Source organism: Quercus robur, chromosome 2 (assembly GCF_932294415.1).
Source record: "Quercus robur chromosome 2, dhQueRobu3.1, whole genome shotgun sequence".
Classification (NCBI taxonomy): Eukaryota; Viridiplantae; Streptophyta; class Magnoliopsida; order Fagales; family Fagaceae; genus Quercus; species Quercus robur.
In genome coordinates, this window is record NC_065535.1 from 21,212,819 (window position 1) to 21,356,997 (window position 144,179).

The 144,179-nt window shown below is 34.8% G+C and overlaps 5 protein-coding genes across 5 annotated transcripts; 4 read left to right on the top strand and 1 right to left on the bottom strand.

Annotated features, from left to right (window-relative positions):
* The first annotated feature begins 15,418 nt into the window (after positions 1-15,418).
* Positions 15,419-19,713, top strand: LOC126712862 (probable receptor-like protein kinase At1g80640). The gene is made up of 10 exons (XM_050412354.1): positions 15,419-15,714; positions 16,044-16,217; positions 16,358-16,608; positions 16,706-16,838; positions 16,952-17,015; positions 17,097-17,193; positions 17,347-17,449; positions 18,432-18,550; positions 18,664-18,753; positions 19,100-19,713. Exons 1-10 carry the CDS (start codon positions 15,561-15,563, stop codon positions 19,256-19,258), a joined length of 1,344 nt encoding a protein of 447 aa, XP_050268311.1. The 5' UTR covers positions 15,419-15,560; the 3' UTR covers positions 19,259-19,713.
* A 44,349-nt stretch (positions 19,714-64,062) lies between these two features.
* LOC126712863 (uncharacterized) lies at positions 64,063-68,641 on the top strand. The gene is made up of 5 exons (XM_050412356.1): positions 64,063-64,556; positions 67,341-67,391; positions 67,550-67,612; positions 67,718-67,786; positions 67,913-68,641. Exons 1-5 carry the CDS (start codon positions 64,212-64,214, stop codon positions 68,132-68,134), a joined length of 750 nt encoding a protein of 249 aa, XP_050268313.1. The 5' UTR covers positions 64,063-64,211; the 3' UTR covers positions 68,135-68,641.
* Positions 68,642-71,021: 2,380 nt separating this feature from the next.
* Positions 71,022-86,412, bottom strand: LOC126712864 (aberrant root formation protein 4). The gene is made up of 14 exons (XM_050412357.1): positions 86,154-86,412; positions 85,726-85,902; positions 85,485-85,634; positions 82,998-83,061; positions 80,483-80,658; positions 80,337-80,396; positions 79,936-80,086; positions 79,759-79,818; positions 79,401-79,669; positions 79,243-79,314; positions 78,958-79,035; positions 78,664-78,870; positions 73,489-73,540; positions 71,022-71,459 (listed from the first exon to the last, which is right to left on the bottom strand). The coding sequence occupies exons 1-14, from the start codon at positions 86,235-86,237 to the stop codon at positions 71,248-71,250; spliced, it is 1,812 nt and encodes a 603-aa protein (XP_050268314.1). The 5' UTR covers positions 86,238-86,412; the 3' UTR covers positions 71,022-71,247.
* Positions 86,413-95,835: 9,423 nt separating this feature from the next.
* Positions 95,836-108,423, top strand: LOC126712865 (trafficking protein particle complex II-specific subunit 120 homolog). The gene is made up of 10 exons (XM_050412358.1): positions 95,836-96,471; positions 96,803-97,009; positions 97,120-97,302; positions 98,707-98,819; positions 99,157-99,216; positions 99,312-99,600; positions 101,742-102,037; positions 102,407-103,284; positions 106,637-107,593; positions 107,902-108,423. Exons 1-10 carry the CDS (start codon positions 96,061-96,063, stop codon positions 108,120-108,122), a joined length of 3,615 nt encoding a protein of 1,204 aa, XP_050268315.1. The 5' UTR covers positions 95,836-96,060; the 3' UTR covers positions 108,123-108,423.
* A 21,067-nt stretch (positions 108,424-129,490) lies between these two features.
* LOC126696123 (uncharacterized) lies at positions 129,491-129,988 on the top strand. Its single transcript, XM_050392910.1, has one exon. It carries the CDS (start codon positions 129,491-129,493, stop codon positions 129,986-129,988), a length of 498 nt encoding a protein of 165 aa, XP_050248867.1.
* Positions 129,989-144,179: the final 14,191 nt, after the last annotated feature.

Sequence of the window (144,179 nt, forward strand, 5' to 3'; positions counted from 1 at the left end):
GTCCTATTTTAACGAACTATATATTTGCTTTTTTATTAAACCAAATCGTATTGTTTCTTGCCTGTTTGGTCATCTTTTTTTCTTTTTTTTTATCATTGATATTGTTGTTTATCATAAACTCTTATGTTGTTTAATATATTCTGTCTTTTTTTTTTTTTGTATATTTGCACTCAAATTATTATCATTCACGTAAATTCCGTTTTTTTTTTCCTCATTGCTATGTAATTTTTGGTTATTTTTCCCCCTTTTCTAATTTCGGTGTTCATTTTTGGCTTAGTAACTTAAAGATTATATGGAGCCTAAGGATATAGATGATAGTTCGGTTAGGAAATTCCTATATATATAAATCTATCCGAAAAAGGAAAGCTATATCAAGAGTTGACCAAGTGCAAAGCATTATTGATGATAATGCTATAGTTGCAGATTCATTTCATCAGTCATGTTATTTGGTAGCTCACAAGAAAGAAGTAAGTTCACAAGATGGCCCTTGCAAAAAAAAGGCTATTAGGAATGAACAGATGGTTATGACACCAACCATGGGAACTTCTAAAGTAAGAAATGTTCATAGCCAAACTGAATGTCATGATGAAAAAGGTATTGAGAATGGTGTACATGGAAGGAAAAGAAGCAATGTGTTATCATAAGTGAGGATAAAAAAGAAAAACTCAAAAAAAAGAGAGAAGCATGTGCCAACAATAGTGTTGATTCAAGAAGGGAAAATTATTGTGTACTCCCGGAGTACCATAAATGCGTACTCCAGGAATACCTAATAATTTTCCTTCAAGAAGTGTTCTCGAAATAGATGAGTGGTCGGGTATAGTGATAAATGAAGATTCTGCAAGAATTTCAGATGATTATTGACTATTTGAGATAATATAAGAAGCGGAGATCATAAATAAGGAAAAAAAAAAAACTCTGTGATTTGATATTTAGAAAATCAAAGCTGCCACATTACCACAACGGATTTTTCTAACTAAGGAAAGGATCAAATCAATTCATTTAGTATCTTTGAAGTTGGTAAGTGCTACTCATTACTACAAATATTGTTAATTTTAATGAAGCATATATCAAAAATTAAATAGTAAAATCCCGTGATAATTAAACAGGATCTAATTCCCGTGGAGTAAGCGATAATGCACGTCCTTCGGTGTTAAATATAGCAAAAAAACTTTTGTAAAAGAAACAATGGAATATACACATTTAGAGTGCAAGGTCAAGTTTATCATTACATAAATGACTTATTACCATCAGATAATCATCCATCTTATTTGCAACTATATTTGTATGAGTTGTCTAATTCAGATTGTCTAAATCCGTCCATTTCGACGCAAATAATAGACATATTGAAGGTTAATCTGTATTGTGCCTTCTTTCGTGCACTTATACGAATACGTACCTGAATTGGAAAATCATCAAATTTGCATAAGATCGGATGCTGCATTACACCAACAAGTCTATAATGCTCCTTTAGCTTCACAAGTGGCTGCGATGTGGGTGGATGAGAATGCTTTTGGAGAGCATGTGAGTCGTCACATTATTGTTTTTAGCCATTCTGGTGTGGTTATCGATGCCAAGACTACTAAACTATTTTGCGACAATCAATGAGATCACTAAATAAGTAACAACTATCAATGAAGTATTAGAAGCTATAGTCTAAAGGATTAAAATATAGGACTACAAGAGTGTATGGGAGAGAGTTAAATGATTCAGAATCAAACCATGATATTACAAGAGTATATCAATGAAAAAGAGAAAATTAAAAATCGATGAGGATAATTTAAAGATCTATTGAACTAACAACTAAAAAATTGTTATGAATCTAATAGAACTTCATAAATTGAAAGAGCAACAATTCAAGCAATCTACTTCATGAACACCTTACAAGGAGCCTACCAACTAGAAAAGAAAATACAATATCAAAAGAGGAAAGGTGTCTCAGATAGGTTTTTTATGCTGGAAATAGACTTGAATTTGGACGAAAGTTCAGATGAGCCCAGGGTATATGCGCTAGAACTCTTAAGTGCAAAACTGAAGAGACAAATTAGTTCCAAAAATCATTTATGCCTCCCATCGAAAGTAACTGCACGAATTTTCCCGCCCATAAAGGCCAGGAAATCTCCACCGTTAGATCTCCATCACGCCGTTGAACGTGGGAAGCACAGAGCCGCCCGCATTTAATGAGGATACGTTTCACCTTCCAAATGCTCTAAGAACGTGTCTCGGGCAGGCGAAAAGTCTCGGGAACCGATAGATGACAAGGATTGATAAGCATTGACAGACGTCTGATGTCATCAAAACCCTCCCATCCATCCGAGGAGCCGGATAACAGGATTTTGAGGGGCTATTGTGAGACCAGAGAACTTACAACCCGGCCCACTCTCCATTAAGGCCTAGGGACCGTGCCGAGGAGGGTAGTTGTCGAGGACGAGTAGTTAAAGACCAAATAGCCTAGAGACGCAGCCGAGGATGACTCTGTCCCAAGGATGTCAATATCGTACCGGAGGCTGTACCGGTTTGGCTACCGGTACGATATATTTCGGATACCGGTCAATGCCGGTGTACCGTTTCGGGTTTACCGCTATTTTTTATATTTATAAATATATATATATATATATTATAATAAATATAAAAGTGTACCATAAAACATTTCCTCAATTCAAAACTAATTATTCATGGTTTTAAACTTTAGTATCAATTAAAAGGGAAAAAATAAAATAAAATAAAATAGAAAGCTTAAAAGTTACCATTGCATACTAAAAAAACAAATAATACTAATAAGTTAATGCAAATAAGTTACCATTATTTCCTAACAAAAATTCAAAAATTACAAAACTTAAAAAAAAAAAAAAAAATTATGTACCGGTCGGTACGCCCGGTATTGCCCGGTATTGGCCGGTACGAGGCCGGTACGGCCGATATTTTTATTGCTACGAAACGTAGGGGTTAATCGTACCGGATCACCGGCCGGTACGGTATATTCCGGCCGTACCGGCCGAAACGGTACGGTATCAACAACACTGCTCTGTCCTCAGCACCCCAAGATTTCGAAGGGAAGAGCGACGTGTCATCAAAGGCAGCCTCCAAAAGGCCCCCAGAAGAAGAGGTGAGTATAATGGAACCCACGTGGGGGTACGGTGTGGAGGTGGTTCAAGGTAAATACGTCCCATCCGCATTGAATGCGTCCACAAACATCCTAACCATATTAATGAGAAAAGACGCCTGAACAGTGTGGCTTCGGTTATTGCAACTAACAAAAAGTAAGGGGAGGCGGCTGATGAGACAGGTACTCGAATAGGCACCTGCCTGATCAACAGGTGGAGGGTCAGGATCAGCCAAGAAGGGCTATATAATGTGAAGATTGATGCGCCAAAAGAGGGGGGGGGCTGGGAAAAAAGGCCAAGAACCAGAGCCTCCCAGACCGTCTCAAGGAGAAAGACTCCTCGAGTGAACATAGTTTAATTCTGTATGAACACCACGACTAACCCACCGTCTGGTAACCAAGGCCTAGCCTTTCAAACCCACGCTCTACAAATTATATTGTTTGGGCCCTCAACGTGCAAACCCAATACTGTTTTGGGGCCGTCGCGAATTGAGTCCTTACATATATAATACTAGTTTTGAACAAATTAAAAATTAAATTTTGTGAAAACAAATTCAAATAAATATATATCTAATTACTAGTTAATAAATATAACATCTTAAAAAAGATTAAGTGAATTAACTATATTATCAATTTTTTTTTAAAAAAAGATACAGATAATTGAACACAAAAATTTAATCAGTAGTTTTGCATCTAAACAAGAAAGTAGAATAGATTTTATATAAATGACTTATTTTTAATTAATATTTAAATATATAAAATTACGCAACTTAGTTCTTGCCAGAGGCTCCAAAATATATGATGCTTGGCACTGAATTGAAGTATTTAATAAAAATGACACTATTTAGAGAATTTACAATTTTTAAAACCTTTTTTTAAAATATAAAATACACTACACATATGATAAATCTTCATAGCAATATGGTCATATTTTGCATGAAATGCATTTAACATGTCATTATAATGGTTAATATTTCATGATCATAGTGGTATTAGTACAAAGAAACTAAGTCAATTGAGGCTAGAGTTGTTAATATATATATATATATATATATATATAATTTATGACTTTACAAAGAAGTGTCATCAAGTAACATCGTTGAGATATTGAAATAAACTAATAATTTTTCATTATAGGCCTCTTTAAATTGTTGCCTTGAACGAAGACTTGAATTTGACGAACTAAGAAGAGCTGTTGAGCCAGCTAGTAAAGCATTACCTGCGAAGCCTAGAGCTGAGAGAGAACTTGCATACATCGACGCAAATTAAAGTCATACGTTATTGAGAATGCAAAAATGAGCTTCATTCTACTTGATTTGAACTATAATACATTATTTTTTATTTATTTATATCCTTGTAATTTTACTTTTATATATATCTTGTAATTTTACTTTTATATATATCTTGTAATTTAAAATTTGTACTAAATAACTTTCAATTTATTGCAAAATCCTTATTGTTTGCCCATTTTTATCTAACAATTAATCTAGAGACATAAAAAAAAAAAAAAAAATTATAATCTTTTTTCACAACTGTTTAGGTAACATATTATGATTTGTCTTAATAAAAAGTAAATGTCAATAATGGGACCATGTAAAAATGATTTGTTTTAATAATAATTTACCATATTAGCTATCGTAAAAATGATTACGGAAATTGTTATGATCATGGCATTATTATTTGCCAATATATATATTGAGAGTTTCAACCTATGACGTCTGTTCCTAATAAAAACTCTTTTATTATCAAACCAAAACACTAGTCAAATTCTGGTGTAGGCGGAGATTGAACCCTAAATCTCTTATTTAACTATCAGAGACTTTACCAGTTAAGTCAATATATAGATACATTGATTTCTGTGACAAGGAGAGTAGTCAATGATACTCCATGCAATCCAACATCCATGTGTGATAAAAATTAAGAGAACTACAAGGCCAAGTAATATCATGATCAATTGTTGAAGGGTGAGTAATAAGACCTAAATTAGAAGTGTGTTTGGATAATAAGTTATTAGTAGCCACCTAGGATTTAGATTAAAGAACAAGATGGGAAATGTTGAGGTCATAACTCATAAGCCAATTCGAGACCATCCAAATATGATCTAGAGCAAAGCAACTACATAAGTGCATAAACCTATATTTTCTGAGAACCCTTATATCAAGTTTCGCTTGTGATCTTTGATGACCATCACTGATGAGGCCCTTAAACTCTATTAACCCATGATTACCCATAACGGTTCCATTCATATTGAGGTTAATGGTCTATTTGGATTGAGAAGGGAGGAGGAGTGGAAATGAGTAGGGTAGAATTGGCTAGAAATTAACCTATTTCCAGCCAACTCTACTCTACTCTACTCTCCTCCTCCTTCTTCTCCCCTCAATTTAAACAAGTCTTAAAGAAAATAATGAGAGGGGAGCTCCAACCAACCCACATGTGTTTTAAAACCTAATTATGTGCTTGTTTCGATGAATTCAAATTTGTCAACATGTTAGGGGAAAAAGAATGTTCCCATAGGGGTGAATTAAATAAATTCAGTGCGGTTCATGTTAAGTTAATTAAAAAGAATGTATTTTAAGTAGTTTCTTTTTTTATTTGATTGAATACATTAAGATTTTCGTTTTTGTCCTAGAATAAAGTAATAAACTACTAATGCACAGATTAAAGCCATGGACTATGGACTGGGCCTAATTAGGGCGGCCCATTATCATTTCATTTCAACTTGAAGGTTGGAATATTATCCTAACACTTAGAGCATCCACAGCAGATGCGACATAATTTATGTCATTTTGCCACATCAAAGACCTACTTTATTATTTTACCACATCATTTTACAATATCTCATTTATCAGATGTTTTATCATTCAATTCTATACATTAAAATAATATTTACTACACATTAAAATAATATTAACAACACAATAAAATAGTATATCTAACACAATAAATAACAACCATAACACTGCTGCCGCTGCCACCACCACCACCACCACCGTGGCAGCCACAATCCATTGCAAAACAAAAAACTGAAAACAAAGCCACCACCACAACCACCGTCATCAACAACCCACCACAAAACCCATTAAAACACACTTAACCAAACCCATAAAACACAACAACTCAAACCCAGAAAACACAACCAAAACCCACTAGCACCGGCAACCTAAACCCACGAAACTACTAGCACCGCCAACCCAAAGCCATGAATTCACTTGCACTGGCAATCCACGATTCCAATCTCACCTCAACATCGATGCCCACGATCGTGACAAACACTCCGACCTCACCTCAACGTCGATTCCGATCTCACCTCAACTTCAATGCCCATGTCGATTCCAATCCCATGATCGTGACGAACACTCCAGCAATGGACCTCACCCTCATGAACCTCGCTTACTACTCGCACGCCGATCTTCATGGCTTCGCCGTCCTTGGCACCAAGCTCTACCTCGCCTCCATCACCAATTCCTTTGTTCTTTCTGGGTTTGTGATGATTCCATTTCTGGGTTTTGTTTTGAATTGGGAATTGGGGTTTGATTTGAGGTGCAAAGAGAGAAGAAAGAAGATTGTTGGGTTTGATTTGAGGAAAGAACACCGGTTGGGAGAGAGAGACAGATTGTGAGGAGAGAGAAAAAATCAATTAAAGAAGTGAGAGAAGAGAGAAAAGTCGAATAAAAAAATAATAAATCATATGCCACATTTCATCCGTACCGTGGCAAATTTGTGAAGGTATTGTTCAGTGTTGCATAATTTATGAGATTTGGAACATCTGATAAATGGGGTTTGTTGGTGTTTGATGTGCCAAATGTGCCAAATATTTGGCATTTGGCACATTTACCACATCTAGTGTGGATGCTCTTATACATTGGTATAGATTTTAAATATCACCCAAATTATAAGGCAAATTAGTCAAATAGGTATCTTTGTATAATGTAAAAAGTAGTTATTATGAAGTGGATATCATATGTTCAAATCATATTGTATTTATAAAGTTATCTAAAAATAATTAATCTATTTTGTATACATTATATCTAGAATAATAAAATTTGGATTCAGTGCAATAGCACAACTATTACACTATGCAATTACTATTTGGTTGATAAAGGTTAAGATGATAAAAAAATGAATGGATTCTAATTATTTTTATTTTTACACCGTGGAATACAAATTCAATCAAGAAAATGAATCTCTATTTTGTTGTTATTTGTTGCCATCAAGTCGAATGGAATTGAATTGGCTTTTAGTTAAGCTTTTTTTATCCAAACTATCATTCAAATTGCTATCGACTAATTACTATAATATCATGTCCAAATCCAAATACCTCTCACGTAATGAATGAGGGTTAGGTTGCTAGACACCTAATAAATATGCAATTTTTCCATGTAATATAAGTGAAACGTTTATGAATAGACATTTTTCTGTAGAATATGAACTATTTAGAAGAATAGCTATGAATCCAAGACGTCAATAACCCAAATTGCATTAACATATATAAGATATGACAATAATTTGTGCGAATATAATGTTTGATCCGTCGGTGCTAATTATTTTTTTAATGGTAATCAGATTTTCTTTTTTTCCATATTGGAACCGTTGGCTAACTACGCACTGATAAGTGATAGATAACACTCAATATTGTCTCTAATATAAATCAAATTTCCGACATCATTTAGACATGGACTTTTCCAATACTCACATGCTTTGAGATGAGGGTTTTAATTATTGCTAGAATAATTTTTTTTTAGAAGAATTATTGCTAGAATATGAGAGCATTAACACATGACAATCTCTCTCTCTCTCTCTCAAGAATCAGAATAGCTAAAATAACAGCTATATAAAAATTTCCTCATCATGGGAGTTAGTAGAAATTTAAAGCCCCACTTTAACTCAAACCCACACGAATACTATATATATATAAATAAACACATACTCGCACATCTTTGTCTTGTAATGCTATAATTGTCAACATAGTTACACAACTGATAATTGATAAAGCTATAGGGCCCTACTGTTGTTAAACCCATCAAGAATTTGAGGCAGGAAGTTAATGAGGCTAGAACCCATATAAATTGTAATTAATTGAAACTTCCTATAATCTTTAAATATATATATAATTGGGTCTCACATATAATTTGCTAGTGTGATTAACGATTAGCACGATATGATGACTCCCAACTATTAGAGCTCAACATGATGTTTTTATAAAATAATATAAAAAAAAGTTGTAGAGATGTAATTGTCTTGAATAAAGCTGAAAGAATCTTCAGTCATATGTTGAAAGTCTTTAAAAAGTGATGGGTATTTTGCATATCCATCTTTGTTGAGGATTGCATCTCTAACATGTCCCACATATACTATACATGTTCAAGAATTCATAATTTTTTTCTTAGCTATATATATAAAAATTAATTTGATAGTTACATGGGGAGGGGATTTAAAGTTTAAACCCCAAATGTCTTAGCCTAAATATACTTCGATCTTTAATTTTTATATTCAATTTAATTGTGGTTCTCAATAATTTTTTTTTGGTGTCAATTTAGTTTTTATTCTTTTCAAATACCTTTAAGTATTTATCTTATTGTCCTCTAGCTATGAAAATTTGGTGACATGACTTATGAAATGCTTACATGTCACATTAAAGTGCTTAATTACATTTTTTTAATGACTAATTAGTTTATTTAGAAGAAAAAAAAAGTCACATCAACTAAAATTAACTCACAAAACATCAATATCAAATATTCTAAATAAAACAATTTCCCCCTTTTTTTTTCCTCTTCTTTCTTAACAAGACAGTAAGAAAGCAATTCAAGAGTATCATAACCACTTCTCTCTCTCTCGCTCCCCACCCCCACCCCCCATGGACCACTTTCTCCAATATCTCATCATTCTGTTGGGAATTTTGTATATTAAGTTATTATTTGTGGTTTTGTAAGAATATAATATGTTCTAACGTGTGAATAAATAAATAAAAAACATATAAAACTTACAAACCAGAAAAGAAATTTTCAAATCAAGGCTAGTATTTTACATTGTAGGCTTAGGATAAATTTTGTCTCTTGTAGTGATACTTTGAATCTCATGGATGTTTGCCTCATGATACAAATACAATGATTTTCTACACACAAAAGAAGCATTGCAATTCTTGTGCCCAATGGACAGATTTGTGTTTCTCTCTCTAATAGACTCCTGCACAAAAAATAAAAAATGATGACAAAATTTTACCCAAATGAAGGATGAGATACTCATAGGGAAATTTGCAATAGGGCCATCTCTATACATAATTGAGGCATAAGGTTAGCTACAACTAAATTGAGGTCTTTTGTATTTAAATGTTATAAACAAATCTTATACTTTTATTAAGAAAAATATATATATCTTATGATGGGATTATCTAATTACATCCCTCTCTCATTGTATGTTTAGCTCATACATATATAAATATTTTGGATAAAACTTAGGTACAGTACTTAACTGCTATTTTTTAGATTCCTTCTTGAAATTCAGCTATATGATTATTTTTTCATGGGATTAAAATATATGACTGAATCTTAACAACACTTATATACTCTACAATAAATGAACAGTCTCAAATGCCATTTCTTTACTATGGGATTGGGTCGTAGAACTAGAACCCAAAACCTTTGAGCTTGGTTTTGCAACACGTGCAACTACCATGGCCTAAGTGAAAGCTGGTGTATATATATATATATATATATATATTTTTTTTTTTTTTTCTTTTTCATTTTTTCATTTTTTTTTAAGAAAGAAAGAAAAAAAAAAAAAAAAAAACTGGTAAAGAATGTGAATTGCTGCGTGGAAACTGATCTGATGGTCTGATTATGACACAATACTGACCCTTAAATCTCTGACTATGTTGTTCATATCACATGGCCTCCTTGATGATCCTTAGCGCTTAATTAGCGAGTAATACTAATAATACATACGGTGACGTACTGACGTGGGGGCCTTCCAGAAACAAAAATGTACTATACTAAGGACAGAAAACGGGGGACATATCATATGTGGGCTCAAAATCTGTTTCGGTGCCGTGTTTGGACTTTTGGAATTGGGACCTGAATTCCCTGTTTCAAACCTATCACTCACCTAACACTTGACAACTTCATTTTACTCAATTACAGGATCATCTCCATAGTCTACTGGGTACAGCTACTCTCAACATTTTCAGTAAAGCAGTATTATTTTTTTTTGCCACTAATGTTATTTTGGATAAAACTACTTTATTAGAGTATTCTCATCAAAGATTTTAAATGTTAAATATACTATTTTTTAACGTCTGATTCTAAAAATGCACATTATATTAAGGATGCGATTTAACATCTTAGCTACAGTAGAATGTCATCTTTGACATCATACTGTAGCTAAAATCTTTTTTTTTTTAATATTTTATTATCACTTCAATTAAGAGAGAGAGAGAAGAATAAAAAAAAAATTTAAATGAAGTGATAAAAAAATAGATGTTTTGATGTTAGATGTATTGTAAAGTGATATGTTAAATGTTATAAAATGGCTTTTTTAGTTACTAAATGCTAAAAATTTTAAAAATCTTGATGGGAATGCTCTTACCCCTTAAAATTTCATCTTTATGAGAATCTGTTTAGTAAGAAAAAAGATTTTGTTTAGTAAGAAAATTTTTGTTTTTGTTTTCAAAACATGATGAAAACAATTTTCAAAAAATTGAAATTAAGGCTTTGTTTGATTCAATGTAAATCGAATTCCGAGTGTAAAATGAATGCAGGGAAAATGAATTCCCGTAAGGAAAATAAAATCCGAGCGTTTGGGTGTGCAATGAAAAATAGTCCGAAAAATGATTTCCAATGTTTGGTAACATTCTAAAAATGCTATTTTCCTACAAATTTTTTCACATTTTCTCAGCAATTTTCTCAGCTTCCAAACAAATTTTATATTAAAAAATCCACCACTATCCACACAAAACCCACCACCACACAACACAAACACCACTAAAACACCAACACCCACACACCAGCACCCACAGAAAATCTACCATTATCCACACTAAACCCACCACCACACAACACAAAAACCACCAAAACACCACCACCCACACCACCACAACAACAACAAAAAAATCAGAGATCAAAGAGAGAAAGATTGAGAGATTGAGGGAAAGAGAGATGGATCGAGAAAGAGAGATCGGTCTTTAGCGGCAGTGATGATCTTCAGCGGTGGCGACGAGATTGGTCTTGGGTGGGTCAAGAACGAGAATGGTCGTGGGTGGTGACGATGAGAACGAGATGCAAGGCTATGATCTAGATGGCGGCGACGTTGAGGAAGAAGAGAGAAAAAAGAGGAAGCTTGGTCGGCACGTGATCTAGGCAGTGGGGCAGTGTGATTTGGGCGGTGGGGCGACACAATCTGGGCTGGCCGAAGCTTGGCTGAGATGAGGCATGATCTGGGTTTTGGACTGTGTGCTCGTGCTCGAGCTCTCTCTCTCTCTCTCTTTGCCTGTGAGTCCTGAAATTCATTTGAAGGTAAAATGAAGGTTGCATTGATTTTACGGCTAAAGTGGGTGATTTTATAGTCAACGTGTAATTGATTTTCCATTTGACCATATTTTCTATTGGAGCCAAACACACACAAGGGTGTAAAAGTAATTCTGGAATTTGTTTTCAGTTGAAACAAATGCAGCCTAAAACTAGTTTTCAGATTTTGGCTCCCAATTTTAAGAAAAATTTTCAAAATATTGAAAATATATATATATATATATATTTAGAAGACCATTTCTACTTTTGAGATTTTTCTTTTAAATTTTTTTTAAGTAATGTGTAGATTACTTTTTTTTTTTTTTTTTTTGGGATAATGATAAGGGAATAAAACTTATTTACCCTTTTTTTAATGATAAGCTTCAAATTTGAAGAGTGAAAAATTTTTTTGTGATAAAGATAAGCTTCTTAATTTAAAGGATAAAAAGAGTTTGGATAAATCTATGGGTGTACTGTTTTCAATTTATTTAAAACTATTAAAAAAATTGTATCTTAAAAATATCCTCTCAGCTATTTTCAAAATTCTATATTGAATAGGAAAAATAGGAAAAATTTTCTGAAAATTATATTTAGAGAACATCATCTAAATAATAGATTTAAGTGTGGGACCCATTATTTTATGGTTTCTGTAAGGACTCAAAAAGAAAAGCCCAACCCTCCATCTGTACGTCTCAAGGAAACAATTTGGATGCTTGTCCCATCAGGACCCTTCTGGAGGTGGTAGAGAGAGCTGTGAGTTATGAAGTCACTGTTCAGGTGTTTTTTCCTCATAAATGCAATCAATTCAATTGGTGCAGTGCATTAATTGTGGAGGTAGTAGTCACCTTCCCTGATATTTCCCCCTTCCGTTGCTTGCACGACTCTGTTGTCTTCCCTAAAACTTTACTTTTCAGTGTAGGGAGTTATATAAAATACTCCCGAGGTGCATTTGCTCCTCGAGATCCTCGGTCAGTGGATAAGTCTGCCTTCTTCTCCTTGGACCTCTTATTCATAGCTTTAGTCTGTTTTTGAATGACCTTGACGTCTTCTCTCCTCAGACTTGGTTTACATGTTAAACTTTGGTTAACATATGAGTGGATCTTTGATTATCCTCAGATAGGGCCCATGGCCTTAAAATAAGCTCGGATTATTTACTCCCACAGTTTCCAAAACAAAAAATTGTATTTAAATCCTATAAAGGATTTTAGTTTCTAAAATTTAAAATGAATGTTTTGAATTCCTAACAAATTTAAAGTGATTTTTTTGGTCATTCTGTTGTCAACATTTGTTATATATTTAACAAAATGATGACGTGAACAAACTATAAATTGACAAATCATCTCTCACGTTAAGGACTAAAATAATCTTTTTAAAAATAATTTAAAGACTAAAGATCATTTTAAATTTCAAGGACTAAAATGATCACTACTAACTCACTAAACTTTAGGAAGAAGCCACATGAGTTAAATTTTAGGGATCAATATTAGCCTATAGTGTCATGACATTATAACACTTATTTCATGATGATTACTCTTAACGTTACTAATTAAGTTAATTGAAACTCATGTCTTATATTGTTTATTATTATTATATAACTTAAGGCCTGTTTGGTCTTAGTCATGTGTGGTTGCTCACCTTACCTTTTCCAAATCGATTCTCTAAGTCCTTTATAATCGACAATGTGTGGTGTTTGATGATGTTGCAAATTTGGAATACTGTAAGGAGAAGCCCGACTATAATCAAATCGATGCTACACAAAAAGAGAGGGATAATAGAAAGGGAGATAAATTTTTTTGGGCTCTCTCCGTTAGTAATTAGTTGAGTTGTCACTGAGTTGGATTTTTAATTGAGGTGGAAGTCTTTAATTAGACTAGATGGATCACATTGCACAAATTGTACCTTAACACAGCGCAGGTGATATGACCCCTTAAAAGAAAATATGATTTTGGGAAGATTCTAATTGAGAGTTTAAATATATAATAAAATTTAAATTCATATATATATATATATATATATATTAGAATATTGATGTGTAAAATTTTGAGATATCAAAAGTTTTTGTGACAAAATATTATGAGGTTAACTAAATTTTAGATATATGTATTAGTAAGACTCAAACTTGTGTTTATGAGAAACAAACACACGAACACAAAAGAGAGGAAAAATTGTTCCAACACAAAAGCACACTATAACTCCACTAAAAAACTATAAAAACTTTTAAGAGAGGGTGGGAGACTCACACTTATTTTAACGATACCTTGTTGCTCCCAGGTTAATAGTTTTGATATGTGAATAATATTTTTTTTTTTATAAATATATATATTTTTGATAATTCAATAATTACAATGAAAGCTACAAGGCTTTTGGTAATAATGAAACTGTTTAATACTCCATTAAGTTAGATAAATTTGCTCAACAACCACGGAGTAACACAAAAGCTGTCTTGGCCTTTCTTAAAAAACTTCTCAGATTTTTTTTCCCCTTTTTTAATTAAAAAAAAAAAAAATCTCAGATGACTCTTGACTTTGATTGATTTCTCCAATGATTTCTCATTCTTTTTGGAGACGTAAAGTTGGAAACCGTAAGTTTGGGTTCTTGACCTCTTGGGTGACAATCTATATGGCAATTTATATGATATAGTCAAGGAAATATACATCCATCCCTTTTGATGGAGGTTAAGGGTATGTTAGTATGTTTTTGATAAATATTAAGAATATAATGTCAAAAATCTTGTAATTTAATATAATTACTTGGTCTTTTTCATAAAAACAATTAAGATTCGAAATTTAAATAATTCATTCTTTTTTTAGAGAGAGTTTTTAACCTATGGCATCCATTCCTGATGATAGCTCTATATCATCAGACCAAGACATCAATTAGTTTTTGGTGTAGGCGAAGATTGAACCCTGGATCTCTTATACAACCATCAGAGACTTTACCAGTTAAGCTAACTAGAATCCACATAATTCATTCTTCATTTGTCGTAACAATTGCATTATATATATTTAAAAAATACTTCTTTTATGTCATCCCATAAAAATGAAAGAAAATGTGTCATTGTAATGAACATCAATTTGCGCATTTAGAAAAACTTTTAAGTGGTTTAATTAATAAATTGAAAACAAGGAATGAAACAATACTAATTTCTGTCATTTTCATTTTCACAAATGATAAAAGCATTCCTAAATATTAGTACTACTGTACTATCCTTTTTGTTCATTTGTATTAAAATTTAACAAATCAAAATAAAGCATTCCTATATATATATTGTGTTTTTCCATATTTACTCATAAATATAAATCCTTATCTCATTATATGTGACAACATAAAGCATTTATAGTATATATTCTCTATAAATTTCCCTATAATCCCTTTCAGAAAATAAGAATTCAGCCCAATCTATTCTCTAGTTTCATCAAAAGAAAGAAAGAAAGAAAAAAGTCATCAAAAAGAGGGAGACTGAGAATGTTGCCTCTTCCAATAGAATCGAAGCCTTTTCCAAAGGAGAGTATCTAAAAATTCTCACAGCTTTTTGGGGTGTTTTTTTTTCCCTGTGTTACCCACATGAGTGTTTTGCACTTGTCCCCACTTCACTATAAATTAACTTTGCACAACCTTTCTTCTGTACCCTTTACTATTGCAGAGACGTCTGATGTGGGAGAAAAAGACAGAGACAGTTAAAGAAGAATTAGAAAAAGAAAAGAAAATTATGAGAGAGAGAGAGAGAGAGAGAGAGAGGGAGGGAGGATTCAAAAAAGACTTATTAATAAAACAAAAGACTTATAATAAGAAACAAGGCCTAAAAGATCCAAAACATACATACCATTCACATAGACTTGTTAACAAATTTTCTATCTTTTTTTTTTTCTTCTCTCTCGTCCCTTTTCAAGCCACAAATACAGGCCTCCACATATCTCTATCTTCATGTGTTATTCCTACTACATTTGAAAAAAAAACAAACAATGAAGCTTCTTCTAGTTCCTGTTTTGCTGTTTCTTCTTTTTCTTAGTAAACCCATTTGGGTTGGTGCCACCCAACAGCCCCTTGTTCCTGTTTCCTCACCATTAGTCTCACCCACCTCTCCAATTTCCACATCAATGGCTGCTTTCTCCCCAGGTTCTTTATATTCACTCTCTCTAGTTGTGTTCTTCATGGCCATACTTGGTTTTAGTTAGATGGGTCATGGGTCAAAATCATTTCCAAAATTCAAAATTCAAAATTTTTGACAACCAAAAATTGATTAGTATATTAATACTGTCACTATGAAAATTTATTTTTGTTGATTTTATCCATTATGGTTATCATTATACATCTCTTTTTCTTTCTATTTTTGATTTTCTTTTTCTCCAAACTTGGTCTCTACAAAATCTAAAGGTTTAATTGATGAGATTATTGCGGTTTTGCTATAGCTAACTTCTATATATATATTTTCACTATACAACCAGGAATTCAGGTGGGCATTGAAGAGCAGCATCGCATGGATACACACAAGAAAATGCTAATAGCACTTGTTGCTGCTTCTTCTGCTCTTGTTGTAATTATTTTGTTTTTCTTATTTTTGTGGATTTATCATAGGAAGTTCTCACACAAATCCCACAAAAGAAGTGCTCAGAGCTCAGGTACATCCTTTTGCAACAAGGCCTAATTCTTCTTTTACTTAACCATTTGTGAGGTTTAATTAATTAATTTGCATCAATTTTTTTGAGATGGTCTGACTCTGAGATTCGTTGTTTTGTTTTGTTGGGTTTTAAATTTTAAGCTGTTGAGAAGGGACTTGCCTTAGCTCCATTTTTTAGTAAATTCAGCTCCATTAAAATGGTTGGTAAGAAAGGATCTGTTCCATTGATTGAGTATAAGCTACTAGAAAAAGCAACGGACAACTTTCGTGACAGTAATGTATTGGGTGAGGGTGGATTTGGATGTGTTTTTAAGGCTCGATTGGATGATAACTTGTATGCTGCTGTGAAGAAACTCAATTGCGAAAATCATGATGCTGAGAGAGAATTCGAGGTAATGTTTGTTTCGAATTCTAAATGGGTTTATGCTTCTTGAAATTTAGCATTATGAGTTTATTGTTTTGGTCTTGAATTGTCATTTGGATTTGCAGAATGAGATTGATCTGTTGAGCAAAATTCAACATCCAAATATAATTTCCCTACTGGGTTGCAGCATTCACTGCGAGTCAAGGTTTATTGTTTATGAATTGATGCAAATTGGATCTTTGGAAACTCAATTGCACGGTAAAACATACTAATCTTATTGTTTGCTTTTAAAAACTGAAAAATGAATGGTAAAAAGAGAGTGAAATTAAATAATGCTAATATCTTTATTTTCAAATTTTAATAATATATAGGACCTTCTCATGGATCGGCATTAACTTGGCATATGCGGATGAAGGTTGCTCTTGACACAGCAAGGTTGGCTTGTTTGCTCAGTTTTTGAATTATTTTATTGTTGCTTGTCACTTGAATGTTAACATATTTGCAACTGTTGACCAGAGGATTAGAATATCTACATGAGCACTGCAATCCACAAGTGATCCATAGAGATCTGAAAACATCTAATATACTTTTGGATTCCGACTTCAATGCTAAGGTAAAATTTATTTAAAAAATACATTGAAGTCTATGATTTCCTTTATAAAATTCTTGAATTTGTCTTATATATATTGCTACTGAACATTTTAATTATCTTCCATTTAACTCACTGAAGCTCTCTCTCTCTCTTTCTCACATTGTCTGGAATCAGCTTTCAGATTTTGGTCTTGCAGTGTCCAATGGGGCCCAAAACAGGAACAACATTAAGCTTTCAGGAACTTTGGGTTATGTAGCCCCAGAGTATCTTTTAGATGGTATGCCAACTAAAATTGTAATAATTGCTTCCCGTATTCTTAAGTCTGACTGGTTGCTAATGTCTACCAATATATAATTTTTCTTTGCTAACTATATAATATAATAAAATTGTTTCGATCCTAACAATTACAATAATGTTATGAGACTGTGATGAGTGTGATATACATTTTAAAATCAGTGTGTCTTTTGATTAAGCTATCTTAAGGACATGCACATGTACTGCCACTTTAGGGCTGATCGATCATGTTGTGAATTTCTCCTAGACAAACACTTGTGCCTAAAGTTGGCGCTTGGTAAGGATATCAATGTTTAGTTTTCATTTCACGTGGTAGTTTGAATCAATAGGTTTCATAACAACAAATTTTGATTGAAGTTTAATTGACACTGATGGTGGGGCACACTATGTAAGTGGAATTAATTCCCTGGGAAAATCAGTGCTGTGTAGTTGGGAGTGCAAAGAGCAATTGTAAGCCAAAGATCTTTAGGTATTATTATGGATGATTTGACAGTGGACTTGTAAGTTTAATTCGGTTGGAAATGTTGTTTAACATGGTTCCCCACAAACAAGAGTATGTTTTCAACTTTTGAAAACAAAATACAAATAAATAGTAACATGGGAAAAACAAAGGTTGGCAAAGAGAAAAATATAGATAATGGGTCTTTGTCATTAGAAATGGTTACTCATTGGAATATTGATTTTATCATAGGATAAATCGTAATTTAATATGTTTAACTTTTTTGTTTTAATAAAAATTTTCCTGCCTATTGTGGATGGTCAAAACATCTGAAAAACCGTCTTGCTTGATATTTTCATCAAGCATATTAGTGATGCCAGGCGTAGAATGCACTTAATCAACGAAAATATTAGGCGGATAGTTTTCTAAATCATGCTGTTTAACATTGTTTGTATCATCTCTAAGATGGATGTGATTTTTGCATTTTAGTCTTCTTGGAATAAAATCAATATTTTTAATTTTGCAGGTAAATTGACAGATAAGAGTGATGTCTATGCTTTCGGAGTAGTACTTCTGGAGCTTTTATTAGGAAGAAGGCCTGTGGAAAAACTGGCCCCATCTCAGTGCCAATCTATTGTCACATGGGTATTCCTTCCTTGCTCTTTAAACCTCATCACTCCAATTTATTTGGTGTGCATCCCAAAAAAGAAAAAAATGTAATTTTCAGAACTTAATGCTATAGCTATTTATGGGTACAGGCCATGCCCCAGCTCACTGACAGATCTAAACTTCCAAATATCGTGGATCCTGTGATAAAAAATACAATGGATTTGAAGCACTTATACCAGGTTTGTGAACTAAAAAAGAAATAGTTCCCTGTTAATATTTACTCTTACTAGCTGATTGATCAGAACAAACTTTTGACATGGTCTGATTTTACAATATTTGTTTTAATTTCTCTGCCCATTTAAAATTAACTTTTGGTTGGCAGAATGAGTAACAATCTGGTGTGAGCTATGGATTAAGATTGATAGTTCTTGCCCTTCTCAAAAAAAATTTCTTGTTTTTGGATTGCATTGCAATTAGAAGCTCTGACAAAGTTATTTATTTAAGCACATCTCTTCTCAAGATTTAACTTGATCTTTGATCATCCCATCTTAACTTATTGCACCCGATACTATGATATGTGTATAGGTTGCTGCAGTAGCTGTGCTATGTGTGCAACCAGAACCAAGCTACCGCCCACTAATAACAGACGTCTTGCATTCTCTCATTCCTCTTGTTCCCATTGAGCTTGGTGGCACACTAAGAGTTTCACAAGTAACGCGACCTGCACCACCTGCACAACACTAAGAGTGCCTTCTGGACATTGATACAGGGCAACCATATATTTGGTGATGGTGCTTCATTATTATGGGGGTTCTCCATTGCTTAAATCACAGATCCAGGTCAATTCGGTCGCGCCACTACTTGTATACTTGATCGTTTTGTCTTTAAAAGCTCTGGTAAGATGGCCAAGGGAAGTTGACCTGTTTGGAGTAGAAGAGTATTGGATTGTCACATTTTGTAAATTAAAGCAATTCAGTTCTTAAGTTCCTAAAAATTACTTGTGTATATGAGGGCATCTAGACAACATTAATTAATTAGCTGATTTGATTTTGAACCTTTTTTTTTTTAATATCCTTTTCCTTTTTTGGGTGTATGGATTTGTAAAATTTGCAAGGGGTATTAAACTCTAGAGCTCCATATATGACTCTAAAATCCATATTTATTCGTTCAAGTTATATTGCTAAGAATGTTACTCATAATTTTGCATTAATCAAAAACCTCCTTTTTTTTTACCCGCACCTTTGTCCTTTCATGGTGTGAAAAAGTCCTGAATGCTATGCTGCAATGTCATGTGGCATGATGAGTTTTAATAACCCAATTACCTATGTGCAAGGCATCACTTTCAAGTTTCAATAAAAAGGGGATAAGGAATATAAAAAAAGGAACATTTCCTGTGTCTTTCCTTTCCTCTGACTGACCTTTTTTTTTTTTTTTAGCCCAATTGGCTGTCATAGCTTTTGCAAAGCTTTTCTCTTATTTTATTTTATTTTTTTATTCACCACTTTCTTTCATTCTCATTAAAATTTCCTAGCTCGCTAATTGGCTAATTGGAAAGCATTGAACAACGATGGAGCTTGATAAGGGGGAGAAGACGGGATTTGAGTTGCGGAGATGGTGGAGAGTGATTTCGACCTTGCCACCAGGCCCACCATTCTCGGCACAACTTGGATAACGTGAGTGGGTTGGGACAAAACTGAGGATTTTACCTTAGCAGGATGTCTATTATTTTGATAGAATTGGCTGTGGGAAAATGGTGAAGTGTCAGTTGTTTTAATCATTTAGCAGAGTGTCATTTTTGAAAGTTATTATATCTCGAGTGTCAGTGTAATTTACCTAATATTTATATTTACTGCTTTTTTTATTTTTATAAATAGGTAAATAGTGGGGAATGTCGGAATGGAGCAAGTGGAATTTGGGCCACCAATATAATGCATCACAAAAAATACTTTTACCAATGGGCTATCCCTTGAATTCCGTTAAGGTTGCTACTGATTATTACTAAAATCTTAAAAAATGTTGTTGCAATGAACTGAGCATGATTAATGTCACATCAATATCATATAAATCAATAAATAATAGTAAAACTACTGCTAATTCTACTATAAATATTTTTTAACTAATGCGGCAATGGATATGATTGATGACGCATTAGCAATATAAAATAAATTTTTTAATCGCTTTTTTGTTGTGTTTTAAATGGTAATAATTTGTAATACTTACATGGTGAATAATACTTTTTGAAGTATTCACATTTTTCTTTTGTAAAAGTCAAATATTTGAGCTATTTTATTTCATAATTTCTCAATAAAATATAATTCATATTTATCATCTAATTATATGTCAAATATGTTTTGAACTAAAAAATTATTTAGTATTAGCTTCAAAAAAAACTAAAAAGCAAAACAAAACAAACCTTTAAGGTCTGTTTAATACGTGTATTTAAACAACATTTTTTAGTTTTTTTGGAAATACATGTGTGTAAAAAAATATATGAAAATACATGTAATGTTGTTTAAAAACTGAAAACATGTGTTTAAATACATGTACCAAATAGACCCTTAATTTTCCCAAATTCCAAACAACTAACATCGACTCATTTGAATAATAAAAAATCCAAATAAGTAACAAACATATTTTGAAGTTTACATAAAGTCAAACAAAATACACATGTACATAGGCACACTTGATCTTATATATATAAATTAATATTCAAAAAAATTCAAAATCAAGGGGCTATTGTCCCCCCTTGGCCCCTTGTCGTGAAGTTATCAGTTGTCAGTGACTCAGTGGGAGTGCGGCGTGGGTGAATAGACACTGATTGTTTTGGCCTTTTGCTATTTGGGTTTGTTTTGGATGAATAATTAAGATTGTTTTTCGCTATTTGGGTGAACAATAAACAATGAATTTAGCCAAAAAAAATAGAACAATAAACAATGAAGATTGTCTTTTACCATTTGGATTTGCTTTGGACGAAGTTGAAGATGGTACTTCACTATCTGGGAGAATAGTGAACGACTGAACGGTAGGTAAGATGGTTTTTCGCTATTTGGCTTGCTTTGGGTGAATGATGAAGATGAAACAAATAATAAAGAAAGTATAAATATATAATAAAAAAATATTTAAATAATGTGGTTAAAGAATATAGAATGAGACGTAAAAGTAGTTAATTAAAATAGAAGGTAATTTCCTGAACAAGCAAAATAGAGAAATTATACAAAACAAGATGTGAATGATCATCGAAGTGTAGTTATTGCAAATTAAGAAAAAAGAAGGAATACGTGAATTAAAAATGAGAAAGAAAAGAAACAAGGTCACTTAAAATATTTGCTATAACTAGTATGCATGTAACAAATCTTTTTTTTTTTTTTTTTTTTTAATTTATAAATTTGATAGTTACCATAAGGAAATGGGGTGTAAACTGTAACAACCAAATTTCAAGTTTGACGAAAATCAAACAAAAATAGTATTATAAATGTGAATTTATATTGATGAATAAGTGATACAATTCTTTGTAACTATAAAAGGATAATCCTCTAATTCGATTTTTTTTTTTTGAAAATTTTTTTATTCAAGAATTATAAGAGTGTAAATTGAATAAAAGTTTAAGAATAATCTAAATTAAAATAAATAAATAAATGTTGATAAATGATAAATGTTGACATTGGGCCATTCATCCTTGTCAATGTTATCATACTCGAAGGTAGAAATAATTTTGATATTCAAGAGACCAAATTGATAGGGCCCGATATTTAAAAGGTGTAAAGGATATCTATATCATGAAATTACAAATCTCTTACAAGTTACAAATCATAAATAGGATTTTTTTTTTTTTTTTCCAAATTCAGGTAGGGACAATTGGATGCCCACTCGACACAAAGTAGCTCCGCCCATGTTTATGCTACACCACCAACCACCATCCCAACAGCCCTTGTCCTTACAATGATCCATGACTTTCAACTACCATGGATACAAAGGGGTTGTTAATAAAATGCTCTTATAATCAATTTCGGGAAAGAATTTTTTTTCGTCATTATATGTAATTTATGGGGTGTTTTCATTTTGGTCATTGATTTTTTTCCCCATTCATTTTAGTCTTTGAGTTTTATGAGTTAGTTTCAATTTCATCATTGCTATCATCCACTTAACAGAAACTGTTAACATCACCAAGAAATCATTTATGTATTAAAAAATTATTTAAATAGTATTTAAAAAGCCACATTACCGTTTCTAAAATGAAAATTGTTAAACATATCACAAATTTTACTATTTAATATTAATCTTTACAAACTAATATATAACAACTAGACTCATTACAAGCGCTTTGTGCCTGTAATGTGACTCTTTTTTATTTTTTATTTTAGTTTAGTGTCATAATGTTTAAAAGTGAAATAGAGATAATTGAAACTCTTGATCTATTTTTTTTCCAACTCCCATGTAGAGACATTGGAATTCAAATGGGAGAAGTGATCTTTTTAAAAGATATATAAATTTTATTTGAGAAAGAGGTAAGGTAATGTGAAACTAGCCTCACGCGCGTGCTCAGAGGCTCGTCTATTTTTTGGGTAAGGGTTAATTTAGGCCATTTATTATAATTTGGAATTATTACATTTTTCAATCACAAAAAAAAAAAAAAAAAAAAAAAACCTAGGGGTGTGATGAGTATCATGTGTGGAAAAATAATTTTCCAATCACAATAATTTTTCATCACAAAAAAATCTAGGGGTGTGATTGGAAAATTATTTCTCCCCACATGACACTCATCACACCCCTAGGTTTTTTTTTTTTGTGATTGAAAAATGTAATAATTCCAAATTATAATAAATGCCTTAAATTAACCCTTACCCAAAAAATAGAAGAGCCTCTGAGCACGCACATGAGCGCGTGCTCAGAGGCTAGTATATATATACACATCTATCCATTTACTATTTTAAAAATCCTACTTTTTAGCATCTCACGTTTTCCATTTTTTTTTTTTTTTAATCTCTTCCATATTTTGGAAAAAAAAGACTCCTACAATAAAACTACTACTATAATTTCTCCTTCCATATCCTTATATTTAGGCACTAACATATTTGATTCTGAAAGAAAATAAAATGCTAAATTTTAGGGGAAAAAATTTTAAATCTAATATTCCATTCTTGTAAAGTCTCTCACGTTCTCTCTCTCTATCTATGTACTATGTAAAAAATTTCCACTTTCTATCCCACGTTAAACATCTCAAATTTTCCTTTTTTTTTTTTTTTTTTTGTTTTTGTTTTTTAAACGTTTTTGGTGTTGTTGATGTTGTTTTTCTTTTTTTCTTTTTTTTTTTTTCAAATTTTATGTATGACAGTTATCATTTTTTGCCTTTTCCTAAAATGTAGTTTTTTTAATCTTAAAATTTAGTCATTTACTACACATCCATAACATAAGTAAATAAAACTTAAATTGGAAATTTTATGTGAAGAGATACACGTTAATTGTATACAAAATAAATCTCACGTTTTCCTCCTTTTTTTTTTTTTTTTTAATCTCGTCCATATTTTGGAAAAGAAAGACTCCTACAATAAAACTACTACTATAATTTCTCCATCCATATCCTTATATTTAGGCACTAACATATCTGATTTTGAAAGAAACTAAAATGCTAAATTTTAGGGAAAAAAAATTAAAAGTCTAATATTTCATTCTTGTAAAGTCTCTCACGTTGTTGGTGTTGTTGATGTGGGTTTTTTTTTTTTTTTTTTTCAAATTTTATGTATGACAGTTATAATTTTTTGTCTATCGTAAAATGTAGTATTTTTAATCTTAAAATTTAGTCATTTACTACACATCCATAACATAAGTAAATAAAAGCTTAATTTGGAAATTTTATGGCAAGAGATACACGTTAATTGTATACAAAAGAAATATAGTTTCTATTACAAAAGAAATTTTTTTACAACAGTTTCTTAGATAACAACGACTTGATGCGAGGTTTAATACATATAATAATTCTTGTAAAGTCTCTCACCCGAACTTATCTAATATTCCATTCCAATGACTCCTCAATGCAATCCAAAAAGTTTGTGCGTACGTGAACCTGAGAGAGATAAAAGAATTAGGGTTAAACCAAGTATTTAAAAAAAAAAAAAAAAACTTTAATTAACCAACCAACGTTTGAATGTATATGTTGTTAAAGATAATAGCTTAAGTTTGTTAGAGTTTGTGTTTGAAATATTTGAATTCAAATAGAAATAGAAAATTCTTCTCCCAAAAAAAAAAAAAAAAAAAGAAATAGAATAAAGCAAACATTTGAATAAAATAGTAGTTATCCGAAAATGTTGGTAGTGATAATCATCAATACCACATTTTCGGATAATCATAAACGTTTTTTTTTTTTTTTTTTTTTTTTTTCTTTTTTTTATGGTTATAATTTTTTTTTAACAAAAAATGATCTACCACGTTTTTCTTTTGAAAAAAAAAATCCCACTTTTTGTAAGAAAAATTATAAAAAATAAAATAAAAAAAAACCTTAACACGTTTGAATTCCACTCCCACATTTTACTCCTAACAAATTGTTTGCATTCCACTCTTCCATGTTTTACTCCTAAGAAACTGTTTTACTATCAAATTTAAAATTTACAACTTCTCTTTAATAACATGCACGTTGGTATTGACGATTTTTTCTTGAACCCACTTGATGACCAAATGCATGTGGGCCCATAAATTTGAGATAAATAACCCTTTTTTTTTTTTTTTTTTTTTTTTTTTGAGATGTAGACAACTTTAATTGGATAATTTAGATATACATAAAAGTTACACAAATTAAAAAAAAAAAAAATTCATTCTAAATAAAAAAATTTAGTAGCTGTTTAGTAGTGATAGACGTGTAGATGATTGTGGTTAACCTTTTGATAAAGTTGGATGTATTTAGTGCAAATGCAGTTAGAAATAGATAATTGTGGTTAACCTTTTGATAAAATGAAAAACCTTTCTTTTTTTTTTTTTTAAGAAAGAATAAAATTAAAAACCTAATAAGAGAGTGATGGACGTTGTTGACCTTATTTTTAAAAAAAAAAAAACTCACTATCTATTCATGAGGTGATCATGGTTATAATTTCTTAAAATGTAAACAAAGGCTATTAAAAGAGGTAAGGGAAGTCATACTGTTTAATTGTTGGATAATGATTTTGAATTGTAGCATAAGACAGCCCTGTCTTTGGATCACAGTACCTACAACATGAAATGACAATTCATTAAGAAGTACAATGGTAGAGTATATGAAGGAACCATTTATTTCAAAATTACATTTTAAAATAAAGAAGTAGGAAAAAAAAAAAAAAAAAAGAGTTAACGTGATACATATAAGAAAAAAAAAAAAGTAGAACTTAAAGAAAGTCAATCATAAACAAAAGAGAAGAAAACAAAGAGGAACTTGCAAAAGATAGAACCTGAAAATTTGTTAAAGCCTCTGACAGTAAATATGTTTAATATGAAGAAAAAGAGAAGAGGATGTAGAGCTGAAGTAAATGTCTTTAATCTGAAGAAGAATGAGAGAGAGAAAGTGAGATAGAAACTGTAAAGCGTACGTGAGTTTGTGGTTTTAAAGTGTAGGAGTTTTAATTTACATATCTATCCTCGGTAGTTGAAAACTTGTAAGTGGGTATGATGAGGGTATCTTAGGCATGAAAAATGTGGAATCCAAACAGGGGAAGCCCCTTAAATAGTAGTATAGATAATGTTTAAAAGTGAGATAGAGATAATGTTTTAATTTTTAAGATCTCTACGTGAGAGTTGATAAAAGTTTGAAAATTTGAATTTAAAATAAAAAGCGGTAATTCAGATTGGAGATGAGAAAGGAAAAAACCTAAAATTTAGGAAATTTTTTTAGAAATAGTAAATTGCTCTTTTAATCAGTTTATGTTTTTAAATTTAAAATTATTTAACTAAAGATAGGGATAATTAAGAGAGTTTAAGAATTTGTGTGAAGATATTTTAGTTCGCAAAATGATGAAACTCAAAAAGATAATCATATTATTAATAGTATAGAAGATGAATATGACCATTGGATTTTAAATACATAGTAAATAAAAACCTGAATTACTTTGTTGTGATTAATGACACTCTAGTGAAACTCCTTTTTGAAGACTTGAACTTCGATCTTTGGCTCTCCACACTCCACAAATACTTATATTTGTAGTATCATTATACTTGTAAAGTAACCATCGCGTTAAGGATGTGTGATGGTTTTATAATATCTCTAACATTATTATAACGAAAAATTGTGTTTTTACTTTTAACTTTTAATTAAGAATTTGTGAGTGTTTTTATGACTAGGAAGCTGACACAATGACATCTATCGTTTTGTCTTTATTAATAATTGCCTAACTGATACTTGAGACTTTTTTTTTTTTTTTGAGAAAACAATTTGAGACTTGACTTGAGTAGGAAAACCCTTCTCCTAAATTCCTTAGGAGTGAATAAGACAAAGACATGGGCTGTTCTCAAAAAAAGAAAAAAAGAAAAAAAAGAGACAGACACTGTGGACTCCAAATCGAGGAAGTAAAGGAATATGAATCACTATATAAATCCAAAGCCATTAGCCCATCATCGTATAATCCAAAGACGCTGTTTTGCCGCCTCTCCTTCAAATCCAACGTGCACATTCGACTTCTTCAACATTCGACTTGACATCCTCTCTGCTTCAACTTCAAGATTCTACTTCATTCTATATACAACTTAACAATCCTCTACAACTTTTCGAATGGCTCTAGTTCTACATATGCAAGACCCTTTCATCAAAAAGACTTGGATCCCCCGAAAGGCTTGGAAAAGGAGTTCCAACGCTGTGTTGGGACCAAAATCTCCAGCCAAAATACCTATCACTGCCAATAAGGGAACACTTGCCCGGCTGAAAAGTGTGGCTGAGTTCTACGCTGGTTCTTCAGCCTTTGCAGCCTCACCACCTCCGACTTCACTTCCTATACCAACTTTCTTAATGGAAAAAAAAAAAAAAAAACAGTTGTTGCTGTCAACAAAGATGATGTTTGAAGATTTTAAGGATTCGATATCCGATAGTAGGACAGTATTATATATGATTATTGATTAATTATGTACCTGGAAAATAAAAAGTTGTCTCGATCTTGGCTGAGTTTTTGTTTTAAGGCCAAGTTTGTGTTTATGACTCTGAAGCAAGTGTATTAAAGTAATTTTTTTTAGTTTTTAGTTAAAGTTTTCTGATTGTACGAGATTTATTATGTATAGATTTAGTTTTGTCCAATTACTCGCAAAGATGTGGTCTCTTAAAAATAAAAAAATTGTAGAATTTTTCTGGACACCCAAACACAAATTTAAAACCAAACTCCTACTGTCACGTCTAAACCAAGACTGAAACTCACCATCCAAGACCATAGAGGAGTAGACCTAACAAATGGGTTGGGTTGACCACTTATTGGACTAAAGTGGGTTGTTATTCTTATAATCCTTACCTGATCTTTGACAAGTCAAGTCAATTCGAAATAACTCATTTTTTTCACTTAAAAAAAAAAAAAAAAACTTTAATGTTAACCCATTAAAAATACAGATAAAATTTAAATAATGCATTAATCTTTAAGTTTATAGTCCAATAATTAATTATAATAGTCTAATAATTTAACAAAAGAAGAAAAGAAAATATATATACAGCTTATACATGAAGCAATAAAATCACACATAAATTAATTGTACTTTTGAATTAGTTTTTTTTTACTGAAATTTGGCAAAATTAAAGTTGCACTAACAAAAAATGAGGCTTTTAAAAAGTTGTACATAAGTAAATAAATTAAGAAATTAAGAGAGAAAAAATCTAAACTCATGCAATATATACAATTTTAAGAATAAAATATAACATGTTAGTTAAAGAATAATAATAAATGTTAATAGTAGATCTAATATTATTGAAAACATTTGTATTTGGGAATAGTTTGTCAAGTTGATGAGTAATGTTATTGGTATTTTCATCAACAATATAGAAAATTTAAAATAAAGCTAGCATACAAACATAATGAGTCAATACAAAAATTATAATTAAAATTTTATAATAAAGACTTGATGAGTGGGTTGGGCAAGGTCAAGTCAAAATTAGGTAAGAATCAAAAACTTATTAGATGAAAACAAGTTTCTGTTCCTGTTACTTATACCCTATTTTCTTCGTTTGGGTTCATGTAAGTTTACGGGTTCAAGTCCACTTTTGCTAGGTCTAAAGTCAAGGCTAATTTGATAATGCATGAAATTTATCAATAGATTGTAACCAAAATGGAAAATTTGAGATTACAAAACACTTCATATTATATCAACAATCAGAGTATAGAATTACTATTGGTTTAAGTGATAGCCTAGTAGTAATGATATCTTTTGCAATGCTCTATATTTATTATTCAAACTTCACCTCCCTTCCCCACTATCTACCTATTTCAAGAGAAAAAAAAATATATATATATATATATATATATTGACTCATTGAGAATATTTCATATAGATTTATGGAGTTGAGCCATCACCTAACCTCAAAAGTCAAACCTATAGATTTATGGAGTTGAGCGTTTGTGGTGGCCGGCCGGGCAACCTCCAATGCCCCAAAATCTAGCCACAACCTCTCCGCCACAATGCCATTGTGAGCTAGCCTATGTGGATCCGTTGCTATTAGACAATAGAATAGAGGGATGGGATGCTGCTTGGTCTGAACGAGAGAAATACAGCAAAAGAGAGAAAGTGAGAGTAGCATATCAAGAAAAAAATTGTATTTTATTTTATTTATTTGTTTTTGTTGTTTTTTTAAAAGCCACATCACATTATCTCTGTTTACAATTGGACAGAAGTATTGAAAAAAGGGTATAGTTGGTTTACTATCAAACATCAGGTATCAAATTGGCCAAAAAAAAAAAAAAACAAAAACAAAAACAAAAACAAAGTTATAGAGGTCTTAGTGCAATAACATAAAAGTTTGGAGGATTTTAGTGCAATTTTCCAAAATCAAATAAGGTTTTATTGGGTTTAGTTGGTGGTTTGGTTCTTGTTTATAGCTATAGATGGGTGTATTAAAGGTTTAGGAGTTTTTTACTAGGTCCCACACCCATAATATGATGTTTAGTTGATGAACTGTAATTCCATATTGCAATGCAAAAGTTCAATTTTTTTTACCTTCTTTCATGTTTTTTTAAGATTTGCTATAGCGTTAATTTTTCTTTATTATTAAGTCAAAGCACCAATAGTTCTTTAGACATAACATCTCTTTGTGTTTAAATATTTTCCTTCTGATCAACTTACCCGTTGCTTTACTCAAAAAAAAAAAAAAAAAATTATCCATCGCCAAATAGGTACTACTTTAAGAATTGAGTAGTTCAAAAAAAAGTACTAAAGATGAGCACTCCAACGGTCAGTGTTCAATGAATTTTTTAGGCCTTTGGAAGTCGGAATTGCTCAAATTTAGGCACTCACAGCGACACTTCTGAAAATTGTACCCGATTGTGGAGCTCTCAATTTGGTGTCTTTGCTTGTTACGCATAACATTTTTAATCCTCATGCTTTCTGATTCTCTTTGGTGAAAAGGTGTTAAATATTTATGTGGGTAAATATACTATTTAATATTTACATCAAAGCGATATGATCGATTGATGCCTTTTGCCATCCCCTGTTTCTAGACTTGTTTAGTGCTGTTGCATTTTGTTTTTCCAATGGACAATTTTTTTGGAAAATCGACCTAATCATTTTTTGAGAGTGAAATGATGGATTTATAAGCAATATGTCTACAACCCATTACCCATTACCCATTGGCAAACTCAAACTCAATTCGATTGAGGGCAAATATCATCTTAAAGAAAACAATTAATTCGTGTCTCTATACTTCCATATTTGTTCTTCCATTGTTTTCCTCATTGTATTTTCCATAAATTGTACATTTGTGACCATGCCTCCACATGTAGATTTTTGGAGAGATATCGAGCTTGTCAATTCACGTCCATGTCAAAACTTAAAACTTAAATGCAACATTCAAATTCGTTTCCATAAGAATATAGAGAAAACTTTAATAATTAAGACATCACTAGAGACATCAATACTGGAGTTTTTTTCTTCTTTATTTTTTGGGGTGGGGGGAAGAGGGATTCAAGTTTTTTAACATAGATATTGTTAGGTTCGACCCAAACATCAACGGTAGGGAGAGCGGGCCTGATCAATTAAAGTCATTGACAAAATCATCAGTGGGATTAGACATGACTAAGGAAGCCTGCCCGCCCAATCTATCACATCATTAATTAATTAGATCCTTTGCCTAGAAATGCGTGTTAGCCATGCAAGTAGTAGTCATCTCTTGCGCTCCAGCAACTTCCCACCGCAATATAACATGCATGCATCAATTCAATAAAAAAAGATAGGCTTTAGGGCCCGATCTAAGATTGGGAAAGAGGTGCAATTTGCAAAGTATAAAAGCCACCAAATAATAGAAGGTATGGGCTTTTAGAACCCAGATAATTACATTAATTGTTAATAAAAAAAACCTACACCGACTCTATGATTGGAGTGTCATCGATGAACCCCGATAGGGATAAACTGATTTTACAACCATTTCTCTTAGTGTTTGTGCAGACAAAACATGCATCCTAACTTCCAATGTCTTCCTAACTAAAAGAATTCCACCTCTGCACGGATATGATATATCCTAAGGAAGATCATAACATAGACTAAGCAGTTTTGAACCAGAGATACATCCAGCAGGCATGTACAGTGATGTGTTTGACATGGAAAAGTTATATAACATAAGCGACTTGATATAGAGCTAGTTGTGCCTTTGTTTATCTTTATCATGAATATATTTTGTGGGAATGCTAATTGACCATAGACCAGAAAATGAACAAAGCATAGGATATTTTGTTCATAGCGCCTTGCTGCTGCATCTGCTCATGACGTGCAAACAACATTGATTGCTGTCCCAGATTTTTACTGTATGACTGACCGATCAGGAGTTCCATACCACGCGCAGTAAACAATCTCACGTATGCTGCACCAGCATCAAGACTTCCACTTGCAAACCCCTAAACTAAAGTACATAGATAAGTTCAGATAAAAACATCACCATGCAGAAATCTGTCACTAGCAAATCCCTCAAGTACATTAATATGTTCAGATAAGAACATCACTATGAAAAAAAATCTGTACTTTGAAGAATCTCATCATGATGCTGTGGATATCATAATGTTTAATATATAATTATAAATAGAATTTTGAAAATTTTCCTACCAAAAATTTCAGCATCAAAATTTCCATTTTTGCAGGACATAAACCAATCCTGTACTCATACCTGGTATGCAAAGTCAAAAAATGGTATTTTTTGTTTCTCCTCAATGATATCAGCAATTTTTGCCCACTATTTTGGAGTTGGGTCAATGCCAGTTGGGTTTTGAGCACAGCCATGAATCAAAAAGGTAGCATGTTGAATTTAAACCTTGATTTAACTTGAGATTCGCTGAAATGTTAAAGCATCAAGCTTGAACAATGTTAGAATCAACATGGCTTGTTTTATTTCCAGCTTTGGTGTAATGTGGCTTTTCATTGACTTCGCCCATTTCTCTATAAACAATAGAGAATTGGAGTTTGAAGAAGGTGAACAAGTAGTCCTTAACTTGCAACAGATAGAGGATTTATTCAATCACATAATTTGGTCTCCTAGAATATGGCACCCCTAAATCCTCCATATAATTTGGGCTCCAATGAATCTCAATTGGGCTAGGTCTTTTCGGAGCACAGATCATTTATGATGAAAATCTAGACTGAAACAAGGCAAGCAAATGCTATCTGCTTAGCACTGACTAAACACGCGTGTCGATTGCCTAGTTTCAAATTTCAATCCATGGACTAGGAAGTAGGAACTCAAACAAAGGGCCGTCAGAACATTCAAAGATAGATAGATACTCTTAATTCAAGTATCAATTAGCATATGAGTTCTGTGACCTTAAAGCTACTAGCTGAAAAATAGGTAACATCCAGTAACCTGCCTGAGAAATAGTACCTGTGGACTGAAACACTAAACATGGTTAAGTCTATTTAGGCAGTTTAATAAACAAATGCAGACGCCATTATAAATTTATAACCCTTAACAGGGAATTGAAAAACAAATAATAAAAAAACTAGCAAACAACAACACACACACCCTAAAAGAAAAAGGGTCATGTTCGCCAATGCCAACCATAGGACACTTCTTAGTGAAGTGAACTGTAAAATCTCTAAAATCATCTAGCCAATGGAGCAATTGTGAAGTAGCAGCTAGCTGAAGCTCATATATAGTGGTGCTCAATGCTAATAGATATATCTTCTTTGTATTACTCAATCTCAGTACCAAAAAGGTTGAGACAACAGGGTTTAAGTGATATTCCAATTGATAATAACATTTTTTTTTAAATGTCCTATATTTATGGTTCAAATTCCATCTCCCCCTCCCTTACTATGATAAAAAATAAAAATAAAATAAAAGTTGTGATTAAGACCATCTATGAATAATAGGGGTGGCAAATGGGTGGGTTTGGAATGGGCATAATTGGGTTGGGTATATAAAACTCTTTTATCCATTAAAACTCATTTAACTAATTGCTTCTAATCCAAATCCAATCCAACCCAATTATTATAGGTAAACCCCAACTCACCCAATTACCCAAATGATCAAAATTACAAAAATACCACTAAAGTGAAAATGACTAAAGTACTCTAAAATCTTCAGAAAATGACCTAAATACCCCAAAATCTAAAATTACCAAGATAGCCCCAAAACCCAAAAAAATGACCAAAATGCCCCCTTAAAACCCAAAAAATGACTACAATATCCCCAAAACCCAAAAAATTACCAAAATACCCCCAAAACCCAAAAAATTACCAAAATACTCCCGAAACCCAGAAAATTACCAAAATACCCCCGAAACCAAAAAAATGACCATCATACCCCCGAAACCTAAAATTTACCAAAATACCTCCTAAAACCTTTAAAATGACCAAAATACCCTTGAAACCCAAAAAATGACCAAAATACCCCCGAAACCAAAAATACCAAAATACCCCCAAAACCTAAAAAATGACCCAAATACCCCAGAACCCAAAAAATGACCAAAATACCCCTGAAACCTAAAAATCACCAAAATTATCACAAAACCTACAAAATGATCAAATACCCCTAGGAATCCAAAAAATGACCAAAATATCTCTGAAACCTAAAAATTACCAAAATACTCCCAAAATCCATAAAATTACCAAAATACCCCCGAAACATAAAAAATGACCAAAATACCCCTGAAACCCAAAAAATGACCAAAATACCCTTTGATGAATCCTGTGATATCAGTGGGCTGAAAGTCTCGGACGTTGATAAGTTTGTGATTGAATCTTGAGAAAACAAACAGAAAAATCAGAGGAGACCGGTGGAAGCCGACCAAGAACCCTCTGATGGTAAAGTTAGCCTTTTTTGTGATTCCTAGTAAATTAGAAGTCTCAGAATCAGAATCAGAATGCCTTACTCTTTCGTTGGCGAGCGTTTATATAGCATGCGAGGAGCGGTTACTTGTTTGGTAACCGTTCCTATTGTTGAGGAATCCAAGAGGCTCGGAGGTAACTTCCATAACTGCTGTGGAAGTTAGATTATTTAAGTCTGCATTTCACAACGGTTGGACTTGACTAGCGACGGTACGTTTTCTCTCACACCTGGTGGAGACATGTTCGTAGTGTAGTAACCTCGTCCGTCCTTTAAGGACGGACGGACGAGGTTGAACTTAGGCGAGGATCTCCCTTCTTCCAGTCTTTTCTTTGGACGACGCCTATGGACGAGAAAAGACTTAGAACGATTTTCATTGCACATCAGTTGCCCCCTCGTCCATATGGGTCGTCTAAGAGGGAGGGATGACTTGGCGTCACTTCCCTGAATGCGTGTGCGTCGAGGTGCCACGTGTCACCTTTTCATTGGCGACGAGTCTCGTCGATTCATTTTTTCGAGGTGAACGCCACGTGTCATCTTCTAATTGGTTGTGTCGTTTTATATGCCCAGGTCAATCTCCTATAAATAGGGGAATTCCTCCGCTGCCCTCTACATTTCTGAGATTTTTCTTCTTTGACATTCCTCGTCTAGGAATTTCCTCACGTCCATAGCCTTCGTTCGTCTTAGAGCCAGGTATTCCTTCTTCTCTCGTCTTTTAGGTTTGTCTTTGATCTTTTCAAAAAATGTCGTCTAGCGATAGTCTAGAGAAAGCCATAGACGAGTATCAATATGAAAGTAGTACTAGTTCTAGTGGCTCTAGTAGTAGTGATGGGGGGAAGAGGCCATACAACAAGAGCTTAGAAAGGCCTCGGGGTCCCAAGCAGGCACCTCGTCCAACGTCCCTCCGTCCGTCCCTTTGGACGCGGAGGAGGTAACCGTGTTCAATTGCGCAATAGATATCCCTTCCAAAATAGACGAGCAAAGACTAAGTAATCTAAGGACATGGTACCTGATCCCAGACGAGCTTAACCCTAGGTTGCCCGTCCGTGGAGAATGGTGCTGTGATCCTCATTTTGGGATAGGTGTCTATGAAGCTTATCTTCTAGGGGGTTTGAGATTTCCTTTAAATGCTTTCACTAGGGAATTATTAGTTAGGCTAGGTTTAGGAGTATGTCAATTCAATCCAAATGCATGGAGATTAGTCATCTCTATGCAAGTTCTACGGAGGAAGGTGTTTGGGGGGGACCGTCCTCTTACGGTGGACGAGTTCCTATACTGCTATAAACCCTCAGAAATTCACCAATCCCTTGGCTTTTACCAGTTCACTGCCAGGGGCAAAGATTGTAGAATGATTAGGTCCTTACCCTTGTCTGACAGAAAATGAAAGACGGAGTTTTTCTTCATCTCCGGCTCCTGGGCTGGGAATCCTTCAGATGTTGGCCGGGACACATTTGGCCATTATACTGAGGACCTAGGGAACCTTCGTCCTAAGGGTAAGTCCCTCTCTTTCTTTCTTTCTTTCTTTCTTTTTTTAATTATTATTATTATTTTTATATTCTAACTCGTTCCTTTATAGCTGTTGGACAACCTTCTCTTAGCAAGTTTCACCGTGACCGCGTCAACAGAGCTCGTCTACACGCCGATAAGAATTTTCATTTTTTAGTAACGCTTAGACGACTTGCTAAGTGGGGATTAGGCCCTAGTCCTTCAGAAGAGGCACTTGCACACGAGATAACAGTAAGGAGAAGTAAGTTTTAAACTTAGAACGTCCCTTACACACCTTTCCTCTTTGCTTTAGTTCTAAAAACTTCTTCTTCTTCTTCTTCTTTTAGGAATGGCAACAATGAAAGGAAACAAAGGAAAAGAAGTTGCAGGTGAGGGGGATCGTCCTGAGGCTGGGGACGCTCGTCCTGAGATTATATCCCAAACTCGTCCGTCTGCTAGGGAAAAGAGGAAGTCCCTACCAAAAAATTTGGACTTGGGGAGTCTCCCCAACCGTCGTGACAAAAGGGTTAAGCATGCATCGTCCAAGGTAACCAAGCCTAACCTTCCTCTGTACAATCCTACCGTCCAAACAATTGATGTGGATGTGTCTCCTCCTGTTGAGACTACCTCGTCCAAGACCCCTCCTAGGACGATCACATCTGTCCCGTCTCAACCTCCTTCGAAGGTATCCTCGAACATTATTGAAAATGAGGATTTGGCTTTCGAACGCTTCAAGGAAGCTGTGAAGGACGAAGACATAAATGCCTGTTATGACATGTCCTTGAAAGATTTTGAACATTCAGGTGTTCATGATCTCTTTAAGGTAACTTTATTCTCGTCTCGTCTTTATTATTTCATAATTTTTTGGCTATCTAACCAAGCATTTTTCTCTTGCAGGCCATGTCCAAATTCATCGCAGCGTCTAGGCAGGCCATTGAGTTGGACAAAACGAGGATCTTACTAGAGACGACCATCCAAAATGTGAGGGATGAGAGTAAGAAATGGGTTGGGATAGCTGCTGAGGCTAAGGAGAAGCCAACGGAGCATCAAAACTTAATCAAGGAGTTGAGAGCTGATATAGTGGAGAAAGATACTCGTCTTGATCATATTCAAAAGAAGAATGACGAGTTGAGTACTCTTCTCTCCAAGGTTAAAGAAGATGTCGTTGCGGAGTTCAAGGCGTCCAAAGAATTTACAGACTTATTGGATCGCAACTACGCAGTAGGTTTTGAGGATTTCAGGTTGGACGCTGTTGAAAACTTCCCTAAAGTAGACTTCAGCTCCATCAAGCTTAATTTGAATGCTGCTACCAGTTCTCTTCTCCAAACCAGTTCCGAGGACGTTAACATTGAGGACGATGCCTCTACCCAACCGTCCAATGCCCCCCCCTGCTTAAGGACAAGTTTTTACAAAACTTTGTATTTTTCCTTTTCTGTTTGATCCTTTGTTTTGGTATCTTTTGATGTAACTCAAATACATTAAGTTCGTCCATGGTTTTAGGACGAGTTATTAAACTTGTTCTTTCATAAGGGTGTTTGGACGTTGGTTGTATGCCCTTAAAACAATTGAATGGATGCAATTATTTTTCTTTCATATATGCATGGACGAAACTTTTCATTTTCATATGCAAGATTTCATGCTTGACTCGTCCATATTTCATATATGTACTTAACCATTTTTATTGGAATTTCACCAAATGTAATTCGTTTATAAAATGGTAATTACTCGTCCTTGGACTAAGCTGACTTTTGTTTGATGACATACACCTTGCTCGTCCACGGACTGGGTTTTGGCTCAAAACACTCGTCTATGGACTTTATCATCCATGGTCTGGACGTGCATTATGACACTCGTCTGTGTATTTTATTGTCCATAGTTTGGACATGCATTATGCTTTACTTCGCCCATTATATAGATGAGTATGCCTTGGGCTCGGCTTGCTCAAGTTATAGGCTCTACCTCGTCCTTTGATCTGGACGAGGGTGCCTTGATCTTGCTTTACCCTTATCGACGAATACGCCTTTGGCTTGCTCAAGGTATTGGCTTTACATCGTCCTTTGTTCTGGACGAGGGTGCCTTGATTTTGCTTCACCCTTTGGAAAGCTTAGACGTTACATCTCCGCGTCCAGAGAATTTATTCGTCTTACTAAAAATTTTGTTCTTAGCCACCTTGTAGGTTAGCTTTGAACGAGAATAGCATGGAGATGTGAAATTCACACAACATTTTGTACATAACATAAATATCGTTTACAGATAAGGCACATACATGCTAATGCCTTTTTATTTAATAAGTACAAACTCCATAACTTCGTCCACAATCACGACAAATAACCACAACACAAATAACAAAGTAGTAGTATCAAACACAAACAGCATTAAACATAAGTAGAACGTAAGTAGAAAGTCACGCTCCAATCTCGTCCATAGTGATACTCATCCAGGCTCAGTTTTACTGATAGTACCTCCTCAGGTGCTCCACGTTCCAAGGATGTTCCAATTTTCTCCCGTCCAGGGCCTCCAAGTAGTAGGATCCTTGCCTTTTAAAGTTGATGACTCTATAGGGCCCTTCCCAATTGGGGCCCAATTTCCCATGAGCTAGGTTTTTGGTTGCCAAAAAGACCTTCCTCAGGACAAGATCTCCTATGTTAAAACGTCTTAACTTCACTATTGCATCATATTTCCTAGCCATGAGGTTCTTGTACTTCGCTGCCCTGTGCTCTACATCTGCCCTCACCTCGTCTATAAGATCGAGGTTCAAACGGAGTTGCTCTTCATTATCCTTACCCTGATATGACATCACCCTATGGTTAGCTATTTGCACTTCTGCAGGTATGACTGCTTCGCTTCCATAGGCTAGCTTAAAAGGTGTCTCCCCTGTAGGGGTCCTCACCGTCGTCCTATACGCCCATAAGACACCAGGTAGCTCATCTGGCCATTCTCCCTTTACCCCCTCAAGACGAGTCTTGATGATTTTCAGCAAGAATCGGTTTGCAACCTCGGCCTGACCGTTAGCTTGTGGGTGGGCGGGGGAGGAATAATGATTTTGGATTTCAAAGTGTTGACAGAAGTCCCTGAAAAGGGAGTTGTCGAACTACCGCCCGTTGTCGGATACTAGTACTTTGGGCACCCCAAACCTGCATACTATGTTCTTCCAGATGAAGTTCTTTACATTCTGCTGTGTTATGCTTGCCAAGGGTTCTGCTTCCACCCACTTGATGAAATAGTCAATCCCTACCACTAAGAATTTCATCTGTCTAGTTCCGAGTGGAAAAGGACCCAGGATATGTAGGCCCCATTGAGTAAAGGGCCACAAGACCATCATTAGGGTGAGATACTCTAATGGTTGCCTGGGGACATTACTAAATCGTTGGCATTTGTCACATACCTTGACATAAGCTTTTGCATCCACTTGGACAATTGGCCAATAGTACCCTGCATGGATGACTTTACCCCCTCAAGACGAGTCTTGATGATTTTCAGCAAGGATCGGTTTGCAACCTCGGCCTGACCGTTAGCTTGTGGGTGGGCGGGGGAGGAATAATGATTTTGGATTTCAAAGTGTTGACAGAAGTCCCTGAAAAGGGAGTTGTCGAACTACCGCCCGTTGTCGGATACTAGTACTTTGGGCACCCCAAACCTGCATACTATGTTCTTCCAGACGAAGTTCTTTACATTCTGCTGTGTTATGCTTGCCAAGGGTTCTGCTTCCACCCACTTGATGAAATAGTCAATCCCTACCACTAAGAATTTCATCTGTCTAGTTCCGAGTGGAAAAGGACCCAGGATATGTAGGCCCCATTGAGTAAAGGGCCACAAGACCATCATTAGGGTGAGATACTCTAATGGTTGCCTGGGGACATTACTAAATCGTTGGCATTTGTCACATACCTTGACATAAGCTTTTGCATCCACTTGGACAATTGGCCAATAGTACCCTGCATGGATGACTTTGTGGATGAGCGAACTGGCTCCCGAATGATTTCCACAAGCTCCTTCATGAACTTCCCTCAGCACATAGTTCGCTTCATCTGGAGCCAGACACCTGAGATAGGGTTAAAAAAAGCCTCTCTTGTACAGAACTTCGTCCATAAGGACATACCTGGCTGCTCTTATCCTGAGTTTTCTAACCTCATCCTTTCCTTTCGGAAGTCTTCTGTCCTTCAAGTACGACACGATTGGGGTCATCCAATTTTCTTCATTCCCTATTTGCTGCACTTCCGGGAGATCTATACTTGGGAAGTACTGAATTTCATCAAACTCGTCCATGGCTCCGATTGCTGAGGCTTCCTTCGCTAAGGTATCTGCTTCTGCATTCTCCTCCCTTGGGATTTGAACGAAGTTAGCTTCCTTGAATTTCTTCACAAGCCGTAACACCTTTTCCAAGTATTTTTTCATTCGTCCTTCCTTCGCCTCATATGTCCCATTTATTTGGCCCATGACCAACAGAGAATCTCCCAGGACGAGTATTGACTTCGTTTCCACAGACTTAGTCAGTTCTAACCCTTTGAGCAGGGCTTCACACTCAACTTCATTGTTGGTTGGTCGGTATTGTAGACGGACTCTATGCTTCAGCTTATCTCCTTCAGGGGATTGCAAAACCACCCCTATTCCTCCTGCATGTTGCGTGGACGAGCCATCCACATGGACGACCCATTTTTTAGTCTCCATTGCCTCTACAACATCGCATCTTAGTGTGAACTCCGCAATAAAGTATGTCAAGGCTTGAGCCTTTATAGTATGTCTTGGTTGGTATCGGATGTCAAACTTACTGAGTTCGACAGCCCACTGGATCAAACGTCCGACGGCTTCCAACTTGTTCATGGCTTTCTTGAGCGGGTGATCTGTCATAACATTGATTACATGGGCTTGGAAGTAGTGTCTCAGCTTCCTGGAAGCCGTGATAAGTGCAAAGGCTAGCTTTTCTATTAGCGGATATCGTCCTTCCGCCCCCCTCAATGCCCTGCTAGTGTAGTATACTGGCTTCTGCATTTTTGCTTCCTCTCTTATCAATGCTGAGCTCACTGCGTGCGGGGTCACCGCCAGGTAGAAAAACAATTCTTCTCCCATCACGGACGGACTCAGCAGTGGAGGTGTAACGAGGTACGTCTTCAAGTCTTGAAAGGCCCTTTGGCACTCGTCCGTCCACTCAAATGCTTTCTTTAGAACCTTGAAAATGGTAAACACTTGTCAGTAGCTTTAGAAACAAACCTGTTGAGGGCAACAACTCGCCCGGTAAGAGACTAGACTTCTTTGATACTCTGCGGAGGCTTCATATCTGGAATTGCTTTAATCTTTTCTGGGTTTGACTCGATCCCTCTGTGTGAAACCATGAATCCAAGAAATTTCCCTAACGTTACTCCAAAAGCACACTTGTTAGGTTCAACTTCATACTGTACCGCCTGAGTGTATTGAAGGTTTCTTGTAGGTCGTCCAAATGTTTACACTCGTCCAAGCTTTTTACCAACATGTCATCCACATAAACTTCTATGTTTCGCCCAATCTGAGGACGAAACATGTGATTGACCAATCGTTGGTATGTTCCTCCAGCGTTTTTCAAGCCGAAGGGCATTACTTCATATCAGAATAAGCCATGACTAGTAACGAAGGATGTCTTCTCCTGGTCGACCTCGTCCATCCGTATTTGGTTGTATCCTGAGAAAGCATCCATAAAACTAAGTAATTTGTGGCTTACAGTAGAGTCCACCAGTTGATCAATGCGTGGTAATGGATAGCTGTCCTTCGGGCAAGCCTTGTTTAGATCAGTAAAATCTATACACATCCTCCACTTGCCATTTGCCTTTTTGACCATTACTACGTTGGCCAACCAATCTGGATAGTACACTTCTCGTATAAACTTCGCCGCCATCAACTTCTGAACTTCGTCTTTAATAGCATTGTCTCTCTCAAGGGCAAACACCCTTTTCTTTTGTCGCACTGGCTTTGAGGAAGGACATATGTTCAAACGGTGGGTGATGACATTAGGATCTATACCCGGCATATCCTCATGACTCCAAGCAAATACATCTATGTTTTTCCTCAAAAACTGGACGAGGTCCTCCTTAACCCTTCCTTCTAGATCTGCCCCAACCCTGGTACACCTCTCAGGGTTATTTTCATCTAAGAAAATATCTTCTAACACTTCAATGGGTTCTACCAAAACCCTCTTTTCTTCAATATTCATGGTCTGAACTTGCTCGTCTGTGGCCAACATAGCCAGGTAACATTCTCTTGCTGCTAGTTGGTCTCCTTGTACTTGTCCTACTCTATAGTCTGTTGGAAACTTGACCGACAGGTGGTAGGTGGATGTAATTGCCTTCCAACTGTTTAAAGTTGGCCTTCCGAAGCGACAATAGTTATTCCTATTGCACTTATTAGGATCTCCCTTCATTTTCTCTGGCCACTTCAAGGAAGGGTCATCCTTGATTTGCATTAGGACTTGCTCGAGCGGCACGTTCAATGGTGTATACTGTTGACTTCGTGCTGAGGGGCCCGCCTTCTTGTCTCGATCCTTCTTGTCTTCCGTTCGTCCCATTTTAGGACGAGGACCTTATTCTGAATGACGAGTAGGGTTAGCTTCCATTTTCTCAACTCTCTTCCTCTTCTTGGCTATGATAGCATCTTCTGCATTCATAAAGTTCTGGGCTGAATGGACGAGTTCAACCATGGTTTGAGGCTTTTGCTCATATAACTTGTGGATGAACAAGTCAAAATGAACCCCATTGTGGAAAGCCACCAAAAGGAGCTTGTCATCCATCTCGTCCACTGCTAAGGCTTCCCTGTTGAACCGCGTGATAAAAGACTGCAAACTTTCATTCTCTCCTTGTTCTATGGTTAGCAAACTGGACGAGGAACGCTTGTGCCTCTGTCCTCCGATGAAATTGTTGACAAATAAATTGCTTAACTCCTTGAAGGACGTTACTGTGCTCGGAGGTATTTTACTAAACCACACTTGTGCGGGTCCTTTGAGGGTAAAAGGGAAAGCTCTGCACATTATTTCATCCGGAACCCCTTGAAGGTGCATGGTAGTTTTGAAGGTGGCAATGTGGTCAAACGGATCCCGCGTCCCATCATATGAATCTAAGGAAGGCATCTTGAACTTGGGTGGCAAAGGGTGAGCATTGATGGAAGCCACAAAAGGGGAATCAGTTCTATGAACCAAGTCTTCTAAAGGGTTCATCCTCTTCATACTCTCCTTCATCTCATCCATAGTTCTTCTCATTTGGTCCATTTCTCTTTCCAAGTGAGGCACCCTCCTTGAAGTGGTACCCCTTGACTGGCTTTCAAATTCAACATTCCTCCCATCTTGACTCTGGGCCTGTCCTTCAATGTTCCCATCGCGACGCTGCCTCCTTATATTAAGTTCTCTAACCAACTCCTAATTCTGGCGGGTTAACTCCGCCATAGTGGCGGCCATGGATTGCATGTGTTGGACAGAAGGTGGTTGCACAGTAGGCACCGATTGACGGTTGCCCCTGCTCTCTTGAGGGCCTGGGCTGGTAGCCCTTGACCTTGTCCGGACCATTTCAGCCCTTTGTCGGAGAAAGAAATCGCAGAATCCAACGATGAAATTCAAATGTTAGAAATTCTTTCCCACAGACAACGCCAACTGATGGATCCTGTGATATCAGTGGACTGAAAGTCTCAAGCGTTGATAAGTTTGTGACTGAATCCTAAGAAAACAAACAGAAAAATCAGAGGAGACTGGTGGAAGCCAGCCAAGAACCCTCTGATGGTAAAGTTAGCCTTTGTTGTGATTCCTAGTAAATTAGAAGTCTCAGAATCAGAATCAGAATGCCTTACTCTTTCGTTGGTGAGCGTTTATATAGCATGCGGGGAGCGGTTACTTGTTTGGTAACCGTTCCTATTGTTGAGGAATCCAAGAGGCTCGGAGGTAACTTCCATAACTGCTGTGGAAGTTAGATTATTTAAGTCTGCATTTCACAATGGTTGGACTTGACTAGCGACGGTACGTTTTCTCTCACACCTGGTGGAGACATGTTCGATGTGTAGTAACCTCGTTCGTCCTTTAAGAACGGACGGACAAGGTTGAACTTAGGTGAGGATCTCCCTTCTTCCTGGCTTTTCTTTGGACAACACCTATGGACGAGAAAAGACTTAGAACGATTTTCATTGCACATCACCCTTGAAACCTAAAAAATGTCCAAAATACCCCCAAAACCTAAAAAAATTACCAAAATAATCTTGAAGCCTAAAAATTAACCAAAATAACGCCGAAACCTAAAAATGACCAAACTACCCCGAAACCTTAAAAATGGCCAAAATAACCCCGAAGCCTAAAAATTGACCAAACTAACCTAGAAACCAAAAAATAATCAAAATACCCTCAAAACCTAAAAAATGATCGAAATATCCTCGAAACTTAAAAATTAACTGAAATACCCCCTGAAACCTAAAAAATGACCAAAGTACCCCTGAAACCTAAATATGACCAAAATAACCCCTAAACCTTAAAATGACCAAAATATCCTCGAAACCTAAAAAATGACCAAAATACCCCGAAACCTATAAAATGACAAAAATGCCCCTTAAACCTATAAGTCGGGTTATTTTGGCCATTTTTTAGGTTTCAGGGGTATTTTGGTCATTTTTTAGGTTTTGGAGTTATTTTGGTCATTTTCTAGGATTTGGGGTTATTTTGGCCATTTTTTAGGTTTCAAAGGGATTTTGGTAATTTTTAGGTTTTGGTAGTATTTTGGTCATTTTTTAGATTTCAGGGGTATTTTGGTAATTTTTAGGTTTCGGGGGCATTTTGGTCATTTTTTGGGTTTCGAGAGTATTTTGGTCATTTTTAAGTTTTGGGGGGTATTTTGGTCATTTTTAGGTTTTGGGGGTATTTTGGCCATTTTTTGGGATTCGGGGGTTATTTTGGTCATTTTTTGGGTTTTGAGGGGTATTTTGGTAATTTTTAAGTTTTGGGGTATTTTGGTCATTTTTAGGTTTTAGGGGATATTTTGGTCATTTTTTGGGTTTCGAGGGATATTTTGGTCATTTTTTGGGTTTCGGGGGTATTTTGGTCATCTTGTAGGTTTTGGGGTTATTTTGGTAATTTTTAGGTTTTGGGAGTATTTTTGTCATTTTTTAGGTTTAAGGGGTATTTTGGTCTTTTTTTAGGTTTTAGGGGTATTTTGGTCTTTTTTAGGTTTAGGTGTTATTTTGGTCTTTTTTTTAGTTGAAGGGGTATTTTGGTAATTTTAGTGGTTTTGGGGCATTTTAGAGTTGGGTGGTTTGTAAAAATGATAGTTGGATCATAATTGGGTCTAATTGGGTACCCAATTAAAACCCAATAAACATTAATGTTAATTGGGTTAATACCCATTTAACCCAATTAATAATTGAGTAGGTTTGGGTCTCATTTAAGTGGGCGGGTTTGGGTTGATTTTACCACCCCTAATGAATAATAGTGGTCTCACTGGAATAAAAAAATTCTTTATCTCACTTAGAGGGTTCTACTTTGTAGGATAAGTATAAAAAAGGTTTGTTTTATATATATGTGTGTGTGTGCGCGCGCGCGTGCGCATACATGGTAGGGTAGGGTGAGAAGGGGTGATTCGAGCAAAACCTATCTTCGTCCGATAATTTCTTCGCATTAGGGAAAGTCCATGCGGGACACAAGGAGTCAAGCAAAATGAAGAATTTTTGCCACTGGATATTCAAGTACAGGTTCAAATTTCTTACAATATGGTCAAATTTCGAGAAAATGACGCGGATAATTAGTCAAATTTTGCTAACTACAATGGAAGACTTCAAAATGCCGAAGTACATCCAATCATCCACATATAGCTGCTTTGGCGTTGTTTAGACTCTATTAATCCCATCACTTTACTACGACAAAGGTAATACAGGATTCATTTAAATAGGTGAAAAACCAGCGTAACAAATTATCATAACCCAAAATTTTCTTTACTGCGCGCCGTCTTCAACTGCAACCAAACCCATAAACCGGTTTAGTTTCCTAGCTACAGTTTTTTTTTTTTTTTTTTTTAAATAGTTACAACATTGTGCTAACTCTACAACTCGAATTATTTTTCTCCTAAGCTCTCAAAACAATTTGTGTATGAGTAAGGCTGCATTTGGTTGAATGTAAAATATCTTCTAAGTGTAAAATATTTTCAGGTGAAAATATTTTCCGGAAAGGAAAATATTTTTTTAGTGTTTAGTTGCATTTTGAAAATTGTATTAGAAAATATTTTCAGGTGTTTGGTAACATTCTGAAAAATACAAATTTTCTACTAGTTTCTCACATTTTCTCAACTTCCAAACAAATTTATAATAGAAAATTGCAGATGTAAACTTTTTAAAGAAACAAAAATCAAAATAAAACCATTAAACTTTCAAACTCGGTCAAACAGAGAGGGGGAGGAAGAAAGAGTGAGAGATTGAAATCGGGTCAAGGCTCCAATCTGTGTTTGGCGTTGACGACAAGCTTCAGCGGCGACGAGAACGAGATAACAAGGCTCCAATTTGTGTTTGGTGGTGACTTTTCAATCCGTAAAACTTGATTTGAAGGTATGGGTTGGTTCGAACGAGGGATGGGTCGATGGAGGTGGGTCGATGAGGACAAGGATTAGGGATGGGTCGGTGAGGATGAGGGATGAGTCGACAGAGGACGAGGACAAGGGATGGGTCGGCGGAGTGGCTTGCATGCGACGGCAGGGTCATGTGTCGAGGGGTGGTTCTAGGCATCACCAGCGAGGATGGGTTTTAGGCATCACCGACTGTGTGTCTGTGTTCTCTCTCTCTCTCTCTCTCTCTCTCTCTCTCTCTCTCTCTCTCTCTCTCTCTCTCTCTCTCTCTCTCTCTCTCTCTCTGCACGTCTGAGTCCGGAAATGGTTTGAAGTGAAAATAGAAATATAAACCAATTTCCGAGTCAAAACCATAAAACACACGGTCAAATGAAATGTTTTTCCGGAAAATTCTATTTTCCATGCGCAACCAAACAGCTGGTGAGGTGTAAAATCATTTCTTGAAATGGTTTTACGCCAAAACAAACGCAGCCTAAGTGTCAATTAATTTACAAGACATTTGGTCTTACCCACAATTATTTCTGGTACAATCCATAGTCGTATATAATTTCCGAAAATCTCAAAAAGAATTTAACTTCAATATTTTGATCATCATTCTGAACCCCAACTGTAGCAACTTTAATTTTCTATAAATATATGGTATTATAAAAACTTACTTTACTAGCCTTGTGGTTCACTGATATATATACGTCGCCTCCTTTTCAAAAAGAGTAGGTATTGGATTCAAGTATGGAAATTTTGGATTTGGAAGAAAGAGGTACCTGGTTCTGTGAATCATTATAAGTTATAACCACTAGATTTGACAGGGGGAAAAAAGAATAAAATTACATTGATTCGCTTTCGGTCCCACCCAATGATTTTCTTCCTTTACTAGAGATCCAAGTATAATTTACCCTCAACAACCTTTTCTTCAAGCTCGATTTCTAGTAAATGACTGCAACAAATTCTGGCGTTGTTCATTTGTATTTTGTTCTCTCCAGATGGCTTTTAGCTATTAAAATATAAAAAATAAAAATAAATATATATAATAAAAAAAAGCTACCTCAGAGACTTGGTCCACCCATATTGAGTACATGAATTCCTTAGGTAGCCTCAATTATGGATCAGAAGTACGGTTTTCAGTCCTGTTCTTTTCGTGTTACCTACTGCATTATCAACCAATGAATTCACCCTCAATAAAAAAATAAAAAATAAAAACCAATGAATTTGCTTCACCAACTACATTTATAATTATCTCATAAAAAAACTGCATTTATAATTATGCAATGATATTAATTAATTAATTAATTAATTAAATCACAAGTCACAACCTTTTTTCCCTAATTTGATAACAAAATGCTACAATATGTAAAGTTTAGGAAGTGATTAGATAAACCGTCCAAGTTGTCAAGTATGGACCACCTTAAGGACCCAGTTAATACGGAAATGGGAAATGGTCTCTCGTCTTGGACATGTGCTTAAGGTTTGTGACCCAATTTTTTATTTTACTTTATACTTTACCATCTTCTCAAATAAAAAATTTTATATTTTACTAATCACAATTTACTTACGATATGTATTTTTTACTTTTTTATAAAATAATCAAAATTTAAAAAAATAAAATTAGACATACATAATTACATACCATAATAATGAATAAAACATAAGATGGAATGCAAAAAAAGTAAAATAGAGAATTTGTATTAGTTAATTAAAATATTACTCTCAGATAAACCGAATTCCATAGCAACAAAGGAGATAGAATAAAAATCCTTGATCTAGGTGTGAATCTTTTCCTCTTCGAATTTAATAACCCCATTGATAAGGCACTGGTGATGTAGAATGGCTCATGGGTGTTTGATAAAAATTAGAACATGGTCATGTGTTATAGGAATATAAAGGGTGAGGCCCAACCGATTGCTTTGCAACTGACTAGCTAGTGCATCATTGTAGATCAAGTATATAACCTTCCTCTCACTCAAAGGCCATGACCGACGTGGTTGGGAAACTATACATTAAGACAATTCACTGGGTATGACTCTAGAGCTGGAGATAGTTGTGGCGAAGGACGAGATTGGGTGGGGAAATTATACTTTATACCTTTAATAGGTAAAAATCAATGTACAAAAACCACGAAACAAATACACTTCAGTGATGAATGGAAGTCTGAGCACCATAGTACCACATATCCCAACATCATGCAGACAAAGTTGGAGCAGCCTCTGATACAAGGGAGAGAAATGAGCCCGATATACCAATAATACAAGTGCGACTTGATTAACGAAACACGAAAATCAGAACCATAAATATTGGCGGGAATGCTGAACTCTGGCTTGTTAGATGACATAACTAACTCCTTGCGTCATGAATTTTGTCACTTGGAACTGATCCAAATAAAAAAGAGTAACGATATACACAGGGCCGGCTCAACAAGTTCTGGGGCCTTAGGCGAAAATTTTAAATGGGGCCTTTTTATAATTAAATATTTATAGATAAATCCTTTTTGAGATTCAATTTGTTTTTCAATTTTTCTCTTTTTAAGAAGTTTTTCATATCCGGATAAATATTTTCTAGTAGACATTTATAATGAGAAAATATTTATAGATAAATAAAACACAATTTATAATTAAAAATGATAATTTAACTAAAAATAAAATTTAAAGTATAGAACAATAGAACCTGGTTATTGCAATTTTTCTAGAGCCGTGACCACTTGAAAGTTTAAACCTGCACAAATAAAAATTAATTTAATACATGATTTAATAAATTAGTGTCATTATAATACAAATGAGTTGATACGATATACATCAAATTATTAATTGGTATAATAATTTATAATAATAAATAAAGTGTCAGATTAAAAAAAAAAAAAAAAAAAAAAAAAGGTTGAGAAACCGTCGGACCAAAGTGAATCACTGTGGTCATTAACAAAAAAAAAAATACTGTGCTGTGGTCAGTGGTTTGTCACGTGACATGACAGACCACTGACCACAGTACTCCTATTAAAAAAAAATTGAGAACCATCCACAGGGCCATCCAGCCGGATCAGCTTTTTTTCTCCAATTTCTATGGCTAAGTTTTAAAGTAGATAAAGGTCCCATCCCATCAAACAGATGTGCAGTGCAGTGAACGGGTGAAACAAACTAAAAATATATATAATATAAGTTTAATAAATAGATGACTCTTGAGTCTTTATTTTCGGAAAGACAAAGAGAAAGAGGGGAAGAAAAAACTGAAGCAGAAAAATACCTCTCTGTGACTGCCGGCTGGTACCTGGTAGAGTGGTATGCAGAAATCAACAAAGAAAAATTTTAAGCTAGAGGGGCTGACTGACTGAGTTGATGAAAAAAGATCAAAAATCAAGATGAAGATGAAGAAAAGAAAGGTAAAACCGTAAGAATATAGATGAAGAGGCAGAGAGTTGAGAGGTTTTTCTTTTGTTTTTGACATTTATAATCTCTATTTTAGCATATTTCAAGATAATTACGTTATATTATTAATGAATTTGTCTGCTATTAATTTTAATTTTAACATATTTCAAGAATGAGTTAATATATTTGTCTCCTAAAATTTAATTTTGTTAGCTGAACTTTGACTTTTTTTTTTTTTCCCTTTTTAATCTTTTGCATTTTAGGATATAATGGGGCCTTTTTAATGCATTTTATTGACCAATAAAAATGCTTAAAATTTTTTTTAACTAAAATATATAAATAAATATATTATATATAAATTTTTTTTTTACAAGTGGGGCCTTCTTTTATTTGGGGGCCTTAGGCGATTGCATCTCTTGCATATGCTGTTGAGCCGGCCCTGGATATACAGTTAAAATCGTGCTTTGAAAATACAATTAAAATTGTGTTGTCTACTGTTATGTGTATAATTTAGTGTGTACAATAATTATTAGAAAAAAAGATATAGGAATAAAACTTTTTTTCGCCCCTATATTTTCACACGATTCTCACTTTGGTCTTTAACTTTTTTTTTTTTACCACTTTTAGTCTCTATTTTGAAAAATGCGTCTCGTTTTAGTCTCTAACGTTACATCAAAGACGGAAATTGCACAGCTAACAAATGGAAAAAATTAAAAATATTAAAATAATACACCCTGTGTCCACGTGGCTTTCCACGTTAGCCTCTAAATTAAAAAATTAATTTATTAATTCTAACTAAATAAAAAATTTAAAAACTTTCATCAAAAAAAAAAAATTAAAAATAGAAATAAAAACCAAACCCAGCAAGAACAACAAATTTAAAACCCAGCAAATTTAAAACCCAGCAAAAACAAGATCAACAAAACACAAACCCAGCAAATTTAAAACCCAAAAAATTAAATTCAAACCCCCACACCATCAAACACAAAAATCAAATCCAAATTTTCGGCCCCCAAACTCAAAACCCAAATTTTCTTATACTTTCTGAGAAACCAAACACAAACCTCAAATCCAAACCTTAGAGTTGAAACCAAACCACCTCCAACCTCAGATTCAAAACTATCAAACCCAAACGAAATCAACCTCACCTGACAATAAAATCATTTCCTCTCTTAGCCGACGCTACTTTCTTCTTGCTCGTGTTTGCCTAGGATGTGGGTTTGCATGGAGGTACTTTCATGGTGGAGATCGTGGGTCTTGGGTTTTGGGTCTTTGGTCATGGAAATTGTTTTGTAGTTCGGTGGGTTTGGGTTTCTTGCTCATTCTCTGTACGAAACTCATCAAAGAAGAAGAATCATAGCGTTGTTGTTGTTCTTGTTCCTCGTCTTCGTCTTCGTGAAGCTCTCTCTGACTCTGCATTCTTCGCCACCTCTCGCGCCATATCGCTTCAAGACCATGAGGAAGAACCAGTCCTCGCTGCTGTTCTCGCGTCGCTTCAAGACCCCGAGGAAGAACCAATCTTCGCTGGTGGCGACTCGCGCTGTCTCCTCCCACTCCGCCTGTACCGGCGTCGAGGTAGACCGAGAACTGGTGCGGCAATATTCCAGTCTTCTGGCTCAAAATCGATTGGAAGCCCTTGAATTGCAACAACAGGTAAACGAACACGCTTCCGATCTTCCGATGTCAGTGTGGGTGTGATGTAGCCATGGGTATGGTGGATTCCGAAGTGTTTTGTGGTGTGGGGGTTTGAAATATGGGTTTGAATTTAATTTTTTGGGTTTTAAATTTGCTATGTTTGTGTTTTGTTGATCTTGTTTTTGCTAGGTTTTAAATTTGTTGTTCTTGCTGTGTTTGGTTTTTATTTTTGTTTTTAATTTTTTTATGAGATTTTTTTATTTAGTTAGAATTAATAAATTAATTTTTTAATTTAGAGGCTGACGTGGAAAGCCACGTGGACACAGGGCGTATTATTTTAATTTTTTTAATTTTTTCCGTTTGCCAGCTGTGCAATTTCCGTCTTTGATGTAACGTCAAGGACTAAAATGAGACGCGTTTTTCAGGATAGGGACTAAAAGCGGTGAAAAAAAAATTTAGAAACCAAAGTGAGAATCGTGTAAAAATGTAGGGACGAAAAAGGGTTTTATCCCAAAGATATATTGTGACTTGAAACAAATTAACCCAAATAGGAGCCGACCCCACACTAGGCTTGGACCTAAGACAAATGGGAAATATTAGCGCAGGACCCCATATAAACCCAGGTGACAATCTAAGTACCCTAGCCCATCAAATAAGGAAAGGAGTGATGGAAATGACATGATTTCAAGGGGCTTTTTCATGCAAAGAAATGGAGGGGATTGGTAGATGAGGTGGAGGCTAGAACCAAGTACTGCCGACAACAACAATGAGATTCATGAGTCACGACTCAGGAATTGTAGGGGATTTTGGAATCCCTGGATAGTTCCGGATCTTAACACTACTTTAGTGAAGGACAATGCTCCCAACTTGTTTCAAAGTTATGGAGTCAAGGGGATAATAAAATTCCTTTATAAGGTTCAAGGTTTTTTCCATTCTCCATCTATATGCTAAAGCTTCCTATGAGAATTTTCTATGCCCTTTTTTCTAGTGAAATTTGGTAGGAGGCTTGCAATGAGTTTGCAAAATAAACTTAACAAGTCGTGTTTAAGAGTATTATCTTTTTACTATATTTATATAAAGTAATTACTTTATATAAATTAGGCTACACACCAATTTTCTTTTTTAAATAATTTGATCATTAGGTGTGAGGATTTGAATGTTTCACTTACGAATTGAACAACAAAACTCTAGGCAATTACGCACTTGTCTCTTGTCTCTTATTGTAGATAATTTTCCCTATATCATGCCTTGAATCTTGATTGGGGGTGTCCCCCGTACAGTACTCTTTTGTGAATAAAAGATAAATAACTTCTTTTATTTTTTTTGCAAAGAAATCAAATGGGTGTTGAACTTCTTCTTTTTTCGCTGAATGGGCGTTGAACTTGAACACCTATGACTGGTTCGGCACATAATAAAGTTTCTTGTTCTATGTTGGTAACAAATTTCCGCACAAGTGTGGTTTTGTCAAACTAAAAAATTGACATACCATCTACTTGAGAATCAAACGGTGGGGAATGCGGGAGAGTCTATAGCGTGTACCTTCCGAAAGGCAGCCTTGTCACGCAAGCTGCCTTTTAATCATACATGCGGCGTTTCGTACCTTTCGCGCGTGTGGAACTCATCATACATGCCAATTAAGTACGTGCCAAAAGAGAAGGCACCTAATCCAAAAGTCCAAACCATGAAACCAACCATGCATGTTTTCTTTTCCTGATTTGTTGACATCATTCTGTGTTTCTCTTTCCTCAATTAATAGACTTGAACCCAAATATTACATGAAATCTCAATTGGATCGGATGGTACTTTTACTTAAAATTTTATTACTTATTTACCTATTTTGATTGATTTTATGAAGTTCCTCTCTCATGGTGAATGATAAAGAATTTGTTTGGTAACAACCATTTTTTAAAAAGAGAGGGAATTGAGGAATTGATAAGATCTAGACATATCTTTATCATAAAAGATAAAATTATATTACATTTATTATTTACTTCGGAGAATCCTTGTTACTAAAAAGTTTTAAACAAGTCAGAAGTCTTGTAATTCAACTATTTGACATCTCCTGATATTTCTAATGAAAATATTTTAGGGTTTAAAATTTCTCATACTTCATTATAACTATCAAATTATAAAAAATAAAAATTTTAAACATAATTATAATATGGTATCTACTCCCATGCAAGCACCAAAGTATTTACAAGTAAATATAATTGGATAAATTTTATATGTTACCCAAGTTTAACTTGTAAAGCCTACATAAGAACCAACTAGTTGGTACCTCTATATTTTCAATAGAGACTTCTAAAATTCAAATTCAACACTCTCCTAACTATATAATATAAAATAATAAATAAAACTATGTTGCTATTCATTTTAGAAATTTTTTCCATTCTTAAAAAAAAACCTTATAAGGATAAAATTTGGTAGAGTGTATAAATTATTCATTATAAATTGCTCAATTTTAGTTTAAGGGGGGAAAAGTAGTTCATTGACTGATTTATATTCTTAGTTTCTAATTCTTAACATAATTTTTGTTATTATGATGTAATGATATTATTTAACGTTTATATTTTTAAATAAGTAATGAAAATTAAGTTACTTGTGACAAACGATCCTCTCCTATTAAGATCGAAGGAGAGGAATGAAGCTCAAAATAAATAAATTAAAAAACAATAGTAATAATTTTAAAAAAAAAAAAAAAAATGCTTGTTGGTTATCAACGATATTCACTTGGCTATTCCCATCACTTGGGTTGGTACTCAGCCCCACTCCAATCCATAAAAATTCTCAGCCTCAACTACCATGGGCTTGGGATTTTAGACGTAGTTCTAGAACTTCGTTGTTTTGTCAACTGAAGAAAGTCCCCAGTTTTTTGTTTCTTTGGAAACTAGACTCAATAACTGTTGATGATGCTTCCAAAGACAACACGGCTTCAACCACTAATATAGGAAAATTTCAAACTCTTTCTCATGTGTTCTATATTCTAAAGCAGCTGAATCATGTAACCACATGTTATGGGAATGTTCCTTTGCTCTAGTCGTTTGGCTTCAGGTTCCATTTAGGCTCCCCATGCATGTTTAGTTTATAGAAGTCAGTGATGCAGTTATTTAGAAATTGCAATCACCTGAGTTTGAAGTTCTATGTGTGGCATGTTGGATGTTTTGGAATTGTTGAAATAGATCTGGTGGTCTACGATCTCATGCTACTACTTACCTTTGGCTGCTAAATGGTCACCCCCTCTTCAGATAGGATGCGTTCTTTAGAAATGACTGGATATTGAAGGATGTTAAGTTGATTTGTGAACAATTTGTTAGTATATCCTTTATTACTATTCCTTTAAGATATATTTGTCTTGTTATAGCTCTTGAATGAATAAAGTCTGTTATTATTTCCTCTCAAAATATATATATGTATATGCCACTGGTTTTGTCAATTGAATAGTCTTCTTGACAGTGTGACATTCAAAGCCGCCTTAAAGTGCTTTTTTGCATCGTGTTGAGCCTTGTTGAATTTTGGTCCTAGCGATAGAAATCCCTTCATTGACAATTATGTTGAAGACAGAATTAACAGAATTCCAATGGGCCCGAGCTCTGAATGAGCCGTTGAACTTCATAGATGAGAAGATAATGAGGGCACTCTAGACTCTACCATGGCAAAGTGTACCAAGGGCAAATAGAGAGGGCATAATGAGGGCACTTGAGCCGACTTTACCCATCGTGATGAAGTCCAATCGACCCATTCTTGAGTGAGCTGGGCAGCCCTCACTCTCTCTTTCTATATCGATCTTGAGCATATTGATCTGGAGAAAATTTAGATCGATTTAGTATCCCAAACACTTTCAAACCGGGTATACCATTATTCTTGTCATTCATAGCGTCATTCTCATCCTGCCGTAGGCACCATGATATCATTATCCTCAATAATGGACAATTGACTTTATGCCCCAAATTGCACATTAATTAAGTGGTTCATTCATCAAACAAGTTTAATTGATGGCTTTTATATGTATCAAAATTAATGTAGCTTCAATAGTGTTTCTCTGCTCTTCTACCTCATTTCCCTTGTGAATCACAATTCTAACGATATATATTCAGACGTCAACCCATCAATGTTGGCATTCCATAATCCATACACAACCTCAACATGCCGAAAGCTCTAGCAGGCAGATAATGGGTACTTATCCCTTTATTATAAGTTAATTTTATTTGATTGGTTTAAAATGGGATGGAAGTAATTCAAATGGGCTTCAAATAAAATGGGTTAGTAGTAGTTTTAAATTTTTAATTAGGCTTTGATGAAGTGCAAATCGTCAGTCTTGTAGGTTCGTCCAGATGGAGCCGTATCTTCGTCGGTGTCACTGTGAAAATGGTAAGATAGCTCTCTTAAGGTGGACACCGGTGTGGTGCCTGCCACAACGTCTCCAATGCCAAAGTCAGTATAAGAGAACTTTGAGGAAATAACAAAGTATCAGAATAACTAGTAATGCTTTGAGGTGTGTCTCTATACCTTGTATTGGTGCTGTGAGGGCTTTATATATGCTTCCACAGCCCCTAGCCGTTATGGTAGTTAATGTGGCTTTAATGTCTCTCTTGGTAACGCCTCATGCTCAATAATGTGTGCCTTAATGAGGTATCCAACGGTTTGTACAGCTGGTCTTGTAACCGCTCGGGACATTATTGGCTGCATTGAATGGCTTCGTTACTTTCGTCAGTGATACGGACATGTGGTTAGTTCGTCTCAGAGGACAGCCTCGTCGGTCTCGAAGGGATCGTTCAGGGAGGTTGAGTTCGTCAGTCCATCAACGAAGTATATGCTGAGATCGTCCAAGCAAGGTGAGTTTGTCAGTCCCATCAGGTTTAACATTGTTTTAAATGGGTTAAAATAAGTTTAAATTGGAGAAACACTTAGCACAAAATTAGAGCTTGTGAAATTAATTGATATGACACTTAGGGTCCGTTTGGATACAACTTATTTTTGCTGAAACTGAAAACTGAAAACACTATAGCAAAATAATTTTTAAATGTGTGAATAGTGCCGTGGGACCCATGAACAGTACTTGAACAAAGTACTTGAACAATGCACTTTGTCTCCTACACAGTGAATTCATGTGATGTTACTGTTCACGCATTAGGAAAAGAAAAAAAAAAGAAGCTGAAAACGTGAACGTGGAAACACAAACGCGGATCCAAACACTCACTTAGACAAAATAAAATAAAATCTTATTCGTACCCTTATTGGACTTCCTTTTTTCTTTTTTTTTTTGAGATAATATTCGACTTCCATTTTAGTTTTATATAGAATCTTATAGATATATTTGTCCAATGATTATGACTAATATGATTACATTTACATTTAAAATGATTCTTTACAAGAATCATGCATAATGAGCCGTTGATTAAATATGATAAAGATGATTGGTATTTGTAAGGACTCAATTTGTGTCGATCCCAAACTCGTATTGGGTTCAAACGCTAAAGACCCAAACAATAAATTTGTAGAGCGTGGATATAAAAGAACTAGATTAACTTCAGAAGAAAAACGATTAAATTTAACGTTTCTAGATGGATTAATACAGATATTACGATCAATTTATCCTTAAAACAATCTAAGTTCTTTATTTCGTAAGATTTTCTTCTAAGGATCCATTGTTTAGAAGTCCCGATCTCTCTTTCTTAATGCATTCTTCCCTGTTATATACTGCCCTCTTGGTGTCATCTTCACCACACACGTGTAGTTGGATTCGGGGGATCCCTTCCTATCCCATCCAACACCTCCTGGAACCTTCAACCAGCAGCTGTAAGGCTGCTTCATCACTGTTCAGGAATCACCTCCACATTAATTCGACCAAAGAGTTAGTTGAGAGACAATTAATGCGGAGGCAACAGTTGTTAAAGATATTTGCTTATCTTTTCTTTCTTATCCTTGGCCCCATATCCCACCTTTAGTGGTAATGTAACCTCGAAGTGTGTTTGTGACAATACGGCATTCAGGTCATCCTCGGACACATATTTCCGAGAAGGATTTTATCCTCGGACGAATACTGGACCCACCTCATGTGATATCTACTTCTCTTTTCATTTGGTTCCCCTTATAACCTTATGTGGGCCTTCTCGGATGGTTTAACGTCCTTGGATGGGGCACAGGCCCAGTTAACATGATTTTAATAATTATTGATTGACTGGCCCCCATAGTATTGTTAGGAGTATAATAATATATATATATATGTATATATATGTGTGTATTTTTTTTTTTTTTAACAAATATTGACCTGGCAAATTGTGATTAGATTAAAGTCACTTTTATTTAGACTCACCCATAATGCTTCACTTTTATTAACATCATTATGCCACATCAAAAGTTATGAAAAATATTGTAAAAATTGTTGTATCCTTATACATATTAAAAGACTATATATAAATAATTTTTAACAATATATACAAAAGGGTGCGTTTGAATGAACATATTTTAAGCTGCTTGTTTAAATAATAATAATAAATTATGCAAAAGGTTAACTATGCATTTAAAAAAAAAAAAAAAAAAAAAAAAAAAAAAAAAAGGCATGGACTTTAAAACTCTTCATAACCAAATAAACAAAATAAATTAAAAAAATAAGTTTAGTCAAACAAATCCGGAACCAAGCATATCATGATTCATGACCTAATGCATTTGGAAATCTATAAACAAAATCAAATGGGTGCTATAGACCAATGAGACTTGAAAATATAGGATGAATTGTCAAATGGGCAAGAATATAGAAAGAGCATCTTCAAAAATTACACATTTGTCAAACAAGCCTCCGTTGCCTTAGATATGGCCAGAGTGTCGTTCTAGGTTCTGCCCAGGGAGGGTCAAACCATGTTCAACAATTGGATATACGGATTCTCAGAAACCCAAAGTAATAATAATAAATTTTTAAAAAATAATATAAAAAAAACACCAAACAACCAAACTATTTTTAACTACTTTGAGTAGAGTAAGATTGGGTAAGTTAATTTTTGTTACCTATTTTTTTTTTTTTTTTGTAAAAACATAAGTGTACAAAAAAAAAAAGATATTTTAAGAATTCTATATAAATTGATAGTGAAAATAAGTTGTGATTATTAGCTAGAACAAACATTAAAATTTTAAATAATTTATTGCAAAATTGTCTCCCAATTTGTAAACAAAAACACTTGATCTCTTTTTCTTTTTCATTTATTTCAACATTTTTTTTTCAATTAAATTTAAAAATAGCTATTTCTATGAACTTAAAAGTTATCTTCTTATTCTCAAAAAAAAAAAGTTATCTTTTTTTTTTTTTTTAAGTTATCTGTTTTCTTTATCAAACTTCCATGAAATTAATTGAGCTTTAAATCTATTTCAATTATAATTATTTTAATACACTAATATTCAAAGCAATGCAAGAGTAGCTGGCTTCAACATAAGAGTTTGAGCCCGAGTTCAATAACATTCTAGTTTAGGACATGTGATCTATTAGTTAATTAGTCAAAGCCAAATTCTAACATAACCACGTGTTTTTTCCCCCAAGTATAGGTTTTGAGATCTTTGTGCATATATGCAAATAAAATACATATATTTTTTTAGAAACTAACACATATGCACAAAGGAGATGGAACGAGATTCTAGAACAAAATCTCACAATATTGCACAAATTGAATGAACTTGAGCTCAAATAATAATTTCTTCTGTTTTATCAAAAGAGTTTTTCAATAGGCATAATAAAATTTCACAATATTTCCACAATAAACTAAATATCAGTTAATCATGGGACAAAATAAAATAAAATAAAAAGATATTTTTGAAAATATTGAAAGATTTTATTATGCCCCTAGACTCTCTCAAGTGAGAATATATATTCAATTTTACATTTTTTGTGTAATTTATGAACTAGTATTTAATATAACAAGGTATACAACCAGTGGCGGAGCCAGGATTTTAGGTTATGGGGGGCAAGATCAAAAGAGAGTAAAATTAATTCGAAAAAATATTAATTGATATTAATAAAAAAAATAAATAAACAACTATATGCAAATGTAATTGTCATATACAATTAAAATTTGGGTTTGTAAGAAATATTTGGGTCTGAGACTGAAAAATGCTAGTGAGGAAAGAAAAAATTGCTATATGTAACAAAGGTGCTATGAGTAGTTCTAGACCATAAATTATTTCACAATATTTTTGCCAAAACTTTGATATGGCAAACTGTGAGTGATTAACAAATACTAATACATAAACTCACAATTTTTTTTTTTTAACAATCATACTCTGCCATGCAACAGTTATGATAAAAAGTTGTGAAAAATTTTGTGATCCTCAATTTTTTTGAGGTGCTATAATGACTAGTGAGTGAGAGTAGTTTTCTTTTTCATAATTCTGTTCAACAAAATAGTGGTGGAGAAGTAGGAAATTGTTTTCCTACAGTGAACTAGTACATAGTACAAGTACAATATGTATTTAAAAAAGTTGATTGTCCTTGTGTATGCAAATAAGACCTTATACTATATATTACTTGAGAATTTTTGGGGCATTAGGGGGGGCATTTGACCCCCCTCGCCCCCCCTTCCCTCCGCCCCTGTATACAACTCACCCTCACATATAGGAGTGTCAATTCGGGTTAGCGTGTCGGGTTCGTGTCGTGTCGAAGTAGGGGTATTCGACTAAATGGCTCAACCCTAACCCGACCCATTTAATAATCATGTTAGAATCCTTCAACCCTAATCCGACCTGTTAATAAGGCAGGTTGACCTGACCCAACCCATTTGACACGCTTAATAAACGAGTCGTGTTGGGTTGACATGAATATAACACAACCCATTTCAACCTGCATAATATTAAATATAACATCCATCTAGAAATAATTTTTTTTACATCCCAAAAAACAGTGCATACACTTCAAGTCTTCAACCCACATTCAAAATAATATAATTCAACAAAAATATAACATTCATCTAGAAATAAGTTATTTACACTCCAAAAGAAATGCATACACTTCAACCCAAATACAAAACAACAAAGTTTAACAAAAATAAAAAAATACATAGTTCAACAAAAATATAATATTCTTGGAACTCGCCAAATGTTAAGTATCAATATTGAAAGAATTTGAGCAAACAGTAGACTAATCCTGACTATGACCATGATTATCATCCATAGATTCTTTGTTGATGTCCAAATTCATAACATCTTTCACAAACTCATCCAATTTCATTTGTGTAAGTTCTAAAAAAAAAGTATTAGTAGTTCTAGGGTCTATAAAGTTTCAGTTTCCATTTATATCCCTTATAAATTTTTGTAATTACTTACTTTTCTTTTTAAATATAAAATATATGTTGGATATAAAAGGTATTTGACAAATCTGAAATAAAATAAATATTTATTTGTTATACGAGTTAAACGGATTGTGTTAAGTGGGTCATTTCGGGTTGATACAAATAAATTGGCGTGTCAAACGTGTGTATTGCGGATTACGCGGGTTGACCCGTTTATGACCCGTTTCTTATCATGTCCCTTTCGGATCGACCCGTTTATGACCCAAACCCATTAAAGCCTAACCGTAATCCGAAAAAACCCGTGTCAAGTTCGTGTCGTGTTCGCGGGTTGGGTCGAACATTGACACCCTTACTCACATAAGAGTGGGCTACACACATGTGGCATCCACCTCATGTAAGGGGAGCATTATATACCATTGTTACACTTGATATTAAATGTTTTTATTTACCAATAGAAATAGTGATAAAACATAGATATAGCCTCTTAGGTGTAGTATATTAAGTTTGTCAATTATATTCAAATACATTTCTACATTTAATTTATTTGTCTTTAAAAAATATAACATTATATTTTTTTTATTGATCAATGCAATCATGTATTTAATCTTAATTCGAAAAGTATAGTCCTAAAGAAGTGTACCTAAATTTTTCCCAAAAAATAATGAATAAACAAATATAACTGTGGCCTACATATTTATCATATTGATTTGATTGAAATTTGTCAATAAATCAAGCTTCAAAAAAAAAAAGGTCAATAAATGCAATATAAGGGATTTGATTTAAGGCAATCGATTGACATTGCCTGCTCGATGCCATTCTGGCTACAAGTGCTTGACAACCTCGTGGTGGCTACCAGGCCCATTGCCCACAATCACTTTCGATAACCATCCTTGTGATCACTTCTGATGTGTTTGAAGAGGTATACTTAATAAGATTGGTGACGAAATTAATGGTGATATTCATGATGAAATTAAAGGCAAGATTCGATAATTTCAATTGTTCAACCTAAAGTCAATCTACTAATCGGTTGATCTTCTTGCTATTCAAACAATCTGGAGAACTTTTTTTTTTTTTTTTTTTTTTTTTTTTTTTAAGTTTTAAAAAATCAAACTGATAGTTGATTCACAATTGACACAATTTGACTAATTGGTATGGTAAAGGTTTTAAAACCATGATTATAACTTTATTTATCATGCACATTTCACCAAGAGGGAGGGAGGGGGGGGGGGGGGGGGGGATCAAACACAATTAATTAAGTTGGTAATAGTAGTGGGGGTAGGGGTGGCAAAATTCAACACATCCCGCAAACACAACATGATACAACACGAAACTAGCAGATTATGGATTAAGATTTAACGGGTTCATGTCATATTCGATTTGACATGACATGACTTGTTTAATAAACGTGTAGTATTCATGTCTAACTCAGAGTACTTATTTGACTTGTTCAATTAAATTTCATTTTACCAATATACTTTTCAAAACCTAAGTATATAAACTTTTTGTCTTTCCTGGTTGCATTCTCCCATGGCTGCCTCTCACTCTCAAACTTCAATCTCACCTCACCTCATCTAATTTTCTTAGCAACCATCACCCTTTTGTCACTGTGGTGTCAAGTCATCGTCGCCCTCGTCCTTCAATTTTCTCTATTACTCAAAACCCTAGTCATCATCATCCTTTACTTTCATCTTTGAACTCTCTACCACCATCGCATCATCCTCATCATCCTTTACTATTACCTTTACCTTTATCTATTTTCCTTAAATTGATTGTTAGGATTTGACATTAGCTGTTTTGGTTTATTTTGTTTGACATATTGTAATTGATTATTTGTGATATTGAGATATGCTTTAGTTTTGAATAATTATTTGAGATGCAGTTACTCTATTAGTTTTGAATTTTATATTAAAAAAATCTATTTGTCTAGTTTTTCATAATTCAAATCAATTGAATTAATACTATTTTTTTTTTTGCCACTTTGATAAAATCTAATAAACAGATCGACATGATAACATGTTTAATAAACAGATTGTGTTAGGGTTAAGGAATCTTTACCTGTTTAATAAATATGTCGTGTTAGTGTCGACTCATATAATCGAATACTCGCGAGTTGACACAACACCAAGGACGGACCTAGGATTTCAAGTTAAGGGGGGCCGAAGTATAAGTAAAAAAAAAAAAAAAAAAAATTATGAAATTTCAGATAAGTATGTATTTAGTATTATCAAACAATCAACAAAGAAAAATACACAAAATTTTTGTTTCGTAATATATTATAATACAATCATCTATTAATAAAGCCAAAAACACAAAACTTCATTGTTTCTTACTACATTAGAGTATTTGCATCAACTCATGCAAAAATTTCTATCTATTTTAGTATAATAACCTACTTTTTTATTTATTTTTATATACTCACTATTATTTATTTTACACTACATTTCATCATAATACTATTTCCTTATCATTTTTTTTGTCATTATTTCAAATCATCTCTCTCTTCCTCAACCAAAAACCATTGTCCTCAATCTAAATAATTTCTAAAATATTCATTTTCATAGCAACAATAATTGTGTAATTTTCTCAATCAACCAAAAATACACCTTCATTAGTCTATGTATCATTGTACAAAAATACATTTATACTATTGTAATTGTGTAAATTTGCAAAAATACATTTGTGCTACTGTAATTGCATAAATTTGCACAGTTACTATAGCACATATGTATTTTTGCACAATGATACATAAACTGATGTGGGTGTATTATGGGGTTGATTGGACAAATTTGAGGTCTTATGCTATTTTACAACTAATGCAAATGCTATTACAATAAAATCAATCAACGTAAAATTATAGTAGAGAGGGCCCAAAATTTTTAAAAGTGAGGGTCCAAATATAAAGTTGTAAAAAATATATATAAATTCTACTTTAGTCTAATCTAAATGTATATATGTGTAAAGTTCTCTTCTAGAGACTTGAACCTGACCTTTGCCCATCACTCCCCACTAGTACTTGTACTTGTACTTGTAGAGCGATTATCTCACCAAAAGACTTATAATTCAATTAATTGGAACCTCATAATGACCAAATGAGAATTTTAGCGTTCAATCCCATCCGTCGTAATAATCGAATTATCCAATGAAAAATAATAGTAGGGTTGTTTGTATTGTACCCTTAAAAAAATCCTTGGTTTCCAAAAATAAGACATAAATTTTGCGGATTTTGCATGGCAAAGCCAAATGCGTAAAAGAAGAGGAAAATTAAAATATAAAAAAAAAAAAAAATTAAAAAGGTTAACTTGATTTGGAAGAAAATGACAATGATGTTGGTTTATAATTATTTTTCGATTTAAAATGCAGTACGAGGATTTTCTATTTTAGTAGTAAAAGTTAAAAGCGAACGAACTGTAGAATAGGGAATCACACAGGAGTTAGGTGCGAGAGACATGTGAAATGGGCACGCTCATCACTACGACTATTTAGCACACAAAATAAACAGTACTAATGGATCGGTGTCTGGGGTACCCTATCTATCTATCCATCGGTTTACGAAGCCCTAGAATTAAATGGCAATGCGGCAATATTAATAGTAGTAGTAAAATAAAAATTGAAACTTGTCAGTGCCACATCTCTGTGTGTGGGGTCACAAAAATAAAAAAGAAAAAAAAAAGAAAGAAAGAAAAAAGAGTCAGACCGATGAGACCCACACACCCACCCTAACTACGAAACCATAGAGCAACAACAACAAAAACGAATAACTGGAATCTACTCCACCTTCTCCATATATATATACTCTCTCTTTCTTTTTCTCACTTTCTAATCTCTCTCTCTCTCTCTCTCTCTCTCTCTCTCTACCGCCACCCCTCTCTCTCCCTTTGTCTCTCTAAAACAATCTATCTCTGTGGTGTTCTCTCTCTCTCTCTCTCTCTCTCTCTGTGAAAGAGTCTTTGGTTTTGTAGAGCAAACATGATGGCGAGGGACGAGTGGATGAGAGCGGCGATGACCGACGACATGGTTGTGGTCCAGCTCCTGGTGCGGTTGAAGCAGTCACAAGCGGCGTCGTCTTCTTCTTCGCTCAAATCTCCGCCTAGAGCTGTGGTTCCGCTTCGGTGGGGGATAAGGCATCCGCGTTCCAGGTCAGCAACGTTGAGATGCGACGGCGCCGTTTCACGGAGGAAGGATGCTGATTCCACGAGATGCAGCCCTACCACTCCTCTCTCTTGGAGCGGTGGCGCCTCCCCTTCCGCCACCGCCGATGACTCCACCAGCTTCCACACCTCTCTCTCTTACGCCGCCACCGCCAGATCCAAGGTTCTTTCTCTTTTACTATGACTATCTTTAACTTTGTGTTTTTGGTTTTCTTTTTCGGTGTTTTCTTTTTCCGGCCGCCTGATCTGTGACGTGTCAGAGTTTTTTTTTTTTTTGGCTTGACCAATATACCCTCGACAACTGGTTAAATTTTCGTGTTAAGGAGCGGTGGAAACGAAGGCTTTGGAGTTGGTGGTTAGTGTGCCCGAAGCCTAGACAGTAGACATTCTTGTCTTCAGAAGGACGTTTCTTAGTCCTTTTACCATTTTACCCCCTCCTTTTGTTTACCTTATTTACTCACTCACTCTGATTTGTTAATTTCGAGAACCGATATTTCCGTTTTTAGTTTTTTACGTCGCGTGTCGTTTTCTCAATTTCCCAGCTGACAAGAGTAAATCTCTCAACATGTCTGCTTTAAAATTTTACTCCTCCAGTCTCAAACGGTATTTTGTTCATCGCCGATGAATCCGAGATTCATCGTCGGCGGGCGTGTACATATTTTTTTATGACCAAGTTACCCCTGTCCGGTGAGGTCAGCAGATTGAAACAGAAGGCTTTTTTTTCACGTTTTCTCATCGCCTCTTTCCCCGTCACCTGTCATTCGTTGTTCCACTTTCGATTTGACTAAAATAGCCTTCGAAAGTTTGCATCAGAATCTGATGGCTTGAAAGCGTACAGGAAGGGACGGTTTTGTCAGAAAAAAGCAAAACAGTCATTTTGATCACTTTCCTCTTTTTCACCCTGGGTTAAAAAAACTACATAAAAAGAACTCCGGAAGTTTCCCTCACGCGATCTTTCCTTGTCTTTTTATTTAACGAAATTGCCACTGTTTGAGAGTCAAAAACCTACCTTTGAGGGCGTTTCGGTCAATAAAAGCATGGTGTGGTTAATCGCTTTTGTAGATAAGTCTGCATTCAGTTTGGTGTGGTGTTGGTACTTTTGTGAATTGATTATTATGTGGGGTGAGAAAGTATCAGATGGATCGCGGGTGTACTGGAAGATCATTTATCTCTCTGTCTCCATTGATAGCTTTTTGTATTTATCTAATCTTTTTTATGTTTCGAGATTGGGGAAAGCATTGGGTGTGGTTACTTTCACGTTTGATGATTGCACCTGGGCGTGTCGGATGATTGGGGGCCGTTGATCTGGCGGAGTGTTTCTTGGTTAAGAATCCAATGGCCAAGAATTATTTTGTTGACGTTTTGTTTTTTTAAAAAAGGGTTTTTGAGAGTTATAATATGGTGTAGGTGTGGAAAGCAGTTCTCAACTTGACTCTTCTCTTAGCCTTGAGGAGGAGGTAAAGGATTTTTGATAAGAGCACGAACTCATAAATTTTTTTTTTTTCTAAAAAAAAACCATCATTTTTTTTATTTTTCATCGAGCATAAATTGTGCAAAAGGTCGTGGTTCTAATTCTTTTTTCTTTTCTTTTTTAAATTTTAATTTTGATTAATGGGTTTGGCTTATTGGCCTTGCAAAAGAAAAGAGGGAAGGAAAGGGAAGAAAAAGGCATGGGTATGTGTGTGGGCATTTGAGGGAGTCACGTGAGCAATAAAGAAAAGGGACGGTCACGTGGCTTTGGCTTTGGCTTTGGCTTTGGCTTCGATGATATGTATATGTTGTGGAGCGAAACCAGCCAGTGGTTCCTTTGGTTGCGGGGTGGCTTTTCCTTGAAGGGTTGACGATTGTTTCTCAAGTGGGTCCCTCTTCTTTCCGGATCTGCTACCTGCCTGTCTAGTGCCTACTTTTGGGTTTTTTCACACTTTTGACTCTTCTTTTTTGTTTTAGTAATTAACATATCTTTTAATTTCCTTTCCCCTTGTCAATAATAAATTCTCTCATTTCCTTTTTTATAATTGATGTGGGATTATGCTGTGAGAGCTGGTTTTTTTACTGTTTACACAAACAGCTAATTATGAGGTGGGAGTTTTGTCTAAGTAAAGAGTTAGGAACCCTCTTATAGAATCTTTTTGGGAGCAAACTTTTGTTGAGATTCTTTTTAATCTTTTTTAAGGAGTTTTGTTTTGTTTGGATTTTTTTTTTTTTTTTTTTTTGGGTGGGTGTTTTAAGGATCAGGATGAGAGGATTATAATGTATTTAAAATGGGTCCCACCGCGAAAAAAAAGGTGCATGTGAGCATCTTAATTCTTCGGGTTGTAAGAGAAATCCCGTCAGTCATCGTCCGGCGGCAACCTATCGCCACTTGCCATATGTTGTGGCAACATGGCCACTTGAGGCACTGCTCTACTTGCTAAGACTCTCGTATCATGATGATATGGTATGACTCAGATTGCAACAATTGGTGACTTTTCTAACTTAGGACACCAACATATATCACTTTCTTTTCTTCTTTTGCTGCTTCATTTTTGGGTTATAATTCGATAGATATATACAATTCCGTCACTTCCTTTTTTCTTTTTTTTTAAATAAGAAAATGTTTGGGTCCTACTTAAGGCTAGGAGGCTTGGGCCAATACTAGCATTGATATTTTTATTTTTTCTCTTTAGTGAGATGTATTTGGTGTTTTTATTCGGTCAAGTGTCAACAAGTCAGCATGCTTGCCTTTTCAGGCCTTGAATTATTGCTGTCCTTAATGGACATGCGTTATTGTTTAATAAACAATATTGGACCCTTCCCATCCTTTTTTTTTTTTTTTTTTTAACCTGTGTGTGTGGTTGCTTCTGTTATCCGTTTCTCTTATCTTGACCTTTATTGCGCAATTATTATTATTTTATAATAATATTTCCTATTTTGACTTATGCAATACGTGTTGGATGGGATATTTCAGGGTACTGCTACAAATGAATCCACCGCTACCAAGAGGACAAGAAGAAAAAAGGTACTACTACACGCATATTTATAAATCTTAATGCTCTTCAATATACACACGGGCTACACATACATATATAAATCTTTTCTTTTTTCTACTATTACATACTGGAAAAAGTTATGAAATTAGATATGGTTCTGATGTGAAAGATTAATGAAATTTTGTAGACATTTGCTGAACTCAAAGAGGAGGAGAGTTCTCTGTTGAATGAAAGGATACAATTGAATAAGGTGCGTTCTGCGGTTCATGCATCTTGGTGCTTGTTGACTTTCTACTTTTCAAAAAGTTTGTGCCCCCTTCATAGTAATTAATTTAATTATTCATTCTTTGAACAGGAGCTAGAAACATTGCGTGCAACTTTTAAGGAACAGAGTGCCAGGAACGAGAGCTTTAAGAAAATGAAGGTGACCAATCTCAATTGTTCTTTCATTCTCTATAGACAATACCCTGCCCAGATGATTTTTTGTTGTGTGTGTGAATTTTTGTGGCTATTCTGAGAAAAAAAAAAAAAACACTATTCTGTTTTGCAGCTTGATTTGGGTTTGCATTCTGCAATGAATCTGAGTGCAAGCCAGAGAGTAGGCTCTTCAACCTTAACGGTACAAGACACGAATGATAATCGGCCGCAATTAGATTCCTGCGAGGCAGACAAGGCTGCCTCCGCCGACTGTAGTAACTTAATGCTTCCTGATCTAAATATGATGCCAACTGAGGAGGATTCTGGCTCAGAAACTTTATATGGGATGAGCTAGAGGAACACACAAACAAGTTGACTGCTTGTCTTCTCTTCACCAAACCACATGGCTATAAGACTAAGTTACTAACCATCAAACGGGGTCTCTATGTTTATTGAAAACATGATCTGCTGGTACATTGCCAAGGGGGACACACTTCTGTGGATGTAACTATATAAAAACCTTGGATGAAAACACAGATGCATGGACTTGTCAATTCTTTGCAAGGCAAAACCAAGTTGACAAAGTCATGGAGAAAAGAATTTTTGAGGGTAGTGTAGCAATCCTAGCCATTAGGCTTCAGAAATTCTTAAATTTTTTAGGGTTTTTTTTTTCTTTTTTTTTTAACTTTCCCCCACTGAAATTTGTTGGGGTCTCGTTTCTCCTTTCAGAATTTTATGTAGACATAGTTGTGTTATTCTTTATAGGTCAAAGAGCTCTCTCTTTTTCTTTTTTTTTTGGCCAAGGAGCTGTCGGACTCTTCCCTTGGTGGTTCTTCAAATCAATTACGATTTTGTTCTTCTACTCTCTCTCTCTCTCTCTCTCAATCAAAATTTCAAATTTCAAATTTTAGCTAAGAATTGTTTGTTAGTGCAGAAAGAATCATGGCTTCTGAAAAGCGAAAACATATGATGGGGCGCATATGATATGATATGAAAGAGCCTCTATCTAGTTCATTAGTAAATACTAAATGGGAATAATGACGAAGTAAATTAAATTGGATTTTTCATGATGAATTCTGGATATTGAAGACCTTTAATTTAAAATTAAACAGAACAGATGAGTTTTATCAAGCGTCACGCGTCACAAAGTGTTGCTGTGATTGTTGTAACTCAATGGTTAACCGCAAAAGGCATTAGTTTATTTTAGGCACAGGTCTCGAGAGAGACTTGCGAGAATACTTTCTTTTACGCCCACACCGCCTTAGATCTCTTTACAAAGCCCTACCAGCAACAATATACAATACACCGTTGGATTTCGGCCTTCAGGTTTAATTCCATGGAATTCGAGTCCAATTTAGTGGCGATCGGCTTTGATGCTTCCCAATGTCAAATGGAAAAAGCTAAGGAATGAGGGAGAAAAAACCACGTGAAGAGGTCATATTTTGTGTGCGTTTACGGAGCAACCGCGGCAAGCATTTTGCATTTCTTTTTCTGAGTTCTGTGCATTATTTACGAATCTTTTGCATTTCTTTTTCTGAGTTCTGTGCATTATTTACGAACCTGTAAGTACGAAAAACACAGCAAGAAGCAATAAATCTGGGTACCACGGGCACTACTCATAGTCTAAAAATTATTTTGCTATAGTATTTTCAGCAATAAATTTTCAGTTTTCAGCATAAGTGATATTAGCAGTTGTAACTTGAAGCCTCACCAAGGCCCCATAGAAAAAAAAATTTCCCTTCATTTCCTTTTAGAAAGAAAAGTTATGCATACAGAGATCAAGTTATAATTATTACATTCTTTTTAAATTTTAATAAGAAATAATTATTGCTCAATTTTAAGGAATAGCTAAGATGATTCGGAAGCATATCCCAAATAAATGTCTAGTTAATAGACCTATTAAGAACAGGATGAATTCATTGGCCTGTTGATACTTTAGAAAGGAAAGAATATCAAAGTAATCCTGACATGTACTACCGGAATACTTATAGAATACTTTCAGAATACTATAAATAAATACTTTTTACTCTCACATAATAGTAGATCCTACTAATTAAATTCATGGTGAAACTCACAATTTATGTAAGAGTGGAGAATACGCATTTATGATACTCTTGGAGTATTCAATAATTTTCCGTACTTGTTACCATTTATCATCAATGAATAATAAATAATGCAAGAGAGGATGCTAGAAATATAAAAAATGAGGAATGAATGCCTAATTCAGACTATTATGACTATTGGGAAATTTAAACATGTCTTTTGCTAATATTGATATGTTTGTTTAAATAGTATGGTTTTAAGGTACGAAAAATTTTAAATTATAACCCTTATCAATGCAGGGCGGGGTGGGGAGGGGGAGGGGTAGGGCGAGGCAGGTCTAAAAAGTCTAAACCCATCCCCGCCTCATCACCTTTGCGAGGCGGAGAAAGCCCACGTGGGACGAAGCGGGGAGGAGCAGGTCAAGCGAGGCAAGGCAAAATTGTCATCCTTGCGACGCACCTGGTTAGAAAGATTAACTTCAATTTGTGGAACGACTTGAGGTGGAAGAATGTGTCTGAAATCAGGAACTAAAACCCCTCAATCCAGGAGTTAGATCTTGTTATTATTATATGAGCATCCAAAAGAGTAGTGTTTATTACATGCACTCCTTACACACTTCATTTTGAACTGAAATTGTGAGTTGGTGACACAATTTTAAGTTTGCATGTGTGTTTGTGTGTGTGTGTGTGTGTTTTTTTTTTTTTTTTTTTTTTTTGAAAATATATTATTTGAAACATGATACCAAACACATTATTTTACATTATGAGTACTTTAAATAGGTGTTTTTACGACACATTATATTTCTTAGTTTTCATATCATTTTAAAAACCAATACCCAAATACTACTACCAAATGGGCCCAAACACTTTTCTAGTCGCACATCCGGGAATAGTAAGGCATTCGTTCAAAATGAGAGACGGTGGAGTTGACCCTGATTTTATGGGGTTTGAACTAGGCAAGCTGGTTAGATGCACCAGTCAGAGGGCTCTGGCTAAATTGTCAGAATACATGGCAACCATATTCACCCATGCCCCTTCTGATTCATCAAGATTTCATCTTGAATTTATTGACCTCGAGTCCTACCAAGCAAGATTCTTCATCAGATTCTTAAGCCATTGCGGATAAATAACTCATTCTGGTCTACATCTTATGTTAAGAAATGTTTGATAAACCTTTTCAATCCAATTACTCATTAAACCTACGGAAGAAACCAATCTTACCCATAAAATATATCCTGAATTCTATCCATTACATAAAAAAATAAAAAAATATATGGCACTAAAATTTCTAAATTAGATTAAAACACAACGAACCGTTGCCCTGGAAACGTTACCTTTTCTATCCGATTACAATGCCGCTCAGATGTGGTTTACCTATTGACTGAAACATCTAATAGCATACACATAAGTGACAACTTTATGTAGATTATTTCAGCTTTTCTTCAACAAGCTCAATACACCTGTACAAAACCAACTCAACCGGGTTTAAGGTACAGACTGCATCAAATGCAAGCTGATCACAATCATTCCCATTCTCTGCCATTATGCCTGTCACAAGGGTGCGCAGAGGTAGGAGCCACTCATTGTATGCCTTCTGTAAATTTTCCTTGGACAGCACTCCAGTGTAGTTGGTTTTTCCTGTTCCATTTGTTACTTGAGTCAAAAATACAAACAGCATCTTTTAGACGTAATTTTAAATGTATTATCTTTCTTTCTTTTTTTAATTAATTTTTGGGAAAAAAATGCAACCACACCCCTCCAACTTTGGGTAAATCGCAAACTTATCCCTTGAGATTCCAATCTGAAATGAGTGGAAGGAAAAATTCAGATGCAAAACACACGTCCTTTTTGCTTTCCTTTCCTCTTTCTTTTCTTCTCTATCTCTATTCTCTTTTCTCCTTCTCCGATCTCCCTTTTCTCTAGCCAGCCTTCCTATGCCAGGCAGGCTCTGTGTAAAGCAGCCTTGAGTGTTTGAACATTGTTCCCTATTGTTTTTTCTTAATGTCTGGATTGGGGGTTTTCTGTTATTCCATGTCCATAGGTGAGAAGATATAATTATATGAATGCCATTCTCTAATGAAAGGTGCCATATCATTTCATTTTCCTAGTTTGCTGAGTTTTGAAAATGGTGCTTATTTTCTGGAAATGGTAACACTGAACGCTTTTGGTGAGAAATCAAGAGATTCTGTGCCTTTTTCACTTGGTTTGTTTATTCTCATTTGGAGGAGAGTGGCATATTGATTTAAGGGTTGTGTTAACGGGCACCGCAAGGTGCCCGTTAACCACAATTTTTTTTTACTTTTTTCTGACAAAAGTTGTCTTTTTTTGCGGTTTATGTCAATTTTTTCAGTTTTGTAGGTACTATTTGGTGTCTTTTTTGACTTTTTCTGACAAATTTTTTTGTCTTTTTTGTACCTAACAAGCACCAAGAGGTGCTTGTTAACATTCCCCTTGATTTCAACAATGGAACGTGGCAATCTGACACTGTTTGTCAAACCATTTTGTTTCTTTTCTCTGTTTATGGTTCTCTGGGTGTCTGGAAATATAAAGCTAGTAAGATTTTTACACCATTTTAGAATATGATTGATTAAATCATTGGGTGTCACTTTTGATTGGTTTTGTTATTAATTTTCTCTTGCAGCAGGTGCTCATTTGTAGGGCTTGATATTTGAGTTTGCAATTTGTAGTTTGGGGAGAGGATTATGTTGATGCTTAAAGATCAAATGGCTAAGAGAGGATTACGTAGATGATTGTGATTTAAATTGCAGAGGCGGCCAGTGAGAGAGAAGAGAGATCAATGAAGGAGAAAAGAAAAGAGGAAAACACTCTCTGTCCACACATTGTGCACAGTTAACCTAATTTCACCATTTCAGTAACTTTAGGGAGTTGAAATTTCAAATTGGAACATTGGGGAATCAGTTTGTAATCAACTCAAAGTTGAAAAAGTGTGGCTCCATTTTGCCCTACTTTTTGATAGATAATAGAAATCTCATTCAAGAAAAAATATGGGGAACATTGAACCCATGAAGCTTTGAATGTAAAACTTAACCCCTATGACATTGTTTTATGTGTATGGTTAAATATCCGCTAAAACAATAGGTGAGTTCCTCGTGCAATGACGCGTGTCCATATTTAGAGTTTCATTTTCACAAAACAATCCCATAATGGAGGTCTGTGTTACAGTCAATAACCTGTGGGGTGAAGTACTACATAATTAACAGTTTACACAAACAATACCACAGGGGGGTTTTAACTATTACATTCAAACCTCAAGGGGTTTCGTGCTTTTAGGGAAACCAAAAGGGTTTTTTTGTGTTCTTTTGTGTTCTTTTTGTAAAAAATGAAAAGGGTATAGCACTAATAAATGGCAGCTATAGAAGAGATTTGTAAAAGAAAAGTCAATATATATTATTTTGATAATATTAAAGAACTTAAGTTAACAGAAAATATATATATATAAATATATAAATCTGTTGGGATATTTGTCATTATTTTGGTGTATTTCCATTTGTTACCCCTTGTTTGTCCTTTCCTTACTACCATATAAAAAGCAGGATAAAAGGATTAGCAGTTTAGCACTAAAATTTATGCAACAACAAAGCACACTGGCATGGGTAAAACCTTCTCCCTACTGGCTTAACCTTAACTAGAAAAAATAATGAATTACCTGTTGACTCTGTTATTAATACAAATCTGTACAAATTGAGGGCAGATAGAACCTGTGGAAAGTTTGATCAAGGAATCCATTAATTAGTCAGCACTGATTCATTAACATATCATAACTCAAATTCAAAGATAAAAAGAAATCTTCATCATTAGGATGAATAAATAAGTTACTCTAAACACTTCTAGGCTGTAAACATGTCGTCTTCTTTTGCACATTTTTTACCCAAAAGTTTATTTACCTATTTAATTTTTAAAAAAAATGGCTAAACTAATAACATTATCATAGACGGCATACTAAAACCACAAATACATGTCTTGGCATAAGCCAAATAGAAAAAACACTACCCACTGTGAACTAAACCAACGCAGAGCATGGACATGGTTGTAGTATGTATTTTAAACAATACACGAGGTCTGTCAACGCACTTCCAGAAAAGAGCTTTAATGCTATTAAAATTTAGCAGAAAATGTCATATGTTTAGTAATTTCGCTAAAGGGCTTTAAAGCTGAAAACAGTTTTAAGGCTAAAGCTGAAATTTTAAGCTCTAGTGTTAAAACTCTCTAGTGCATTGTTCCAACTTTTAATAAAAATAATGAATTGAAATAATTGCCCATACTTATTTTTCAAATGACACCTAATGGCCATCTAAGTTTCCACTGATTTAAGAGAGAGAGAGAGAACCACAACAATTAAATGAATACTGACCATTAATTGAATTGATTGGGTTCAAGTCTGATAATACAAGGCATTTTTATTATGTCCTCTGTTAGAGTTATTGCTGTTGTTTATTTTTTGTATATTAGTACAAGGATAATGAATAGACATAATTTCCCATATTTATTTTTTAAACAACACTTATGGCCTGTTTGGATGTTAAAAAAAGGAGGGGGAGTAGAGTAGAGGGAGGGAGAGTAATTTAATTATCTTGTTTGGAAGTTTTTTAAGGAAGGAGAGGGAGGGATTTGGAGGGGTTTGGAGGGGTTTCAACCACCTCTAGCCCCTCATTTTTAATTCCCCCAAATTGGAGAGATTTGGAGGGAGAGTAGAGTAGATAAATTATTGAACAAATGAATTCTCCAATTTATCCTTTTTAAATTAATAAAATTACAAACTATTATATAAATAATTTTTGTTTGTTTCCCGAGAAAATTAAGGTGAATGAAAAAAAAAAAAAATTGAATCTCACTAGCTAGGGAAAAAGCCACGGCATCAGAGCCTACAAATTTGAAGCCTAACACGGAGTCAGCATGTTGTTGACTTCTTGTTGTGTTGATCATGGCACAGAATACACAGTGACACTATGACCTTCTAAACTGGTTGTTGACTTTTGAACGTTACGTTTACAAAGAAATACTAGGAAAAAAAAAATGACAACATGTGTTTATCAATTGACAATTGCAACTTCCTCCAGTGTTGCCACTCACAAAACCAAATTGGAAGTTTTTGTGCTTACGTGTTGTTTCTCATTACTTGGCCTCTGTTTTGTTGCTGAGAAAACAGAGGAATTTTTTTTTTTTTTGTGTTCTTCTTCAGTTTTGTCCACTGATAAGGAGCTTTCACTTAGAACAAGATACATAGTTGTATTAGGTTGAGTAGTCACAAATGATAATGAATCTGAGATTTAGAAGCTCCAATTTATTTTTCTTTTTGTACAATTTTAGTTACCACAAGGCCTTACCGAAAATTTTATTTGAATTTAATTAGTTATTTTTTAGTTTATATAAGCTTTAATGGTTTGCAATTTGTTGATTTTTATATTTAGCGTGAATAATTTTTAGGGTTCTTAACATTTTGAAATTATAATGAAAAAAATTCACTAACATATTTTAAGATTGAAAAAAATCTTAGAATAAATTAATCATAGTCTAATGTTGAAAGTCTATTTTCAAATAGGGGTAAATTTGTCTATTTAAATCATTTCCTCTCCTCTCCATCCTAATTTTTAAAACATCCAAATAAGGAGAAGGGCTAATAACTCCCTTCCTCCTTACTAATTTCAAAAACATCCAAATAAGGTGGAGGGGAATCATTCCCCTCTACTCTCCTCCCCACTACTCTCCTCCCCTCTACTCCCCTCTACTCTCCTCCCTCTCTAAACTTCCAAACAGGCCATTAATGGCCACCTAAGGCTCCGTTTGGGAGTTCATAAGGGAATAGAATGGAATGAAATGATCATAAGGGAATGGAAAGGAATGAAATTGAATGGAATGTATTTAAGTAAGGGAGGAAAAGAATGAAATGGAATGGAATTAAGTAACCTTAATTGGATGTTTTAAAATAAAGAAATGGAAAGGAATGAAAATGAATAGAATGTAAGTAATTATATTTGGGAGTAATATGAAAGAAATGGAATGAAATCATTTTATGATAATATTACTATTAGATCCCTATTTTAAAATAAATAGTTGAATATACAGAGGTATTTTGGGAGTTTTAGTGAAAAAATCATTAAATCTAATTTCATTTCCTCCCATTCCTCCCAATTTTGAGGGGAATGAAAATTTGAGATTTTAAGGGAATAGAGAGGAATGAGTATTCCCTTCTACTTAAACTCCCAAGCAAGGGAATGGGCTTTCCATTCTCTCCATTAAAACTCCCAAACAAGGGAATGAAATAACATTCTATAATAATTCTTTTCTTTCCTTTCCATTCCATTTCATTCTCTCTTCCCAAACGAAACCTAAATGTCCACTGATTTTAAGAGTGACAGAGAACAACAAAAACAACAATTAAATGGATATTTGCCATTAATTGAATTAATTGGGTTCAAGTATGATGATATAAGGCATTTTTATTATGTCCTCTTTTAGAGTTTTTTTTTTTTTTTTTTTAAATTTAATAAAGTACTAGGGTATTCTTGTAATCTTGCCATATTATAATCTATATATATATATATATATATATAAAACCGAAGCCTTTGAAAACTAAATAGCGAGAGAGTCCTAACAAGAGTCTCTTATATATATATATATATATATAAGAGACAAAATCTTTGAAAACCCTAAAGCAATCTCCTCTGTCCGTCTCCACTAAGAGAAAAAACCCTAAACTTCAATTTCTTTGGTACGCTTGCTACTGCTTTTTCTCTTTTTTGTGAATAAGTTTTTTTTTGCTTTTGTTTTGTGTCTGGTGGAGGTGATCTTGCAGCTGTCTGTTCTTCCAGGCCCCATAAGATTTTACATGACTTTCATTGGTGATGGAGTAGTACTTTACAATACATAGTATAACTACAAGTATTGTAGTAAGTTTGCTAACTTTTTGTGTGGTTCAAAGATGCTATATTCTATATTATTTTAGATTATATAACCTTAAGCTTTACCTTATGGAGACGTATGTTAGGTTGTCTCACATCAAAAGTAACTTATTGCATTTGTTGTACAAGTTTTTAATTCCTTTTGTGTGGATTTTTTTTCACAGCTGTGGAGTAAGGTATATGCACTATATGTTATCTTATGTTTTCTCTTATGGTGTCATGCTTCTTTGTTTATTAATTAAAGATTATGTTAGAAGCTTATATTATTTGCACCTTCAAAGTGTTTGACAATGTTTGAACCAAATTTTTCATCAATTAGGAAGAATTAGATAAAAAAAAACTTAGAAAAGCTTTCCATCCTTACCGAAATTGTCTCGCAATAATGACTCTTTTTTTTTATAATTTATAGGTTCTGAGTCTTTTGATTTTTAATTTTATTGTCTTTTGAGAGTTTGACCATCTAAATTTTTGGATTCAATTTTTTGCAATATTTGAAACAGTTTAGCAAATTTCAACTGTTATAACTATGAATTATTCTCTTGAAGGTAACCTATCTTTCTCTTATATTTCTCTATTTGGTAGTCATATATATAAATATATATATATATATATATAAATATTTTTTTCCCTTTCAGACGTTTTAACATCAGAATTTTTTAGTTATTTTTTTCAATATCTAAATTTGTTAGCTAGATTTTTTGCAACCCATTGCATGTTCAAGCAATGGCTTATTCATCAATTTGTAACTCAAAAAGATAGGAGCAATTCACGTAATAGTATAGTTTCATAATTAATTTAAAATTTTATAAAATTATTTTAGTCTATTATAAATAAGTAAGATCCCGTGCATTGCACGGGTTTCCGACTAGTATAATATATACATGTACTAATTCTCTCTCTCTCTCTCTCTCTCTCTCAACCCTAATTTTCTAGTTTACAACTCTACTTGGTATAAGAGCATGCGCTGAAGTAATACACTCCAAAAAACTAGAACAATAATCAAATTCAACTAATCAGCCACCAAACAACTTCTAAAATCAAAAGGAAACAGATTCCAATTAATAAATTCCCGGCAACCAAACCATAGAAAAACACAAAAACCACACAAACCAACATCACATATCCTCTTCTAAAGTCTATTTTGCGATAGAAGGAAGCCTGCCAAAAAGAGCTGGAAAGTCATATCTGACAGTTGGTGCCGAAAAAGAAATTTAAAAAAAAAAAAAACAACAACAACAACAAAAACAAAACAAAACAATGGAAATTTACAATCATACCAGATGGCTTCAAAAAAAAAAGGGAAAAATCACCAAAATTATCAAGGGATGCCAGTGAGTGAAATAATGTGGTTGCCAAATTTTGGTGACCATGTCAGTGCTGAAATTAGCACACCGATGACATCTGAACACAATCTCTAGAGTGTTTTAATGGGTTATAGGTTGGATCACAATGCTTTGATACCAAGTTGAGTTGTAAAATATGAAAATTTTGGGTTAAGAGTAAAGAAAGAGAAAGAGAAAAATAGAGACAGAGACAGAGGAGAAAGAACAAAAAATTGTTTAGGCTTAATCAATCAGTCCCTCACCTTGGCAAATATTTATGTTATGGTGATATGGCAAGATTACAAGAATATCATTATGCAGTATAATTAATATGACTAGCAAATAGAAAAATAACAGTAACTCTAACAACCTATATGCTACACAAGAACTTTATTCACTTATCACACATATATGGTTATCCAGTGCTGTGGCATCCAATTTTCAAGAGAGAGAGAGAATAATAAATGCCATAGCAATCTGCTAAACAGCATAAAGAAATATTGTAAAGGAACAAAATAAAAGTCGCAATATAAAAAAATGAAGCATTACTGACAAAAATAATAAAATCAGAAGATTTTAAAATGCTACTAGAATAAATACCGCATCACCATGCTCAGGAAGGGATGGAGGTCCTCCCTGCGGCGGCCTCAAAACAAACTCCACCAGTTCAAGGACGCTGGCATTCCAAAAAAATGGATTTGGGCATTCTTTATTTCCAGTTTGCTGAGCTTCATTATTTCCCATTGATATTCTTTTGCGATTTTCCATGTACATTTCCCCTTTAACAAGATCTATAAGAATTGCAATCTACAAAACATTGTTATGAATACATCAGATAATGAAGCCTTGACTCTAAAAGGTTAAAAATCATAGAAACTGGCTTGAAAAAATTACCATGGAGGAAGAGTCACTATTTGTAATCAAAGCTTTTAAAATGTCAAACCTCTGAGAAATTGGAATATCAGCAAGTACCTGGTTTTGAGTAGCAAAGAGAAGCAGGTATTAACAATGCATGTACAGAAGGTAAAAAAGAGAGAATATAGTGTAAAACACAGTAAAATCTTAAAAGTTTTAAATTAAAAATGGTAAGGACCAAAACATAACCCACTTTTGGATAACACAGCAAATAAATTTCGTGTAGATTTACAACATCAAGGCATTAAGAGATAAATTCCGTACCCTTTTAAATGCATCAAAGGAGAGCTTCCTTAGCACAGTATCTGGAGCATACATGATGACCATTTTAATAGCCTGAAATGTTAGTTTTGATCATCATAGAAGAAATTTTAATAAGACAAATGTATATAATGTATAAACTAAAGCTGACAAACTTCTACCTGTAAAGCAGCAAAAAGACTAGGCATATAAGATGAGAAGTCTATATGTTCATCACATTTTTGGGAGATGTTTTCATCAGTGATGCAAAGCAAAAAGTCGATGGCATGTTTCTTTAACTCCCATGGCAGATTAACAAAAGAGTAAATGTGCTTCAACATGCCTACTGCTTGCCACCTTTCAGTCTGGTTACTTCGAAGTTCATCCTTGACAGCAGTCAGGTCCTCATTAGCAGCCTGAGCAACCCCATCCAAAATATTGCCCCAAATCACTGCCTCGATAAAATTAAATGCATTTCAGACAAATAATATCTGGAGAACTTCCAATAGAATGATCAAATCTGTATTCAAAAGCATGAACCTGAAAGTGATGCACCATGTTTGACATAGGATAAACAGCTCATATAATCATCTTCATCTTCTGTGCATTTTGTCAAACAGAAAAATGTAATAATAATAATAAATAAATAAACAAATGAAAAAACCAACAAGCTAGAGCAAGAGAGGTGATCAATATAGTATACAAAAGTAAGTATACCTCCTGTAACAATGTTGGTCATTTTGTCAACATCAGACCCAGTTATTAATCCAAAATATGATATGCTACAATATGGGTAGAAGCATGACAATCGTGACACCAATTGATGACAGCTTGATCTTTTATAAAACATGCTGACTGAGACAAGAGCCTGCATATCAAGGGTGTATTTCAGACACATACACAGATATATTAAAAAGCAGTAAAATAGATAAATAAGAAATTACTACTAAAATACAAAATTTTAAACAAATAAATAAAAATAAAAAAAACGCACAAGCAAATGAAAGAGGAGAGATGATTATATACAGTCAAACACGAAAGTATTTTCTAGATGTAACAAAAAAAAAAAAAAAATTAATGCTCAAATTGGAAGTTCAGTTCCACAGAGAAATGCCAACCATGATTTGCAAGACATATAGACCAAGTAGAGCACGAAGTTTTTCATTTACAATGCCCTCCTGTTTCACAGAACGGAAGGTCATCACAATCTCATAAGAGGATATAAAAAATATAAAGAATAATACTGTATGGGAGTGTCACAGACCAACTTTGTGCAAACTTCATGTATAGAATTGGCAATGCCTACAGCTCTATCAAACAAACCATCAATTTCTGTATCTCCATCTTCTGGCTCTGAAGAGATGACCTTTAAAACACTAACGATAACAGGAACTGCTACTTTTACTTGCTCAAAGTGACGCCTCTGAATGGAAAGAAATACTGAAAACCAAAAAGAGTATGGACCAACAACTTTCTCAGCCCACTGCAGGCAAAAAATGTAGCTTTCACATCTTTCATACACAGTCACACAGATTTTAAGCACGGAACCACATTGTACAAGAACAGAACTGCAAGAAAATTTGCACATAAATATAAAATTTAGACATCTTTATTTGGTTAAACTTTTGGTACATGTGCCCATAGAAAACCAAGATATATAGAAATATCTCTCAATCACCAGTTGTCAATATAGATACTGGATCTGAACTAAGATATATAAATTAGGGTAGTGGAAATTCTTTATAAATGGCTTCAATAGGCTTGAAAGCTATCCCTATAGTCTCAACATAATATAAATAATAAACTGTCCAATTTTCACTGGGCAGCTGCATTTCAACTAAAAAGAAATCAAGAAGAGATAGCTATTTGTTAAATCAAAGAGCATTTGTTTAGTTAGTCAACTTTGCAATATTCTTCTCCAAACATCAGCATCCAAGACAAGATTAAATTTAGTTTAATTTGAGATGGCTCAGTTCTCCTCCAGAAGGAGCTTTGACACCTTTAAATTTCCGGCTTGAACAGGCCTAGGCTCAATACAGCTGAATTTTCCGAAAGGACCCTGAGCAGTCAGCCAATCTGCAGTTGATGTCTCTGACCATATCTGTGGCTATGTTGTAGACTCAGCTCAGCCCTGTAATTGTGATGCCCGCCCAAATTGCACAAAAACCTATAAGTGACTCCATAATTTTCCCTACAAAAGACCAGCTACTTCTGCAGCACTAGGATTGCTCTTAAAAAGAGCTATTGCAAACAAGTTGCTCACTAAGGACTTTTCTGTTCCTTCACTTCAAAATATGGAACCCAGCATCCCTTACACACATATCTATTCCTCTTACTTCAAGTTGAAAGGACTCTGGCTTAAAATCCACTTTTCATAACGTTAATTAAAGGGAAACCCCTAGAAACAGTAATGGCATTGAATAGAATAACACTTTATTACCTATGACACAAAATTAGAATGCGAACCCCAGCATAGAGAAAGTTGCTGAATATAAATCTTTTTCAGATTTAGACATTGCCTGACCAATTAACCCAAATCACTTAAGTCCCAATATTTTGCCCTTCAAAGATTTGAGGTGGAAGTATGGAACTGGAAAACAATACTACATGAAAGGTTTCCCTATAATTTGATGTGCACATTTAACTAACATTAAGAAAACTGGACACATATTTATAAGAAGACTGAGGAAACCCTTCCAAATCTTTATAGATGTCAAACAATGATCATGAGTTGTGTTTTTTTTTTTTTTTTTTGGTTATTTATAGCTTTAAAATTAATTTCATTATTTGTACTTATTTTATTCCTTTGGTGCCTGTTATTCATCTTTTCAACTAAAAATTAGCAAAAGAAATATTTAAAATTACGTTTAATTACCATTTTGGCCCTCAACCTAGCCCACCCAATGTGTAACTAGGCTTCTTGTGAAGACCCTCCATAAATGATATCCATGCAATAGGAAGAATGCATGCAATGTTGAGATCAAGGGATGCTTGATATACATAACCTCTAGTTCAAGTACTTCCACAATCAAGCACGACATAGAAATTATATGGTCCTTGAGACCAATAAGAATAAACATAGAGAGAAATCATATAAATTAAAAGAACCAACAAGAATAGGCAGAAGATAATCATGGGAAGGCGCAACCAGTTGTTGCGCTTGGACAGGTTTCCTCCAAGCAATCCCTCCTCCTTCGAAAAACTAGAGAAATTATTTTGCTTTATTTTTTTCTTAAATAATGATCACGTGGCATACACGGTGTCATCCAGTTAAAATAAACATATTATTCTAATCTCGCCATTTGCAACATCAGACTTTCCACCCATTACTTAAAAGCAGTGACTATTTTGACACAAGAACAAAAGGTTAAGGACTAGAATGACACAATTGAAAGGTTAGGGATCATTTTGAAACATGTAGCAAATGTTGACAACCAAAATGGTAATCAAAACTTAAAATTATTTAATTATTTATTAAATCTTTAATCATTAATATATCCCTGCCATATCATATCCAAGATCAAGAATCGATGTATTTTTGTGTTTGTATCAGAGCATGTTTCATCAAATTATTGTGCTTTTATTGAATTTATTTTACAGATAAATCAATTGTATGTAATAATACTACGAAGAAGAAATTATGCAAAAAGAAGACATTATCAGCAATTTCTCAATTGGATTGGGCCAATTCCATGGATGCCGTGTAGTTTATTAATATGTAAATAAACTAATATACCACTGCTTTCATCCATTAAGGCAACACAAATGAATTTCATTACCTTTTGAGAGCCCACTTAGGAGAGGGGCAACATAAGCAGAAGCCTTGATCGTCTTACTTAATGCCTGGTACAATCAAAATCACTTGTTAGCAAAAATCTAGACCACAGAACAAAAAGTAATTACAAGTAATAAAGTTAATGGATCAATTAAGCATACACACTCCTCTACAAATATAAGAAGCAATGAAAAATACAGAGGTATCGCAATTATCCCACATAATTGAAGCAGCAAAATCTAGGTTCACAAATATCAGATAACAAACTGAAGACTAATATCTGATGGATCATATATAGAGAAATCCATTTCAATGCATATAAATTATTATAATGACGTCATAAAGCTCCATTTCTAATGTCACTCAAAACATGAAAAATTAAGATTTGAAAGCAAAATGAATAACAGAAATAAGTGCTGAGAAAAACTTGACACGTAGGAGTCACAAAGTAAAAGACTAATTATATAATGGAATTAATAATTGTCAAATTATTTAAATCCTAAGTATGTAAAGCAATAGATTAATTTGAAAACAAATAAAGGTGGCAAAAAAAAGAATAACAGGAATAAAGATGGTGAGCAGCATAGGACCAGTAATATGTCCATGTTGGTTACAAGTTCTACAGTTTAAAGTAATGGACATTCTCCATTACTGTTCTAAAACATGTCAAGCTATGAGCAAGTCTGTATAACAATAAGATAATTTGAAACATTCATCAATAGGAGGTGAAAAATAAAAAGCTATATATAATGATAGTGTAGAAAGTAGGAGCTACATATTGGTTAGGAGCTAAAAGACACTAGACGCTACATAATGTCAGGAGTTGAGAGGGGCACTAGGCAGGGAGGTGACGAGATCCATCATAACATTTTCTTTTCACAACTCTAACACAACCATCTAATAAATTGGTATCAAAGTCAAAGAGTGGTGCATGTTGATTAAGAGTTTTATGGTGCAAACTGTTAATATTTGCAGTTTTCAGGACATGTTTTGCTATCTTGCTAGATCTTCTAAGATTAGTGAAGCCCCAGATTTTTTTTGTTTTTGGGATAAGTAAAGAAATATTTTGTTGCAAAAAGACTACTTCATGTACATTTGACACAATCTAAAAGAATTATGAATAAAAATGATTACGTACAGAAAGGCAACAATTGAGTCCAAGAAACCACCAAGCGTGAGACCAATCAAATAAAGAACTAGTAAACATAGCTAACAATTGAGTCCCAATACTTTCCGCATCCTTAAACATACACCAACCAAGACACCACCATAGAACCGCAATCATTCTTGCTTTCCACAAAATTATGCCTTAAAATTCTTCAAGTAGGGAAGCCCCATTTCACAATTAAAAAATATGTGGTTCTTCAAGCTAGGCAGCCCAAGATTATTCGTTGACCACAAAATACATGAAAAGTTGTGCTCAATGACCCTAGAGTATCAAGTACTTCTCTCATAAATGTTGGAAACTTTTCAAAAACCTTGTCTTCCTCCTTTAACCCACTATATCACAATTAGCAATTTATATCACATAAATATATCTTGAAATTCATCTTTGCTTCACTCAAACTGAAATCTCAAGACCTTTTACCAGGCAGAGCCCAAAAGTTTAGAGAAAATGTTGCCCCAAATAGCTTCCTTTTGTGTGTTTGGGATGATCAAAATAGGAGAATCTTTAAAATGGCAGAACTCTCCTCCCCTTAGTGTAAGAATTTGCAGTCCTGTGTTTTTGGCCATGATATCTAAAGAATTTAAACAAGTTAACAAATTTGTTCACTTAATATGCATATAATCTTAGCTCTCTGTTCCGGGTGTTTACTACAAGATTGAGATATTTATTTATTCATCAATTTAAAACAGGCTTGGCAAACAACAGAATTCTTCCAACACTCCTTCCATGACCCCTTTGAACCCCTCCAATACCCAAATTTTCTGACTCTACACGAGCTAAAACACACACAGATACATGATGCAATTGCATTGTACAACATGGGAATATGAGACAACCAAACCCTAACTGGCAATCATTCCAAATTAGTAATCCTAAACTAAAAATGAATCTTCTCAAACTTTGTTCATTAAATATCCTTAGTAAGTAACCGTGCAATCCAAGTACACATGGTTGGACAGCATAAATTCCACCAATGGAAATGCTAGCAGAAGCATTACATGGTTTTATCTCTGTGTGCTCATAACTATATGTTTGCCTATAGTAATAAATTACAAATCAAGCCATACTGAAATTTTTGGAGAAACCCATTTCGTTTTCATGATTTGAAGTCAATTATGCAGAGTGTAGCAGTAAGTAAAAATTTAAGTAAATCAAAATACAGAGACGTTATCAAGGACTAGCCAAAATTTCACTTTTTTCTATATAATGTTTAATTCAATATTGTTATAAAGATTCAAACTCCAAACTTACGTATTCCTAAGAAAACAACAAAACGATATAAAGATTCATCACAAACTTGACTACATACATACACTAACATACCTCACAAAGAATTGAAAGCATGTCCCTTGGATTACACATTGCTATAAATCGATCAATTACACTATCAGCAATCTCCAAACATCTGTCCGACACACATGCAAACTTCGCGACTGTCTTTGGCAGCACCAATGACAGAGCATCAATAACTTCCTGCCACACCACCAAACAATTTATGAAGCTGTCAACAAATTACATATAACATTGATTAGCAACAACCAACATAATGAGGAAAATATTAAACCTGGTCCGATGAAGGCGAACACAAATATCCATGAATTTCTAAAAGAACTTCCAATGCATTGTTCTGTGCATCCACATTATCAGGGTCTGATAAAGCAGCATCTGATATCGTCTCTAGAAAGTTGACAAGCTCCAAGACCGAGTTTTCGGATTGATGTGAATCTCCCCCTTCAATCAACTACAAGATATATATAAAAAAACTAAGATTATAGACATCAACACTAAGTTTGGTTACTGGTCATGGTGTTAACTTTGTTATTGTTCGTATCTTTTTTTAAACAAATAAATGAAACCTCAAGACTGAAGTGTCAACTAAGCCAATAATGATACTTTGTAGGTTTAGTTTTTTTTTTTTTTTTAAGTCTTGGTAATTTTCTCGGGAACCAAACAGGAATCGGGAAATTCGAAAAGTGAAGCGGCGGGACTTACTTTGGAGCAGGAGTTGAGGATTTGTCGAACACGAAGCACGAGAGGAGAGGAGGGGCGGTGATCGTCTGCGCTCTCCTCTGACATGGCGCCGATGCAACTTGAAATCGAACAACTTCTAGAATCTGAGCTCTCAGAAGTTCGAATCGTCTGGTTCTAGAATTGGAAGCTTCGGCGTTAATGGTACAAAAATTCGAATACTCTTGTAACCTCTCTTCCAGTACGAGACTCGGCGGGGTTTGTAGACCGCATTGGTGATTTTTTTTTTAATGAGGAGAAAATAGAATAACAATAATAATTTTTAAAAAAAAAATTTTGAAGAGGAAACAGAATAATAAATAAATAAATTTAAATTTTAAAAATAATAATTAATTAATTAATTAATTAAAAAAAAGATTCCAACCCTAATCTTTCACCCGGTATATAAAGTGCCCAAAACTTTTTTAGAGTTTGTTTGAATACCACTTATTGCTAAAAACTAAAAATTTATTGTTGAAAATATTATAGTAAAATAATTTTTAATTGGCAAAAACACTATCGCAAAAACTCTTCATGCCTTTTTAGTGCTTGGCTGGTCCATGAACAATGCCATGGACCAGCCAAATGCAAATGCAAACGCAGAATCATCACAAAACAAACGCACACTTAGTGGTCAATTAGTCTTCTAATTTGAGCGAAATATTACAATGTGGCCCAAACTTTTAAGTTAGACCTAAGCAAATCACATGACTTATGGGTGGTTTTTTTTGGAAAATAACACTAAAAGCCAAACTATTTTGTTAGTTAGTAGACTTTTGAAACTATTTTACTAACTAACAACTTAAGAGTGTGAGTCTTGATTTTGAGGTTATAAATCGAGTATAATTTACTCAATTTTCCCATTGCGCCAGCAACTAAGGTGGACAAATTGTCCACAAAGGCATGTAAATCGAGTCTAACGGACTCTGTTTCTGGTCATTGAAATCGAGTCTGTTGGACTCGAGTTTGCTACATTGAAACCAAGTACATTTGACTCGATTTATAGGGAGTCCCACCAGTCACTGTTTCACGCTTTTTTCAACCACGTGGATATAAAACTCAAGTCTGTTGGACTCGATTTCTCTTTAACAAAAATCAAGTCTAATGAACTCGATTTTTATGAATGGTCACTAGCCCCTCCACATGTGGCATGTGGGTCCCAGTTGGGACCTTTTTTCCCCCCTTACCCGTCTCACTCAGTCTCTTCAGCTCTCACACCCTCTCTTCAACTCTCATAACCTTCTTCACTCAGTCACAATTTTCCCCAGCTCTCACACCCTCTCACACAACACTCACCTCAACAACACTCTCTCACAGGTAATGTATTATATATATTTGTACTTCAGTTATGTTATATATTTATTGTGTTATGTTTTTACAATATTGGGAATTTTTTTGTTAGTTAATATTGTGATTATTTGCTAGATTTTTTTAAAAAACAAAGTTACAACATATTAGAATTTTTTTTTTTTGTTTGTTAGTGTAAATATTGTGATTAATTTATTTGTTAGTATATTGTGATTATTTGCTAGTTTTTTTAAAAAAATATTATGATTAATTATTGGGAATATTTAGTACTAAATATTGTGATTGATGTTATTACAACATATTGGGAATTTTTTTTTTTGTTTTTGTTAGTGTAAATATTGTGATTAAATTATTTGCTAAGTTTTTTTTTTTTTTTTTTAAATTGATATTTTGATTAATTATTGGGAATATTTAGTACCAAATATTATGATTAATTATGTTATTACAACATATTGGGAATATTTGTTTATTTTTTGTTAGTGTAAATATTGTGATTAAATTATTTGCTAGTTTTAAAAAAAAAAATTAATATTGTGATTAATTATTGAGAATATTTAGTACCAAATATTGTGATTAATTATTTTATTACAACATATTGGGAATTTTTTTTTTTTTTTTTTGAGAATGTTTTTTTGTTAGTGTAAATATTGTGATTAATAATATGCTAGGTTTAAAAAAAAATTAATATTGTGATTAATTATTGGGAATATTTAGTACTAAATATTGTGATCAATTGTTAGGAATATTTAGTACTTTTAGGTTTTTATCATGGGTGTGAAATGGATTATGAGTATGAAATGGATTATGAGTTTGATACCTAAGATAGTATTTGTAGTTTTTTTAGTATAAATTATTTCAATATATATTTGTTTAAGATTTGTAACAGAGATTTCAATGGATAACTGGTTGGTATAATATTTTTATTCATCATAACTTATTTGAATGAGTTTTGAAAGTCATGCCTCTAGAATGATTTGGAATTTTAAAAGAATATGAAATAGGTAATGACTATTTTTGTATGTGACCTGAGGTGAGTATATGCAAATTTGGTTGAGGTTAGTATTGTTGACATTTCATACGCAAAGTTTTGTGATTAATGTTGATTGAGAGTTATAATTTTGTCACTAACACAATTACACTTGATGATCTATAGGTTGACAATGATCCATGTAAATATATACTACGGTGGAGCCCTTAGCAATGCCAACCCTTATAACGGATTCCCATTTCAAGGTCCAGGTATCCAGTGCTATTATATGATGATACACTGTAAGCTAAAGACCCTGAATGATTTGAAGATAAAAATTATGGAAGAGCTGCAAGTGAACCCTGCTTTGCATGACATACATATTACTTTCCATTCTCCACATGAAGTCCTCAATCAATGCATTAGTTACAGATATATGGCAATAACAAAAGACAAACATGTGAATATCATGTTTAACAAGATGCAGAAATGGGAACAAGTAGCAAATTTTGAGTTGTACGTCACTTTGTAACCGCGTGCGGAAGTTGGCATAAAGGAAATTGTACAAATAACTACATCTCTACAATTTGTAGTCCTAGATGATCGATGCACCACATTGGGAGGCTATACACCCCCTTTTCAAAAGACACCAACAACAATTAAGAGCGAACCTAACAATAGATATGAAGATCAATTTTGTACACATCGAGGTGAATCCTCTACACTTCCAGTAGTTGAAGATGAAGACGAAGACTGTGTTGATCATGCTGCCATTAATGGTGAAGATTTTGACGATAGAAATGAGTACTAAGAGAGGATTGAGGAAGGCGACTTTGACAGGGGTGTTGATGGCCATGAAATTACTCTCAATCCTCATGTTGATGATATGGCTGAATGTGATGAAGATGATGTGGACACTGCTATTAGAGTTTAGCATGTTACAAATACGACTCTTGTTTATGAACCTCCTACCTCATCATTTTATGCAAATACTTGGGAAAATATGGTTGATCCTGAAGTTGTTTAGCAAGCATTTGCTTCTTCCTAGAATGTGGACATGAATTTTAGTACAAGGTTGATTTTTGCGAATAAAGAGGTGGTGAAACATGCATTAACAATTTATGCTGCAAAGCATAATAGAAACTTTATGACTATTAGGTCGACCAAAAGTAAACTGTCTGTGAAATGCATGAATGGGTCACGCAAGTGGTACATTGGGACAGTCATGAAGCCTAAACTTAATGGGCTATGGATGGTCACATCTTATAGGGGTCCTCACAGTTGTATACCCCTTGGCCAAATGGGGAATGGCCAAATGGGACCCATTGAGCTTAATTTCAACTAGACCTTTGTGAAAATTTCTATCATGTTAGCTATTCATTTTTTCAATCCCATCTTGGAGACTTTGACAAGTAATGGAAAGAGTATAAAGTATAAAGTATAAAGTATATGTAATTTGCCAATTTATTTTTTATTTTCTTTATGTCCAAGGTTTTTTTTATCCCTTACTAGAAATAGAAAATGAATTGAATTCAACATGTTTTTTAATAAAAAATTTTGTTGCACTAAGCCACTAACATTGAAGAATACATGAGAGGTAGGATTTGCGCCCAATATAACCCTATCTAATTTACCACTAGTTTTGATGGGCTATAAAGGCCCAATTAGTGATGGGCATGAATCTGTGTAACCTTTATGTAAGGGTGTGCAATAGTCAACTAATCTAACTCAATCTAACTAATGGGCATGACTATGCATTCAAAGCTAGTAATACCATTGACAAACTTAGAATTTTATGAATGAAAAAAAAAATCAACATAATGTAAAAGGATAAGAAGAGAATATAGAAATTCAGCAGGTGATCAGTTTTAATTTTACCTCCCCTTCCCAAACAACGCACGATCAATGTTCTTTTAGAAACCTTAACACCGAACGATCCATGGGACAGGGACCGAACTCATCAACCCCCTCAACAGCAACGACAACCACACTACACAAAGTTTAGAGGGTCAAGAGTAATATAAGCACATATTCAAGATAAATTGGCAAGGATCTCAATGTATAGCAATGTATAGCCTAATTTCTTGCACAAACGATAAGTATGACAACCAACCACAAGGAATAAAGATACATATAAAAAAACTCAGTATGCTGCCAACAATTGTAAAAGCAAAGCTTTATGTTAAGATTAAAGAAAGAAAGCTAAATTTGCAGCACAATTCTGACATCGAACTCTTTTATGTTTATTATGCTTATTATGAAACCCAATTCTGACACCCCAACCCCTCACCCTTCTTTCTCTAATTAAGAGAGAAGTTGGGGGACCTCCTATTAAATTTTTAACCACTCAATATATTAGGTGATTAATTTACAAAACCCAAACAGTCAAAACTAGAACACTGAGAGAAACAAGAAAAATTAGGTGATTAATTTTTAACCACTTAATATATATTTCTTCTTTTCTTCTTAAAAAGCAAGAAAAATAAATAAATGATGTGACAAGAGTCAATTACAGACTAGTGCTCGTGTTCCCACGGCTAGGATATACAAATTGGCTTAAAATATTTGGTTTGTCACAGATAGAAACAATTAAAATCTATTATTGCATAACAAATTAGGGTGTTTTACATCTAGTTGTTCAAACTTTAAAAGAATTCGTAATCAGTTTTACAATTGCCATGGAAGTGTGATGAAATGAACTTCACTTGTGTCAAATCAAATTGGCAAACTAATTCCTTACTAGTATAATTCTTAGGAATGGCAACGGGTCAGGTTCAAGCCGGGTCTTTTCATACCCGAACCCAACCCACGGGTCTAAACCTGCGACCTGAACCGGCCCAATTACTAAACGGGTTTTTTTTTCCGGAGCCTAGACCCGCCCCACCGGGCTCCGTGGGCCCCGTTTAGCCCAACCAAAAAAAATTGAACTTAACGGCGTACACATACAAAATATGGTTGTGTTTGTCACAGTTTGTGTTTATGTAATGAGATTTTCATATATACATATAAAAGCATAACGAAATATTGAAAAAGTTTCTGGCATTCTCTTTTTTTTACTTTGAATTTGACATGTACGCATAAAATCCACCATATATTGTCTGAAGAGAGGCTGAATGCCACGAGACCTGAAGAAGAACTCAACGGCATCGTTGTGTCCGCCACTGTTGTGCCATACAATCTTAAAAAAAAAAAAAAATGAGTTTCCCTTTCAAACACAGATTCACAAACACAGATCCACAAACATAGATTCACAGAATCATAAACACAAACTCAGATTTGAGAGAGGACATGAACCCAAAAAAAAAAAAATGAACCCAAAAAAAATATTGGAGAACTCGGTCCACCAAGGCTCTATCTCCGATCTTGGACTCCTACTCGACCTCTCTCTATCTTAGACCACCAAGATCTCCGATGATCGGTGGTAGGCCTCTCTACCTGTCACAGCTTAAACCTCGCACATCTCTCTCTGATCTAACCTCCGTGCTTCTCCCTGGAAAATAGCAACCACCACGTGATGAGAGTGAAGGTGAAGGTAGGACGGTGAGTGAATGAGGGTGATGGTGAGGGTGACTGCCAGACTGGGTGAGACCGTGTGGGGTGGCTTGAGAGAAAATGAGACAGAGAGTTATTGAGGGTGAGGTGAGAGCACTGAGAGAGGTGGCTAGAGCTAAGAGATATCAGAGAAATGAGTTAGGGTTTGACATAAGTGATATATATATAGGTAGGTATTTTAGTAATTTTACTTAAGTTGTAAACGGGTCGGATTGGGTCTGGGTTCGGGCTGGGTTTTTGCTAAAACCCAGACCTGCTTCGGGTTTTTTTTTAAAAAAAACCCAACCTAACCCTATTTTTTATTAGGCCGAGTAAAATCCGACCCATTAGGGTCGGGCCGGACCAGATACCCATGGATCGGGTAGAAATTGCCATCCCTAATAATTCTCCTTTTCCCTATAATGAGCTTCATCTTTTATCAAACATTTGATAAAAGGTGAAATCAACTTCATCTTTTATATTGATATAAAACTATGGAGAGAGAAATGAGCTTCATCTTGTTAAACCTTAGGTTCTTTTATTATATTTAAACACATGGTTACATTTATCATTACAACATAAATGTGTTCAAATTTAATTGAAGAACTTAAAGAACTGTACTTAAGTTTTTACCATCACAAACTACAAACTCAAAAGCATTTGTAATTTTTTAGCTTTAACATGTGTTGGATGGTTTATATGATTTCGGTTGGTCTTGGCTCTGCTATAAGGTTAGTGACATAGTTTATATGGCTTTCCCCACTAACACCATTGCTAATTCCTGAAGTCTCTACCCTGCCCTCAAAACTAAGAGAGTTTTCTTGGTATTGTATAGCTCAAGACTATCAAATGAAATGGGTGTTGGATGCCCACATGGTGCACGTTTGGCTCTTCGTGTCATGATCACATTTGCTCTCTCTAAGGGTGCAACAATAGCAATTACTACACTTCTGGAGCGCAATGTTTGGGGAAAGCTTTATAGCAGAGAAGAAGAAGTTATTAGATATGTTGTTGGAATTATGCCACTGCTTACATTATCAGACTTCTTGGATGGATTCCAATGTGTACTTTCAAGTCTTAAAATTTAAGTCTCAAGTACTACTCATGTTCAATTGTTAATGATTGCTTGATTTTTCTTACTTTGATTCAAGTTCTTATAAAGTAATTTTTGTTTTGGCTATGTAGGGGCTGCTAGAGGATGTGGGTGGCAAAATCTATGTGCATTTATAAATCTTGGGGCTTACTATTTTGTGGGAATTCCTTCTGTTGTGATATTTGCTTTCGTCTTCCATTTTGGAGGCAAAGTAAGTCTCTCTCTCTCTCTTTCTCTCTCTCTTATATGTCTTACAAACTATATTGTGCCAATTTTTAAATAGGTAATAAAAAATAATTGATAAATTTATTTATTATATTATTAATGTGTTATCAGTCACATTCATTATCATGTCAATTTGCCAAAGACTCTATATTAATTATTTTAATGTTTTCCTATACTAATAATCATGTTGTGAAATTGATTTTAATTAGGGGCTTTGGATGGGTATCATATGTGGACTTTCTGTTCAAGTCGTGGCACTTGTAGTAGTATAACTTATTCGCTGATTGGGATAAAAAGGTAAGAAAATTTTATCAGTTTAGGCTCTTGATTTGTACTTAACCTATAGGAATCAAGTAACAAAATTTGCTCTACATAGATGGCAAAATATATATATATATATATACCACATATTTGATGCTCAATTATTTTGATTAAGAAAAAGTAAAAGGGATTAATAGATCATACAAGGATCAACCCCTTTTTCTCAACAATGAAACAACTTTATATAGATGATCCAAAGCCACCATAATAAACCATCAAAAAAATTTGCCATATTTTTTAAAATGATCTTGAAATGATCAGAAACCTAAAACCTTCTACATCAATCTAAAATACCCATATTCTATACTTCAACATATTTGGAATAAAAAACATTTCTAAAATAATGACCAGCATAATCAGAAACCCAATATCATATAAAAATAATAATAATAAAACAAAGTTTGCCCAAAAATTTTTACTTATATCACATAAAATCACAAACAAACAAACAAATAGCACAAGAAAACAAAAGGTTTCAAACACCAATGGAGAGAGAGAGAGAGAGAGAGAGAGAGAGAGAGAGAGAGTCCTTACTTGTGATAGACGTAGAGTCCCTACCAGTGGAGCCACCCAAAATCACTATCTAAGGGAGAAAATGACGGAGCGAGGCAGAGACGAGCGGAGAGTTTTTGAAGAGTGAGAGGGAATGGGACTGAGAGAGACTGTGAAGTTTGAAGCAGAGGGAAAACCCAGTTTGAAGAGTGAGAGTGAGAGGGAAAACCAAGTTTGAAGAGTGAGAGTGAGAAGACTCGGTGTGATTGAGTGTGTTTAAGTTTGAGTGATTTGTGTTTTGAGTGATCTGGACATGTGGAGGGCTGAACTGAAATCAAGTTCAAAAGACTCTTTTTCCGTTTAAACTAAATCGAGTCCAAAGGACTCGATTTCCTTTGAACCAAACTGAGTTCAATGAACTGGAGTTCTGTGCCTATGTGGACCAGATGTCCACCTCAGCTGTTGTCGCGATGGGAAAATCGAGTAAGTTATACTCAATTTATAACTCCAAAATTGAGTCCTTTAGTCTCGAGTTGTTAGATGCCAAATTAGTTTCAAAAGTGTGCTAACTAACAAAATAGTTTGGCTTTTAGTGTTATTTTCCAAAAAAAAAAAAAAACCCTTATGGGTCCATACATCAACTATTGACCCATACAAGTGAAATATTAAAATAAAAAAGTGTAATTTACCCTATAATTTGAGAGTTAATTTGTCATTATGTGTGCATACTCGTACATGTGTCTAGTATGGATTAAAAATTTTAGGACTGTTAAGCTAAGTTGGCTAACTCTACTTGTTTTTAAAACCATATCCTCCAATTTTGAAATGAGTTGAATATTATGACATCATCAAATATTTAAACAAATAGTAGAAGAATGGGGGTTTTGGAAAAAAATAAGATGCATAGGGTAAATAGGGAGTGTTTTGAACAATGAACCTGACATAAGAATTTACTGAGGAAAATGAATCATGCAGCCATTTATTTTGGGATTGTTCCCTTGCTCAAGTGGTTTGGCTTCGAGCCCCATTCTAAAATTCATTCTAGTAGCTTTCTAATTTTTGTTAAAGTATCCACTCCTTCAATGTTGTTGCAAAATGTAATTTTGTCCAATTGGTTGATTTCATGCGCTCAATTGGAATATGTTCATTGGAAGTATCTTGGATTCTTAAAGATATTAAATTTTTATGTGAAATTTTTGTTAAAATATCATTTGTTAGCCAATCTTTATAATGTAATTATGTTGTCTAGCTTTTGCTAGTGTTGCAAAAGAGATTTAGGGGTCCATTGTTGAAATGCTCCTATCTTTTTTCCATTGCATAACATTATTCTAAATAAATAAAGTCTACTATTATTTATGCTATATATATATATATATGTGTGTGTGTGTGACTCACATGGCATGGAAAGTGGAAACAATTATTCAAATTAAGTTTTGAATTATAAATTTATGAATTTAGTATCATTTAACTTTTTATTTATTTATTATAAATTAATAGTAGAGAAACGAGAGATTTGAATCGTGGATGTCTTCATTATAAATACTATGAGATATCAATTATTTGACTATTTAGCTTTTATAGATGAGAATGAGTTTACTAAATATTAAAAAAAAAAATCAATTTTTAACTTATTTTTTGTTTGATAGTTCTTTTTTATGAATAAAAACGAAAAAAGAGATAAGGAACTAGGATTAATTTTATTTTCTTGATACACCCATTTTAAATGCACAAAATGCATTTGTCCTGCAGCCAAACAACCCTCATTCACCCCATTTTCCTCTGCGGTCTGCTCTACCTTGCAATCATCCACCTCTAATTACTCCTCCTCACCTGTCTCTCGCTTCAGAACTGACACTGCTGTGGAATCCAAAATGACCCCGATCTGATACACCCATTCCCATTACAAAACGTTGCACCCTTCTTCACCACCACCACCATCCAATCCCCCCAAACCAATGGAGCCAGACGTGAGCATCGAGACCTCCTCAGTGATCCGAATCGCGGTCCTGCCGATCGGCACGGTCCCTCCGGGTCTACTCCGGGAGTACCAAACGATGCTTCTCCGGCAGCAGACGATTCCGCAATCGGCAATCAGCTCCTTCTACACGGAGCACCAGAAATCACCTTTCGCGCATCAGCCATGGGACACCGGTAGCCTCCGATTCAAATTCATACTCGGCGGAGCTCCACCGAGTCCCTGGGAAGATTTCCAGTCCAATCGCAAGATCCTCGCCGTAATCGGGATCTGCCATTGTCCTTCCTCTCCAGATCTCGATTCCGTTATCGATCAATTCAACTCCGCTTGCAAATCCTACGCCTCCGCTCTCGTCCACCGCTGCTTCGCCTTTTGCCCCGGCGATTCTCAGGTAAACCACTAAACCATTCTCTATTTTGTATTTTTCATTTCACGCTTGCATTTTGTAATTAGTTAGAATTACTTTGTATTTTTGATAAATTCGGTAGTTACAAATCGGTGAGGGGGATTTGAACTTTGGACAGTTGAGCTACAGTACTCTTGGCTAGAATTAGTTAGTTTGTTAACTAGTTGGTTAGTCTTGTGCTTACTCTAGTTATGTAATCAATACACAATCAATAATACCAAGAAGTTTATTTATCACATTCTCTATTTTTGATACTATGACTTTGCATTAAAGAAATGCGAATGGATCTTTGATGGTTGTTTGTTTCTCGTTGTAGCTAGAAGATGGCAGTAAAAAAGGAGGTAATTTGAAGTTGTTTCCTCCAGCGGACACTCAAACGCAAGAGATGCATTTACAGACGATGATGCAAGACATTGCCGCGTCTCTGTTGATGGAATTCGAGAAATGGGTGCTTAAGGCAGAATCTGCTGGAACTATTCTCAAGACGCCGTTAGATTCTCAAGCCAGTCTCAATTCAGAGGAGGTTTATTTTTAGGTGTCCTAGAGGAGAAATTGAATCTATATATTGAATTAATTTTACTCGGGTTGTTTGAAGTTGCAACTTAGTTACTTTTGCTTGGTAAAAAAATGCAGGTCCTCAAGGCGAAAAAGCGAAGGCTTGCCCGGTCACAAAAGACTATAGGTGATTACTGTTTGTTGGCAGGATCGCCTGTTGATGCTAGTGCCCACTACTCAACTTCACAGGAACTTGCAAGGTTGACTAGCGATTACTTTTGGTATGCCGGTGCATTGGAGGGTGGTGTTTGTGCCTTATTGGTATGCTTTTTTGCTTTCTATTTTTTCTTTTTGTTTTTAGTTTTCATTTTTCTTCTCATATAGTTTAGATCATTGTGCTTTCCTGGTAGGCTGTTTTGTTTTCAATATGTAGGACTTATCTTCCTTTCAATATATGGCATGTTGTACATGACCAGATAGGCAGACACACAACTATTGCAATCGCTTGTGTCAGACACCTAAACTGAAAATGACAAGAGGATTAACTCATTATTACGTCGTAGATAAGAATGCCTTTCTTTACAGATTAAATGTAAATATAAAGTTTTTCTAATTAATTTTGTTATGAGATGCTTACTCCCAAGGATAGTACATATGTCTAATTGTATATAATTTCCATAAAGAACTTATAAATTTATCTATCTTTGTATCTAGATTTTACAAACTCTGATAAATGATTTTATGTCATTGGGATGTGTTGTAAGCCCATAAGTCAAAGTAAAATATCAAATTGGGAGCAATAAATAATTAACTACTATAATTTTTTAAGCAAAGTTCTGCTTGGGCATAGGAGTTGGGTCTTAGGTTTAACGCTTGCATTGCAAATTTAAAAGATGAAAAGTTCATTGGATTGGCTCCATCTACTGACAAATTTGAACTTCCGTAATAATTGCACGCCGAATTTAGTTAGTAATTGGAAAGTAATTGATCAGTTGTGAGTTGTGACTAATGTTGGGAATACGTGAGAATTGTTTTAAGGACCTGCAACATCATTGTGATCAAATGACTGCTTAGTGTATTGCGTGAATAAAGATCAAGCAACCAATAAAAGGTATATGGTTGTTGTAAGATAAATGCTCCATTTGTTTCGCAATAAAATGTTATCAAAACATTTTCAGTTGTTCGGTGTGACATAATTTTTTTTTCAAGCACAAACCACAAAAACAGGTGCCTCCCAACCACCAGATTTGGGTTGGGGGGGGGGGGGGGGTGAGCCATTGTGTGTTTTTTTAATATGTTTTGCCAATTTTTTTGTGTGGGTAAAATTGTTTACAAAGGATTTTACGGTCAACACAAAAATTTTTCAATTTTGACCAAATTTAACAATAAAACAAACACTGTAAAATGCTAACAATGTTTTCCTGAAAAAATTATAGCGAAACAAACGGAGCAAAAATGTAGTTACACAAGTTTCTGAATTATGTATGATAGCAAAACAGATTTCTTGCTTTTCTAGTGCACATCCTTATGTTTGGTCAAAATGAACTTTCTAAACTGTTTAAAATGCAGTGAATCATCGCCATAAATATTGAATATCTTATTATAATTTTTACTTAGGTCAACTCTTGATTGATCTCGGACCTGCACATGCAGACTCTCTGCACATCTATGCCCTTAGTTTACATACACATTATTTGTTTATTTACTTAATTTTCCTGTTATCAGTTAGACCGGATGGGCCAAAAGGATCCAGCTATGGAGGAAGAGGTTAGATATCGATATAATAGTGGTGTCATTGTGCACTACAGGAAGTCATTTATTCAAGACAATGCTCAGAGGTAATTGATGCCTCTTTTAATTGGCATAAGGTGCTTGCCCCCGATAATAAGAGTTAGCAATAAGGCTCTCTTCATATTAGTTCTTTTTTCTTTTCTTTTTTTTTGCTCTGGTTTTGTTTACAATTAATTACATTATGTTAATTGTCAAATATATATGGCTGTAAAATGTATATGGTTGATGCATCCTTCTGCTTATATAACACAAATTTGGGCTTCCCGTTTGTTTCAAATTCTAGTTAGTTCTGTAAATAATATTGTTTTTGGTGCTTCATTACCTTCTTTGTTATTGGAAGCTCTTAAAAGTAACATTATATTTATTTTTATGTTTTCTATGCAGAGTTTCACCCCTAAGCTTTGAACTTGAGGCTACACTAAAATTGGCAAGGTTCCTTTGCAGGTATAGTTTTTGTTGAACCTTTATATATAGTGTAAACTATTCTTCCGAAAATAATTTCTTCATCTTACTTGTCTTTTTCTTTTAACCTTTTACAGAAGAGAGCTGGCTAAGGAGGTAGTGGAGTTGTTGACCAGTGCTGCCGATGGTGCTAAATCATTGATTGATGCCAGTGATAGGCTCATATTATTTGTTGAAATAGCTCGGTTGTATGGGACTATTGGTTATCAGCGAAAAGCTGCCTTCTTTTCAAGGCAGATTGCTCAGTTGTATCTGCAACAAGAAAATAGACTGGCTGCTATAAGTGCCATGCAAGTTTTGGCAATGACAACAAAGGCATATCGTGTTCAAAGTAGAACATCCACCTCTGAACATTCTCTTCCGAATGTGAGTATATGAGTATTAAGCAATAAAAGATGTGACCAGATTTTTGGGGGACTTGGGAGTGTGTATTATCTCAACCATTGCCATGATTTATGCGGTTGAGACATCACATGTTGGTAGTCTGTCATCCATGATTGTAGTATTCTCATGGTACTGGCTAGCAATGGTCCTTTTTCATGACTTGAATTCTGTTATCTGACCAAGCCATTCCTGTCTAAAGATGCATCTCCCATAAACCCCTACCAAACATCAATCTAATTATTTTTGAAACTCTTTTCGGCATTATATGACCCCAAAGGGTTGCTTATCCAAAAATTGTAGAGCCTTAAATTTTTAGATGTTGGTGATTGAAAAAAAGCTTGGATGTTCTAGCTTAAGATGAAAGAACTGATCAGATGGATGGATGAAATGCGATCATCTAAACTTCTGAAGTATTCAAATGTTTCTGATCTCCATGAGACCTTCCTACAATGACAGGGGGCCCAAATGGAAGACAGCAGACATACTCCTTGAACCATCTTTGGGCAGTTTGTTATGCTGATAAATAAAACAAAGATATTATACATTCACATCTTTAATTTTATAAGACTAACAAGATCTAGCCCCCTCCCCCCCCACCCCCCCTTCTCTCTTTTACAATAGGTTTGATGATGCTGGCCTCACTTGGTGATTCTCTATTTCTTGATGTTAATTTATGTAAAACCTTTTTCAATATCTTTGAACCATGGTGTACTTATACGAGCTTTTGCTCTCATTTTCTTGGCTAGGAGTGCCAAGTTAAATTTACTAACACAAATAAGGTTTCACTGATTTTATGTTATATGCCTGTGTGATCTCAATTTTCCTTTTTGGTGAGGGGGGCCTGCCTGGGGGGAGGGTGGTGGGGGGTGTTCTTACTAAGCCTTCGTTTGGGAGTTCATAAAGGAATGGAATGAGTAAATTGTAAAGGAATAGAAAAGAATTGAATGCATTTGAGTAATGGAAAGGAATTGAATGGAATTAAGTAATCTTGTGTGATGAGGAGACTGTGGATCACCTTTTGATCCATTGTAAGTTTGCATCTGCTTTGTGGAGTGAGGTCCTTAGTATGTTTGGGGTTCAGTGGGTGATGCCGGACACTATTGTTTCTCTTCTTTTTGCTTGGAGGAATTGGTTGGGAACTTACTCTTCAAAGGTTTGGAATTTGGTACCAGCTTGCCTTATGTGGTTAGTATGGAAGGAACGCAATGCCCGAACTTTTGAGGACGTTGAGAGTCCTATAGATAGGTTGAAGACCTTGCTTGCTAGGACTTTGTTTTAGTGGTCTTGTATTTGGGGGCTTACGCATTGTAGTTCCTTGTTTGATTTCCTTAACTCTATTAGTCTTTCCTTATGATTTGATTGTATCTGTTTCAAGGGCAGTGTGTTTACAATCGTAAACACATTGTTCTTTTTCATCAATAAAACTCTTATTATCTATAAAAAAAAAAGTAATCTTGTTTGAATGTTTTAAAATAAAGGAATGGAATATAAGTAATCTTGTTTGGGAGTAATATAGAAGGATTGGAATTGAATCATTTTATAACAATATTACTATTATACCTTTATTTTAAAATAAAGAGCTGAATGTATAGGGGTATTTTGGAAGTTTTAATGAAAATTTTATTAAACTTAACTCTATTCCCTTTTATTCTTCCAAATTTTGAGGGGAATGAAAATTTGAGGTTTTAAGGGAAAAGAGAGGAATGAGTGTCCCTTCCTAACATTTCCATTCCCTCCTACTTAAACTACCAACAAGAGAATGGTCTTTCCATTCCTTCCATTTAAACTCCCAAACAATGGAATGGAAGGAATCTTCTATTTTTTTTTTCATTCCATTCTGTCCTCCCCAACAGAGTGTTAGTATACAGCCGATGACTTGGGGGTATAAATTTTGTGTAGTGTTAAGTGAACTTGAATTTCAGTGATGGAAGGATATGCTAGCGTACTTAGTGGCATACTGTGAGTAATAATTTGCTCATTTCATTTATGTCTTTCTATTAAGTTTTTTAGAAGTACAATATTAGTTTTTTCTTTTCTTTAAATAACTTCATGTTCTGTTAAATTTGGACTCTGCCTTGCATATTCTGGAAATAATTTCTTCTTCTACCTTTGTTTCTTTACAGAAGCAAATCGGATCAAGTCATTTGGATGGTGGAAAAATGCATCATCATTCAGTAGTCTCCCTATTTGAGTCTCAATGGAGCACCCTGCAGATGGTCGTGCTGAGAGAGATACTGCTTTCTGCAGTTCGTGCAGGAGATCCTCTTGCTGCATGGAGTGCAGCAGCACGCCTGCTAAGATCTTATTACCCTTTAATTACACCTGCTGGGCAAAATGGCCTTGCTAGCGCACTCTCAAATTCATCAGACAGACTTCCATCAGGAACTCGCTGTGCTGATCCCGCCTTGCCTTTCATAAGGTGCTCAATGTCCATTAGTTTTTTTTGGTAATGCCAATAAGTTCTAGGTCAAGTGGCACCTCACCTTGAAAGAGCAAGGTGGAGGGTGAGTTTTCATGGACTCAATACCCACTTGACATGTGTAACTTACCAATAAAAAAACATTTTTTATAGTAAAGCTTAATAGCATTTAAATTATTTACTGAGTCTTACTCCTTGTGATGTGGGGGCTTGGTGCACTTAATCAGTGGATTTTGAAATCTATTATCTTCATTGGGTCCTGATCAGTAATGTCAAGGATGAGGACAAATCACTATTAGTCTATCCTCCTTTTCATTTTAATTTGTGGAATAACCTAGATAATTTATATTAATTTTGAATGGAATGCAGGCTTTATTCTTTTCCTCTCCATCCCTCACAAATGGACATTGTAAAGCGGAATCCAGAAAGAGAAGATTGGTGGGCTGGATCTGCTCCTTCTGGGCCTTTTATTTATACACCATTCAGCAAAGGAGAGTCAAATGATAGCAGCAAGCAAGATCTGATCTGGGTGGTTGGAGAACCTATCCAGGTCTTGGTAGAGTTAGCAAATCCATGTGGCTTTGACTTAAGGGTTGATAGTATATATCTTTCTGTGCATTCAGGAAATTTTGATGCTTTCCCAGTTAGTGTTAATCTTCCGACCAATTCATCAAAGGTGATCACCCTATCAGGAATCCCAACTTCAGTTGGGCCAGTGACAATTCCTGGCTGTATGGTCCATTGTTTTGGTGTTGTTACTGAACACCTGTTTAAAGATGTTGACAATCTTTTACTTGGAGCAACACAAGGACTTGTGCTTTCTGACCCATTTCGGTGCTGTGGGTCTGCAAAGTTGAGGAATGTATCTTTTCCAAATATTTCTGTTGTACCACCGCTTCCATTGCTAGTGCCACATGTTGGTGGTGGTGATGGGGCCATTATATTATATGAAGGTGAAATTCGTGATCTGTGGATTAACCTGGCTAATGCTGGTACAGTTCCAGTTGAGCAGGTGCATATTTCACTGTCAGGGAAAAACCAAGATTGTGTCATCTCAGTGGCATATGAAACCTTAAAAGCTGCCCTCCCTTTGAAGCCTGGTTCAGAAGTGACAATACCTGTGACCTTAAAAGCCTGGCAGCTTGGCTTAGTGGATCCTGATCCTGCAGCTGGCAAGAGTGCCTTTGGTAGCATGATGAGGCATTTCAAAGATGGAAGCAGCCCCACAGTGGTGATCCATTATGCAGGTACATGCGTTGAACTACACCCATAATATTGCTCTCTCTCTCTCTCTCTCTCTATTGATGAATTTATGTATTATTAGCTCTGATAGTATCTAGAAAATCCACCAATTCACCATGACAAGTTCCACCAGCTGTAAATACCCGCAAGTTCTTATCATAACAAAATTCTATTATGGTCTGAATTGGGGCCATACACCCCAGAGGAAGCTATTAAATTACCAACCAGTCAACCACACCTAAATTTGCATGAAATTGAGTACATACCTTTTGCGACCTCAATCATCTCCACCACCCCGTCCCATAGCAACAAATTGCCTCCTAAGTTCCCTTCAGCCTCCAAGAAATCCCAATTTACAAACTGACTGCCCCACAAACTGTCAAACTCCTCACCGCTGCTCTGTTAAGAGCCTCCATATTAGTTTCATGTAAACAATGTCACCCTCCACATTCTGAGTGAATTTTTAACCCTCTTATCTCTTTTCTCTGTCATTTAGACCTGTGATGTTCCATAACGTGATCCTAAAATTCATGATACCAACTGTAAAGCCCTATCCTTTCTACCGCAACCCCTATTATCTCTTCCCCTTGTGTCATAGTTCACAGATGAAGCTAAAAGTTTTTAAGTTCCCTCACCCTTTCATACCTAGTTTCAGGCTTTTCATTTTCTGTAGTCTAGTGTTCTTTGTAGCCCTCCATCAACCTTCAATAGCCATAGACAACCTCGTAGCTTCTTCCTATGCCCGTCAAAAGAAACTCCCCAAAATCTACTGAACTCCCTAATTCATTTCATTACTCAATCCAAGGGTTGAGTTTGGCACCAGTCCACAGAATCCTGGTGGTCCTGATGTACGTTCAGGCTGTGGCTTTGTAGCCTCGCACTCTTGGTTCACCAACAGCCACATTTGGGACCTTCCCTTGCTCTTCAATTCGAGCCTCCCATTTAAAAAACCTTGGACATTGTCACGCTAGGCCCCACCTACAAGACTTAGTTAATCATCTTCTCTAGGATCTTCACTTTGGTGAAGAACCTCATCATGCTGTTTAAGTGCTACAGACTAAATCTTTGCTTTCTTTTCTTTGTTTTTTTATCCCACCATATTTCTTTTTCCTTTTTTTTTGTTGTCTCCTGCTAATTGTACCAATTCTTCACACATTAGCATCTCTAAAACCCAAACTCTCACTTCTCTACTCAACCAAACCACCCTTATTTTTTTGGATCTTTCCCCCTTTGACATTTTATTTAGTCCCCTCTCTCTTTTTATCTTAACCTATCTTCCCCATCCTGGGGATTTTCATTTTCATTAAAAATGGCCATCTTAGCTTTGGGCTTCTTGAATTGGCCTAATGGCGTTGATGTTGTTGGTCCTGATGATCATGGCGTTGTTGAAATTACAGGCCAACTGTACTACTTTATGCTGGACCCAATTAGGTTTATGAAACATGTGCTAGCCATCAGGTTTGGGAGGAGGAGTGATGAAGGTGGTGGAGAGGGACAAATTGGATTTGTTTTGGGTCTAGTGGAGGAGGAGGAGGTGAGTGCAGGGGAGGTCCAGGCAGTGGGGCTAGAGGGTGGTATTGGTGAAGGTTTGGCTGGTGCAAGTGAGGGAGTGGACCAGTGAGTTTAGCAGAGCCTAGAGAGAAAGGACTAGACAAACTAGAGCAGCGGATTAATGAGAAACCATTGGGAGAGTAAGAAATTTTGCAAAATAAAGTTACATGGAAAGCAATGCTTTCCTCACTATTGGATCTCGTGAAAATTAATCATTTAGAATAGGTTTTGATTTAAATCCAACCCCTACATTAAAATATGAGTATAAGATTCAATTTGGAGAATTCTTTTTCAGTCATCAAGTTTAAGTTAACTTGATCTAGACTCTAGTTCAGTTGTTTTGGCTGAGGATTTGTTAGGTAAGGTATTAGTGTACATTAATGGCTAAAAGACCAATATGGCTACAATGAATACACTTGGATATTTTCACAAGATCAGTACAATCATAATCTGGTGTCGCTCATGTTTGTAAGTAATATGATGGAAGTTCAATAAAAAACATTGACATTTTAAAGATAAGACATTGTAGCTTAACTAGTTGGCTCTTCCTAGTGTTTTCAATGGAGACATCCAGTGTTCAAATCCACTTAACCCCAACTATTGAATTTAAAAAAAGAAAAAAGAAAAAAGAAAAGGTTAAAGGAAAAAGAAAAAAAGAAAAAAAAGAAAAGAAAAGAAAAAAGACTTCAGGTTCTCATTCTTTAACTAACTAATTGTTGCTCCTGCTGAATGGATATTTAATTCCAAAAAGACTACTGTTTTTACTTTTAATTTTAATCTTAAATCTTCACAGAATTTCCTGCATCTTGTTTTATCATGGAGGAACATTTGAAACACAGTTTTTGAAATTTGAAAATGAATTGTTAAGCATCCAACCCAAAAACTTTGGGGAGAAGTCAACTAGTTCGTAAGCACATATGAAAATACACACCTAATTAATTTGGGACTCTTAAACACACCCTATCGCCTCCAAATTCCTAGAGCCAATAAATAATAAATGGGGCTTTGATACTATGCTAGAGCATCCAACTCAAAAGCTTAAGCTATTAGGTGGAGAGGCCTTACAAGTATATATACCTACAACAAAGCACACAGTACACACTCAACTGATGTGGAAGTTGCACCTCATCTCATGTTCAAGCCACTGGCGATAGAAATCACAAGTCTAATGACCCAGCTGGAACCGAAATAAACATAAATGGGCCTAGAGCATAAAGTCTAATAACAAATAAACTGTTTCTGATTTTGAACAGAGTGGGTGATTCAAACTTTGAATCTGTCTCTACTCTATACTTTCATGTGTCAAGCTTCAATCTTTAAGGGAGAGTCTAAGGCCACACATGAAGGTGAGTGTTAGAATAATGGATAAATAATTAATAAATTCCTTTTATCAGTTTAGGCTTTGGGGATAAGTGGTATTTATGAGGAGTTATTAGCGCATCCAGATGTGGGGAGCCTTCCATTGGTGCATTATACTTCTTAAACATCTGCACTGTGAATTGAAGAATGGACTTTTTAGGTCATTTATAGTCTCTCTTGTCTATGGAAAGGAGGCAGAATAATTAATTTTGTTTTACGTTTTCGGTTATTTATTTGTTAAGGAGGTCAATAGTTCGAATCTCCTCTTCTTCCTCCCACGAGGGCCAAAACTTACAAAAAGAATTTGTTTTTCGTAATTTTCTTTGGTTACATTGAAATATTGATTGGGCTATAGCTCTCCAAGTACCATTTGTATTACTTATGGCATAAACATTTGGTAGTTTTACTTTCTGACAGTAGTAATTCTCTTTTCATTTTGCTTTTCAGGGTCTCTGTCAAGTTCTGGAGATCCTTCAACAGTTGGATCTTCTGTGCCTCCTGGAAGACGACTGGTTGTTCCCTTGCAGATTTGTGTTTTGCAGGGTTTGTCCTTCGTAAAGGCTCGATTGCTTTCAATGGAAATTCCTGCACATGTGGGTGAAAACCTTCCTAAGCCAGTTCATGTTGATAGTCAATCTACTGAAAGAGCTATTGGTTCTGAAAGTAAATTAGACAGATTGGTGAAAATTGATCCTTTCAGAGGAAGTTGGGGACTTCGTTTTCTTGAACTTGAGTTGTCTAATCCAACTGATGTTGTGTTTGACATTAGTGTTTCTGTCCAGTTGGAAAACCTCAGCAATGCGGATAATGATTCTGCTGACCAAGATGCCGTTGAATATGGTTATCCTAAAACAAGAATTGATAGAGATTGCTCTGCAAGGGTATTGATACCGCTGGAGCACTTTAAACTACCTATTCTTGATGGTTCTTTCTTTATGAAGGATATTCAGGCAGATGGTCCAACTGGCAGCAGAAATTCAAGTTTTTCAGAAAAGAATGCTAAGGCTGAACTTAATGCTTCAATCAAGAACCTCATTTCTAGAATAAAGGTCAGATGGCAATCAGGGCGGAATAGCTCTGGAGAATTGAATATCAAGGATGCTATACAAGCAGCACTTCAGGCATCTGTAATGGATGTACTGTTGCCAGATCCATTGACATTTGGCTTCAGGCTTCTTAGAAATGGTCTTGAGCCTGCAAAACTTGATTCACCCAATGAGTTAAATAGTAGTGTTCAATCTTCTGCATCTAAAGGTCCTGTACTGGCACATGACATGACTCCTATGGAAGTTCTGGTTCGTAATAACACTAAGGATTTGATTAAAATGAGTCTCAGTATTACATGCAGAGATGTAGCTGGAGAAAATTGTGTAGAGGGTGCCAAGGCAACTGTCTTATGGGCTGGTGAGTTTCTTTCATGATGTGTTTATATTGAGTGTTCCGGTTTCGCAAATCTACTATAATCATTTGATGCTAGTTATTTACATTGTATAATTGTTGCACTATTAAGTTCACAAACTAGAATATTGCCACACTTCTTTTGAGAGGCTAATCAGGATCCTGCCTATGATGATTTTGAAAGCATGCCAATTTATTGTTATGAAAATCTTTTGAGTGTAACATAGGCATATAAAAGACACGAATTTCTTTGTTATCCCCATTATTAAAAACCTATTGACTAGTTTTTATTCTTTTTCTTAATTTTATTTTAGGTATTTTGAGTGGGATCACAATTGAGATTCCTCCACTTCAAGAAATCAAGCATTCTTTCTCTTTGTATTTTCTTGTCCCGGGTGAATATACATTGGTAGCTGCTGCATTGATAGATGATGCTAATGACATCCTCAGGGCTAGAGCAAGGACTCATTCCCCCGATGAGCCAATCTTCTGTTGTGGACCTCCGTATAATGTCCGTGTCATTGGGACTGCCTGATAGTTTTTGGTCTGTCCTTATTGATTGGAAACTCCCATAGCAGATAATAGTAGATTAATTAAAGGGTTGCTGCTCATAGTAGACAAAAGTGCCAATTTTTTATATGGGACCGGCAAGAGTTATGCATTGCCTTTTCTTCTTTCTCTCTTTCAGTGAATCACCTTCTACTGAAAGTTAAAGTTTCTTCCTTATTTTTTTTTTTTTGGTGTTGTTATGAAAAAAAAATGTATAACTAGATCTGTAGCTGCTTGTATATCGATGTTTTAAGCATTATATTGAAACACTTTATTTTTTCTAGGCATTTTGATGTTGTATCATATTGTTAAAAAAAGTTGTTACGTTTTTTTACACCAATATATTCTGAAACCATTTTTTTTTTTATCCGTTCTCCTGATGCTATTTGCAATCTGATTATTGAAAATGCATTGATGGTTCATCATAGGATAAAATTGAACTATTATATGAAATCTATGTAGAAATAAATGAAATCCATGTTGACTAATATCCAGATTTTCTGATTATTTATGAAATAGTGCAAAGTGAAGTTGAACTCTTAAGATCAAAGCTTGCTGAATCTAAAGGCCTATAAGACTCCTGGTATTTGGATGTGTTCTTTTTCTGAGTGCTGCATATTTTCTTAATTCATGATAATCCACTCTAGCTACTGTTCCGTGCAATATTAGATCTGGTTAAATGATTAAAATGTCCTAGATAATTGAAAAAGAGATAGGACGTGAAATGAGTTGAAAAAGAGAGGTAGTAAATGGTTAAATCTGAATAATTCAGCCAAAAATAATAATAATTCGGAATTGACAAAGAGATAGTCACGAATGAGTCTAAAAAGGATTGAGAATTGAGATTGATTAATTTATAGTTGATAAATAGATAGGACTGTAATAATTAGTAAATGAATCTATGAAGGATTGTAAATGGTTAATTTAGAAGTGATAAAGATATCAACGTTGCTGGCATCGGAGTAGTTATTCAAGCTCTTCAGAGTGGCGATGCAGATCTGTCCGAGTATGTTTATGTGATTGAAGATATCCTCTTCCAAGTTAACGAGTTAAGTTTTTTCTGTTTCTGTCATGTTAAACGCAATTGTAATTGTGTTGCTGATGCCCTGGCTAAAAAAAGCCAAATTCTGTGTTTTGATTGATGTTCCTTAGTTATGTTCAATAAAATACCAATCTGGTTTCTCAAAAAAAGAAGAAGAAGATAAAGAGATAATGTAGTGCGTGAAAAAAAGATGGTGTGAATGATTAATTTAGAATTGATAAAGATATAGGTCCGTATAGATGTCAATCAAGTGTAGCAAGGTCGAATTAGGGTGTCCCTTCCATGCAAGAAAAACCTGTGTAAAACAGGAGCATGCCGTTTCGAGATAGGGTGCATAGTGGAGATATTTTGTCATCCCTAATTAGATGGTTAGAGAGAATTAAAAAGAGTGATGATAATGAGAGTGCTAAGAGAGAATAATACAAATGTATTTAGGAGATGATAATACAAAATTAAATTATAAATCAGATATTAAAAAAATTAAATTTTATATTGGAGGTGAGATAAAAGGTTAGATGGGATAGGGTAAGCAAAATTCATCCACTATTATAGATGGGAAAAACCTTCACATGTCAGAAGGGATAGAGAATTTTTGTCATCCCTACCTCTGTATATATATTAAATGAGCTGAAATTTGTTCAAAACATTTCCTTAGTTATGAAAAAGATCCAAATATCCAATACACATTTAGGTCAAGTGTTGTGCCCCAAGTTTTGCCATTTACCTAAATGGTCACAATTCCATTTGCACTTTGTAGGCCCTACTCTTTAGTAAATATTTTGTATTTACTTATTTACAGCTCTCGTCTTCCTTCTTCTTTTGTTTTTGGTTTTTTTTGGTGTCTAGGTTACTAGTTGTGTTGCTCATTGCATCATGACCACCTCTCCACCCAGCAGAATGGATAGTAAATTTGACATTAAGTGTGTTTAAAGTTGGTCTCAATAGTGGGTTAGAATTGAGTCTCATCAAAGGACTTGGACCCCTTTGCATTTGTCCAACAAGGGATTTTCTATGCGTTTTTTTATTTTATTATATATATATATATATATATATTTTTATGAAGGATTTTCTATGCGTATTAAACCACTATAGGATCATATATTTTATTATGTTATACTTTAACTCTTTTGTTTCTTTTATTGTGTCATATTTCCCTTTCTTTCATACAAATATACAACTCAAAAGCATATTTTTTTGCACTTTGAAGCAAGCAACGAACTTCGAAGAATGATTGATACCCAGGTAATCTTAGTCGTAAACGATGGATACTAGGTGTTGTGTGTATCAACCTATGTGGTGTTGTAACCAAACATTAAGTATCCCATCTAAGAAGTGCATTTGCAAGAATGAAACTCCACAGTCCACAAGGCTAATAATTGGAGTCCTCTAAATAACACCCAGTATATGAGATGCTAATGGTTTTTGAATAGCTTTTATTAGAATTGTTAAGCTAGCTTTCTATGTATCCCTTTTCTATTTTCAACTTTGATAAGATATTGATTCTATAAAAAAATTTAAACAAAAGGAAAAAAAGAAAAGAAAAAAGAAGACTTTAATAAGATACAGGATTAGAATAACAGATTCAAGCTTTTGGGGTTTTATTGGGTCATAATTTATAACCATTTGGGCTTGGACCATTTACTGGAAAGCCCATAATTAGTGACACATGAAGATTCAATATAACCTATTGGTATCTTTTAATTTTTGACTTAATGATAATGCAGATTAATCATCATAGAACAAACACCTTAAATTAAAATTTTATTTTATTTATCAAAAATTTTTTTTTTTCATGTTTTGTTATTTTTCCAGAAAAAATGTTAAAAATTTACTAGGGTACGTTGATGGATTGAAAAATTAAAGACTAAATATTGTGAAAGCAAAAAGATGAGACCTCCTTGAAATTGGCTATTAGGAGAAGGCGACTCCTCATGGGTCACATTTTCTATCCTACCGACAAATTCAATTTTTATGATGTGTGGGTTTAGGCATATTTATATTAATTATTGTATATAAGATTAATATGTCATTAGTCATCTTTAATGTCGACAATATATGAGTGATTTGATTGCTCTTATGATTTCTTATCATTCTTAATATCTATGACAAGCTTTGTTGTAGCAATTTTTCACGTTGATAATGATATGGATTTGATTAGCACTGTTAATTTCTTTTAATTCTTTGAATTTCCTCTTTTTATTTTTGCAAGGACCGGATAAGAGCAATGGCGTAAAGTGCATTGCATGTGTGGTTTTGGCTGAAAGGATTCAACAAATTTGTTTTGTAGTCTTGACTCTTTAAAGATTTTGTCAAGACATTAAAACTCTTTAAAGATTTTGTCAAGACTCTTGACAAAATCTTTAAAGAGTTTTAATCTTCTGTTCTTTACCGGTTGGGGAGATGAAACATGCACTGTATTTAAAATGGAAATGCAAAAGAAGAATATGGAAAATGTGAGATTTCTAATAATTATGAAAATGATTGTGATAGATAAGCTAAATGACAAGATATAATAGTTAAATAATAAATGCTCCTTGATCCTTGCCTGCTTTCCTTCTATAACACAAGAAACACATATTTCCTACAGGAAAAAAAAAAAAAAAAAAAAAATCTCAATCCCTTCTAAAAAGTTTCCGAAACTTTCTCGAAAATCAGAAATGATTTTTGCCTTTAAATTTTAATAATTTTACCATTTTTTTTTTTGTGTGGATAATTCCCATTTAGGTTTATAAATAACGCAGGGCTTTTAAGAATAGTAAAAAAAAAAAAAAATTTCTATCATTCATCTCAAAAAAAAAAAAAAGTAAAATGGACAAAGTTTAGTTATAAAATTGGTTGTAGCCTAATACTTCAATCTTACTCAATATCACTAAAATTACTACAATTTTGAAAATCCAGCCGCTGGATTGCTTATTGTTTACGCTCTTAATACACATGTCAAATTCTGTGTCAATCGGATATTATTTATTATTTGATTTATTAGGTTATATTTTATGCATAATTTAAATTACAAAAATTTGCAATTTAAACAATTGATTGATGGCATAGTTATTGATCTTTAATTTTCTAAAAATTTTGCAAGTATGGAGGATATAAAAAGAAAATGAAATCCAATGGTAGATTTGTTAAAATTCATCTTCAATAAAAAAATATTGAGTAAAGTTGTACTTTTAGATTACAACCAATTTTGTAGTTAAACTTTGTCCTGGTAAAATTAACCGTGGTTATTCTTGTTTAGTTTTCTTTCAAAACAATGAGAGAGTCGAAACTTAGATCAGACAACATGAGACCTTCTTCCAATAATAGAGTTGATTATCTTATATATGAGCCTGTTTTATGGAGCAATCAGCAAGCCACTCACAAAATTTGGAACCCAAAACCTTATGAGTAGGGAGTAAACTAACAAGATACCACCGATAGTACAAGATGCTTGGCAGGCAGCGTAGAGAGGTGAATTCAGTAATATTTATTATTTTGTTTGAACGTAAACCATAATGATAGATTGATAGTCCTACTACTTGACCTCCTAAACTTTATTTTTTTAAAAATTAAATAATAATATTCAGAGAGGAGAAATGTTATAATAAATTAGTAATAGGTGTTTATTATGATGCAAAAGGCTCAAAAGTCATTGTTGGTTCTTCTTAAAAAAAAAAAAAAACTCATTGTTGTCGTATGTCCATACAGTTGTAAATTAAGCAAATTAATCCTAAAAAGTAATAAGTTCATAAAATATGATTTCTCTCTCTCTATATATTTTTTTAAATATACAATTTGATAATTATGGTAATATAATAATTGATAGGCATTTATTATGATTGTCGTTTTTTCTTTTCTTTTTTGAGAAACATATTATGATTGTCTTATATACATAACTATCTATTCTACTATTTAAAGAAAATATGATGTGGCAGAATTCTAATGAATGTTATAAGTATAAGAGGTTTTATGGGGAATTTTTATAGAATTTAAGCTTAATTAAAAAATATTTTTTTGAGAAACAATTAAAAAAATTTATTAGAATAATAAAGTGATAAAACTTGGATTTTCAAAAGATTATATGTGTAACAAAAAAAAAAAAAAACTTCATTTTATATAATATACAGATATACATGATACAATACAACTGAGTGGTATCACAAGGAATATTATGACTATAAATTTTAATCCTTTCCAATAGTTGAAAAGAATAATATTAGTATAGGAGTTTTTTTTCATCTAATATTGTGAATTTGTGATAAAGAAAAAAAATGATTTTTTTTCTTCATCATATTGCCTTTTAACCTCCATTTATTTAGTGTGGTGTGAGATATAGATTTTTTTTTTCTGAAAATTTTAGCAGAAAATAATTTCTAAAATTAAGTTATATTTTTAATGGGATTTTCTATTATCCAAATATATTTTTCCTTTTACTTATTTTTCTTAATACTATCAAATACAAAAAAACGTGTGAAACTATTTTTACAATAAATTTTTCATTGAAACAAATGTAGCGTTAAATATACTTTTGACACCACTTAACCTAAATATTTAGTTTTTTTTTTTAAAATAAATAAATAAGAGGGGTAAAGGGGGACAACTTGAGTTAGCGTATTCCATCTAAGCTTGACTACAGTGATACCCCATGTGTTCTCTAATTTTTCCTAGAGAGCTTTCCATGTGCTGCGACTTACATGCATGTATATATACCAAGTGTGTCATTCACTATCACAAACTTTTCCTTTACGAAATTTAGTAGCCATCACTCATCATATATTGAAAAGTGAAAACTTCCAAAACCATGCTAATAAAAGTGCCAAAATATTTTTTAATTTCCCTGGATACACAAATTCTTCCAAGGAATTCCTCGAAAGCAATCATTATTCCTTGCATACTGATTGCTAAATAGTAAATATTCATCGTTTACCGAAAAAAAAATATCCATCAAAAACAGTGCTCCGAGAATTTCCAAAACTAGTCCCACTATGTCGCTATACCAGCTGTTTCAACTTAGTCCACAAATTTATGCGCTTAAAATGCCACAAACGACTCTTCCTTGTTGCTTTGAGAGTAGAATTTGTGTATAAAATTCTTAAAAAGTTCTCTTCCTTCACGCCACAATGACAATATCCGTCTTTGCCTTGCATTGACAAAATGGTCTAAAACTTTGTCTAGAAGTCCCTTATGGTTCTCTCTGTCTCTCTGCCATGTGTATATATGCACCATCAACATCATGTAAAATAGGGAAATATGCCCCCATTTATAGTAGTTTTGTCAGCATGAATTCTCAGTTTCCTTCACTATGCTAACTGGTCACTATCACAAATTCACAATTCACCGAAAAGAGAGAGAGAGAGAGAGAGAGAGAGAGAGAGAGAGTAAACAAATGGGTGCGACATCACACAAAGAAGAGCAAATAAACAAAACCCATCATCAAAACCATGCTTCACCTTATCCTATGTCTTTTGATACCTTTTTCCTCATCTATCATATCACCTACATTGGCTGGTGGGGCTGTTGATGCCTCTTACTTATTCTGGCAGGTGTTCCCAATTCTTACTGTCGAAGCTGGACTTTCTAATTAAGCTTTCTTACGCGCACTCGTAAAGAGAGTGCATGATGCTTCTATAGTATGTTCTATGGAGGCAAATATTCGTAATTGGCTACTGTTTGTACTTAGCTAAATAAGGTAAAAGTAGATGATTGTATGTGATTTATACTTAGAGACACTAATCTCAAACTTTTGTTTGGCTGAATGCATTATAATCTCAAGTCTCAACTCTATTTCAAAAGCAATACTAAGCATTTATTAAACATGTGCAAAGTAACCACTCAGCTACTAGGATTTGACTCCAAGATGATTTAATTTATAACTAACACATATAAATTCGTCCAATTATATTATATTATATTATATTAATTTAAATGTCACTCACATATGAGTATTCTGACTTTAAACTTATATTAGGTTTGAAGTTCTAAGTTGTTATATTTAAAATTTTGATACTTATATGTTGACTTTTTTTTTTTTGGAGAGTCTACTTATATGTTGACTTTTATGAACAAATAATACGCATAAATGACAATGACAACGTGATGAAAAATGGTAACACTTAAGTAAAGAAGCTACTCTAGTCAGCTTCTTCTGCTCTCGCTTAGGAAAAACAAAAATTTGTTTCAAGAGCCACTTGAATATTAAGGTTTAAATATTCATCCTAGAGTTTTTTTTTTTTTTTTTTTTTTTAAAAGAAAAAGTGAATAAATAAAGGGGCAGACCAATCAAAATTTATCTTGAATAATTTTTTAAATATTTTTGTTTATTTCATGATTAGGGTTCTATTTCATTTTTAATACAACAATATTTTTGTCTTTTAAAAATATTTTAGTTCATTTCATGATTAGGGTTTTACTTCATTTTTACTACAACAATATTTTTGTCAACTCAACAAATAAACTTTCATTGTCCCTTCAATGACATCTAGGTAGTGGGTTCAATGAACTTAATTATAGGATGTGCCATGAATCTGGAAGTCTTAATTTCCATCCATCACATTATCAGTTACTGGGATATCTGGAATGTCTTATGAGTAGGAAATAAAAAAATCTAAGTAAAGGCTAGGATACCCAAAGGTTAATCCAAACACTAGCAAAATATCCAAAAAGCTAAGTGTGATCCATCTTTTATTTTATTTTTGCTAATTAAATAAAGATCATGTTAATGGATGCCCTTAAGAAAATTATTAATAAATCATATTAGGAAATTTTTAATACAACTTTTACGGGAATATAAACCCAAAGGTTAATCCAAACACTAGCAAAATATCCAAAAAGCTAAGTGTGATCCATCTTTTATTTTATTTTTGCTAATTAAATAAGGATCATGTTAATGGATGCCCTTAGAAAAATTATTAATAAATCATATTAGAAAATTTTTAATACAACTTTTATGGGAATATAAAAAACTATTAACAACATTAATTGTTTTATCATTTTTCCATAAAAAAATTTCTGAAAATAATTTTTAAACTAATGTCCTTATGACATTCGTTAACATTTCCTATTAAATAATTGGAAGAAGGTGAATTTTGAACCTTTAAAATCTTCATTCAAAAAAAAAAATCTTCATTCAAAAACCCAAGATATCAGTTTTTTTTTTTTAATGCTTTTTCCATCATTTTTTTTTATCAGATTTAATTTCACCACAAATGAACCAAACGCGTTTTAGCAGAACTACTCCAGCCTGTCCAGGATAGTAAAGACTAGATAGCTCACAGGATGTTGTCAGTGACCAAACAATCCCTAATCACTAATGTTACTTTTTTAAGTGTCATGTTGTACTTGTACATGCTGGAGAGACTATAGCCCATGCACTTTTGATGTGAGTGGTATGAACTGATAATCATCAAAACTCGAGTAGTTCTAGTACCACATAAAATGTCATCACTTTTGCCAGAATTATTTTACGTGTCAAATTGTGATCGGTTATTTGTCACTTTCACATAAACTCACAACTCTCCGCCGTTCATATAAACAATTGTAGTACAAGTTGTGGCACTTTATATAATCTTAAATTTTTTGTAAAATCTCACTTGTAACAGGAGCAACTCAAAAAGGCAATTTAGGGTGGAATAATACTTGATAGTAATTATTAGGAAATCTACTGTGCAATGTTATGTTCCTTTCTTATCTTTTCTAGACTATCTTTTATCATGTGGGGGAGAGTGAGAGAGAAGGGCAGAGATCGGTTTTGGGTGGGGTTTTAATTGAAGAGACAGGCTAAGAGGCAAGGCAAATAGCAAAGAGGTAAGTGGCTAAGTGGTCCAGGGAAAGAGTTTGCTTTAAAGTGCTTTTGTGGTCCAAGCTTGAAGATAACCTAATAAGATGGGAGAGTTGAAAAGGCCAGAGGGGGAGCAAAAAAACATGAAGATGAAAGAGGGTGGGCTATAAATGCCACCATGGGTGTTGGGACAAACTCATCTAATCTTCAATACCATCTCTTACACTGTCATACACAACAAGAACATGCATTATGATTATGAATCTATGATATAATAAGATGATATGATGTATTTGCTCCACATGATTGGTATAAACCCATATAGCAGCATCTTGTGAATTGCACATATTCGATCAAAAACAAACAAATTGCATGTCCCTATTATACACCAAGAGCATTATTTTTGGAACCACTTTTTGGCAAATTCCCTCCACCATAATTGCTCCAAATTGATACCATCTTCCTTTAATTTTGACAACCATTTTAGTGACAAGTGCGCCTTGAATAGCATATATCGAGCCAGTACAAATTAAAATATATATAAAATGAGTTTTCAATATGTGTAATATAAACTTTTCATTATTATGGATAAGCATATCACATCAGTTGATGTGATCAATTGTCACGCCTAACGGAAATGAGAGAGTTCAGTGTCCAATGCATTGGAACAATTGGGTTTTTGACACTTCAATCCCAAGTTGTTTGGCACAAGAAAAGTTTGTGATTTGTACGGTTTGTCTGTTTTTTCATGCTATGTGCAAGGGCATAGAAAAGCCAAGCTTTGCCTGGTCCTATTTGGCCCCATCGACATGAAAATTAGTCCTGTTCAAGCTCAAGATGAACCCAAAATATGATCTTTCAAGTTTCAACTCAGCAAAACAATTATGAATATGAATTGGTTAGGCCAAGGCTCTAATCAAATGATCGATGGCTTTGGACGAAACCCTGAATGCTATTGCTACCAGTCAGTAAACGAATGAAGGGGTAGTTTTTACTTTTTGGAATGGGTATTTTGGTCTATATATGTCATTGGCTACTTTCATTTTCACATAATGGTCAAAACCCTCCAATAATTTACAATACTAATCAAAGTGGAATCCACAAGTGTTCCTAACATCAATGAGATACCCTTTTTTTCTTACTTGCTACCTTAGACCTTTCGGCAAGTCTCTTCCCAAAAGAATGCTACCCCACTCGATAACAACTAGTTAGGAAAACAACAAAATGAATTTTCTTCAGAATTTAGAAGTGGTTGCCCTAGCAGTTACGTCTTTACTAAATTTATAGATTAATGTTTAGGATTTTAATTTTTTGGGCAAATAGGGAGTCAAATTGTATAGTCTACCACTTTGACTTGTTGATGCCTAACTCTGCCTCTCTAAAGTGATGTTGATGCTTTTTTTGTTTTATACAATTGCAGAAGGTTCAAGGTACAGCTTAGCCAGCCCAATCATAGAAAATATTTACATAAGACCTAGCTAGAAGCTTTACATGCTAATAGATGCCAGATGGGCTGTTCTGAGGATGAGTCTTGTGGTACTACTAACTATGAAGGTCCTCATTTTTTAAAAGATTGATTTTTTTTTGGGGGGCAGAAGAAACAAATATAAGGTGTATCTGGTAGTCTAGAAAAGTAGTTTTAGCTGTCTAAAACTCTAATTTTGCCGAAATTATCAAATGCTTGACAATTTTGTTAAAGGGTTTTAAGTGGCTGTTTGATATTGTTATAGAAAGTCACGTTTTAATTGCAAATCTTTAGTAGTAGATACATTAAGAGAAAACAGAACTCTATAATTCACCGTTTGTGTTTTTTAAATTTAGAACTCTATATTAATGTTAATTGTAATTTGCTAAACACTTGAAATATTAAAGAACGATCTTCAGTAAAATCTCTATATAGTAAGGTTTTATTATTAAAACTCTACACAGTTAAAAAATTCTAGTTCCTACAACAATGCAAAACGAAACACTTTTGTTAAAGTCTATAAGGAAGACAATGGGAGCAATGAGTAGAGATTAGAGAAGGTTGGCTGGCCAATGTGTGCATAGACTATATATATATATATATATATATATATAAACCGAACACCTATCAACACCTACTGCGAGATTTGGATACTGAGTAGGCAAAGCATCAAACCTACCTGATATTCCTCTTCTAATACTCATCATCACTAAATGGATTCTACTAGCTAGCATTTGACCATAATAATCCTAGTTTGAAAATGAGAATGAAGAATCGAGCGGCAGAAAAGTTTGGGTAGGAAGATTAAGTTTAAGTGTACCAGCTGGTGAAGGTTGTACTTCATTCAGATCATAAAGAAGATGTGAGAACTAGTGAATAACTTTATTATTAATCAAAAATTAAAAATAGTCACACAAAAAAGGGGGGGGGGGGATCAGAATGCAATCATAAACACATTTTCATGTACGAAATTTGGTATATGATAATTTACAGTCACTTCCTTTATATGCAGTGGGGAAGGCAATGGAGCCAGGAAATTTTTCTTAGTGATGAATAAATAAAGTATGATGAGGTTTTTTTTCCTCTCTTTTTTATATATTATATTCCTTGCATGGTCATTTTAAAGAATATAATATATAAAAAATTATTTTAAATATTAATTAAGTATTTTATAACGCAATATGAGTATTATAAAAGGTATATTACATTTGACAAATTCATGTCAATATTGACAAAAAGATATGATTTTTTTAGCCTTAATCAACAATGATTTAGACATTAGACAAGTACATAAAAAAAATAATAACATCTTGATTTATTTATCCTTTATTGTTTAACTATATATTTTATAATTTTATGAATATTCAAATTAAATTAACTACTTGGTATATACAACTTAAATATCAACTATGGGAAATAAATAACTTTAGACTTTTTTTTATAAAAGTTATACTTAAAAAATATATATTATTCATAAATTTATACCAAAAAATTCCTCCTCTCTCACCAACCTTCCTCAAGGCCAAAACCATTATGCAAGAAGCTAGTCAGAGTCACCAAAGGAGCAAAACAAGTCTACTAAGTCATGTGAACATGCACCATCTACGGCATCTTTGATTACGATTAAAAGAAACAATCTCAAATAAATCAAGATCCAATTTTGAGTAATTTCTTGGTGAACATAATCTACTTGAATTTGAGATGTTTTACACTAAAAATATTCTTTTAAACAAAGGTATACCTGTTTAGACGGCAGAGTAAGATCAATCTCATGAAAACCTTATATTCCATTCGAAGGTTCTACCCAGTGTAAACGCTCTTAAATTTTAATTAGGATTTAGGTTGTTATAAACATAACTACTTTGCCCACTCATATGTATAGACATACATGTGTACTTAAGATTTTCTTAATTTATAAATACTTAAATTTTTTGTAACCTATACGGCTGTACATACCTTTTTTTTTTTTTGGGGGGGAGAAGGTTATGTTGAAATGAAAAAGAAAAAAAAAATTACTAAATCAAATGAATGGTACATATTTTTTTGAGAACCATGAATGGTACATACATAATATATAAACCCAAGAGTCCTAACTCAGTAACATAATCTACTTTTTTTCTATTAGGAAAACTGGAAAAAACCTCTCCTCATATTATTGTAAACTGTAACTATAAAATTATAAAGAAAGAGGTACATTGCATTGCATGTACTACTAATAACATTGCTATAGGTTAAGATCATTTTACTTATACTGCAAATAAGCCTTAATCCTTTTTTTTATCTTTGAATTGCAGCCTTAATTCAATGAATTTAGATTAAGATAATATAAATAAACCTGAACTAAGATTGGAATTTTATATCTCTACCTTTATTCCTTCTTCGTACAACGTATCAACACAAAAAAAAATATGAGTATGAATGCTTCCACAAAGGAGAACATTGTCCAGCACATAAAATCTCGAGTCTTTTACCCATGCATGAAACATTAAAAGCTCCCACTCAAGCCCAAAGTGGACATTTAATTTACTTTAATTAAGAGTCGGCATCTATGAAGACATTATCAACAAAATTCTAAGAAGACAAAGACACGGTGGCAAAAACCTTAGATAAGACTTTTTCCCACTCCCATAGTATGATATCCTTGTTTTTCTACATAATTAGGTGGACCCCAAGTTTATATTATAACTAAACCCCAACCTACCAAATACAAACCCCCAATTATTATTATAATCAACCTGCTAAATATTCTTTTTAACCATAATCTCTTTTTAATTTTTTAATTTATTTTAATGATCAGTAAAAACACAAAAAGTGTATCAAAGCGGACAACATGCGGGCTCCTCTGTTTGGCTCCCGTGTAAAACGTGTGGGCCCACCGTTGTCGTACTAAGGGAATGCGTGGCACGATTTGATTCGTTCACCCACGAATTGCACGTCTCACTGGATTCTTTTTTTTTATGTTTTTGTTTTTTGACAAGTGTCACACAGCTAACCATCCACACGAATCTGTAGATATTTTGTCTTTCCACGTCGAGAAAGTCTATAAAACTGTAGATATGTCGTCCGTCGGCATTGAAAAAGGTTCACTCACTGCTTATTATTATGAGAATTGTTAGTGGGATACTATAGTAGAATATAGTAATCTTGCTAGTCGGCATTACAATTAAGACTAAGAATCCACTCTTTCATTAATTGCAGCTATTGCACACAGTTTGCTTAAACCACAGGGCTGGAAATGAATAGATTCAGCACCGAAAAAAGCTATATTGTTTCTTTGACAGTTTTTTTATTGTACAACTTGATGACTGGAATGAACAAACTTTGTTACACTTCCTAGCTCCACCTTTAAGGTTTGTTTGGTTGGAGGGGTGAAAAAGTGAGAGGATAAAAAATGGTGAAATGATGGAAAAGTGGGAGGATATAAATTTTTTTTTTTTAATTTTCCTCATTTTTGTTTGGTTGGGAGTGGAAAAATGGAGGGATGGAAAAAGTAAGTTTGTATAAATTTACACATATATCATTGTTAAAAAAATGACCAATTAAAACCAAAAAAGTGATAAACAAAAAAAAAAAAATCAATTAACTAAATTTATTAAAAAAATAAAAATCATGTCCATAAAAAAAAACGCACATCTAAATATTAAAAAAAAAAACACAAAAGAATACTGGACAAGTTGCCCAATAAATCAAAAGTAAAAAATAAAAAAAAAATAAAAAAAGAGGCAGGCAACGTAGGAAAAAAAGAAAAGAAAAAAGTGTGAAGAAAAGCAACATGGGTGAAAGTGCAATTGTACATGGGCATCGTCTAAAAGTAATGCCCTATTTTTCTCTTCAGTTTTCTCTCCATTTTGGAGAGAAAACTTTTTGGTGGGTTTAGAGAGAAAACATCTGGGTCCCACTATTTATTTTCCTTCCTCCTCACTCAACCAAACACATTCCAAAAAAATTTTCATTTCCATTTTCTATCCAAAGTTTTCCATCCACTTTATTTCACCTCCAAACAAACACACCCTAAGAAGTAGGGACGGACCCAGTGGAGGCCTAAGCCCCCCTGACCCAATATTTTTTTTTTTGGTAGTTGAATCCTCCTTTCAAAACCTTAGCCTCCCTCCTCTCCAATTAGCCTAGCTAGACTAGCCCGCCTCCCTCCTCTCCAATTAGCCTAGCTAGCCTATCCCAACTAGCTACTATCCAATTCAAAAACTTAATAAAAACAATAAAAGCCTTCATAATGGTAATTATATTTTAGCGAACAAAACTATTTTACTACCAAAAAACCATATGTTATTGGAGAAATTAAAGCTAAATTTTTTGTAACTACAGTAAACTGATATAAATACCAGTTGACTGTAGCAAGTTGTTAAGATTATCTCTCTTCCTTCAATTAAAAAACTCAAATTCTCTCCCTTCCTTTATTATTTTAATGAATTATTTATATTATTTTAAATGAAGTGGTAATAAAATTGAACATTTGATATTGAGTATATTGTAAAATGAGGTAGTAAAATAGATAAAGTAGTTTTTTGAGGTACTAAAAGCTAAATTTTTTAGCACCACTATTGTGAATGCTCTAACTTCAAAAAAAAAAAAAAAAAAAAATCCTAACTAGTCTAGTATTAAAAAACAATATTATTATTATTGTCTTTGTTGGTAGATGATTGCATTTTAATGTATTAAGAAATAATGATTTTGTGCATTTATAATTTGTTAATACTATATAGATTCCTGTAAGGACCGAATTTGGTTCCTAGCCCAAATGATGGATGGACTCAGGTCCAAAAAGCCCAAAACAATGAATTTGTAGAGAATGAGTTGGAAAACTAGGCTAAAATGAGTTGGATGACAAATAAAGTGGGTTCAAATGACAAGAACGGAAAGATAGATTGATTTAAACTAAAGAAAATCGTCCTCGGCACAGTCCAAGGAGATCAGTTCTTATATATTTCTCTTAAGTTTGATTACAAGTTTGTTTCCTGATTGCTACAGTGTTTATCTCTTGATTTCTCGATCTCTCTCTCTCATTGCCTCCTTTTTCTTTTATACTCTCTCCACCTTTCGTCTGTACCCTCCACGTGCAGGCCAGATGGTTGGTGTTGACACTTGTCCCATCAACACTTTCTTGAAGTCTTTATGTAGTAGCTGTAAGGCTGAAAATCACTGTTCAGGTATCACCTCCACATTAATGCAGCCAGAAAGTTAGTTGCAGAACATTTAATGTGGTGATAGCAGCTTTCTCCTTAGATATTTTAGGACTCCCCCCTGTCCTATGTTTCTGTAATGCTTATCCGTACCAACAGAATTTCCTGGAACGTTCCTCCAGACAGCAGACCATCTCTTTGGACCTCGAAGTTGGTCAGCTCAGGAGGCATTCATCCTCGGCCCATCCTCCTGGGCCTTTATGACTAAAACTAACTTTCTCTTTTACTAACACGGATTCCCTTAACAATGTTTACTTCTCCTCGGACAACCTTTCGTCCTCGGATTGGGCCCCAGGTTCAATATATACAAAGATACAGAGCTTCCCAATACCCCTCCAATTCCTATTTGGAGTATTTTTTTATTTTCATTTAATTTTTTTGCTTATATTCCGACCCCCTCTAGCCTGAAATCTTGGATCTGTCCCTGTTTAGAGGTAATTTAGCATAAAAAAAGAATGAGGGAGGTCAAACTAACTTGTCTACCAATACGAGTGACTATCTCGATAAAGAATCTTGAGAATCACTTTCTTGTGGCTAGTTTGGTTAGAGGACAAGGGAGGAGGATTAGAGGAGGGTAGAATAGAATTGACAAGAAATTAGCTTAATTTTCGGCTAACTATACTCTAATCTAGGAGTTTAATTCACCCTCCTAATATCAAGGGTTTCCATTTAAAATTCTATTATTGGGCCAATGATTGTTGGCACCATCGGTTTGATCCACTAGTCGTTGTCATCAAGTATATGTGATTTCTTGGATGGAGCAAGCAACAACGGGTTTTTGGATAAGAGAGAGAGAGAGAGAGAGAGAGAGAGAGAGAGAGAGAGAGATTTGACTGTTGGATGGCATAAGAAAAAGTTGCTAAATATTATTTCACTTTGCTACAGTACTTAGTAATGTTACTTAGTTATTGTAGCAAACCAAATATCTATGTGGGTGTATATATATATGTGTGTGTGTGTGTGTGTGTTGAGGCATTAGTGAGCTTGTTATAGAGCAAGCAAAATGATTTTTGGTTCCTAAATTTTGGAAAATTTTAGGTTGTATTCATTCTCATTAATTTTTTTAGCTGGCTATAGGATTATGGTTTGAAATTAGGTGCAATTGGCTTCATGTGTTGAGATTAACAGTTAAGAAATTAAATTTTAATTTCAACCATTGGAACTAATTGGACTCTATGACATAACCTAAGGGTTGAGATTAAAAGTTATCTCGGCCCTTGAAACTAATTGGACTCTATGATATAACCTATCTATTACTCTGAATCTTAATTCATAGGATTATAATCTATTTTGTTTAATTTGATTTATTTTTAATTCAGACTCTTAATTATTTTATACAAGGTTTTTCTCCAAATTGGTTTGGAAGAATTTACTATAACCTGTTACGTGAAAACTCATTAATTATATATGTATAATTTAAATAAGTCATATGATCATGTGACTAAAAGCTCACATGGATAGTTTTATCAATGGCAATCTGGTTGATTGGAGGAATTTTCCTCAAAACAGTTTTTTTTTTTTTTTTTTTTTTTTTTTTTTTTTTTTTTTTTTTTCATTTAAGACCTTTAACTTTAGTTTGTTTTTTATTTAGTTATTTCATTGTAAGTTTCAGTTAGTTCAACTAAAAAATATTTACAATTTTTAGTATTTGGTATGGTGGAAAATGCAACTTAATGGATTTTTATTTGGTGGTTAAGGATGAATAAGTCCAATAGAGTGAAATTGTTTTTCCAAAAAATAGATATTACTGATCTCCAACATAAATAAACTCCATAACACAATTCCTAGCGTGCGTTTGGATTGGGAGTTTTGCCTAATCCGTGTGTTTGCATTTTTTTAGTAGATCCCATGGGTACTATTTACGAACTCACAAAAATCAGCAAAACATAGATTTTTAAGTAAATTTAGGTCCCACAGTATTATTCACATCTTTAAAAATTATTTTGCTATAATGTTTTCAATAATAAGTTTTTAGTTTTCAACAAATAAGCGGTATCCAAACACACCCCTAATAGTAATTTCTCTATTTGCGCTTTTACATACTGCACAGACTAATCGTTGATTGCCATTGACCAACATTGATTGACCGTTGACCAATATTGACTTTTTTCTAAATGGTAATTTTTTCCTCAAACTTCTCATTTTTCTACTTAATTTTTGACAATAGTTGATTGTTGGGTTTTATAGTTTAGTAGGAGGATTGAACTTGACCCCATAGTTTAGGAGGGCAAAGTCCAATTAGCCGAAACAAAAATTTGTTGTAAGTGAAGTGACAATATATATAAATATATATATATATATATATATTATTAAATGATAGGCCAAAAATGAATTGACCTATTGTGATAAATAAACCAATTAATTTAGCCAAGTGAATTAATTAAGTTAATTAACATGTAAACGTGTGGTAGCACAAACAAATCATCAATTAAATTAAGTATGTAGTGGAAAATAAATTGACACGGTGGTTTATTTACGAATGAGGAAAACAAACACGGCAAAAATCCCACCGGGTGATTTTAAGGTCACCACTCCCGAAATTCCACTATTATCACAACAAGTGGTTACAAGTAAAGGAATCCCAGTACCTTATACCAACCTACAGTTGAACCCTTATTTCAATACCTAATTAGACTTGTTCTGTAGTGACAATTTCTCCTTTCAATGTACGGCTCCTAGTACGTGACTAATCAATTGCGCGAATCCCAGTACGCGACTTCAATCACCAACTAGAGAAGGTTGTTGGCTGCAAAATTTTTTAGTTTATCGCAACGATGAAGATCAAGAAGATGCTTGGTCACAAAACCTTACAGTGCACAAACACAGTAACTTCTTCACAAGAATGATAAACTAGGGCAAATTTTGTCTCCGGTCACAATTTGCTTGAACAAACTTTTGCTCAACACTTGTGCAACTTGTGAACTCTTTGATGGCCCTTAAAATAATCATTTTATATGCCTAGGGTTGTGAGAAAAGAAGACCCAAACACATAAACACGGATTGGAGTCAAAACAGAACTGATATGTTTTTCATAAACCTCAACAGATACTCTATCTGTCGAGTTGTTGTCGAGCCACGGGGCTGAACAGCTCTTTAAACTTGATAGATGGCTAGCTGTCGAACTTTAATGACAGACACTTTTCAACTTGTTTCTTGGACAGACTCGCATGACTTTAACACTTGATCTTGAAACAAAGTTTCTTGAAGTATTAAACACATTCTAGATTTACCCAAATACAAGTAAAGTGCGTTTTATCAAAGGATTAGTCAATTACATAAAATAGTGACATATGTTTCTAACAAGTGAATCACATATGTTCTAACATTAAAAAAATATTTACCTTCAAATAATCATTCTCTATTTATAAAAAAAAAGAAAAGAAAAAAAGTTGGAGATGACTAAGAAAAAGGCAAGATTACCTCCATAAATAACTTTACCTGTATCTAAAAAAAAAAAACATTATGCACTATGATCAATATTGTGGGAAAAAGGCAAAACTTAAGTACAATTTATTAGGTGTTGTATATTAAGTTCTTCAATTCTTATCCAAAAAAAAAAAAAAAAATTCAATTGAATTCAACCATAAATTTATTGACCAATACAGCCAATATATATATATATATATATGTAATTCTTTTGAAGGATGCCTAAATTCAATAGAGTTCTTCTCCAATAATAATAATAATAATAATGTCAAAAATTTCATTCAAATCTATTTTGGTGAAATCTACTCCAACCCATTTTGTGGCAGTTATAAAATTATCAATTTATATTATTTCAACAAGTTACATATTTATTAAAAAAAATCATGTGACTAAAAGTATTCATGAATAGTTATTGCAACGGTCATCTACTAGGCTGAATCATTTTTGTTTTTTATTTTTAAAATTAGTTTGGAGGAAAAAGTTACATGATTCAATAGTGTTGTTCGTTGGGCAATGTAATCATAATCATTATGGATGGTCAAACCCATAATGATTTTATTTTATTTTATTTTAATTTTTTATAAAATCTAAAACCCATAAGGAAAGATTTTAATAAAATGTAATATATGACAAACAACAAACCTTACCACCTTGGATGATAAAAAAAAATACAAACAAACAAAGAACAACATAAAAGTGCCATTAAGTTATACTCTACATCAACTTTAGAGCATTCACCACCGCACAAATTTGGTGCGATGGTCACTCTACAAGTATAAGTACTTGTGGGGTGTAGGGGGGCAAGGGTCGGAGTTTAAGTTTCCAGGAGGGAACTTTACACACATATACATTTAGATTAGGTTAGAGTAAAATTTATATCTTGTATAAAAAATAAAAAATAAAAAACTTTAGAGCATTCACATTAGTTCATGCAGAAATCTCTGTTTATTTTAGAATAAAAACTTATTTATTCTATTTTACATACTTACTTTTCAAAACATCTCACATTATATTATCTATTTTACACTATATTTCATTAAAATATCATTTTTTCTTAATTTTATAAATTATTTTTGTAGGGGTGATAGGCCCAAGGATGCACACATATTGGGTCGGGGACCCAATCCGAGGACAGGAATAGTCTGAGGACGGGTAAACACCTTCCTAATAATCTGTGTTGGTAAATGAAGAAGTTAGTTTTGGTCATAAGAGCCCATGAGGGTGGTCCGAGGACGAATGTCTCCTCGGCTAACCAAAGCCGAGGTCCTAAGGGGTGGTTTGTCGTTAAGGGGAACGTTCTAGGAAATTCTGTTGATACAAATAAGCATTACAGAAATATAGGATAGGGGGGAGTCTTAAATATCTAAGGAGAAAGCTACTACCACTGTATTGAATGCATTGCAGCTAACTTTCTGACTGCAGTAATGTGGATAGGACTCTTGAACAGTGTTACATTGGCTATCCCAATGCATAGAGAGCCTAAGAGGGTGTCTAATGGGACGAGCACTTAAGTAGTGGCTTGGATGGTCAACAAATGGAGGGCCAAGATCGTCTAAAGAGAAGTATATAATGGAGGAGACCCTTCATGGAGAAGGGATTGAGAAATCAAGAGAGAAACACTGTAGCAATCAGGAACCAAATTTGTAATTAAACTTGTGAGAAGTATATAAGAACTAATCTCTTCGAACTGTGCCGAAGACAGTTTTCTTTAGTTTAAATCAATCTATCTTCCTGTTCTTGTCATTTGAATCCACTTTGTTTGTTGTCCAACTCATTTTAGCCCAGTTTTCCAACCCACTCTACAAATTCATTGTTTTGGGCTTTTTGGGCTTGAGTTCATCCATCTTTTGGGCTAGGGATTCAAATCTGGTCCTTACAATTGGCGCCGTCTATGAGAATTTCTGGTGTTATAGTGAGTCTGACGTTCGACTATGGTAGATCCAGGTTTACACCAGGCAGAATCTATGGGGTCCTAACGTGAAGATCATTTTGTCAACCTTGAGTAAAGAAGGGACCGAGAGGGGAGTGTGCATACTACCCATACTAGTAGGAGCTATTCTCGGGGTGTTAGCCACCTCTCTCATGAGAAAATACCAAAGCCATACAGCAGAAGATTAATCATTTAAAGAGGAAGTTGCACCATGAACAGAGAAGGTGAACTCCCATCATTTTTTATTTCTCTTCTGACGATGAAGAGGATGGTAGTTATAGGCAGAAATCAAGGACTCCTCCCAGTGAGTCTTTCTCGTATGATGAGGACTACCACCATGAGCACAGAAACATAAGCTCATCTTTTAAAGGCGTGGGGAATGATGCGATGAGCAAAGCACTCAAACAAATTTCCCGGTCACCTTTCACATGCAGGATTGAGAAAGGGAGGCTTCCTCGGCGATTCACTTAGCCCATATTCACCATGTACAATGGTCGCACGGACCCCGTGGAGCACGTAAGTCATTTCAACTAGAGAATGACTGTACACTCCAAGAATGAGACCTTGATGTGTAAGGTATTTCCGTTCAACTTGGGGCTTGTAGCGATGAGGTGGTTTTATGGTCTAGGTGTAGGTTCTATTGACTCCTTCAAGGAGCTCACCCGAGCGTTTGGGTCTCGTTTTATTACGTGTAGTAGGGTTTTTCGACCTTTAGATTCTCTTTTGTCCATGTCCATGCAAGAAGGTGAGACCCTGAAAACGTACTCGGACAGGTACTGGGAGATGTTTAATGATATTGATGGGGACTTTAATGACGTGGCTATAAGGACATTCAAGGTCGGATTGCCTACTGAGCATGATTTGAGAAAATCCTTGACCAAAAAGCCGGTAAGGAGTGTTCGTCGGCTTATGGATTGCATTGACAAGTACAAGCGGGTCGAGGAAGACCAACAACAAGGCAAGGGGAAGGGTAAGGTTATCCCTCAGGAGAGGAGGGATTTTAGGTCAAACAGATACAACAATAACAAACCCTGAAGGGATTTTACGGGACAATCTAGTTCTACGGCTCCTCAAGTGGTTAACACTATTTTTCGAGAACCAGTGCATAAAGTCTTAGAGAAGATCAAGAATGAGCCTTACTTCAAATGGCCAAACAAAATGGTAGGAGATCCCTTGAGGCGCAACCAAAGCCTTCATTGCCAATACCACCGAGGACTGCAGAACTCTATGGAATCATCTGGAGCAACTGATCAGGGAGGGAAGGTTACAACAGTTTTTGTATCCTAATGGGTAAGGAGACTAATCGAGGTTAAGGGCACAGAGGAACGCTTTTCAAGGCCCTCGTTAGGCACAATTAATGTCATCTTTGCTACACCTGGAAGAACTGGTTCTTATCCTTCTAGGGTGATGGTTGTAGCTCGACTGCTAGCCGAGGACTCTAATTCTAAGTCGAAGAGGGCTAGAGTGGAGATTTGACCGACGCTGAGTTTTTCGAACGAAGACAAGATTGGAACCATCCAGCCACACGATGATGCTTTAGTGGTCACCCTAAGAATAGAAGGGTATGATGTGAAGAGGGTGATGGTAGATCAGGGCAGCGGTGCAAAGATTATGTACCCTGACTTATATAGAGGGCTGAACTTAAAGCTTGAAAATTTGACAGCCTATGATTTGCCTTTGGTGAGTTTTAATGGGAAGGTTGTCAACCCAAGGGGTCAGATTAGGTTGCCTGTGCAGGCGGGTTTGGAGTTGGTCAAAGTGGACTTCATTGTGGTGGACGCATACTTTCCTTACACGGCCATTGTGACTAGACCCTGGCTTCATGCCTTAGGGACCGTTTCTTCAACTCTGCATTTGAAAGTGAAGTATTCATCAGGGGACCGAATTGAGGAGCTTGTGGGGAGTCAATCCATGGCTTGTATAGAGGGTTGAACTTAAAGCTTGAAGATTTGACAGCCTATGATTCGCCTTTGGTGAGTTTTGATGGGAAGGTTGTCATCCCAAGGGGTCAAATTAGGTTGCCCGTGTAGGCGGGTTCGGAGGTGGTTGAAGTGGACTTCATTGTGGTAAACGCATACTCTCCCTACTTGGCCATTGTGGCCAGACCCTGGCTTCATGCCCTAAGGGCCGTTTCTTCAACTCTGCATTTGAAAGTGAAGTATCCATCAGGGGACTGGATTAAGGAGCTTGTGGGGAGTCAATCCATGGCTAGACAGTGCCTCGTGGCTGCAATTATGCGTCAGCCTACGGCTAAGTCCTCGGCCTCTGCTGAGGGGGGCTTATAGTAGCCAAATCCTTCGGTGTTACCTGTCAATGAGCCAGCCCAGGAGGCGAAATGTGAGGATTTGGAGAAAATTGTTGTGGATGATGATCCGGAGAAGTTTTTTCAAGTTGGAGCTCAGCTGCCTCCTTAGGAGAAGGAAGAGCTGATAGAATTTCTCAGGAGGAACATTGATGTGTTCGCATGGAGTGCTTATGAAGCTCCGGGGGTGGATCCGAGCTTTATCTGCCATAATTTGAATGTCAATTCATTTGTCACCCCCAAAAAGCAACCACCTCGGCAATCATCTAAGGATCATTCTGATGTTGTCAAAGAAAAGGTGATGAAGCTCAAGCAGGCTGGGGCTATTAAGGAAGTTTTTTACCCTGAGTTGTTGGCCAACACCGTAGTGGTGAAGAAGAAAAGTGGGAAGTGGTGAGTGTGTGTAGACTTCACAGACTTAAACAAAGCTTGTCCAAAGTACCCCTTCCCCATGCCTCGAATTGATCAGCTAATGGACGTAACTATAGTTCATCCTAGGATGAGCTTTTTGGATGCTTTTCAAGGGTACCATCAGATACCTTTAGCCTTGGATGATCAGGAGAAAACAACTTTTGTCACTTCTACTGGGAATTACCACTACAAGGTAATGCCCTTTGGTTTGAAAAATACGGGGTCCACCTATCAGAGGATGATGACCAAGATGTTTGAGCCACAGTTAGGGAAAAACATTGAGATTTATATAGATGACATGGTGGTCAAGAGTAAGTTGGAATCTAAGCACGTTAACGACCTTGAATAAGCTGCGACTCAATGTTTCTAAGTGTTCTTTTGGGGTCGGATCAGGGAAGTTCTTGGGGTACACGGTTACTCACCGTGGCCCTGACCAGATTAAAGCAATCAACAATTTACAACCACCTCGGAATCCCAAAGAGGTCCAGAAGCTAACAGGGATGATTGCTGCTTTAAATCGATTTATTTCTCGATCAGCGGGCAGGTGTAGACCTTTCTTCCAGTTGCTAAACAAGTGGAAGTGATTTGAATGGACCGAGAAGTGTGTTTTAGCCTTCCAGCAGCTAAAGGAATATCTATCTCATCCCCCCATCATGTCCAGGCCTAAGGTGGATGAGGTCTTGTTTGCCTACATCGTAGTGGCTTCCCATGTGGTAAGCTTAGTGCTGGTACAGGTTGATAGTGGTATGTAGAGGCCAGTTTATTATGTGAGCAAGTCACTACATGAGACTGAGGTCCGTTACCTACCACTGGAGAAGGTCATTTTGGCAGTGGTGCATGTTACACGTAAGCTCCCCCACTATTTCTAATCATGCACCGTTGTCGTCCTAACCCAGCTCCTATTTAGATTTCTACTTTGGAGTGCTGATTACACAGGGAGGATTGCCAAGTGGGGTAAGATCCTAGAGGCCTTTGATATCAAATATATGCCTCGCATCTCTGTCAAGGGTTAGGTACTCGTCGATCTGGTAGCTGAGTTTACTGAAACCCCATTCAAAGAGAGAGTAGAGAAGCAGAACATGGATGAAAAATTGGTTGGTGAAATCTCTTTAAAGGAACTTTTGTCTTGGAAGGTATACGTTGATGGTGCTGTGAATCACTGAGGATCTGGAGTAGGACTAGTTCTAATATCTCTAGAGAGGATCACAATTAAGAAATCCTTGAGATTGGGCTTCTCGGCCACAAATAATGAGGCTGAGTATGAAGCTCTGTTAATAGGGATGACCATGGTTTAGAAAATGGGTGAAAAAGTAGTGGAAATCTTCTCTGATTCAAGGCTTGTTGTGGGCTAAGTTCAAGGGGATTTGGAAGCCAGAGATCTCAGAATGCAGGAATATTTGAATCAGGTAAGACACTTACAGTCTGGATTTGAGTCTTTTAATTTGTCACAAATCCTTAGAAGTAGAAATTCACATGTTGACTCTCTTGCCATGTTGGCAACATCCTCGGCACAAAATTTACCTCGGGTGATTCTTGTGGAAGACTTGTGTAAACCTACTAAGGTAGGGGGAGATCGGGTTCATGTTCATCAAACAAGGGTGGGTCCTAGCTGGATGGACTCTATTGTGCTATTCCTTAAGGAAGATATCTTGCCCGAAAGTAAGTCCGAGGCCGACAAGGTACGGAGGAAAACTCCTCGGTTTTGGTTGTTCGAGGACTAAAAGTTGTACAAGAGATCTTTTTCTGGCCCGTATCTGCTATGCATACACCCCAAAGCAGTTGAGCTACTCCTAGAAGAATTACATGAAGGGATTTGTGGAAGCCACACAGGAGGCAGATCTTTATCTCACAGGACCCTCACTCAAGGCTATTGGTGGTCAAATATGCAAAGGGAAGCATAAGAGTATGTGAAGAAGTGTGACTAGTGCCAAAGATTTGCACCAAACATTCATCAACTAGGAGAAGTCCTTAATCCTTTGTCCAGCCCATGGCCTTTTGCTCAATGGGGCTTGGACATTGTAGATCATTTCCTTAAGGCAGTAGGGAATAAGAAGTATTTGTTGGTCAGCACGGATTACTTCACCAAGTGAGTTGAAATTGAACCATTGGCAAATATCAGGGATGTGGATGCCAAAAGATTTGTTTGAAAAAATATTGTCACTCAGTTTGGAATCCCTCGTGCCCTCATCTCGAACAACGGTCTTCAGTTCGATAGCAAGGCTTTCAGGAGGTATTGCTGTGACTTGGGCATAATAAATAGATATTCCACCCTGGCATATCAATAGGGGAATGGACAGGCTAAAGCATTCAATAAGGTCATAGTGAGTGGGTTCAAAAAAAGGCTTGACGATGCAAAGGGAAAATGGGTGGAAAAGTTGCCACATGTCCTTTGGACATACTGGACTACACCTCGAAGGTCTATTGGGGAAACCCCCTTTTCAATGACTTATAGAGCCAAGGCTGTTATCTCTCTAGAGACTGGAGTCCTAACATTGAGAACTAGTTCTTTTACTCTGAGCAACAATGACGAGTTGTTAGGAAAGAGCCTAGACTTAATTGAAGAGCGAAGAGAAAATGTCATGGTCCAATTAGCCTATTATCAACACAAGCTTAAGCAAGGGTATGATGCTAACATGAAGCTAAGGCCACTGGTGCCTGGAGACTTGGTGTTAAGAAATGTTCTAGGTATTGCAAAGAACCCAGCATGGGGAAAGTTGGGGCCTAACTGGGAAGGGTCATATCGCATCACCTCGGTGGCTGGAATAGGTGCATACCATCTTGAAGACCTAGATGAGAATGCTGTACTACACCCTTGGAATGTAAATAACCTGAAAATGTATTATTATTAATGAAATTCCTCCTTGTCACATTCTCGTTTATTACATTATCTGTTGAGCTTCATATTATTGTTATTCTAAGTATCAAATAGAACCTTTCATGCTTGACTTCTCGAACCACATACCTTAGGTAAATTGATATGTTAAATTATTTTTCTAAGTATTAAACAGAACCTTAACTATGTCTGGTTCCTTAGACTATATACTTTGGGTAAATTAATACTTAATGACATCTTTTTAAGTATCAAACAGAACTTTGGTCATGCCTGGCTCCTCGGACCACATACTTTGGGTAAGCTGATATGTTAAGTTATTTTTTTGAGTATTAAATAGAACCATAGCTATGTCTGGTTCCTTGGACCACATGCTTTGGGTAAATTAATACTCCCTAACATCCATCTAACTATTAAATAGAACCTTAGCTATGCCTGGCTCCTCGAACTACATACTTTGGGTAAATTAATACTTCCTATCATTTTTCCAAGTGTCAGGGTAAAACCTTAGTTGTTTCAGACTCCTCAGACTACATACTTAAGGTAAATTAGTGCTTCTTATTGATTACTTTAATGTCAAAAACGATCAGCCACTCTAAACAGCAATGGTTTTCACTGTGATAGCAGGCTCAAATGGATGCTCATAAGCATCACTTAAAGCATTTACAGGCATACCTGTATTTGTTTGAGAATTGGTTATCCCTATGGTCCTTTAAACTTGCTAATGAGTAGAGAACATGGTAAGTTTAAGCCTGTATGTGTGCTACATTACTGTGTATGTCCTTAAAGTTAAAATTATGCTTTGCCAAGATGATGGACTTAGTGGATTTAATTTGTCTTGCTGCTGACCATATGAGATAAGATAGCTTTTCTGTTACTTATGCAGGTTAATAAGAAGAGTTTTACCTCATTACTACGTTTACTAAGTGTTAGCTAAGAGAGAAATTATATCAACACCAGTACGAGAATCATAGGAAGAAAAAAAATATATATGCATAACTTTCATTAATTAAAGCCTTAAAGCAAGGCAGATTGAATACAAAAAGGGGCAGCTTGGTTACAAACTTTGAAAACCAAAGTAGAAGTTGCAAACAAAAGAAAAGAAAAATAAGAAGAAAAAGCTATACTAAAGTCTACTTCTTTTTTATTACAATTTTTCCTTGGGGCGGGGCCTTGGACTGGGAAACGGTAGCCTCCGAGAATCCCTACTCTGTGCCTTTGGGGTCACCTTTGGCAAATATTGGAAGACTGGCAAGGGCAATCTCCATCCTGGGTGCCTCCTTGTCTTTGGTAGGATCTTGGGGAGCAGCTGAGGGCTTGGTGGCATCAGATGCCACTCCTTTAGTCACCTTAGCATCCTTTCCATTCACCCCAGACTGCTCGGCCGCTTTTGGAGGGTTGCCATAGGATGAAGGGACCTCATTGAGGCTGCTCTTCTCGGGATTTGCAACCTCGGGAGGGGTGTCTACCTTGGAGCTACTGGAGGAGGAGGTATGAATGGCTGGAGGGTAGTAGACACTCTCTATTTTCCTAAGTATAGATGAAGCCTCAACCTCAGTTTGGTTGAGAGCTTCATTCCATACTTGGAGGTAGTAGTTTTTACATACCCTCGAGACCTTGGCCCTAAGGGCTTCCTCAATCTCAGCCACTTCGATGTCATACCTTTGCTGCTCGGCTTCCTCCCTGGCTTTCTCTGCCTCCTCTCGAGCCTTTTCTACCTGATCCTTGGCCTTTTTAACCTCCTCCAACTTTTTCTTCAGGGCAATTATCTGCTCTTTGGAGGCGGCCGACTGGTCCTCGGCATTACAAAGAAGCACCCGTTGGCCTTCAGCTTGCCTCTCAGCATTATCCAAGGCAGCTGCAACAATTTTCCTTTCCCTCTCCTTTTCTAGCAGCTTGCTCTTGAGCTCTTAGTTACTCTTCTCGGTCACATGGAAGGCGTACACAACCGCTATCCTTCCCCCCTCTTCTTCCTTCATCTTTCGATAGTAATAGTTCACCATCTCCTCGGCCCTAAATATGGCTTGGATGGCTCGGAAGGGAAGAGAAGTACTGTTGAAAAAAGAAAAGACTTACCATAGCCAGGTCCCTCTTCAAGCCGAGGAAGACCTCATGCTGCCTTATGGATCTGAGGTCAGCCATGTCCTTGGGCAGCAGCAAGGAGTGCTCCATCGCATAAGCAACATACCTAGTCGTGAAATCCCGGATGGAGGCATTACTGAGAAGAGGAGCTCTATCTAGCTCCATGCGTGGGGCCCAAGCTAGGGCTGCAGCTCGGTGGTCACCCCTCCTTTCTACCTTGTTGGCTGACCTCGTTTGCATCTCTTTGGGCTACTTGGCCCCCCTTTGAGGCTCAATCTCTTGGAAAGGTTGGGTCCTCCCAGTTTCTACCACTTCCTTGCCTTTGTCCTCCCTCTTCCTCTTATGATCAACTAGATTAGCTCTGAGGGGTTGGTGGGTGGAAGAGTGGGAAGCTTGATCTGGAATGCCTTCCCAGGTGCGTGTCCCCTAGGCTGGGATTCCAACAATTCTTGAAGGGTAGATCTTTGCTTGCGTTGTATCCCCATTTTGTTTGAGGTGTTAGCAGCTTCTTAGTGAGGGCTGGATTGGGCTGAGGAAGGAAAGCCGAGGTCACTAGGTGAAGCTTCTGGGTACAAAATTTGGTTGAAGACGTCGAACTCGTCCTCGGAATCGGACACTTCTACTACTTCTTCTTCTTTTTCTTCTTCCTTTATGATGGCACGATGAGAAGAAGTTCCCTCCTCGGCTACATGTTGTGGTGGTAAGGCGACCTTTGGAATGACTTCTGGTATCGGATCGGTGGTAAGTGTGCCTTCTAGGATTGGACCAGTGATGAGGAACCTTGGAGCAGCAACACTGATTCATTGCAAACACGGGTCCCTTGCCTTGATTACACACCTTGGTGACTGGAAAGTCTTGGAAATTGGAATGTAATCCAAGATCAAGTGGGCAGCCCTTAGTTGTCCGTTTGTGTTGACAAACAGCTCAGCTTTCAAGATTTTGTCCAAGCTTTGTTGGTTCACCAGACTGAAGTTGGGAATGGCAGCTCTCTTATCTGCAAAACCATCAAAAGAAACAAAAAACATCATCAGTAAAGGACAACTCAAGTCAAAGGAATTTTCAGGTACAAACACAAACAAAGGAAAAAGAAAAGGGAGCATCTTAGAAATTGTAAACCTAGACCTAGAGCCCCACCTGGTTTCCCCTCTCTTGTCGGATAGGGGAGGCCATCGTGCCATTCCCCTAATACGATCAAAAAATACTTGTTTAGGCCTTTATTGGAATTGGGAAGGCATTGGATAAGCCTTACCTCGGAGTAACTAGATTTTAGGTAATACCTCTGCCCCTTTAAGTGATAAAGGTTGTAAATCCAATTGACGTCGTGGTGTGTGAGGTTTAAGCCCATTCTCTCATTAAGGGCATCTATACTACCTAAAATTATGAACATGTTGGGTGCACACTGGGTGGGAGCTAACCTATGGGCTCTAAGGTAGTCCCTAGTAACTGTATCCATGAGGATTCTCATCCCTCCTTCTATAAAAGTAATAATCAGGATTACTACTTTTCCCTCTTGCCTATCTTCGTGCCACTACCCCTCTTTACAGTACCTAATGGCTACTCCCGGAGGGATCCTATATTGAGTCCTAAAGTTCTCTAAACCTTCCTTAGAATCTACTAAGGGGGTGAATCTACCCATTCCTAAGGAAAGTTTAGAGGAATTAAGAAGATAAAGAGAAGGAAAAAGAGACGAGGAGGAAAAGATAAAGAAAAGAAAAGTATATAGAAAAACAAAGAGTAAAGGTTTAGGAAGACTTATAGAAAGAATAAAAGTGTCCTCGGACAGGCTTTTGGTATTTGTAAGGGCACGAGTGAGTTGGGAAATTTTACAGGTTCAGAGTATATGCGCTAAAACGAAATGAATGCTAAAGTGAGATGAGTGATTGATTTGAGTGGTATTTATATCAAGGAGGGAGTTAGAAGTGGGAAAATTCCCACTCGGTTCCCAGCAAAATCTTCAGCCGTTGAATTCGCATCACGCCGTAGAATGTGGGGGACAAGGAGTTGTAAAAATTTAATGAAGACGCGTCTCGAATGCCTAAGCACCAGGAGCGTGTCTTGGGTAGTTAAAAAGGCGTCTTCGTAGTCAGAGGTGGAATACGATGAGCACAGAGCAACTACAGTGACATCAAAATCCTCCTTTCTCCTCGAGGAGCCAGAAAAAAGAATTTCAAGGGGTTATTGTAGGGGTGATAGGCTCAAGGATGCACACATATTGAGCCAGGGGCCCAATCCGAGGACAGGAATAGTTCGGGGATGGGTAAACACCTTCTTAAGAATCCATGTTGGTAGATGAAGAAGTTAGTTTTGGTCATAAGAGCCCATGAGGGTGGTCTGAGGACGAATGTCTCCTCGACTAACCAAAGTCGAGGTTCGAAAGGGTGGTCTGCCGTCCAAGGGAATGTTCCAGGAAATTCTGTTGATATGAATAAGCATTACAAAAACATAGGATAGGGGGGGAGTCCTAAAATATCTAAGGAGAAAGCTGCTACCACCGCATTGAATGTTCTGCAGCTAACTTTCTGGTTGCATTAATGTGGAGAGGACCCCTAAGTAGTACTGTATCAGCTATCCCAACGCACAGAGGGCCTGAGAGGATGTTCGATGGACGAGCACTCAAGTAGTGACTTGGATGGTCAACAAACGGAGGGCCAAGATCGTCTAAAGAGAACTATATAATGGAGGAGGCCCTCCATGGAGAAAGGATCGAGAAATCAAGAGAGAAACACTGTAACAATCAGGAACCAAATTTGTAATCAAACTTGTGAGAAGTATATAAGAACTAATCTGCTCGGACTGTGCCGACGACGATTTTCTTTAGTTTAAATCAATCTATCTTCCTGTTCTTGTCATTTGAACCCACTTTGTTTGTTGTCAAACTCATTTTAGCCTAGTCTTTCAACCCACTCTCTACAAATTCATTGTTTTCGGCTTGAGTCCATCCGTCTTTTGGGCTAGGGACTCAAAACCAGTCCTTACAATTTCTCTTTCTTACACACAACAACCATTATTCACTCTCTTCCTTAACCCTTGGAATACGTAAAGAAAGAATAAAATACTAAATGCAAAATGAATAGTGTTAATGTAACTTTTCACGGTATCTGTTACAATCATGTATTTTTACACAACTTTACATAAATTGATGTGGATGAATTTTAGATTTCATTAGCTAAATTGTGACACTTTTTCTATTATACAAGCAGTGATGCGAGTGCTACTGCAATCTAGCTACTCGATGTCTATTTAAAATTATGTTAAAAATTAAATTCAAAGTATGGGAATGGTATGGGTTCCCTTCTTACTTGAAAGAAGTAGAAATTATTCTAAGAAAAAAACACAGAGAAAGGAGTAGATAGAGTTTATGAAAGAGTGCCAAAAAAAAAAAAAGAAGAAGAAGAATTTATGCAAGAATTTCCTAAATTGCAATATTTATCATACTTCTTAAATCACAAATTATGAACAGTTATTTATCACTTTTACACGGATTTATTAATTATTTTTCCACCATTTATATTCAATAACATTAAAATTGTGATAAAAGTTGTGGGAGAAGAGTTATGTACACATATTTTCTATATACGCAATTAACATTTAAAGATCTAAACTATATATGGGATAAAATTAAAGAAAATGTTAATGAATGTTCCAATGACATTAATTTAAGAACTATTTTTAGAAATATTTTATAAGAAAATAATAAAGCAATTAATTGTTCTGACAACTTTTTTATATTTTCTATGAAAATGATATTAAAATTTTTAAAATGTAATTTATGAGTTATGCTAACGAATGCCCTTAAAAAATTTATTATTAATTCATTTAAAAAAAATTTTAATATAACTTTTATGAAAAAAAAAACTTTTTTTTAAATAGATTATTAATTAATGCTTTAAAAGTATTAATTAATATTATTTATAATTTATTATTAACAATTGTTCTATAAAATATAAACATTTATTACCATGACCCGTTAATTCATGACGACGATTTCTCGGAAATCTAGCAAGGGGGCGAGAAAGACAGGATCTAATAGTAGGAAATTAGTTACGTAAGCCCTTTTACTGAGCTGCTCTGCGGTTTGGGTGACGGCAGGGTCTCTAAAAAGAGAAATAAATATGGGAAGGAGCGCACACATTCAACCATTCATACAATTCTTTAGTCTTTACAAATCACTAATAGCCAATGGGTACCACCGGAGGGGACCAGCCATAAAAACCACACAATCTCTCTCTCTCTCTCTTTTCTCCTGTGGGCCCTAGGGGGACCACCAACAGTTCACATTGATTAAGCCGGCGGCTGTCAGAGAAGTCAAAATTCCAGGTGGTCCCAACCTGTGTCGTTTCTCCGCGTGGACGGCTGTGATTCGCTAATGTGGCGCGTGCTTCCAACCGGTCCCCACTAGTGGTCCAAGCGACCAGGGCTCGACGCGTGTCTTAGTGTCTTTGTCCCGCGAGTGGCGGAGAGAGTAGCGACGTAAATCATGGTCCCCGCCCTCTCTTCTCTGGTCTACTCTCGACTCGCGATGCATCTTTACCGGCTGCAGCCGGTTTTGGTCACTCTATCATGGAATGACGTGGAGGCCACGCTCCAAGAGTTCAGGGATACTGGTATACTAATCATACAATTAATCAATACTTCTGTTTATTAATGGAGTTATTTACGTATTGCAACTTGCAAGTTATCAATGACCGAACGATGATTTCTTATTTTGGGGTTAATACTTAGAAGTTTGTAAGTTTGTGTTCCTGTCTTGTCGAAGGAACAAGGATATTTGAAGTGATGATTTTTTTTTCGGTTGAATGAAAAATGGGGTGTTGGGTGGACTGATTGATTTTATGCCACGTGATTTTTGTAATTTTTCAAGCAATTCATGTATTCTTTTCATGTATCAATAAGATCTACTTTTAAAAAAATTTGTAATTGGTCAAATTTTGAATTACCTTTTTTAACTTATTTTGTGAACAATTATAAAATTATTTTTATATATTATTTAAATAAATTACATAAGTTTTTTTTAAAAATTATGCAACTAAAACTAAATAAAAATGCAGGACAGCAAGGGGCAAAATTGCCCCCTTAACTCTTCCAAAGACACCTTCAATTACTTACAATACCATATATATTCAAGAAGTTTGCCCTGCCTAAAAATAAAGAAAATTTATAAAACACAATAAAGTTCACAATTTTCACCATAACTTACCACTATAATTGTTCAAAAAATAAAAAGAGGAAGCACTCCCACTGTTAAGAAATAACCTACACCAAAGAAAAATAAAGGAAAGAAGCTTTCCTCACGCTGACTGAAAATTATATCACTATTTCACCCAATTCACTACTCTTAAATAACATTTATCATCTGTCGTTTATTTTCAAAATAGCATTTATCATTAAATAGTTTAGTTTGATCAACCACTCTACAGTTTACCGTACTTTTTTTCTTTTTCTTTTTTTCCTTTTCTTATGATAATTATAAAATTTTATAAATACAACCCTTTAACAATAAATTTTATGATTGCAAAAATGATTATTTGTGAATGGAGAACACAATCAACACTTATGGACCCACTACTTTATTTTTATATTTTCACACTTCACAATTAACTATTTCAATAGTTGTAAAATTTATTGTAAAAAAATTATTTACATTATTGTATGGAAATTCCATTAGTGGGTCCCAAATTATACACACAAAAAACTACTTAATGTCCTTTTACAGTACTAAAACCCTAAAGAATCCAGTGTCTTTTTTTTTTTTTCTCTCCTTTATCTCTTGACTCTTTCACCGTATAAATTTCTTGTTTCTGTTATAAACCCAAATTTTGAATACCTAGAACAATACGTATAGAAAGTAATGTTTGAATTCTAAATATTTTTTAAAAGCAACCAAGACAATGAGACGTGTATATAATTTTGCAAATATATTGCTATACTCTCAACACTTTTAGATTGATTTATTTTCTCAATTTATTTTAAGGAATCAAATTATATGTCTAAATTTAATGAATTTAAATTAATTTCTTACTTTTCCTTAGATTTAGATTAATTGTTTACTTTCATTGTTAGTAACTATAATTGAATATTTTTGTTTCTTGTTTTAATAATATGAAATATATACTTGTTGTTACAATTGTTTATTTCTTTTGTAATTCTTATCAATATTTTAAGATTAATTTTGCTTTTACTATTGTTTTTTAATCTTGCTCTCCCTGAACTGAAACCTTGGCTCCACTATTGCATGGATGATTTTTTCAATTGTTGCTATTTAACTATTTAAATGGTAACTATTTAAATGACAACTCACAACTCCATTCTAAGTCTCTTAGCTTAGGTGGTCAACTATCGACAATCTCCACCTTAAGATTCGCAACCTTAGCTTGTGGAGTGGGATTTCTTTTCCACATTCCTTGTATTGGATTCTTGTGGTAACTGGTAACCACGTCAGGTAGCAATTCTCACAACATTTAAATATTTGAATCACTTCTATCATTTACGTCAAATTTTTTTTTTTTTTGAATCACACAAAATTAATTTTCATTCTTGCCTATGGAACAACACATATTGCATGTCCCTTTGTACAACCCAAAAAAAAAATTAAAAAAAAAATTCAATACTAACACCAAAGTTATAAAACAAATAAAAGTCATTACAATATTTATAGAGTAGATCATTATTAATTTAATCAATTTATAAATAATTTTTTTAAATGTCAAACATAATTACAAAAATTTGTCAAAATATGTTAGTTACATTGGGCAATAGAACACTAATAGGTGAGTTATTTTATCTTTTAAAATAAGCTTCTGAATTTCATCAAATAAGAGAAACGGTGTTTACATCATAAAGTTTTTTTTTTTTTTTTTTAAGTGTTTACATCATAAAAGCAATTGCTCTTTAATTTCATTAATATATAGGTGAGTTATAGTTGCATTCAACTTCCTCATTTATTCAGCAAAAAAACAGCCTCCTCATTTAAAATGCTACATAATACGGAGAAACTATAAATTTTAGAAATTGATGTGATAAATATGAAAAGTTTTTTTTGGGGGATGATAAACATGAGAAATGATTCATCAATTTAACAGTTCTTAGATCATTCCATGTCTATGTCGGGAGATTTCAAAGTTTTTAGCAACTTCTTTTTTTGGAGAAACAAACACACACATAGGAGATGGAAATGAGTTCTAACACAAAGGTACACCACAATTCCACTCAAAAGCCATAATAACTTTTAAGGGAGGGTGGGACAAATTATACTATACACAATATACTCTCTTAACTTATTTTTTCAATATGATACAAAAAATATATTTTTTGGGTAGTTTTTAATACTAAATGTATGATAAAAAGTTATTTTCAAAATTTTTTATTTTTGTTACATTAAAATAAAAACACAAGACAAGAGGCAAAAGGCTAAAAATTAAAAAATTTGTTCAGCATACCCTATTTGTCACAATTTTGACCACAATTTATTAAAGTGATCAAATGTGAATGATAGACAATCACTTTTGTATTAATCAATCACTTTTTTCTCCCTTTTTTTCTAACTTTTTCCTTGTTTTTAGGCCATGTTTGGTTAGAGGAAATAGGAGAGAAGAGAAAAGAGA

Coding starts and splice junctions, on each gene's coding strand:
- LOC126712862 (XM_050412354.1), top strand. CDS start 15,561: ATGAAGCTTCTTCTAGTTCCTGTTTTGCTGTTTCTTCTTTTTCTTAGT. Junction 16,609..16,705: donor ATGCTGAGAGAGAATTCGAG/GTAATGTTTGTT, acceptor TTGGATTTGCAG/AATGAGATTGATCTGTTGAG. Junction 16,839..16,951: donor TTTGGAAACTCAATTGCACG/GTAAAACATACT, acceptor AATAATATATAG/GACCTTCTCATGGATCGGCA.
- LOC126712863 (XM_050412356.1), top strand. CDS start 64,212: ATGATGGCGAGGGACGAGTGGATGAGAGCGGCGATGACCGACGACATG. Junction 67,613..67,717: donor AAAGGATACAATTGAATAAG/GTGCGTTCTGCG, acceptor TTCTTTGAACAG/GAGCTAGAAACATTGCGTGC. Junction 67,787..67,912: donor AGAGCTTTAAGAAAATGAAG/GTGACCAATCTC, acceptor TCTGTTTTGCAG/CTTGATTTGGGTTTGCATTC.
- LOC126712864 (XM_050412357.1), bottom strand. CDS start 86,237: ATGTCAGAGGAGAGCGCAGACGATCACCGCCCCTCCTCTCCTCTCGTG. Junction 80,397..80,482: donor ATGAAGTTTGCACAAAGTTG/GTCTGTGACACT, acceptor TCTGTGAAACAG/GAGGGCATTGTAAATGAAAA. Junction 79,036..79,242: donor CCTTTGATGCATTTAAAAGG/GTACGGAATTTA, acceptor ACTCAAAACCAG/GTACTTGCTGATATTCCAAT.
- LOC126712865 (XM_050412358.1), top strand. CDS start 96,061: ATGGAGCCAGACGTGAGCATCGAGACCTCCTCAGTGATCCGAATCGCG. Junction 97,010..97,119: donor CCAGTCTCAATTCAGAGGAG/GTTTATTTTTAG, acceptor AAAAAAATGCAG/GTCCTCAAGGCGAAAAAGCG. Junction 97,303..98,706: donor GTGGTGTTTGTGCCTTATTG/GTATGCTTTTTT, acceptor TCCTGTTATCAG/TTAGACCGGATGGGCCAAAA.
- LOC126696123 (XM_050392910.1), top strand. CDS start 129,491: ATGACTGTACACTCCAAGAATGAGACCTTGATGTGTAAGGTATTTCCG.